The following is a 144,179-nucleotide window of genomic DNA, read 5'->3' on the forward strand; positions in this document are numbered from 1 at the left end:
TACCAAAATCATTGCATATTGACAAATATCTTGCTCTAGAATTCATGGCTTCCTTGACTTGATTTTATAATTTCTTTTTTTTAAACCTGAGCACCTCAATTTTGCCTTTGTTGAGACAGTCTCCTCTGTCTGCTCATATATTTGTGATTTCTTGGTTTAGTAGATTTCAGGCTAAGTAACTTTATGAAATGTGATAGAAAACATCAATTTTAAGATGAAAGGAAAAGGTGCTTACTGGCTGAAGACTATAAAGGCCAATTTCCAAGATGTTCCCCCATGAATCCACACCTCCCAATGTTGATAGCCTTTACCTTGGTGTAGGCTGGATCTAGGGACTTTCTTCTCTGAGAAGAGAAAATCTCTACTCACTATGGTACCAAAAATAAACAGATAGATAGATAGATAAAAGACTTCTATCTTGCCAGATTTAAAAACATAGCTGAGAATACCTATAGCAAAAAAAAAAAAAAAAAAAAAAAACTGGGCAAACAGAGGAACTAAGAACATCAGCACAAAAAGGCAGTGAGAAATGAATCCTCCAACATCTGCTGAATAGGCTGATAAGCAGGCCCTGCCCAAAGTTTGCTGGAAATGTACAGCCAATAATTTGGTTGTTGCCTTGTGAAACATTCCAAAACAGCTAAGCTGGGCCAAAACTTTCTGAAGCACCAAAACTGCGAGATATAAATGTGTGCTGTTTGAAAACTTTATTCCTGTACCAAGTCCTTAGTTCAGTTCAGCTATGTGTGGTGCTAATGTACCCAGATGACTATATTTCTCATTACTATAACAAAGTATCTAATTTTTTAAAAAGTCAATTCTAGTTTTAGTGAATATTCATTTGCCTTTCTGAGATATATGTTTAGTATCTTGCCAGACACTAATAATAATTACCAGATTCCTGCCAGATAATATAAGATTTAGTAATAACTGTAAAAAAGTCATTTTAGAACATTTTATAACTTTTTGAATGAAAAAGGAGTATTACTGAATAATGTTTACTGAAAATACTTTAAGATTGGGGGTACTCAGTAGTAGAGAACCGGCTTAGCATGCATGAGACTCTGGATTTGATTCCCAGTACTACAAAAATTAATATTGGAAAAAATCTTAATAATCTTTATTATTTTTGCAATCATAATTGGGTGCTTGATAAGAAATACTTGACAACACTTTTAGCTTTTCTGCAAAAAATTTACATCATTCTCTTTTTTTTTCTTTTGAAGATTAAAATTTACAATGAGATTTCTCATGTAATTTGCTCCTTAGATCATACTTATGCGAGATTAGGGCCTCCTAAAATGGATTAAATTGATACTGTATTATTTAATAGGATCAAAGTTGATTATTTTGTGACATAAAATCTGCAATTTGCATTAAAGTAATATGTGTGGGTACAGGAAAGAAAAGAATGGATTAAGGGAACACAGTTAAAAAGATTGACCATGAGTTGATGGTTGTTCAACTTGATGATGAGTTCATTATACTGCTCCTTCTACTTCCATATACATTATAATTTTTCACATGTTCCTATGGTGATATTCTTGTATATAAATATTTCATCTCTTCTAAGGATCTTACTACAGTATTGTAATTTTTTAAATGAAATCACATACTACTTTCATGTTACTTGCTACACCGGTCAGCAAAACAAATATATTTAATATTTCCTATCCTCAGTAAGACTGCACATTTTGTAGATATACTATAGAGGCAATTATAATGACTTTCAGTAATGACTACATTTTATTGGAGAATTACAGTGGAGCAGACATTATACAGTGTGCTTTGTATGCATTACCTCAATCTAATCCCTACAGGGTTAGTTTTATGACAGGGGTGAAAGATCACCTGTATAATTTACCTCAATGTTACCTGTATAACTTACACATGATACACTATGAGTATGAGTCAGACTCTCTAGGAAAGTGAAGCATAAATTCCATAGCACTATATAATTCACTGTGACATTATTTTCTCATATTGTGATGCTTCTTTAGAAAATTTTCTGACATGTATGCATCTTCTTTATAATTATGTGATATACTATCTATAAGAAAATACTTCCTGGCACAGATGCTTTTGGATACTTTTTATCTTTGTGATACAAATAACATATACAAGTTAATAACTATGTTTAATCGAATGATCTTGCTTAGAATGGTATTAGAAAATTGCAAAACTGAGTAATTTACATTGGTTGAAATCTTAGTCAAACAAGAGGATCTAAATTTCAAAACATCAAAAATTGAATGAGAATTGATAGGAGAATCTGAAGAGTTAGAAACAAATTCTAGGGAGCTAGCTACTGAGAAAAGGTAAAGAATAGAGTTCTATTATACTCATTGTATATTATAACATTAAAAATGGGTTTGTTTTTCAAGACATTTATGGTTTGCTTTTGCACAACTGAAGACATTGTCATTTGTTTTACTTGCTTTTGTGGGAAGTGGTGTTGTTTCATTATTTGTTTGCTATAGTTAATTAAATTTACTCATCATCCTTGTAGAATTTAATCTGTTGTCTTTAACTGCATGGATCTTGATATAATCAACACAATTACCAAAATAAAAACAATATAGTATCTCTTGAAGTCAAAATAAATCTCACTTGTGAGATTTTTCCTTCTTGCAGAGATCATAGCAGACTTTATTTTAAAAACACAAAATGAATTCTCAACCTTTTCATCTTCACTTTAGTACTTGATTTCATCATCCTAGGACATTATCTGGGTTTGGATCCTGGCCACAATCTATTCCAAGGCCGTGGGTAGCCTTGATTTCCAAGTCTATTCTGTGACCAGTACAATGCTAAGCCTTGCTCTGCTTTCAAGATAGTCACAGGACATAGTGGCATAAGATGCACAATTATTCAAAAATAGATTTCTTCCCTGTATATAAAGAGTCAGGTTAGTTTTTCTTTTCTTTCTATATCCCACCTTTTTTCTTACCCAAATAAAAGTATTTTACAAGTAATTACTTATTCTTGTTAAATTAAAGATGCTATTATTGCAGAAACTGAGGCAAGAAGAAAGTTCAGACATATGAATATGAAAACTCATTATCCTCAAACTCAGGAAAAGATTCAAGAAATAAGCTGGGTACCTCTTAATTTTAGAAATGTGTTCAGCTAATTGGAGAGCTATTTTGAAATACACGTTACATCATTTATAAACTGAGTGCTTTATTATAATATTCCCTCTCAAAAATATTTCCCCATGTTTTCTCAGTTTTTCCAAACTTGTCTGATTTTGAGGTTCTTCTAAGGAATTCTTAAAGATGTTCAGGCCCCTTCCTTGCAGAAGCTAATGCATTAGTACTGGGGCAGACATCTGTACTTCAATTGCTGCCCCAGGTGGTTCTTATGATCTGGCAAGTATAGGAAAGAGCACATCAGCTGATCTGCCCATTTTGCTGATTGGGGGAAAGTGCATATATGCAAGTCAACCACTAAAATTACATTTTTCTTAAGTCACAGCATGCCGAAATTCAATAATTGTTCCCTCAGAGTTAGCAGTGGGTTGGAGCCTGCAGGGCTGAAAAGTTAATTACAGTGAAGGTAATTTGGCCACACAGCCATCTGTGGCAGGGTTATATTTCTGGGTTAATCTGTGTGTTTTCCAAGTAATTGCCTCACTATTTCTCACTAGTGCACTGAGTACCTCTTTTCCCTGCCTTCCACCCCTTCCCAACACCCCATCCAGCCAACACCAAAGCAGACACAAAAGAAAGACGTCTCTGGTTTTAAAGTCAGAGAATAAGGTTGAAAGACATGCTTGCCAAGCTCAGACTGACAGAGAGGAAAGAGAGAAGACAAAACTCAAAAGGGGTACAGGAGGAAGAAGCGGCAGGTTGGGGGCCACTGAATAAGAAGGCAGAAGGCAGGGTGGGGCTTCTATCTCAGGACTAGGAAGTGAAGGAAAAGAAACAGCACAGACTATCTCACTGACCAGCTGTCCAATAGTTCTGACACTTAGAAGGAGAGATGACATCAACATCTTGTACAAAGATGAAGCTGTGGAAAAAAGGCCATCACTCCTTGATTTTCATGAGCTGTAAAAAAATGTGAACTGAAGAATACAGGTGAAATATAAGTTTGGGAAAATGAACTCTTACCTTTTGATAGGACCTTTTCCTTTTGTTTGATAGTACCTTCCTAGTCATTGGGATATGTAGCCTTTTCTCTTCTTTCTAAGGTCGGACACTAAACACACACACATAATTCTAAAAGTTTTGAATCTTTTGATTTTCATTTCTAGAGGAAAATGATGGATATTACAGTTGCATTAATGAAAACAGGCAAAATGCCAAGAAACAATCTTAATGCCTCTGTGACTTACCTCAGTACAAGTTTATGTCTTGATTGTAAGGCTCTGGCTACTAGATTTGCAGTTTTTCTTGTTGCATTTATAATATTTTTGGAAAGTGTCCCAATATTTCATTCTTAGGGTCCTTGTGATCAATAGGCCACTGCCAAATATCTCAAGTCAAAATGTCTCATTAGCACTTTATTCCAGTGGCCCATCATGCTCTTTGACAGCTAAGCATGTCCATGTGACTTCTGCCTCTCTTAGCATTATCTCCACTGAAATTAGGAAGTCTGTTGAGCTGTGACTCCTGGGAAATGGATTCAGGATCCCTACAGGTGAAAGAAGACGTGAGGCATATTTGAGATAGCAGACATGCTTTATTTGGAGGTGGCAGCAGCCTCCAGCCCTTCCCCCTGAGTCTTTCCATAGGCCATTTTTTAAGATACAGACCAAACAAAGAAGGCACAGTTCCAACAGGCTACATAAGTGAGCACATGCTCACAGGTAGGTATTTATGACCTTGAGTACATAGGCTGAATCAAGATGTCTATGACCTTGGTTACATATTAAAAACAGTGTACCAGAAGCCTTTGCAAGGGAGCCTAATTATAGCCTTGTTGGGCCTGCCCTACAAAGCCCATCTTGTTGGTGATATATCTTGCTGTTATATCCAGACACAATGAAGAGTTCTAAGGAAAAGACTGGTATTCATCTCACCAATGAAAGTATAATGCCTAAGAGGAGACAGCATCCTCTGGAGAATTGTTAAAAGGGAAAATTTCTCAGGCCAACTATGTCACATAGAGTTTACTTGAGCCAAGAATAAGATAAAGCAAAAAAAAAAAAAAAAAAAAAAAAAAAAGACATGATTCATGAATCAAGCTTGTTGTGAGACTGAAGGCCCACATGCGTATGAGTAGAACAGAAGTATTCCAAGAAAACACCTTAATTGGCCCTTCTGCAACCAACCAAAGTCAGTTACTGTCATTAAACTCTTTATTAGTTTGGGTCCAAATTCATGACCTCCCCAAAATTGTATGCAACAGAATACACATTTCACACACATGAAATCCACCCCAACATTCTCATATTGCTGAACTTTTAGAGTAATTCCTCTTACTAGGGTAGTTAGGGCATCACAGCCTGTTGAAGTCAGTCACAGCTGAGTCGGAGGTTCATGAACACTGTTGAAAGCACTCTGCCTGCACAAGCTCTTGCATTCAATTCAGAATCTTCAGCAAATGTACATATTTTAATAAATTCAATTCAGTATTCTACATCATATTTCTCTATAGTCTCAGATGTATACCAAAATTTATGCTACATTACTAAAATTTTACTTATCTTTAGAATATAAGCTACTCTTTTTTCCCAACATATTCATATAATTGATCCTTGAAATATGGTGAAATATAATCCAAGTTATGGGTTTACAGGGTACCAGTTGTGGTTGGGGTGGGATTTGAGAAAAATAATTATCTATTTATAAGGCAACTGCCCCAGGTTAAACTATTAAATGGCTTAACAAGGAGCCTTTGAGAAACAGAAAAATACGGTGTGTAGAGGGTGAGTCTTAGTATCAGAAAGGAGAGTAGAAAGAGCAGGTTTGTACCTGGAGACTATAATAGTTTATTAACCCTCAATGGTTGGGAGAGTGAATCTCTCTTCCCTAGCTTCTAGATACCTTCTGAAAACAGTAATGCATCTTGCTCTACTATTTTGAAAAGTGAGCGCAAACAGACAATAACAACAATAAAAATGTAATGAATTTACATTGGTAATAGTTCTATGTTTTAAAAATTGAAGTACTTCTTTCGTGAAGGAATCATTTTGGCAGAGACAAGATCATGTCTGGATGAAGAATGTAACGTCAGGCATATTTATGGAATGAATAGGTTAGATTTTTACTTTGGGACAATGGGAAACCCATCTGCATCTGACAGAGGTGTGAATGAGGTAAGGACCCAACTACAATCTCTAGGCACTGTGGATAAGCCTAATCCTTCCTTAAGTCTGTTTCATTTTTTCAGTGAGACTTTCTCATATTCTCCATGTCAAATTCAACTTATCATTCTTCTCCATTCAGTGACATGTTTATGTAATATTTGTTGTCCTGTGTCAGTTACACTGGTATTTAAATGCTATAGGTGTGTCTTAACAAAGTACTAGAAAGTCCTAAAGGGCACTGCATCTGTCATCATTGTATCTATCGTCTCAGCAAAGGATTTGACATGTAAAAGATAATTTTATACTTTGGTAAACTTGAAAGGGCTATACAAAGTGATTCACATAATCTAATGTGAGATAAAGATATTATTGGCTAATTGTGCCTTTCTGACTTCCAGTTTCTGCAATCCCCACTCTCCACTTGACCCCAATATTATTGCTGTAAAAGAAATGCCAAACTTGACCACAGTTTTCTTTCCCTTTTGTTTATAGGGAAAGTGGTCCTTGAAATCACTTTAGTTCTGACCTTTGGCCCTAATTTTAATAGCTTGATTTCTGTCTCATTCTTTGTTCTCTGGAACACTTCTATGTAACCTGACCTCTCTCCAGTACCTCTAGAAACCAGGTTTAGCTTTTTTACAAATGATACTGGTACAATTGCATATTCATAGGCAAAAGCAGAAAGCAAAACATCAAGTTTCACACCTTGTACAAAAGAAACTTGAAATTGATCATGGGCTTAAATATAAATAGAAAACTATAAAATTGTAGAAAAAAGTCATACAAGAAAGCTTCAGGATCTAGAGATAACAAAGAATTCTTAACTTGACTACAATGAACACATTTCATCAGAAGACAAATTGACAAATTGGAGCTCATTAAGATGAAAAGTATTTGCTCTAAATGAAGTCCTGTTAAGAAGATAAAACCATAAGCTATAGAGTAGAAAAACAATACTTGAAAACTACATATATTAAAGTGACTAGTTTTTAGACTATATAAAGGATTCTTTCAACAGTTAGAACATTAAGCCAAACAATCCAATAAGAAAATGGGTAGAAGAGATAAACAGATATTTCACTGGAAATAATATACAAGAAATACTAACATAAAAAATAAAATATGTTCAACTCTGTTAGCCATTAGGGATATGAAAGTTAAAACCACAGGGAGATTTTACTACGTACCTATTAGAATAAATAAAATAAGGGCTGGGGATGTAGGTTAGAAGCAGAGTGCTTTTCTAGTATGTGCCAAGCCCTGGGTTTAATCCCCAGTATCAATCACTCAATCATGTAATAAACCCTGAAAGAATAAGTAAAATAAAATAATGACAACATCAAATGCAGGTGAGGAAGTAGAGAAACCAGATCATTCATACATTACAGGTGGTGATGCAAAATAGTATATAGCCTATCTGGACAATTTGACAGTTTCTTTAAAAAATAATTAATCACATAAATACCCTACAACCTAGCAATTGCACTCCTGAGCATTTATTATTTCAGAGAAATGAATATATTTTTACACAAAAACCTGTATGCCAATCTGCATGTCAACATTACTCATAATAACTTTTAATTGGAAACAACTTAGATGTCCTTCATAGGTCAGTGGTCAAACATAGTGAAGTACATTCACATCATGGAATACTATTTTGCAATATAAAGAATGAGACTATGGACACAGTTGATAACTTGAATGAATCTCCAGAGATTGAGAGAAAACATAATATTTTATGTACTATGTGAGTATTGCTGTGCCTGCTTATATTCATGGGGACAGTACCCTGAGTGATCATGCAACAGAAAAGTCAATGTTGTTAAGGTATTATGTTCCATGTGTACAAATTCACATGTGTAGATTCAAATGAGATTCTAAACATAAGTCTAGTAAGCTTGTTTATTTTTAAATTATTGATAATCTGATTATGTTGCCTATGTAGAAATACCAGGAGCGTAGACTAAACAAAGCAATTTTGAAAATGAGTAGTAAATTTAAAGTATGTTATTTCCAAATACAACTTCTGATTTCAAGCTGTTATATAAGTTATAAACTAAAGAAGTTGAACAGTATTATTTGTATAAAAATAGACAGAGTAAAATGTAGTTTTCAAAAATAGTTCCAAATATGTTACATGCAATTAATTTTCAACAATGGAACAAAAAATTCAGTGTGAAGAGAATAATATTTTCACTGGATGGTGTTGGGTACTTTTATATTTTTATACAGAAATAAAAGAACCCTTCATCTATATAATTTCTTGAGGAAGAATTTGGAGAAAATCATGATCTAGGGTTAGGCAAAGATTTCTTAAATAGGAATAAAAAATGTACAAACTGTAAAAAAAATATAGATAAAGTGGACTTCATGAAATTAAAAAAAGTTGATTTTCAAGTATATCATAAGAAATGAAAAGATAAACCACAAAAGAGGAGAAATTATTTGCAAAAATTATATTTGACAAAGGATTTATATCTAGAATATATGTAGGACACTTAAAACTGGCTAACATTTCCCAAGTTTGTCAGATGAGCAGCTTAATATCATGACAATATCAGCTCTCCCAAAGAGATACACAAATTCATTTAATTCTACACAGAATTCCACCAGTGTTTTGAAAAAATATATTTTGATAAGCTGAATCTAGGATAGTTATGGAAATGCAAATTGACAAGAATAGATGAACTCTAGATAGAGCAGAGGGGCTGGAGGGGAAGGAAGGGGGCATAGGCTTAGAAATGATGGTGAAATGTGATGGTCATTATTATCCAAAATACATGTATGAAGACATGAATTGGTGTGAATATACTTTGTATACAACTAGAGATATGAAAAATTGTACCCTATATGTGTAATAAGAATTGTAATGCATTCTACTGTCATACATAAATAAATAAATAAATAAAGAAACTCTCTGCTTCTTATAATAAAAAAAGGTATAGTTTCTAGGTGACACACAGACTAGAAGAACAGAACACAGAGTTCAAAACAAGCATACATATATGCAGAATCTATACTTATGACAGATATTACTGCAGATCAGTGGGAAAAGAATCGGGTTTTTAGTAAATAGTTCCAGGCTGATTGCTTATCTACATAAAAATGGATCTCTGCCTGTGCCTTAATTCAAAATTTATTTAATTCTAAGTCAATTCAAAATGATGTGTAAAAGGAGTAACCTGACACCTATTAAATTCAGCACAGAAAGATAACTTTATAGGCTGAGATAGGAAAGGATTTTCTGAAACAAGAAACAAAAAGCATAAATCATAAAGGAAAGAATCAATAAATTTGACCACATTAAAATGAGTGATAGTGAAACCATCACAGAAAAAAATGAATAAAAGAAATGCATCAATCTGTAAGAAAATTGGGAAACATGTAACCAGAGTTGTGTCCAACATATATAACAACTGAAAATGAGCAACAATAAACAAGCTGTTGGGCAGGAAAACTTGCCCCAAAATAAAAATTATTCAAAAAATATGAATAAAAAATTCACAAAAGTAATACAGGTGCTCATCAGTTATCAGAGAAATGCAAAATAGGACCACAATGATACTAATTTCCATCCATAAAATTATAAAAAATAAAAGTTGCATAATAGAATGTGAAGCAACTTGAGCCCTTGTCCACAACTGATGTAGGAACGTATTATAACAACTATTTTGAAAATCAGTTTGACCTAGCCTAAAATGTTGCCCTATAATCCAGCATTGTATACTTTACAAAAACTCCTGCCTGTGTGCACTGGGAGATGCCGGGGTCCAGCCCCAGCGGGGTCCAGGGAGTCCTGAAGGAGGAGTGGCGTCCGCGAAATGATGAGACAGGAGTCGTTCCGTTTGAGCAATCTTCAGAGAGAGAGCTAAAGCTGCTTTCTCTGGGTCCCCTTTTTATTACAATTTTTCTCATCATTATAGATTCACAATACGTTATTGATTATATAATTTAAAACTTTGCCAAGACATGACATTTCCTTAACCATGATTGAGAGTACACCAATCTACATTCTTCCAGGATATGACCCCCCAGCCATATAATCATCAAAGTACAAATCATCAATAAAACATGTCACCAATTTACATCCTTCAGATTTTCCCAAGATTTACTATTTTTTCCCAAGATATGTTATTTCCTTATTAACTAATGCCAAACTACGTAACCAGACTTTAAGTCTTCTAGCCAATCATTAACCTAAAGTACACTTGTACTTTATTTCTAATTCAAAATTCCCATCTAAAAAAGTCCCTTTAAATCTTATATTTAAAATATCCTAAAGTTTATGAATCATCCTTAAAACATATCAGAAACCTATACAACTAAAGACTTAAGAATTTCTAAACTTAAGAATCTAAATAAAATAATATTTCTAACATTATTCTAAAACTGTGTTTTATAAACCTATTTTAATTGATTCCTAAATTTATTCTCATAATACTGGTTGAGCTGCTTTCTCGAAGAGTTTCTTTGTTTCTCAGTCAAGGTACACTAGTTCTCAAAGAGTTTGTTTCTCAGTCAAGGTGCACTAGTTCTCAAAAAGTTTGTTTTTCAGAGGATGATTGTTGTCCATTATTAGGTTTGTCCACAATGTACTTAGAAGAATAGCCTTTTACTTTGTCCTTGATATGCTGAGGGGTGGGTAGAACGGCCTCCAAGGCATGAACTACCTGTTCTGTTCTAGCCATCTGAAATTTAATTTGTTTGGCATTTAGCATACTCATGCCTCCTGTGAGAAACATAAGCATGAAAATGCAAAGTCCCAATTACATAAAAAAGGGTCTCATGGTTTTGGTTACCCACCAACCAGCGTGGCTTTGCCAGCATTCATCCTCACTGTGACCCTGTCAAGACAGTGGGAGAGCGGCTTTGCCAACACTTTTTCTCACTGTGACCCTGTCAAGACAGTGAGTGGGGGATCGCCTCCACCAGGGAGACATATACCAGCTTCTATAGCAGTCATGTTCATAATATCAGACCCTAATGAGCAAAATAAAATAAATAAAAAATGTCTAGCAATTAAATAAAGTAAGGGTTTATTCATAAAATGGACACCTATAAAAGATCAATGAAACAGTGTTACATTCCTCAATAAGAATGAATCTTAAACATCATCTTGAGTAAAAAATAGCAAACCATAGAGGAAAAAGCAGTTCATTGACATTGTGCTATATTCAAAAACACATAAAACATACAGGTTTGTTAATAGACCCGAAGTAAGTAGAAATAACACAATAAAGGTAAGAAAGAAAGGGTTGTAAGTTGATTACAAAGAGGGAGAATGACCGATGAGGGCCCATAAGTAAATCCTGGGATTCAATGATCTTCTTGTTCTTGTGTTGGTAGAAGTGCACATCTTATAGTTAGTTGTTCTTTAAACGGAAAGAATATATTCTAATAAACTACATTATAAAAATGCTATATTTCTCCATACTTCAAAAAGGTTAATGATAGCCACTAAAATAACTGAAAGACAATCTATAGATTTGAAAGTAAGAAAGTAGGGAATACACTATACAAATTTTATTAACCCAATGCAAGGGAAGATAAATTACAAAAAGACATAATTTGAAAATGCAGTAATTGTTTTCTGAACCAGAAACTAAAAGAAAATGCAAAGTGGCCTGCAGGGCTAAACCCACAGGCCTGCTGAGCTCTGTGCCTGGAATCCAGGTCAGGGGTTTGCAATTAAGTGAGGTCAAGAGGTCATAAAGATATCCATTGGAGACAAGGAATCAGAGAGCCAGACTCATGACTTCATGCCAAGGAATTAGGTTGAGTTGCTTTGGTCATTAAAGGACAATGGAGGGAGAAAATAACCAAGAAACAGTGACTGACCAAAAAAGCATGTGGCTACAGCTTTTAAGAAGCTACGGGTGAAAGGAAATGGGAAGCCATAGAAACAGCATTATAAACAAGAATGGAAGCCAGCTGCCTGCAGTCTCAGGTCTGAATCTGCAGTGTGTTTCTCTCACAGAAGAACTTGAGCACTAGCCCCCATCATCTTATGCAAATCTAATTTTGAATTGGGAGGTCATGTGGCCCCATTTGAGGAAATCTCAAACCTGAGTCTAAGAGAGGGGACTGACGGAGAGAGAGAGAAGGAGAGCACATGGGGACACTTTCAACCCCAAAGCGTCTGCAAAGTAAGTTCAATACCTAGGAAATATCCAAAAAAATCAACAAGCAGAATTTTTTGACAAAAGTTTTAAAATTAGTGGAACCAAATCTATAAGAAAAACATAATTGCATCTATAGAAACAAATACAAATGATAAAACAAAAGGAGTCACAAGAAACTGAAAAAGGGATTTTTCAATACATCTAAAGATTTTAGAAGAGCAAAGTAATGTCAGTGAGAGTAATGGTGGCCGTATAAATTAGAAAAATGAAAGATGGGACTGAGATGTCCCACAGTGCAATATAGAAATAAATAATATTTTCAAATGAAAAAGTAATAAGACATAGGAGGGAAAGAGAAATTTCAAAACATATATGACAGGTATTACAAAAGAGAAAATAGAAGGGAATGACAGAGACAATTTACATATTTAAAAACATGCAATGTTTAATAGTAGTGAGTGCATAAGAAATAATAAAACAACTCTGCTTGTTTTTTCATTGTTGAGTTGTAAAGTTTCTTTTAAGATATTACCTTTATCAGATAAACAAAGCTGAGGAGATTCATCACCCTTAGAACTACCACAAAAGAAATGCTAAAGGAGTCCCTTCAAGATGAAATGAAAGGCGCTATACAACAACATGGAAGCACATGACAATGTAAAGTTCATTTGTAAGGGGAAATATATAGGAATTCAGAATACCCTCATATTGCAATCACTTTTAATTCTGGCATAGAATTTAAATGACAAAAATATAAAACTAATTGTAAACATATGTTAATGGATTCAAGGTATAAAAAGGTATTTATGACAGAAAGTCAAACAGGTACAGCGATGTAAAGAAATAGTCTTTGGTCCAGCATGGTGGGTCATGGTGAGGCACGCCTGTAATCCCAGCAACTCAGGAGGCTGAGACGATGGGAGGATCGCAATTTCAAGACCAGCTTCAGTAATTTAGTGAGGCCCTATCTCAATATTTAAAAAAAAAAAAAAGGCTGAGGATATGGCACAGTGGTAAAGCACCCCTGGGTTCAATTCCGCAGTACCAAAAAAACAAAAATAAAGAAATTGGGTTTTATATGCTATTGAAGCTAAATAGATAGCAGTTTATAATAAATTGTTATAACTTTAAAATGTTTTAGGTGATCCTATGTCAATAACAGGAAATTTCTATTGATAATACACAAAAAGAGATGAGAGAATAATCAAGTTATATCAATTAAAAAAATCAACAAAACACAAAAGTGGCAGCAAGAGAGGGAAAAAAGCCAAACACAGCTACAGAACTGTTTAGTCAGCTTTTGTTGCCACTGTGACCAAAAGATCTGACAAGAGCAATTTTAGAGGAGGAAAAGAGTATTGGAGCTCTTGGTTTCAGAGGTCCCAGTCCATAGATGGCCAATTCCATTGCTCGGGGACCAAGGTGAGGCAGTACAACATAGTAGAAGTGTGTGGAGGACAAAAGCAGCTCAGGACAAGGCAATCAGGAAGCTGAGAGAGTCCCTCTCACTTGGGACAAAATATAAACTCCAAAGGCACATCCCTCATGACCTATCTCATCCAGCCACACTCTACCTTCCTGAAGTTACCTCCCAATTAATCCTTTTGCAAGCTCAATTCATAAAATTCCAGAAGAAATTATAAGCAAAAACTTCATATAGCTCTCATAATCTAATAATTTCATCTCTGAATGTTCTTGCATTGTCTTATCTGTGAGCTTTTGGGGGGGGACACCTCATATTTAAATCACAACAAATACGTAGAGAAAACTGTTACCAAAAGGCCAGAGTAAGCCTTTCCCCTCAGTAATTTTTTTTTAATTTAAATGAATTACAACACTAATCAAGAGACATTGAGTACCTGAGTGAACAACCACAAAATATCCCCACTATGTGCTGTCTATAAGAGACTCTCTCTAGACTCAAAACACTTAAAAATGAAAGCATAAAAGAGGATATTCCATGCAAATAGTAACCATTAGAGATCAGAAGTGGCTGTACTTATGTTAGACAAAATAGACTTTAAGTAAAGAACCTGCCTGAGTGACAAAAGGACATTTTATAAAACTGTAAAAATCACAAATAAATGTACACTCAAGATTAGAGTTCCAAAATAAACAAGGCAAACATTGACATAATTGAGAAACAGAAATAATGGAAGAGTCTTCAAAACTCTGCTTTCAATAGTGTATAGAACAACCAGACACAAGGTCAATAAGGAAACAGGACTTGAAGAGCACTGCAGCCACTAGACCTAATGGACACATAGATAATGCTCTTCCCAATGACAGCAGTATACATATTCTACTCAAATGCACATGGAACATTCTTTGGGACAAGCCATATGTTAGGCCAGAAGACAAGTCTTAACAAATTTACCAAGATTGAATCATACCACATATCAGTTACAACCACAGTGGAATGAAATTAAAAAAAAACAATAGCAAAAGGAAAGTTGGAAACTTTACAAATATGCAGAAATTAAACAGCACACTCCTAAACAAGTAAGGTCAAAGAAGAAATCAGAAGGGAATTTAGAAAGTATCTTGGGAAAAATGAAAATGAAAAGACAAAGTTAAAAAAGTGTATGAGTTACTGAGATAGTAGTACTCAGAGGAATGTCTCTCATTAAAAAGAAAAAATGAACCTCAAATCAACAACTGAAGTTTACACCTCAAAGAACTAGAAAAGAAGAATAAACTAAATCAAAGAGAGAGGAAAGTAAAAAACATCAGAGAAGAAATAAACGAAATAGGTAATAGAAAACAAATGAATGAAATTGACAAGCCTTTACCAAGACCAAGAATAAAAGAAAGCAAATAAGAGAGAAAATATTACAACTACTTATAAAGAAATAAACAGAACTATTTGAGACTACTTATAAACAACTATACAAAAATTGCATTACCTAGAATTGGATAAATTCCTAGAAACATTCTACTTACAAAGACTGAATCATGAAGGAATAAACACAGATCTATAATCAGTAAAAATATTGAGTCAGTAATAAAAAATATCTTCCTTCCAAATTCTGTAACCAGAGGATTTCAGTACAGAATTCTATAATACACTTAAAGGAGAATTAACACCAATACTTCTTAAATTCTTCCAGAATATTGAAGAAGAGGGAGCATTTGCAGACTCAATTCATGAAGTTAATGCTACGCTGATAAATATGCTGTGTATGAAAACAGACTAAAGCTAGATTAAAGAACAAAATTTAAGACCCAAAACTGTAAAATTCCCCAAGAAATTATAAGCAAGAACTTCATGACACTGAATTTTCCAATGATTTCAACAGAGTGAATAGGTACCTACAGAGAAGAATAAAGTATTTGCAAATCAAATACCTGATAAGGATTTACTATCAAAATATATGATGAACTACAACTTGACAACAACCAAATAAACCTTAACCTGATTACAAATGGGCAAAGCATGAAAGCTGTAGAAAGCTGTAGCAGGAGAATAACAAGTTCTAGGCAAGCCTCTGCAAAACAAAAACAAAAAGGGGTGGGGGACTTGGATGTAGCTTAGTGGTAGGGTGTTACTGGGTTCCATCTCAGTAAAACACACATGCGCACACACATACACACACGAAAAAAGAAAGAAAAGGAAAAAAAGCAAAGAACTTTAATAGACATTTATACAATTAAAATATATAAAGGGATAACAAGCATATGGCAAAGTTACTAATATCATTAATCATTAGAGAAATGCAAATCGAAACCACAAGGAGATTAAAAAAATGTAGATATTGGTAAGAGCTGAAGAATGAGAATCTTTGTGCACTGTTGGTATGAATATAAAATTGTGCAGATGTTATGGAAAAAAGTATAGAGGTTTCTTTTAAAATTTAAAATAAAATACTATATGACCATACACCCCACAAAAAGATTGAAAGCAGGATGTTAAAGAAATATTTGCATACTCACATTCATTGCAGCATAATTCACGAAACTAAAAGGTGGAAACAACCCAAAATATCCATTAAAGGATGAAAGAATATATGTATATGTGTGGGTGTATACATGTGTATATATGTGTGTGTGTATATATGTGTATATACATTATATATGCACACATATATACATATATACACACACAACACACATACAAATTGTATGCATATGTGTGTATATATACATACATTATATGCATATATGTGTATGTGTATGTATATTTATATATATACAAAGAACATTATTCAATCTCAGAAAAGAAAGAAGTCCTGCTACATGATACAATGTAGATGAGCCATGACATCATGACATAAGTGAAATAAGCCAATAAAAAATAGAAAAATAATATATGACTCCATTTATAAATTGTATTTAAAGTCATGGAAGAGAAACTAGAATGGTGACTGCCTGGGGTTGGGGGAAATGGGAAAATTGGAGTTGTTCAGTAGGTAGAGTTTGAATTTACAAGATGAAAAAAAGACTAGAGATCAGCTTACCACAATGTGAATATAGTTAACACTGCTTAGTTATAAAACTTAACAGTGGTAAAGATGATAAATTTTATGTTTTCTTATAAAATTAAAACTAAACCAAACAAACATACTGAACAAGAGACCACAGAGCCTTCGTATAAAATTATATTCAGGTTGACACTTTTCCTACCTGCCTTCCAATCCATTGCTCTTTTTTCTACATTCTCTCCCCTTGAGCTCTATATCCAGGAGTCAAAAATCACTGCCAGAGTTGGGAAGGGGGCTACAAGGGGGCTACGGAGAAAGAAGAAAGAAAGAAATAGCACCATTCATCTGGCAGTAAATTTTCCAAATGCAATGGGCCCTGCACTGAGAAGGAGGGTGGCTTTCTCTTGAGAGAAGATTCAAGTGCTGATCAGTACACACAACTAGTCCTTCTAATTTCTAGTACAGGATTGTAGTACTAGAAATTAGATAAGTTGTATATATAATTTATAATTAAGTAGCAATGAACAGAAGAATCAATAGACATGACCACTTTTAATCCAGTAGCCAAGAAAGAATTTCATAATGATTATCTTTAAGGAGATAATGGGAAACAAAGAGGTTTTCAAATGTGTTTTAATCTGTCAAGTATACTGGTTTCAAATTTTAATGGATATACTTCAAAATGGAAAAAAAATTGGAAAGGCTGTACACTCATCTTTGGGGAGGGATAAAAAAGAGAACATTTGAAAAGATCTTTATACTCTACATTCATTATACATCTATATTATTTGAATTCATATATCATTTATGTAAGTAATGTGATTTTTAAGTTAAAAGTTAAAATTAATATGCCATGCTATTATGTCATATAGGTAATGGGTGTGCCTAAGTGCTGTCTTCTTGGTTATTATCAGATATTAGTGAATCTCTCCAGAAAGACAAGTTTTCTTTGAAATTGTTGGGACCTAGCATTGATGATAGCATCAGATATGAATATTGTGTTTTCTAGATTTTTCTTTTTTTTTAGTAGCAAAATGAGAAGAAAGGAATGAAGGAATAGAGAGAAAGTGGAAGATGGGTTCAATCTTTTTTCCTAAAATTTTAAACAGACTAATTTTGTAAACAAATACAAATATTTCAATAACTTATCATTTCCTCCTTATGATGAATGAGTTCAGCAAAAACAAATGCTGAGCACAAAAGTATTGTTTACTTATTTTTTTAAAACAACATTTATTTTTAAAACAACTTTATGGATAGTATAATTTTATAGAAAAACCTTTACATCAGCACAATGCCATCAGACGTTAAGAATTACTAACAATGGTTTTACTTGAATTCTTTTTTTTAATACAGCAAGAACCTCAGTTTACAGATGCCTACAAAAAAACTAAGAAAACCCCCAATAAGTTAAAAAAGCAATGTGGATAATTTTCTTTGAAAAAATTCATGATAATGGTAAACATTGCTTTCCTGGATATTCTGCCATTATTTTAGCCCGTCCTCAATCATTGCCACTAGAATCTTTAGGAGCTCCCTACTGCCAACATAAACATTGTGTGAAAACTTTACAAACATAGCTGGGAAGAACAGACCAATGACCTCTGTATGACTTGTTGGTAGCTTTGCAAGAAAAAGGCCTAATTTGACATGTGGAATTGGTGGTTTGACCAGCCTTGGTTAACGCTGGGTCCACATGTAAGGGAGATGAAGTGGCTTCTTCCCAGGGTCACCAGCTCAGTCTCATGCGTGATGAGTCACAGTGGCAGAAGGGTGCCTTCTTCCTGGCTGTCTTGACTCACTCAGTGTGAAGCAGGAGAGGATTCTCATCGGAGCTGTGGTCCTGAGTTACATGAGAGACCGCAGTGAGCTAAATGGCTTCACCAAAAGGCAACCAAATCCCTCAAGTAAGGAGAGAACAGGATGGAAATGACCAAATTCACTGATGATTTGGGTTGGCAAAATTTTACAGAGTTCTAACATTAGCTGTGGGCTCATAAATCATATTTTATTTTGTGTTTTCTACTGCTGATAGTTAATTTCCTGAAGCTGAAGCTGCATTTTCAATAAGTTCTATAGGAATTTGCATTCTATTCACTAAAAAGAATGAACTAGCATTGAAATCTACATATCAGACCATGTTTCCACTTGCCTCAGAACCCATGCTACTCAATAGACATCCACTATTGCATTCTCCTCTAGGACTAGTGTGTTTTTCTTTTAAAATTGAAACTAGCTATCCCAGGTTTTAAACTTTATTGTAATGTGGTCTAGTGATTTGTTTAATTACTAAGATATTAAAAGGATTGTTCTAGACAAACTCCTTAAAGTATTTTAGTTGAAAATTAATAAATAACAAAAAGACTGCATGGAAAATGGTGGAATAAAATGTGTTTCCCTGCTCCTTTCCTTATATGACCAACTGCAGATCTTCTCAGAATCCAAGTGATTTATCTGTTTAGAATATTCAGAGACTTGTAGTTTCTGTTCAATCAAGGTTATCCTCAAGGGTAAAATATTTTCTCCCATTCTATTGGTTGTTTTTTCACTTTCGTGGTTATGTTCATTGATGTACCAAAGTTTTTAAGTTTGATGAATCCAAGTTATCTAATTTTGTGGTTGCCCTTGTGAATGAATCTGTTTTAATATTTGAGAGTCCATTGCTAAACCCAAGGAATGAAGATTAACAAATAACAGGGCACAGTGGCACACACCTATAATCCTAGCAGCTCAGGAAAGTGAGTTCAAGGTCAGCTTCAGCAACTTAATGAGACACTAAGCAACTCAGCAAGACCCTGTCTCTAAATAAAATATAAAAAAGGATTGGGGATGTGGCGTGGTTATGCACCTCTGAGTTTAATCCCTAGTACCGAAAAAGGGAAAAAGGTGAACTCCACTGGGCACGGTGGTACACGCTTGTAATTCCAGCATTTCAGGAACTTAAGGCAGGAGGATCACAAGTTCAAAGCCAGCCTCAGTAAAGAGAGGTGCTAAGCAACTCAGTGAGACCCTGCCTAAAAATAGAATACAAAACAGAGCTGGAGATGTGGCTCAGTGGTTGAGTGCCTCTGAATTCAACCCTTGATAACCCTCACTCCCTGCCCCCCCCAAAAAAAAGATTAACTCCTATGTTTTCTTCTAATATTAGTTCTTATATTTTAACCATTTTTATTTTGAGCCCATTTTCATTTATGGAATGAGATAGGAGTTTATTTCATTATTTTGCATGTGTGTGTGTATTGGTCCCAGTACCATTAGTTGAAGAGATTATATTTTTGCCCATTTTGTACCCTTGTCAGAAATCAGTTGGTCCTATTTGGAAGGTTTATTTTTAGGCTCTCAACTCTATTCCATTGATCTGTATATCTCTTTATACCACAATCATACATCTTTGGTTACTGTAGCTTTGTTGCAAGTTTTAAAATTGAAAAGTATGAATTATCCATTTTTGTTTCTTTTTTCAAGATTGTTTTGGCTATGAGGGTCCTCTTAAAAATCTAAGTGAATTTGAAGATCTGCTAGCTATTCCTCTTTTGTAAAGATGCCATTGTACTTTAAAGAGATTGCACTGAATCTATAAATGATATCAAAATAAAACTTCTTAGGAATTGAACAGTTTTATTGAGAAAGAATGATTTAATTCTGGGTAGCATTCAGATCATAGCTCTGCAGTATAGACAATAAATATTTATAGATAGAACAAAGAAATGAAGAACAGAAATATCCTGATTGGTTGGAATTGTTTACCTCAACTGGTTTGCTCTGTTGGCTGCCTGTAATTAGCTGAATCCTAGCCCTCCAAGTCAGATTTCAGTTTGTTACATAGGATCTCAGAGTACAGCAAAAAATTTTAAATTATCAATGGTTTTGAGAATTATTGCTAGCTTAAAAACATGTCTCCAACTAATGGATATGTGAAATAATCTTACTTATGTAGAATTTACATTTATTTCAGTATAATTTGTGGTTTTAAGTATAATATCTTTCTACTTGTTGAATTTATTCCTAGGAATTTTCTTTTTTTGGGGGGGTGTTTTTGTAAATGATACTGTGTTCTTAATTTCCTTTTCAGATTCAGAAGCACATGAGTTCAATGTGTTACTACATGCAACTTTGCTAAATTCAGTTGTTCTTTTTTTTTTTTTTTCAATTCTTTGGGACTTTATACATGATCATGCTATTTGTGAATAGAGAATTTTACTTCTTTCTTTCTAATTTGTATGCAATTTATTTGCTTTGCCTAACTGTTATGACTAGTATTTCTAATATTTTGTTGTTGATGCTCCATAGTTTCCTTAGGTTTTGTTCATTTTTCATTTATTGCTGTGTTTTTTTCCTGCTATGACTGAATAATTTCCATTTTCCTATTTTTAAGTTCGTGGATTCTTTCTTTGATATGCTAAACTCCTCTACTGAACTTTCTAGTGAATTTTTCACTTTAGGTACTGTACTTTTAAGCTCGAGATTTTCTATTTAGTTTCATTTATAATTTGTATCTCTATTGATATTGTCTGTTCACAACATTCTCCTTGTTTATTTCAGTTTTTCTATTCATAACTTCCATGAGGTCTTTGAGAAAACTAAACACAATTGATTTAAGTCTCTGACTAATAAGACCAATGTCTGAGCTTTCCTGGGGATGGTTTCTGTTGATTTCTTTTTTTCCTATGAATAGGCCATACTTTCCTTTTTCTTTATTTGTTTTGTAATCCTTTTTTGTTGAATATTGGACATTTAATTTTATAATGTGATAATTCTGAAAATAAAAAAAATGGATCAGCTGGATTTTCATTCATTGCTACTGGGCCTGTAAATTTGTGCAATCAAAAAAAAAATATGTGGCAGTGTCTTTTACTGCTGAATACATACACATATGCTCTGTCACAGTAATACTACTCCTAGAACATACCAAAATTAAATTAGTATTATGTGCATCAAAAGTCAGGTACAAGAATATTTGTAGCAGTATTATTTGTAGTTACCTCAAAATTTAAATAACCTAATGTCAAGCAATAGTAGAACAGAAAAATAAATTTTGGAATTACATTCAAAAATGAAAATGATTGAAGTACTCCTACATTCTTTAATATAGATCAACCTTACAAATATAATACTAAGAAGAGCTACAAGAGTACATACTATTTGTGTCTATTTATAAATGTTTGAAAAAAAGACAAAACTAATTTTGATGGTAGTATTCAGAAGAGTGGCTATTTGTGTGTACAGTTGAGTAAGACTGAGCATGAAAAATCTTCTACATTGCTAATACACATTTAAAATCTTGAAATGGGAGGTGGTTACACATGTTTGTTCCTTTTGTCATCAAGCTATATACTTAAGATTATTGTTTTTCTTTTTCATATGTTATCCTTAAAACAATTTTCATACCTATTTATAACAACAATATAATTGCATTTTTATCAGTTTTCCTAAGGATGCAGGAAAGGAATGTTAAGTATATAAGTTATAAAAACTACTTAGGGGAGCAAATCTAACAATCATTTAGTGGGGCAAATTGAGGAACTCTATTACTAGGATTCAAAATGTGCATATTCTCTGATGCAGTATATTCACTTGTTGGTTTCTCCATCCTAGAAAATACTTGTACATAAGTACAAGAAATTATAGAAAGATACCTACACACATTTAATGAATTATTATTTTAGTAATAATAATAAAATGAAACATATATGTCTGAGGGTGGGGAAATGTAAATTGAATTGTACATATATTGGTCCTGAGAAGTAACATACAGCAATTCATTCATTCACTCATTCATTCATTCATTCATAAATTTTTGCAGTGGTTGGGCTTGAATCCAGGACCTTTTACATGCTAGGCAAGTGCTTTACTACCAAGCCATAACCCCAGGCCTAGAGCATTTTTTAAAAGTCAGGTAGATTTATATATAAACATGGGAAGATCTCAGTGTTGAGTACAGAAAACAAAAACTTCTACACAAGAACTAGGAGTCATCATCTAAGGAATGGGTTTGTAATAAGTGCCTGAAAAGGTTATTCAGTAATTCGTAACGGTAAGAAAAAAAAAATGAACTGATATTATTTCACTTGTGTAATTTAAAATCAACAATAGCACTCAGAATGACTTTGGAAGAATATCCAAAAAATCAGCAGTACCGGTCGACTCCAGTGGCAACTGAAAACCCGAGGAACTGAGATGTGAAGAATATTCACTGTCTACCCATTGTAACTGTAAAAATTTGAACGATGTAACTGTAGCATCTACTAGGGGAAAAAGCAAAGTTAGTCTAAATAAAACAATAAGTGATGCCCAATCTCAAAGAAACATACACATATAATTAGATACAACTATAAGTAAGAGATGTTAGTTACGCAATAGACTCACAGAGAAAATGTCTCCTAAATAGGTCTGGAGGACTTGAGAATTCAAAGTGGATCTAACACAGTACTGGCATAGAAGTGGGACGCCCTATTTCTGTACAGAAGAGATCAATGGGAGGTGCCCAGAGGATCTGAAATCCTCCCTGTGATTGTTTTCCACGAGCCCAGGGGCTATATTCCTACCAAGTGACTGAAAAAAAGTGGCAAAGGCATAATCGTAAAAAAAAGAAAAAGCCCACACTAATTAAAACGATGTAGTACAAATTGCGGGAAAGCCCAACCAGCTCAAGGTTTTCGAAGTCAGAGTCCCAGATTCCCACCCGTTCCTAAGGGCAGTCCAGCTCCCCGGCTCCCGTCTTCCCCCGTCTCTTATTGGTCAGTAGATGACTGACATATTTTCTGTCCAATCGAGTAGTTTCTCTAGAGCTCGCCAAGCACTCAGTCTTTGGACCCTGGAGCGAGATGCGGCTTCTGTGCGTGAACGTCAGCGTGTTGACGTCATGGCCGGGTACTCGAGGAGCTCCTAGGGCGGCAGGCTGCGGGCGGTGGGCTGCGCTTCGCTTGCTGGGCTGGGTGCCTGGTCCCGCCCCACCGAGCCCCACCCCGCCGCCCCGGAGATCCCTGGAGGGCGCGACCACTGAGCCACTGTCTCCGGGCCAGTCTGGGGCGGCCGGCCCGGAACCACCCGATGAGGTAGGCTGGGTTTCGTGTCACCCTGTTTGACAGGTTCGAAAACTGAGTCCCTGAGGTCAGGCCACCTAACTGGGTTCCTGGAGAGTCCAGCAGACGGAGGCCATAACCCTGTCGTTCCCTTCTGTTTACGGAGCCCTTGCGAGATCCCCCCCCGGGAAGGAGGAGGGACAAGGCATTTATAATGGATGCAAAAGTGAAGTTGCAGATTTCCAAGACCCACTGCTCCCAGGGCAGGGATTTAGGGACGGATTCAGGTAGTGAGGTCTCCATTTCTTCACTTCGCGGGCCCGAGCGAGGTCCTTGTGGGGTCCATCCCTATATTGGGCCATGGACCCTGAAGAATGACCAAGGATGGTGACTAGGGGGTGAAGCGTGGGTTGTCCAGACACAGTCGTTTATGGGCCTCTTGTATTCATCAAGAAAGGCCATGTTCAAAACAAAACAAAATAAAGATTAAAGTCTGAGTCATGATTGTTCTGGAGATGGTTTCAGTTCACTGCTTTGCCCACTCATTTTGCATTTTTTTTTTTTTTTTTTAAATATAGGTAGCATGCTTTCTTTTGGTTTAGAGTTAGGAAGGGATTTTTTTTCCCCTCTGATTTCAAACATGGGTTAACACTGGCATTTTTCTTATCATTCTCTTAATATAGCAGTTGTTCATCATTCATTTATCTTCTATTTCACAGGTGGAATTACTTGAATAAATCTCTTGACTCATAAATAGTTTGGATACATTCAGTGAGGTTGCAAAGTAACAGGTCTAATTTCTAAATACACTGGAGTTAGTTCAGTGTGTTATGTCAGATTTCTTTGTGTGGAAGGTTTCTGAAAGGTAGTTACCATCTATAGTCCATCTGCCCATCTCTCTATCTAGAAGCAAGATTTGATGAAACAAAACAACTTACCATATCTGTGCTTTATTTATGTATTCTGATAATAAAGTAGTGGGTAATTAATGTACATGAAATGAAAATATGTAATGTACAATATATAGAATATAATGTATACAAACTGTATGATATAATATATAATATTTTGTATTATCAGGAAGCATTTATTCTCTTTAAGATCTTACCATCTCTAACATGGACCTTTTAAAGTTGCATTATTGCATTATAGAAAACTGCATTAAAGAAATGAACTTTATGGCTTCTGATGACTACTTATTTTCATAGAAGGAAAGGTGATTGATGTAATTTTGAATTTATTCATTGGACAGTTTCATCTGATGAATATCTGTCTGGGCTACCCATTGTTTCAGGTATTTGGGATTGAGTAATGAACAATTTAGATGAGGTCCCTCACCTCAAGACCTTGTCTTTTGATGGAGATACAATGTACATGCAAACCAAAAAATGACTTTAGGTAGTAATAAATGTTAGAGAATATATTACAGGGGAAGGAACTCTGGTATACTGGGGGTGTGGGCAAATTTACCTGTGGGGAAGATTTTCCTGAGAAGGTGATGGTTGGAGTGGTAACTGAATGTTTAGAATGAGTCAGCCATGATAAGATCTGGAAGTTTCTCAAATAGTGCAAAGACAAAAACAAAAACAAAAAAACAAAACTAAAGAAAGAATGAGTTTGGCATGTTCTGAGGATGAAGGGAAGCTAGTATGGCTAGAGCAGAATAAACTTACGGGAGAGTGATGTGGGGGGACAGTGATAGGAGGGGATACTGGAGAGGTGAGCAGGAGCTGTATCATCTGTATCTGCTGTGAGAGTTGCAGACATGTTAAGGAAAGATGATGTGTGTATCTATCTATCTATATCTATCTATCTATATATCTACATCTATATATCTATCTCAGAGTCCTTGTTCTTGTTTAGAGGCATTCATAAGTTCTGACAAACTTTCTGCCTTTTGGTTATGAAATTGTTATATTATATATGTAATATATATTTTATATTGCATAATATACTATGAATTATTGTATATTATATGTGTGTATATATAGAAATATATATGTGTGTGTCTGTGTGTGTGTGTGTGTTTGTGTATATACACACACACATACATATGTATGTGTATGCATATATTTCTTCCTTCTTCCAGGGGTCTTTTTAATGAAAAGAATGTCCATGTAGTTGTTTTTTCATTGTTATTATGTATAGGACTCAAAGCCTTTGTTTATCTTCAAGGGCTACTTTTATCTCCTAACCATGAATCTTCTTCCTTATTATCTTTACCTTCTTTCTATTAGGAAAGCACTGTCAGTCTGCTGTATCCCAGCCAAGCTCTAGGAAACTGCGTTAATTGGTTAAGTAGATATTACTGCCCAGGGATGCTCTGTCTGCTTTTATTTAATGCATACAGTGTGCCAAGTACATTGCATACATTCTGATCCTTCCACCATCTTGCAAAGGTAAATATTAGACCTTTTCAAGAGTACAGGAAAGTTACTCTTAAGGCCACTCAGCTGATTGCGATGGAGCTCATTAGCCTTACTCTGAAATCTTAACTTCCTTCTGCTTCACCCCTTGCTTCTTTGAATATGTAATAGCAACTGCATATCTCTGTTATTTAAACTTTGTTTCATGCTGTGGCATTTTAGAGATTGTGTGATTTGACCTTTAGTTTAAAGGTGGAGCTGTGGAGGCCCAGAGAAGTTCATTGATTTCCAGAACAAAACACAGTGTAAAAACTGATGGCAGTTATAACCCTGCTGATTTTCAGCCCAATTTTTTTTCTTCTCTACCTTCTTGACTATCCCACAATATTTCTGTGTATATAAATATAAAAACATAATAATTTAACATCTAGAATGTACTGCCCATAAACTCTTAAAAGGTAATTTTTAAAAAAGATGAGACAGTGCTTTTTCTTGGGCTAAAATAACCCTTTGCTTTGTTTTTCTTCCCTTTTCTGAGTAATGAGTAGGTGTAAACTCTCTGGATGAATCCTTGGTTTTTGTTAGAAGAACATGATTTAAAAATGACTTTTTAAAGTTATAATTTCAGAAATTTTTGAAAGAGAATTTAAAATTTGTTACTATTTTCCCAGCTTTAACCTTATGCTTAGAAGTGTGGGAATAATGCTTAGAGTTTGGTAGCTCATAGTTTCTGGTGGCAACTAGAGTTTGTTCTTATAATTAAGGAAGTCCTTGGGTCAGCTCAGTGGTGTAATTTCTCTTTTTTAGAAATATATTTTTAAAAAGTAGAAATTAGCTTGCAAAATAAGAAAATTTAAAAATAACTATTATTTATTTCTAAACTTTGCTTATTTTAATAATTATGATTAGAATATATGAAATAAAACAGATTGATAAATAGATTAATTTGCTTTCTGGGTGATTTTTTGACCAATCTTCTTAATGAAGATTATCTTTTTTTATTAGCCAAACTAGAATACTGTTAAAGAAATTAATCTTATTTATTAAATGTTGGAAGATGTTTAAATTTAGACAAAAGACAGCTTTTGCTCTTTAAGCTACAATAGTAAAACAATGTTTTGATGGAGTGTCTCTGTCTCAAGATTGTTCATGCAGTTGATGGCCAAGTTCAAATAATCCAGGATGTTGTGATTTGATCCCACATTTTAGTAGTAGCATCCATGTGAACCAGCACACTAAACTGTAATCCTGGCTTTTAGTTTTGGTGCCATTACTTGTGTTCTGCCTGTAATGCTCTTTGGATGTACAACTCCAGCTGGTCAAAGTTCTACCTGTACCACTCAGTCCACTCAAATGCCAAACTTACAAGAAAAAAAAAAAAATCTCCTGTGTTTTTCTAGTGGCAGCCTTTTCTTTTCACAGAACTTTTGGGAGTTTTTCTTAACAACCTGGTATACCAATCTTGATATTTGTGGTAATGCCCAGTAGTAGACATGGATCTCCCAATCTTTGTTGACTTTAGGTTAAAGGACAGCAATCTGTGGTATTAATGCAATGGTTTTTACAGATCCTAGAGCCCTCTAGTTTTATTTACCCATTTATCACTCTTGTCTTTGAGAGAGGCCCTGTTAGGCTTTTCTTGGTTTTGGTTCTAGAAGGTCTTTCCTGTTTCAGTTAAGGGTCTGACTTCTACAGTTGACCAGAGGTCCCTTTAGAGGACCTCACATCTTTGGGCTGTAAATGTTGAGAATACACTTTTACAAAATAAATGAATAAAATCAGTGAACTCTGTGTTAATGGGATTGAGAAATAGTAACAGCGATTTCTACTTCTCAGTATTATGGATGAGAAGACAGGCTCACAGAGAAATTAGCTCAGGGCCCCTTAGATTCTTCCAGTGCTGGTCTATGAAGCCTACTCATTACTCATGACTCCTTACAGCAGGAACTTGTTACAGGCCATCATTGAATCTGAAATCCTGCGTCAGAACTCCTGGCAGCCTCTTAAATGATGTATCATCACAGCTAGGGCCTTTATCATTGCTTCCCTTGTTTTGTTTGGAGTCAACATAGATCTGGAGTTGCTGTGAATCAAGATCAAAGCCTGAACACTCACCTCAGTCTAGCTCTGAGCTATTTAAACCTGGAGGGTCTTTCTGGTCAGGCATTGGTAGTATTAGGTTCAGTACTTTTTATTTTAAAACTCTTCTTTTTTATTTCCTCTGTGTTGCAACTTTCCAAGAAATATCTTGGGACTAGTTAGTGTGAATGTCCTCATTGTATTGAATCTGGAGGTTAGAAGGATTTGGCCTACTGTCTTCTAAATTGTGGTAATCACGGGCTTCTATGTTGTGTATTTTCAGGACAATATATATTCTTTAAATATTTTTTTATTTATTTAAATATTAATGGTTATACATAGTTGTTGGGTTCATTCTGACAGTGTCAGTGTTTCTCATCCTCAGCACCAGTGACATTTCAGCTGGAAAGTTCTGTATTTTTGGTGGCTGTCTTGTTAAGGACCCTCGCTGGCCTCCTGATGTCAGTGGCATCTCATCTAGTCCTGACAACTAACAATATCCTCATTATTGCCAAATTCTCTAGGGCTGTAGGGTTGGAGGGCACAGTCCTTTGCCCTCCTCTTACCGTCCCATTGAGAACCACTGTTTTATATAAACTAATTAATTCCCCAAGCAGTCCTCAAAATTAAGAGTTTTATTGTCATGTTATAGAAGAAGAAACTTAAATAGAGAGGTTGGGTAACTTGTTCAAATTATACAGCTAGTCAGTGGTAGTACTAAGCTGTAAAACCAAGCAGTGTAGTCGGTGAACTCTGACTCAGCAAAGCCTACTCTAGATAATTACTATCTATTAGGGATCCAAAAACCCAGTAAGGCAGAAGGAAAAGTAAATGCTTACAAGGACCAGGAAGGCCTAGCAGCAAATAAGGTGTCTGTGTAGCAAACTGGTAAACTGAGAATATTGCCCAAATTTCCTATTTTTCAAGAGAAGCTAGAAATCTAGATTTTATTTATATGAAAAACTCCTTTTCATGTTGACAATTTAGTGTTTACAAAACATTGTGCAAGCCAGCAGACACACCCTGTCACCTATATATGGGCAAGATTTGGCCATAACATCATTTTGAGGTCTTTTGTGTAGATTTTGCAGTACTTTGGCAGTCCAGGATGTGTGTGTTCATTTGATAGGGAAAATAAGGTCTATTCTCTATGGGGAGCAGAAGGTTGGTATAAGGATAGAAGGGTAGGTCTTCTAGACTAGCAGTGGTTGTCTTATGTTCTTTTAAGGATAAAAAAAGAGCATGGCATAAAGCTGGTCATTCAGCACACTTTGAAATGTTAATACTTGCTGCTTAGTTTAAAAGTTATGGACTTCTCACAGCTTTGGAAAGCACTGTTCATAACTTTTTTATTTTATGACCTCCACTTGTCTATGTGACCTCCACTTGTCTAAGAATTAACATAAACATCTCAGAGGACACTGAGGACCCTGAGAAAACATAGGTTCTAGAATTAAATGACTGCATACTTGAGAAATGAAGTACAGTCATACCTCATTTTCATGACAACCCATAAACATGGAGTCCATGTTTAACTCCCTGCCTGACATGGCTCTGTGCTAAGTTTTTAGAAGCCGTAAACTCTTTCTGTCCTTGGTGTTTTCCTTGTCCTCAGGACCGTGGCATCCTCAGTCAAGAACACAGTCTCATGCTTGCTTTTCATATCCCTTCATGATCTGTCCATGCACTTCTGTTCTAGCCTTCCAGTCACATCTTTTCTGTTTCTCTCATGTGGGCCTCTCTTCAGACCCAGGGTAACTGTTATGGTGTAGATATTAGGTATCCCCAAAAAGCTCAAGTGTGAGACAATGCAAGAAAGTTTAGAGGTCAAATGATTGAGTGATGAGAGCCTTAATCTAATCAATGCATTAATCACCTTACGGGGTTAACTGGGTGGTAACTGCTGGCAGATAAGGTGTGGCTGGAGAGACTGGGTCAATGGGAGCATGCCCTTGGGGTTTACATTTTTCCCCCAGTGAGTGGAGCTCATTCTTGCTGCTTCCTGGTGGCTATATCCTGAGCCACTTTCTTCTGCCACACTCTTCTGCCATTTGTTCTCCCTCTCCTCCATCCCAAAGTAATAGTCAACCATGTATGGATTGAGACCTCTCAAACTGTGAGCACCAAAATAAAATTTTCCTCCTCTAAAATTGTTTTTGTCAGGCCTTTTGGTCACAGTTGCAGAAAAGCTAACTAAAATAGTAACTCATTGTTCACTGACATGCTTCTTGAACTTTCCTCTGTTTTTGGTTTGCTCTAGTCTGCCTCTTTCTTGGAATAGAACAGCTTTTCATTTCTTCCAGATTCATATATTTTTTCTAAGGTCAACTTTTTCATGAAGCCTTTTCTGGTCACAAAAGGTGATATTCAATCTTCTTTATATTATAATTATCTTAGACTGTTTTCTAATTATTTATATAATTGTGTTACTTCTTTAGGAAAGGGTACTTTAGGATGGAGACCAAGTCTTTTCCATCTTCATTTTCCTGTGGGGTGATTAACATATGTTTTACATGTGGTAGATAATAAATATATCTATTTATTTCAGGCAGGTATTTTCCCACTTGTGTAGTGACTTATTACATTTTTTTCATATTTATGATATATTTGTTTCCATTTTAGTGTGTTATTAGAATTATTTCACAAACTAGTATTCAAAATATATTGGAAAGAGGGATGACCAATTTAGATAATTTTGGAAGATTAGGCATCTTTTGTTAATTTCATCATCAAGTTCAGTTACTGGAGATTGTTCTTGATTTATTTAATATGTTGAAACCTCAGTCATGTGTAAACTTGTCTAATTTTAGATATTAAATATTCAGACTCTGTACTTTTATAAAATGATATTTGTAACTCATTACTTCAACAAATAAATCAAATGCCTAACATGTGCCAAGTATTTCTCTGTGTGCTAAGGATATGGAAGCATTCTCTAGGAGCTTTTGGTGTAATCCTAAGAAAAAGAGCTGTTAATGATATCTGAATATGAATGATTAGAATGATATGTGGAATATACACTAAATAAATATGTGTATATGGAATACAATAAGGAAGGATATATGGAATATATATTATTCTGCTTCCTGTTGCTATAACAATGTACCTGAGGTTGTGTAAAGAGGTTTATTTAGCTCAATTTTTGAGGCATCCAAGATCAAGTGTCTCATTGGTTTGTTCTTGGGGAGGGTCCTCTTGACTGCTTCACAAAATGGTGGAGGAGCAGAAAAGGAAATGCTGTGTGTAGAAGTGAGTGGTCAGATGGTGAGACAGGAGAGTCAGGAGATAGGCTTGATCTTTTTTTTTTTTTTCAGAGAGAGAGAGAGAGAGAGAGAGAGAGAGAGAGAATTTTTTAATATTTATTTATTTTTTTAGTTTTCAGCGGACACAACATCTTTGTATGTGGTGCTGAGGATCGAACCTGGGCCGCACGCATGCCAGGCCAGCGCACTACCGCTTGAGCCACATCCCCAGCCCAGGCTTGATCTTTTATAACAGCTTTTTTGAGAACTAACTGGGGTCCCATAAAAATGACATTAACTTCTTCCAAGAGTGATAACCCTTAATGACCTAATTACCTCCCACCAGGTCTCATCTCTTAAAGGTTCCACATTTCCTTATACCACCACACCGGGGGAACATGCTTATGGCACACAAAACTTGCAGGGAGGAACTCAAATCAAAAGTTCTAGGGATGTCCAAAACACAGCATTAGGGGATCAGAGGAAGTTTGAGGAAGTGATACTTAAGCTTCCTTAAACAATTAATAGTCTTTTACTGCTGTTAATAGTGTGGTGGAAGAAAAGGCATTCTATGCAAGGGACAAATACAACAAAGGTAGCCATAGTGCAAGAGAGCAGCTGGAGCATTGGCTGAGGGAAATGATGTTTTAAGCAGAGAAATGAGTGTTCTGGAGGTGAGACATAATTGATGGAGTAATATATAAGAGAGATTTGAGAAAACAGTGAAGTTGACTGGTGAGAATTAATAAGGGGATTAAATTAGCTACCAATAAGGAATGTTTTGAGGTTGGAAGTAGCAGAAGAATAAAACTTAAGCACATTTTTTTTAAAAAAAAGCTATAAACAAGATATTACTGGTTATTATTGGTTAATTATTCTGATCATAAACATTTTAAATCATTTGCAGGCTGTGTGTCTATATCAATGCCTATATTTTTAGACATAAGTTTTTTATTTTATAATTGCTTATCTTTTTAAAAACATGTAATATCAAAATTTTCAAGAATGGTGCCAATTTCAGCTTTTATTGAGAACCTGTGACTTTAAGAAGATCCTACTACTTTGTTATATTCTCTGCCTTTGTTACCTGTGCTCTAAACCTGCTCTCCTTATCAGTACAGCACACAATATTTTGGAGGTATATTAGCCCATTGTTTGACTGAGTTTTATAGATACCGGCCTTTGATATTTTTTAAGTGATTCTGTTTTCTGAAACATAAGCTAGGTTGATATAGGTGATCCAGAACTCATATCTGATGCTCATCTTTTGAAGGTTTAGTTTCCTGTTTTATTGCCAGTTGGAAAGAGAAAAGAATACTAAATCTAGGTTATCAAGATTTTTTGATTGTCTTTCCCTATCTGTCACATGCACTAAGCTTTCAACGGCAAACCTTGGGCTACAGTAGAGATTAGGAATTTATTTTTGGACCTGTGTGCCATCCTGTCAATGTATCACCTTATAGGAAATAAAGTATGCAATTTCTCTTGAACATGAATTGGAATGGCTTCTCTTTTATTGTCCTCCTCTAGTTTGCGTAATAGGAAGTTGGTGTCATATCTTCCCCAATGTTGCTACTGGACTACCACTCCAGCTACCACAGGGGCAATGAGTGGAAGATGGCCTTGTCACCTAGAGTGACATTTTCAGTAACCATTATCTCCTGTCTTTCAGAGAAGGAGTCTTGTGATATTGAATCAAAACAACAAAAACATACACAAAAAAACTTGCCTCTGCATAGCTCTGCTGACTGCTTACCAGTCAGCTTATAATTCAGCTTCTGTTTTTTTTCTGTATTGAAAAGATAGGTCTTGGAAGGCCTATGAAGAATATGTGATGAGCACAGTCTTAAATCAGTCTTTGGAATGAAAGATAGTTACTAAAACAGGTGTATACTTTCTGTGATTCCTAGTAGAGAAGTGAGCTGACCACCATTGATGCTATTGATTTTCAGATATAGCTCAATAAAATGTCCAGGTCTGTGTTGAGAGGTAACAAGATTTGTTTGAAAGTTGTTTGCAAAAAGAGAAAAATAGAAAAAAAAAGTTGCTTGTAGTGATAAGTGTTGAAGAAGTGGCTTTGTGTGGTACAGAGATGTTCTCATATTGAATAGAAGATATTGTAAGTTTTTTAATGGAGGGGCTTTGATCTGTCTGAAAAATAATTCAACTAAGACAACATATCTCAAAGAGAAAGCTTAAAGTATTCCTAGTAATATATATGAGCAAGGAGGAGCACCAAGGCTCCTTTGAATACTTATCTGCTGATGGCTGAAGAGTTAATGAGTCCAAATTGGCAGAGAGAGTGATAATTTCATGCTAGCCTTCAGGTATTTTATAATACATTTATTATGAGTTTTAGGAAAGTTAATTGTAGATTTTTCTCTGTGGGAACAAGAAAAAGTTCTGGAAAATGATGGGCAGCAGGCAAAAAGAAAATCAGCAGTCTTTTGTAGAAGTGACCTTATTTGTCTCCTGAAGGGAAATGGGATTATAAATATCTTCTTCGACTTGGAAGATTAAGTCAAAGGAATTTCTAGGTGAGCTGTGGAGAAAATATTTGAGTGTAGATGTTAGAACTGATACAAGTAAGGGAAACAACCGCAAAATCAATCTGAGTACCAGAGAGATTAACAAAGAGGGAAATGAGGTTGGAGCAAGAAAGTAGAAATTGAGGAAGTTACCAGTGGAGACCATGTTGTTCCACTTCCTCTGGGCAACCTGAGAGCTGCATCTGAAAAAGGTGATACACAAGTCAAAGAACATTTTTGTTCCTCAGAGCTTATCTTGAAAAGGACTGTCATCAAACCAGTGATGAGGTGCAGCTGTAACATGCCACCACCCCTTTGACTTGCTGGTGCTAGGGAGATAATTAGCTACCAACTTGTTGACCCCTGTGGGATTGGTGAGCTAACAGGTCTTATGTATCACCCCACGTGACTTTGGCCACTCTGTGACATTTGCTATTTTGCTAACTTGTAGTTCGTAGAAGAATAAATACATATTAGCAGATGTCTTTCTTCTACCTGGCTTCTTCTTCCTCTGGACCATACAACATCCCCAGTGTGGCATATTATTGTTCAGAGTATACACTTCATTTTTTCCTTCTTTATGATCATTCACTTGTATTTTTTATATATCTTCCTTTTGAGTAGATACAAATTCTGCTGAGAACAGGAGAACTCTTGTATTACCTTTTAAATCCATTTAAATATCTGTGTGGTATTATATTTTATTGGTTTCAAAGTCCATGGTTTACCAAAATGGGAACACTTAAGGGCTCATATAGGGCCCATCTCATAATAATTCTCAGTTTTACAAATAAAAGTATGCTTCAATAGTTTTTGCTTTTTTCTCTAATGGCATGAAAGGAGAAACTTGTTATTAGTATACTTTTGGAATTTAAATTCCATGTATATGCGGTTGACTCAGAAATACACATCTCTGGCCAAGACTGTCCCTGAACTTCGGATTCATATCTGTTTATTTCATCAATTTGAATATCACATACTTCACATAAACAGAATGGATATTCTCTCTTAAAATTGCCCCTCCTCTATCCCTGTTTCAGTAAATAGCAATCCCTTTCTCTTATTTTTTAGTCCTCATTTTCTCCTATGAATCACAACCAATCTACAACCAAATGCGTTAGGCTGTCTTTAGAACCAATGAATTGGTTACTCATGAGAAACTAATGTGACTCCATTTTAAAAAATAAATAAATAAGAGCAGCTTCTACCTCAAGGCCTGTCCTAAGGAAGGTCTGCAGCGCCAAGTGTCCCTGACTCAGTTAGGCTAGGTGAGGACCCCTAGCAACCCCCCTAGCAACCTCCAATCAGCATAAGACAGGGAAAATACCTAGAATGCCAGATGACCCCCACGTAGTTTATGGTGGTTGAGAACATGTTAGGAAACCATGTAGTTTAGCACGTACACCCCTTGTGGCCTAAACCAATCAGTTCAAATGAACCCCCCTCTTGTACTAGCCAATCACCCTACCCAACTTGTTCCCACCAGTGAATGTGCTAATCAATGTTAAGAGTTGTTGTTTGATTTTCCCGTGGTATGGAATGATTTGTGGTGTGATGTTGTGAGGCATAGAGTATCCCCTCAAAACCTATAAAATCTCACTGAACAAAGGACCGGGACTCACTCCCTGGGACCACTGCGTCGGGAACAGTTGTGAGTCCAGGCTCAAGCTTGCAATAAAGACTCTTGTGTGATTGCATTGGATTCGGCCCCTGGAGGTCTATTGGGGTCCCACGAATCTGGCATAACACTCCACTGCCATCACCCTGTTCTACTGTTAGTACAGCTTCTCTCTCAGTTATTTCAGTGGTCTGCTGACCATTCTTCCTACTTCTGTGCATCTCTCAACAGAGCAGCCAGAGAACCTCTTAGAGCTTAAGTTGGTCATGTTTCTTTTCTGCTGAAAACCATCTCATTCAGAGTAGAAGCCTTTGTAGTGGTATATACAGTCTGACAGGCCCAGCCCCTGTTAACTTCTCTGTCCTTATCTCCTGTTGCCCTTCCACTCATGATTCAGCCCCTCTGTCCTACTGGCCAGCTTCACCCCTCACAAGACCTTTGTCCTCTGTCTTCCTTCTACCTGCAGTGCTCTTCCTTCTGATGTTTCCCTGGCATTTTCCCCTTATCTCTTAGTTTTTGTTCAGTTAGCACCTTCTCAATGAGATTAAATTGATTACCCAGTTTACAGTTACTGTGTTCCCAGTACTTCTTTGTTCATAAACATCTCTGATTTCTAAAAGGTAAACTCTGGAAGAATAGGATACTATTTTGGTTTGGTTAATAACCGCATGCCCAGAGCTCAGAGAATGACCTGCCACAGCATTGGTGCACAAATATACTTGCAGATAGATACCACTCAGATAGATACTACTGTCTGAGTAGATGTGGTAGGTTCTTGGCAGCCTTTGACATTCCAGGCATTATCCAGTGCAATTCTTAATCTTATATTACATGTTCAGATTCAGCTTCTCAGTATTTGATGTTTGTCTCATAAATTATGAAAATACATGGGATTAACATTTACCTAGCCATCTTTAAATCTTAATATTTTTTCCTGTAATTCATGTCAAATAAATGTTTAGTAATATGTTTAATATTACTATAGGAAATTGATCACTTAGAAATCAAGTCATTATAAGAACAGGCTTGGGTTTTGTCTTCCAGGGGAATGACTTAGAAGCACCATAACTTTAATTTTTTCTCCTCATTTTTCCTAAGTCATTAATTTCTAAATTAATTGTCAAAAGGTTTAGTTCGTTAATGCACACAGGGTTACTTTTATCTGCTAATGTTAAAAGAAGTAATTGAATGAGAAAACTACTGAAAATTACAGAACTTTCATAGGCAGCCTTTACTGTTGTGTATATGTGTTTGCAGCATGGATGAGGGCAGAACCCAAGCAGCAAAGAGTTAGCACATTTGCCAGGATGAAATTAAAGCATTAATTATATCCTAAAGGAATGTAAACTGCACTGGAAAAAAAATGAGGCCTAGGAAATAAACACACAGAAGAAATCCAGGGAAACAATATGGAGAGTTATTACCATAGAGTTGGTCTGTAAATTCTTAAAAGAAAGGAGGAACAGAAGAAAGTGCACTTTAAATGTAGTTGTAAGTGCTCCAAGTCAGCTCTATGCAGCAAGTTACACCTGGTATACCTGAGCTTGGTAGGTGATGCTTTGTAAAACATCTGCCTGGGGAGAGTCTGAGTTTTATTGTAGGGAACAAATGAAGGAGAAACATGGCTTTTAAATGCTCATAGTAAAATAACAATTTGTGCGCATTTCTACTAAAAATCCTAGCAAACTATAGACCTCAAATCATTGTGTGATATGACTTCACTCTTTCTTTTAAAGAAGCCTGATAACAGCAATTAAGATTACTAGGTATTTAAGTGACACTAGCTCAAAATTTAAACAGAATGACTCCTATCTGCAGTTACAAGCACTTTAGAAGTCAACTGTTCCCTGTTTATGTTAGGTAATTTTATAGTTGTAGTAAGGGCTAAATAATTTGAATGCTCAGCAATATTATATTGCTATTCCTTTTTGTTTATCACTGCATCATAAACTTTCATGTGCATAAGAACTTTTTTGCAAAGGTATGTGTACAAAATCCACATACATTCTTTTTATAGAATGACTTAAGAGGTTTTTGAGGATAATTCCAGTTTCTCACTCCACATTTTTAAAGGTAGCACATACTTTAAGCAAAATTAATGATGTTTTTGCAGCAAAAATTTGTATTTACTTCCTTTGCTATATAGACATACTTTACATGTGTATGTGTATATTATAAATATTGTGTTCAATTATATTTATCATATATAGATAGATAGATAAAACAACTCTATCCCAAAACATCCTTATGTTTTTCTGAACTAATCAGAAGTGAGTCACATACTTCAGCATGTGTCTCCTAAGAATAAGGGCATTCTTTTGTATTACCAGTACAAAACTATAATCAATTCCTCCATTGTCTTTTGTAGTCTTTTGTTTTTTAATTTAAGATTCAATCTAGGCTTATTCATTGCATTTGATATTTGTCTCTTTTGGCTCTTTCAGGTTGAAGAGTATTCATACCACTATTCTTTTTTTTTTTTTTTTTCTGTTTTCTTTTATTTTTTACCATGTTGAATTCTCTTGGAGTTTAGTATAGTTACATTGTAGAATGCCCTATGTACTGTGTTTTTCTGATTGTTTCTTAAACTAAATTCAAGTTAAACATTTCTGGCTGGGATATATCATAATTAATGTTATATACTTATTACAACACAATAAAAGACACATCATACCAGCTTCTGCATTGGTGATGCTGTTCAATTACTTGGTTCAGGTGTTGCCTGCCAGACCTCCCTACTATAAAGGTATATTATTCCCAATGAAATTAAATAATTCAAAAAGTGATATTTTGAAAGTATGAATATCATATTCCCCAGCAACTTTTAAATAATTGTTATCATGTGATAATGATGTTTGCCTGAATCAGTTACTATTACTGTAAGTGACAATTATTGGTTTTTCTAATTTTATTTCTTTCTACATTTTTTTTTACCTAAATTTTTTCTGTAAAGGAGAACTCTTCCCACCCCTCTCTATTTTTACATTATGATCATGCTGTCTTGGGGTATTTTTACTTTTTCAAAAATAAATTCTAACATTGCTGTCTTTATTCATTTTTACATTTAATTTTTCTCAAACAAGCCAGTGGGAGCTCCTTTAAGACAGCTACACACACAAAAAAAAATTTTAAATAGTTATGGCTTTTTTTGTCTTTAGGAAATTGTTAAAGTATCCTCCTGTATATTCTTCTAAAAGCTTTTAGTTTTAAAATTTTTATATTTAGAATATGATCCATCTTAAATATTTTTTACATGCTGTAAGTTAGGGCTTATTCATTTTTCCAAATTTGATATGATTGTTTCAGTACCCTCTGAAAAGAAACTTTATATTTGCCATTTTGATCACTTTTAATTTTTTGTCAAAAGTCAAATTGCCATATAGATGTTGTTTGATTTCTGGGCTCCATTAATGTCCAATTGATCATTTATTGATCCTTAAGCTAGTACTACACTGTTTTGATTACTCAAATTTTATAAAAAGTCTTTAAGTTAGGTAGAGCTAACCCAGTTTTGTTATTCTTTTTAAAACTGCTTTGGATATGCACATTTCTTTGCATTTCTACATATATTTTAGAATTAGCTTTTCAATTTATATTAAAAATTTTTGGTAAGGTTATGATTATAATTGAGTTAAATCTCTTGATCAGTTTGGAGAAAGCTGATATTTTAATAATATGAAGTCTTCTAATTCATGAACATATTATATCTCAACACTTATTTTCATCTTCAGTTTTAACAATATCTTGCAATTTTCATTGTTGAAATTTTGCATATTTTTAATTGAATTTCTAACTTAGTGTTTTGATTTTAATGCCATTTCAAATACCCTCTACTGTCCCCTTTCTCTCTCTTATCTAGTTCCTTTCCATTTCCATCCCCCAGAATGAAGGATCTGGGAAACCAGTAAATCACAAAATCTGAAGTGAGCTCTTGTTAAAAATATATATTTTTAATATTAAGCAAAAGATCTATTGATGCACCATGGTGTATGTCATCATGGAGACCTGGGTGCAGTATTCTCTAATGAGGCAAAGAGATATAGAAAAGTGCAAGGAAGGAAAAGCAAAAACTTCACTGAGAAAGTGGCCTTTGAGTTAAGTTTTGTCCCATGAGTCAGAGCCATAGAGATAAGGAGAGTAGCATTCCAGGTGGAGAGACCAGTACAGGCATAAGTCAATGGTTTATGAGCATGTGATGCTTTTAGGGAACTGCTGGTGCTTTTTTGCATGGTGAAGTAGTTCTGGAGACAGAGGCAGAAGTACACCATGTGTTGGGTAAGGAGAGGATAAGTTATTTGAGCTGTACTTAAAACCATTTAATAAATGATGTCATAAGTTTAATTTCTTTCTCTAAAAAAGTTACTAGTGTTGGCTCAGTGCTGTTTTTTCTTTTTGTTTATTTTTGTATTAAATGTTTATCCATTTTCATTAGCACACCTATTTTATTTTATTTATTTTTATTTAGTGCTTAGGACCGAACCCAGCGCCTTGCACATGCTAGGTGAGCATTCTACTGTTGAGCAACAACCCCAGTCTTTGCTTTTTCTTTTTAATTGAACTAATGCCCTATTATTAGGAAATTTCCTAGTATAATTCAGATTTCTTATTTCTACTGATAAATGAAAAAAATTTCCCCATATTTCTAAAATGTCCTCCAAAGATTGGGTACACACCTCTCTCCTGCTTACCTCTTACTCCTGACTCTAGCTGTCAGTTGTCAGTTTCTTTGAGTTTGCCCTGTTGTAATTCTTACATAGTTATGTAATTCTCTTTACAAACCTGGAGACTGAGAAACTTGAAGTGCCATATGTTAAGAAAAGTGTGAATTAGTTACTTATGTGTAAATGAAGAGTTGTCTCACAAGTTCAAAACATACATGATTCCTCAGTTCAAATGAATTATAAGTTGTGTTCAGACATGCCTTTGGAATGCAGTGAAACATTTTAATAGGTAAACAAATATCTGGCTTCCTATTAAGTTGAATTTTATTTATGTGAGTTTTTAGTTTCATTCATATATGAATTATGTGATGTTTTAGTGATACATTCTAATATGTTGGTCATACCTATGGGAGCTTTTGTGAGGTTTAAATGACATACATATCTTAAGTACTCAGCACTGTGGCAGACACAATGAGCCTCAGTGTGAAGAAGCTATTCTCTTGTTATAATGTTAATCTATGGTATACAATGCTATATTAACAATATTATGTTAGTGTGTTGTGTTAGTTTATACTATTTCTTTGTTGTGATATATGATGTTGATGTTTTGTGCTTTGTGTTTTTGTTCATATAATGTCATATTATGTATGCTAACTTTATTTAATGATAAGTTAGCTTTTCCTTTCTCTTAAATGTTTTGTATCTGTATATACAGTCTGACTACGGTCCCTTTGCCAGTAATTCTTTGTTAGCTTTCTCAATTTTTATTTCTTGTATGGTACATTCTTTTCAGACTATTTAGTTCTTCTTAAAATAATTTATTATTTGCAGAGTGTTGACTTTGTTATTTATATATGTTTTACACAAATATAATTAGTGTAAAATATAATTTACACTTTTAAAATAACCTGTTATATAGAGCACTTGTATTTTGATTAACATCTCCCTCCCCAAATTAGGTTAATATTTACCCTTTTAAAAGACTAATTATTGGGTTTATTTGTTTATTTATTTATTTATTTTAATGGAAATGTTCATCAGTATACAGAAGTAGAAATTTTAACATAATGAATCACACCCATTCATTAGTGTCCATCAGTTTTTTATCTTTCTCATTTTGGATTTATTATTTGTACTCTATCTTTGATTTTTTGTTTTTATAGATTTTCTCATAGGATAGTTGTAGTTTTCTAACTTTATTATTTGTGCCCAATTTTTATTTAAAAAGTAAACTATCTTAAGGCAGTGGATTTTATAATAAGCCCAACTTAGATAGCTTTCTACCACTTTCACTACCATTAATTTTTAATAGTTTGTTGTTTGGGTTTTAATGTAGTAAGACCTAAGTTTTCAATTCTGCAAATATTTCAATAAAATTGACCCACATGCATTAAAAGTGGTTGGGAATCATAAATTTGTTAAATGTGGCCAACTAAATAATTCTAGTTGAGGAAAATTATTGATAATTATATGTACAATCATAGTAACATTGATTGATATTATGGTTTAGTTATATTCTTATTGTTATTTTATAATTATGTTGTATAGTAGATATTCTACATTTGAGATGATGGGACAAAATGGGTTAAATATTTTTTTCTCAGTAATTATTTTAGACAATATTGCTGTTATGTATTCCTGTTCTATGCACGGTTTGCCCCTTTTTCACATACTTATTGCAAGATTTATTGAATTTGAATTTTTTGGTAGTCTATGTTATGGTCAGTTTGTAAACATGATTTATTATCTCAATAGCTTATAGTTTATCTCTGTAAGGTTAAAAGTAATTATATTTTAAGAACTTCATAGTAGTAGTCAACTAATATAGGAGTTGTAGTTGGACACAATTTATTTATATATTTATTTTTATATGGTGCTGAGGATTGAACCCAGGGCCTTATACGTGCTAGGCGAGCGCTTTACTGCTGAGCCACAATCTCAGCCCCTTATATTTTTTAAATATAAAAAAAAGATTAAAAGAAGAGTAAACTAGCAGACCTTCCCATTGTATTATATAGCCTCTCATTTACTTAGCATTTGTCTTTCTTAGTTTGCAAAGAAGTGTTTTATATGTCTGTTCTTTCTTGGAAGATAGGTATTGAGACTGAATGATGAATATTAAATCTGAATTCAAATTTATTGTACTTGTCAGTTTTGGGGAATCTAAATGTTAGCTATCCTAGCCTAGTTAAAAAGATATAGTCAGAATTTTTAGAGCTCAATTATGCATCCTGAGTGTTTGCATGCTCTATATTAAAAATCTTTAGCTAAACTAGATACTTCCCCTCCCTTTCTTTTATTGCTATCCATTAATAGTCATACCCAAGTACTTGCAGGTCAGGTTTATAATAGGCAAATGTTTCATTACCATCGCACAGTCAAGTTTAGAGAGTATATCTTTGGTTTGAGTCTGTTAACTGTGGTCCACTAAGTAATTTCAGTTTAGAAATATTACTGATAATTACATGTAAGTTTATAAAGATATTGGGGGTATATTGGAGTGATGATTCATTATTCTGAAATCCTCTTTGGAATGTATTACTGCATATCATATATAGAATGTGCTAATATTTCATGACAGCTAAGGTTAGTGTCTGAATAATACCTCTAGTAGTTTCCAGAGAGCAGTTTTGTGCCTGATAATGCCATTGAGGGGCATCATAATACATCTAGATATCCTTCTCTTAAAAAGCTGCTTAGTGATACTACACTGGGGACCATTAGGAAGGCTCCCCCCGCCTTCTTTTCTTTTTTTTTTTTTTTTGGGTGGTCACATCCCCAGGCCCACTGGTGACTGTTAGGGTTTCAGTCCATCTCCTCCTTGTTGACTGGGAATCCTGATTTGCCAGCAGTCATGTGCATAACTCAGTGGAGAGCAGTTCTATTCATATTGACAGACATGTCTCAGTATCTGCAGGGAATACCTTGACTGCCATATGGACTAGATGTTTATTTAACCTGACCAGCATGTAGAATATATCAGTTTATAGAATTAGAAAAATCTTGTGGGAAGTATGCAGGGAATTATTGAATTAAATTGCAGTACAGATTTTAGAAATTTTTTTTAACATTATATTTAACTTGGGGTATGTATTAGTCAGCTTTTTATTACTGTGAAAAATAATTCAGGAAAACGACTTAGAGGAGGAATGATTTATTTGGGCTTATGGTTTTAGTCCACGGTTGATTAGCTTCATTGCTTTGGGCCTGAAATGAGGCAGAACATCATGGCAGAAGAGCATGGCAGAGGAAAGCTGTTAGTTCAGGGCAATCAGGAAATGGGTGGGAGTGTGGGGGCTGAGGATAAAAAATGTACCTTTCTAGGGCACACCTACAGTGATCCACTTTCTCCCTCTGTTCCCACTCCTACACTTTCTTCAACCTCCCAGTAATCCATTCAAATGATTAATACATCAAATGGCCTAATCCATTGATAAGGTTAGAGCCTTTGTAATCTAGTTAGTTCCTAGAAGCTCCACCTCTGCACAGTGTTGCCTTGGGACAAAGCCTTCAGTACATTAGACTTTGGGGAACATACATGGTGTAAAGGAAAACAAGACTGTTTTAAAATATCAGCATGATGGTTATATACAGTTTGCTAAAGGTTTGTTTGGTCTTGACTTATTTAAGCTTCCTCTAGTGTTTCCTAGTATGATAGTTCTTCAGCTTGGGAAGCTGGATTGTCATACAGATGCATCAACTCTCTAACTTTGCCCATGCCACAGCCTTTCTTTCCCCAGTGGTTACCTTTGAATAACCTTTTGTAAAGCAACTTTCTATCAACTCTTCATATTCCAGGGTAGAATGAGCATGCTTCATGGCATCAATTATGTGAAGAAGTTCAGGACATGAACCACACATTTTTATTTCTTCAGAACATCTTACCTACAGACTACCTTTGTGTGTTTTCAAAGTAGTGACAGCCTCCTATAAACAGACGTTAATGGAAGTAGGAATCACTGGTTGAATTTGACCTGTTGGTTTTCCGGGTCTTCTTAGGCCTGGCATGACATTCCTTATTTCATATTGGTACCCACAGGAGACATTTCTGTCTCAATGGGGTTTTTCCTTGATTGGCGGTCCCCCTCTCCCCACCATGTGCTTACTTTTTAAAGCATCTGATGTTTTTTCAGCTGTTATTCCTCTCATCCTGGCAATGTGTGTTTGTAATCCCTCATTATTCCCATCCCCCACATTTATATGCTTTATCTTAGAAACTGAGGACTTGAAATTGGACTTTTACCATCATAAACCAGATTTCATAACATGTGATGGTCCTTGCAAGAGGTAGCCAGCCCAGGGTGTTTTGTGCCTCCATTGAAACCCAGACCCAGAATAGAGTGGGCACAGCTGAGTCAACCCATGTTTTTAGGAACTCTCAAATCCCATGACTGCATCCCAGGGGCAATTTGAATACCTTTTACTATGTTGTCTATATCCTCGTAGGGTCTAAGGTGAAACGGGATGATAGAGAGGAAAGAGTCAAGTTTTAATCCTAAGATATATCTTAATATATATTAGGTAGATACATTCTTACAGTCCAGATAGGCCTCAATTGCTTTGCCTATAAAACAAGAATCAGAATAGATCAGGATGATAGGACTTAGTCTAAGTCCAAGTTGGAGGCCAAGTGGAGAGTATAAGACCCTTCTAAAGGCATTAGCAACTTGGTTTTATCATCATGGCCAGGGAATGCAGGCCTGGGGATTTTATATGTTTCGACTTTTCAGGAGAACCTGGGAATATGGGAAATATAATTATTTAAAATGTTAGCAATTAATTTAGGGTATAAGACTAAGCAAGACATGTCTCTAAGCCAAATATTCTGTATAGACTATTCTGATTTAAATATTTTCAATGCCTATTGTCTGACATTCTTTCTTGTAGCCCTATACTGTTCTGGCTGCTGCCAGAAGTAATATAGAGAAGACTGGGCAGTTGAGTTGACAGACTTGGCTGCCATTCAGTAGGAGCCTGCATTCCCTCTCTGCTCTTCTAGGAAGGCATGAGAGATTGTGGGACTTCTGTAAAATGGGAGTAAGTGGTACCTGCTGCACTGTAACTGCAGCTCTTTGCCAACTGGATATTTTCACTTCTGTGTAGAAGCAGATGAAACTGAAGTTTGGCTCAGCTTTGCACCCAGCAGAGGGACAAATGCAAGAAAAGATTTCATTTCGTTTGCTTGCATTTTCACACATGGGAAAGATATTATTGAAGAAGCCACCAGTACAGGTGGGATAGTTTTTCTCCAGTTACTAATAGTGTGGAATTAGTGAACGAGAACATAACAAAGAGTGGTGTATCCATTTTCTAAGTCCTGCTCAAGTGGCCTGGATAAGCCAATATTAGATAAGATCACCTATGCCTATGGTGTGGTGTGCCAGAAGAGAAAACTATGAAAAAGTAAAAATGAATTACATTTTTTGCTAATCAGAATATTCATTGTGAAAAAAGTAATATTCATAAATTAAGCATACACCTTTTTAAGGCTGGCTTTAACTAAATAACTGCAAGTCTTGTTTAGAACCCCTTTCGGAAAGCTGATAAAAGCAGTATTCCTTCTTTCTAGGAGAGTCAAGATAGTAAAGTCAATGTTTTAGACTTTGTGGGCCATGTACCCTTTGTTTCAACTATTCAGTCCTGCTGTCTGAGTGTGATAGCATCTGTAGACGGGTATGGCATTTTTGGGGGTGGGAGAGTACTGGGAATTGAACTCAAGGATGCTCAACCACTGAGCCACGTCCCTAGCCCTATTTTGTGTTTTATGAGTTGCTTAGCCCCTCACTTTTGCTGAAGCTGGCTTTGAACTCTTGATCCTCCTGCCGTAGCCTTCCGAGCCATTGGGATTTGTACAGGCCCATACAGATGGATGTGGCAGTGTTCTAATAAAATTTGATGTTTGAAAACAGACAGTTTTTAATATTTGACTTGCAACCTACTATTTGCTGATCCCTGGTTTAGAACATTGATAGCTATGTAGGATTGGAGTAGTAATCAGCAAATACATATTCACTTTCCCTCTTCTTTTATGGAACATACATCCCAGCTCTGCTCCCTTTGGATTTGGCCTTGGGAAAAACTATTGTGAGCAAGCACAGTGTGTTCAGAGACTAAATGTGCTTTCATAGCTTTTGCCATCTTTCATGATAAGAACTTGCTCCGGATCTTCCTAGTCCAAGGAAATTGACAAATCAATTAAGAGTACAGGGACCTGACCCAACACAGTTTGAGACCAAGCTCTGCTTCCTAGAGCTTGAAGCCCAGAGCTGCCTTATATGAGCTCAGTGTAGATCAGGTGAACTTCAGGCCACTTGTAGACTTAAGAGCTGAGAATAAATGTGGATTTTTTAAAATTGTTGAGCTTTGGATAGCAGGTTAATGCAATATAATTACAGAAATAACTGGCTGATAATTGTAACACAGAGGAGGATAGTTGTTATCCTTTGATGTTCAATAATTAAGACATAAGTCCCTTTTTCAAAAACCAAAACAACAAGAGGATTCTATTTCCTCACACAAAGCCCTTGACTTGCTGTGTCCCTTTTAGGCTCATCGAGAAACTAACTAGTCCTTTTTTATTTTATAATTCTCCACCCTATTCTCCACTCTTAGTACTTCCCCATAGTTGGAATAAATCCTGAATTGTAGATATAACATCCTATGTGTACACTAAATGGATGTGTAATACTGTTTTTAGAGAGGCAAAGCTTTCCTAAGCCAACACCAGGAAGATCTCAATACCAAGGACTGAATATTTAGCACTTCTGAAATGACATCTGGGAAAACATCCAAGCTCTTCCTCAGAAAGAAATAGTTGTAGTCTCCTAGCTTCAACATATTTTGAGGTCCTACTCTGTGCCGGGCTCTGAATTACATGCTAGATAGAATTTATTCAGTTTTACCTGTTTTGTTCCTGCTGTCTCTCATGTACTGGGCTGCTCCCTGGTTAGATGTAGGACCTTCAAGGAGTATGCCATTTAGCAGGAAAAGCAGCCCAGTAAATGGATAATTAAGGCCCACTGTGATAAGAAATACCACAAGTGGCACATCCATTGTTTTGATGGAGCAAAGAAAAGATGCACTTTATCTTGGGGATTACAATTTGAGGAGAATTCCAGAAGGAACTAAATTTCAGAAAGATACTCATACTGTATCTTTATGAAGGAAATGGGTAGGATGAAGTCCAGTAATCATGGAATAGAAATGGGCTTCAGCAATGATCCTTCTTTTTACATATTAAAAGAAAGCTCTCACAGCAGTGGGTGTTAGAATCACCTGGTTCAGCTGGCTGGGAGTTCATCAGAATCCACACGTGATACTGATAACAGGTGCACCCCCAAAAGCACATAATTTTGTTGCATTTAAAATAATCTGAACTAAAAGAATTCCAAGACACATTTTATGAACTCTTCTCAGATTTCCTTGATTTTGCCTCAAGAACCTTCAAATATTGGCTTTGTTGGACAGGTAACTATACTCCAGTAGATGGGTTTCCACCATCTGGACTAGCCAGTCTCATATCCAGAGTTTTTGCACCTTTCTGCAAGGCTTGAGTGAAAGGCCATACCCAGGAATGTGTGCACTGGTTTTTGAGAAGAACCAGATGAAGCAATCAGAAATGCAGTGTAGGTAACTTCCTTTAAGGAGAAATATGACTAAGGAAATAGGTCCCTGGAAGGAGCTCCCTTTCTCATAGACTGCTGTAAGGCATCGTTTCTCCATTTGGCTTCTCCGGAGATTCACCGTCTTTTCCCTTATCCTGCCCTTGACTTGCTGTGTCCCTTCCAGGCTTATAGAGAAACTAGTGCTTCTCCTCCTTCCTTGTTTCACTAATTTTTATACTCACTTATTTACCCTACTTTTTTAAAAATAAAATTTTAAAAGAATTTAGGCTAAGACATTCAATGTATGTACATTTAAGAAGAAATTTAAGTTGAGACATACTTGTAGTTACAAGTGTTCTAATTCAAGTCTATCAAAATGAAATAAGTCAGTAAAAAATCAAATCCAGTCTTATAAAGGACAATAACACAAAAACCAAGAGTTTCATATAGAACACAGATGAGTTGATATTTCCTTAGGTATTTTTGACCAATACTCCCTGTAGTTTTGAGTTCACAGTCTAATTTATGAGAATAAAGAAGATTGTTAAGCTTTTTCTTTGCTCCCATTTGCCCACAAGTCCCTACCAATTCCTCCAAGAAACTATCACTAGGAACCATTTTTATGGGGGTGGGAAGGAGAGGGAGCAAGTGGAGGTTGTTGATTTTGCTTACCTGCTATTGTGAACTTCAAGACACTCTGATAGGTGGCTTTTAGTCAGTTCACCAACAGTGCCAGAGACAGAGGTCAAAGATGGCCAAATGTTTCTAACTTTGATTAGTATGTTTGTAGCATGGGTCTATCAAACTAAGGACCCTCTTTTCTTATTTTCTCTTTTTAGTAGAAGTTTCTCTAAAACAAATTTATTTTTGAAATCTGCTCCATATTTTTTCATGACCTAGAACATCTACATTGTCACTATATGAAGACCGATTTGCTGCATTAAGTATAGTTAAATAAAAAAAGCAAAGGAAGCTTTCTTCCCCTTGTTCAATTTCCCTTTTTGTCAGAGAAAGATCAATTTGATGAGCCAGGTTGTGCAGAGCAATTTGTGCTTTGGGAAACTTTATTATTGAAGCTACTGCAAGTATCTGTAGCAGTTATACACACACATCTGAAAAATAATGCAGTAATTTTGCTTACCTGCTATTGTGAACTCCAAGACACTCTGATAAGTGGCTTTTAGTCAGTTCACCAGCAGTGTCGGAGACAGAGGTCAAAGATGGCCAGATGATTTTAACTTTGATTAGTATGTTTGTAGCAATTTATTTAATTACTTCAAACATGATTTATCTAATTACTTCCCTATTACTCATTTCCCAAGTCATGTGTATGCCATTGTGATGTTCTGCTTTGTTGGGTTTTATATTCATGAGTAGTGGGTTTTTGAAACAAGGAAGGACTGATACTAATAAAATAATCTTGAAAATAACTTTAAAAAGAGCCCTTAATTTGGATTGCAAATTTGTTAATGTTTTTACAAAATAGTGAACTTAAGAATTTAAATTTTTAAAATATGTTGCTAATAGATTATTAGATTGACTTAAGAATTATCTGGTTGCTTTATCTTATTAAAGAATATGTTGTTGCAGAAATATGCCTATTTTCATACAGGTTCAGTTCTAGAGGGCATATCAGCTATCCTTTTAAACTTCAAGTATGTGTTTCATCACAAAAAACACTATTTACACTCATTCATTTTGACTTACTATTACAGAGTTAAGTCACTAGAAGTCTGACAGGCAAGGTTTTCTTTTCTTTTTTAAGTTAGCTGCCTTATGGGGAATATGCCATAGGCCATTGATAGTCCTTTTACTGGGATGCTTTTCATAGTATCCAGACAAATCATGTAGATGTACTTAACGTTTTTGGAACTTTATATTTTCTGTATACAAGGTGCAAAAGTAAACTCCCACTGAGCTTTTCAAAATGCTTTGCTGATTTGCTGATTCTGAGGAGGCAAAGTGAATAAACAAGATACTGTTATCTTGTTTATTAATGTTGGCTAAATTAGGGGAAATTAAGGAGAAGGACTCCATAGTATCCTGGAGATTTCTATTCAAGAGCCTAACAAAATGACAATTGAATTTATTCCTGCTGTTATAAATGTAGTATGTTCAAATTAAGAAATTTGAAGAATGTAGAAACAGTAAAAAGAAGAGGAAAATACAGTATCATCAGGCAGAGGTAATCATTACTAACATCTTATATATTTTGTATGTACATTCTTTAAAGAATTTGGTTTAGGTGTATTTTACAGTCATAAACATACTACATGTTTGTATTCCATTTAGTGTTAGATTTTTATTAAGTTATCACCCAAACATTTTTCTAAGTCCTTACAAATGCTTCATAACCATTAAAATCTGTCTACTATGGCTACCATGATTTATCTAATTCCCTATTATTAGATATTTAGATCATTTTCTAATTTATACTACTATAGATATAAAGTATTTTAAGAGATTTTTGTTGAAATATAATACAGTTTATGTACTTATACATAAGTGTAAAGCATTTTGAAATTTTCACCAGTCAACATGTCACTGAAACTGTCTGTATCAGTAAATTATCTCTTAACTGAACACACCCATGTTACCACTACTAAATCAAGAGATAGAACTTTAGCAAGTCCCCTAAATGCACTCCTGCACTGTACCCTGCAATCATCATTCCCTTCCTCTTGCTCCAAGGTAACTAACTACTAACTTGACTCATAATATATCAATTTTTCTTTGAATGTCTTTAGTTTAAATAATTTCCTTTAAAATTTTCAGAAGTAGAGTATGAATATTTAAAAAATATTAGTTAATATAATCAATAATTTTTATAAAAATATCAAATCATTTTTCCACCATATTATATACATAATGCAAAGGATTATTTTTTCCTGCATGTGGGAAGGAAGAAAGATCAGGCTCGATGTTAAAGAGACAACATTCTGGACAGGGAATAAGACCAAATGAGACCATATTGCTTTGGAGAAATCTCAGCAGTCTGCTTCCAACTTCTGTTACCCAGCTAGAAGATGCTTCTCTTTTTCTGGACATAGCTAATCATGGCACATTTAAAAAGATGAGCATGGTAAGCTATACTGGTTCTTAATGCTTCTGGACACAAATAACATATGAACATCTACCCACATTCATGGCCAAAGAAAAGCACATGAGTTCAGTAGGTCATAGAGTCCATATATCCTCATACAAGGAGAGGTATTATAGGAAGAGAAAGAGAAACATTTGGCAAACAATCATACTATCCAAACAATCATACTATCCACTATATCTTTCATTGAGGAAGTTAGATTGTTTAGATTATTCATCTTTTTATAATAAGATTTTTCATCTTATTATCAAAATACTTCCTGGTCTTGGGGAACCTGCATTTCTACATAGGGCTATACCTTCTGTAATCATTAATTGGGTGGTTACATACTGTTGAACTTTTGAGGGTTGAACTTTTGGGGGCACAAACAACTCTTCCAAGAAGAGGACCAGAAACACATGTTCATTAAGAGGTAATGGGGAAATGCTATGTTTATTAAGCACTTCAGGTTAAAAAAAAAATCTTCATTAGGAAACAAGGTTTTCCTTTGTTTGTGTTTTTTTTCTTTTTTAGTAGCTGAAAGCTTATATGTTCTGCTTATGTGTGCAAGCAAATGTTCAGTAAATGGTTTCCTAGTTCATAGGCAGTGACACTTGCAGGACAGTGGAGGTCTTCTCCCTGGCACAGCAAAAGAGCTGGCTTGATGTTTTCAGCTTTCACAAGACATTTGCTTCAGGTTATCAGGATTGACTTTTTGTTATGGTTAACACCCTTTCCTATCATAAATTTGTGTTCTTCTTTATTGCATTCTTCTCGATTTTTTCCATAGCAGATATTTTGTGGTGTTGAGAACATTAAGTATTGCTAATTTCATGTTCACTTTGTCTTTATTAAAACATGAATACCTTCTATCAGGACCCTCTGCTGCTCAATTAGACAGTCTCACAGTCATGAGGGTAGCGTGCTTGTACTAGGTAAAATATAATACAGTTTATGTACTTATACATTGATTTAACATGATGTCTCTCTTTCGTTTCCCAAAGGTCTCTTCTCTCTAGGGATGGTGAAGTTGGGAAAAGGTTCCTTTAACCCTTCTCCTGGATGAACCACCTGCCAGACATGGAGAATACACTCACTGGGAGCCAGAGCTCCCATGCTTCTCTGCGCGAAGTCCACTCCATCAACCCCACACAACTCATGGCCAGGATCGAGTCCTATGAAGGAAGGGAAAAGAAAGGCATATCCGATGTCAGGAGGACTTTCTGTTTGTTTGTCACCTTTGACCTCTTATTTGTAACATTACTGTGGATAATAGAGTTAAATGTAAGTTGATTTTTTTTTCATGACTTGTATAAGAAATGACTCCAGAAACAAAAATGTATTCTTCAAATAAACTTTTTATGTATCATTTAGTGAATTTCATCTTTTTCCAGATGATGCATCATTGCTCCTCTCCATCAGATTGAGATCTTATTCTTTAGTATCATTGTTTGAAACAAATGAGTAAATTTAAAGCTCACTTTGGCTTTTTGAAATTTGAATTCCTAGTGTTTTGCTCAATAATAAGAGTTGACAAACTTTAGGCTGTGGGATAAATTCAGTTGGCATGTCTTAGCAAAGTTTTGTTGGAACACAGCTATGCCCATTTGTTTATATATGCCTATGGTTTGACTTTGTGTGTAAGTAGTTGGGTTAAGTAGTTAAGCCAGAGACCTTCTGGCCTAAGAGCAAAAATAATTATTTCCTAGACCTTTTCAGAATGAATTCACCAACTTCTCCTCAAAAATACACAAAATGCTTCTGAAATGTTTTAGCTATTACATCTATTTTTCTAGTGCCATTGCTGCAGATTTTGTGTATTTTTTTTCAGAGATCACTTTTTCATATTATATCAAGTAACTTTTCTTAGAGGCACTTGGACATATGCAATTATATTACCAAATAATTGCCTCCACCAGTGTTGCCTGTTAAAAATGTAATGCACAATTTAAAGCATATAATTTAAGATTCTATAGTTGTTACAGTAATAAAAGTTAAAGTAAACAAGAGAAATTCATTATAATTACATATTTTATTTAACCTGATGTGCCTGTTTTCTCCCAAAGTCCTGGGTCAGATTGATTACATTTTTCCCCAACTAACAGTGGGTTCTTCCTGAAGGCTTCCCTCTCAGCAACACTCTTGCCTTCATCAACACAACTCATTGATTGCATTCATCAGCCACTCTTGCTTCCTTTTGCTCCCAGAATGTAACAGGCTCCTTTTTGTTTTGGGTCCTCTATACTAGTAGTTTCCTCTGTATGAGGAATAGATAAATTCCTTTATTTAATAAATAAATTCCTTTATTCTTTTGTAGATTCTGATATCCTATCATTCTGAAGTCAGTTTAAATGTCACCATCATTCTGTCAGACTGTCCTGCTTCTGTTTTCTGTATAGTACTTATTTTCTTACTTGTCCTCTCTCCTGCCTTGCTAGAATGCACGCTAATGAAGACAGAGATATTGTTTTGTTTTCAGAAGTTTCTTTAATTAAAACAGTGAGTGTCTGGTACTCCATGGGTGCCCAGCAAATATTTAACAAATGGACAAAGATCATTGTGGTAGTGGTGTGTAGCTTGATTACATTAGTGGCAGGTTAGCACTATAAAACACTAACTCAGGAGCTGTTGAAAGAATGCTATTTGAGGTTGTGTGAGTAGGAGGGAAGAGCTCACCTGAGAAGCAGAAGACTTGCTGACAGTCTGATTTTATCCTCCCTAGTAACCAAAGATGACTCTCAACTTTTTAATGATGGACTTAGAAATTGTCCCTGTGCCAAAATGCTTGGGACCAGAAATTTCAGATTTTGTATTTAAAATTTCTCAGTATTTTCTTATATATAATGAGATATCTTGGGGTTGAGACAAATTCTAAACACAAAATTTATTCATATGTACTTTATATACATCCTGAAGGTAATTTTGTACTGTTTTTTGAGGGCCTGCATTTGGGATGAGAGATCAAATGTGGAATTTTCCACTTGTGGTGAGAATGCCAGTGCTCAAAATGTTTCACATTTTGTAGCATTTCAGATTTTATATCTTTGAATGAAGAATGGTCAGTTTGAACCAGAAAGAATTTGATTTGGTGTGCAACTATAGTCAGTCAATTTGACATACCTAGAGCTAGACAAAGATTGTGAAATTAGGATTTAGGGTGTAAGTTAAGGTTTTAGGTAATTAATCCTAAATATCTTATTGAAAAACACAAAGTCAGGCTCTTTTTTAAAGTGAGAAGATACCAGAGGAAAACTTTTTCTACTGGCAAAACCATGCTGACAACTTTGATTCCTGCTGTCTTGGGAACAGAAGCGGAGTGAGGGGGTGGTCACAGTGGTAGAGAACCCTCTTTGCCATGGACTAATCAGAATAATTATTCTCTTAATATTCTGTATATTGGAATGTTTCCTTAGTTTGGAGAGACAAAGCAATGTAAATAGATGGTCGGTTAGTCTTTAGTGATTTTTCCTTGTGACCAGGCTTTCAGTTCTTTTTATTTATAGAAATTTATAGCCAAGCAGGTACAAAATCAATTTGTACTAATTTTAGAAACCTAAAACTCCTTCAGGTATTTTAAGGTACAGAATAGTATTTATGGTTTGTTTTCACTTGGATAACAAATACAAATCCATGAAAAGGTAGTTAAGCTAAGACCACCCTTTCCTTGTGACATTTTAATTTAACAAATTAGGGAATCTTGCAAAGGTATTCCTTGTTCTTTCCCTCTTATCCAATTGCCTGGTCAATTGCACTTTGTTTTGTCCTTTTTCAGTGCATCTCTATTTGTTTGCCAGGACTTTGTTCAGAATTAGAAGCTTGAAGTTAATGTTTCATATCACATTCCTTCTGACTAGGCTGGTCCATGGGCTCTCACCATTAAGAGAGTCTGTATGGTACTCTGTCCATGGCCTGTCATATGTCCCTTTACTTGATTTATATATATATATATATATATTTTTTTTTCCTTTTACTGTAACTGTCACATGTTTCCAATTTTGTTATCCAAGTTATATATGTAAATTGATGAGTAGAGAATTTTATTTTTTATTGTTTTTTTTTTAGTTACACATGACACTAGAATCCACTTTGATATAATTGTATAAACATGGAATATATCTTATTTTAGTTAGGATCCCATTCTTGTACATGTACATCATGATGGGATTCACTGTGGTGTTCCCATATATGTACATGGAAAAATTATGTCAGATTCTCCACTGTCTTTCCTTTTCCTATCCCCTCCATTTCCCTTTGTCTAATCTATTGAACTTCTGTTATTCCTCCCCCCATCCCCGACTTAATTGTGAGTTACCCTCCACATATCAGCAGAAACATTTGACCTTTAGTTTTTGACTTATTTCACTTAGCATGAAGAGTTTAGAATTTTAAAATGCCAGGAGCAAAATAAAAAGATTAAAAAAATAAGGAGAATTTTTATACTTCTCTTATGTGTCTTGCTAATTGTCCTCATTTATGTTTGCTGTAAGATCATGGGAGCCTGAGCCTTCCAGAACCTAAAACTATTGGTCTTCAAGTGAAGAAGGCTTGAATAAATGTGCCTTCTTTAAAAGCATGTATGTATATATATGCTTGAAGACTTTATTTTAAAAGAGAAAATATGATTTTTAATATTTTAGTATTTAAAATATGAATTGCAAAGTCATTGCTCCTTATTGTACATTTATATCTTTTGCATGAATGAACTCTGAAAAAGTGGGAAGTGCTGATCAGCCTTTTAAAATCATGAGGCTTCTTTTCTTCAAAACATTTCTGGGTTCAAGACTGGTAGGAAAGTATATAGGAAACCTCACTCTTGTTTCATTTTCTCAAGTAAATCACTCTTTGTTTTTGCTTTTTACTCCTTTTCCTAGGTAAATGGAGGCATTGAGAACACATTAGAGAAGGAGGTGGTACAATATGACTACTACTCATCTTATTTTGATATATTTGTGAGTATTTTCTTTTATAACTCCTTACAAATAGAATGACAACAAAAGACAATTTTTCTTAAATAGGCCTAAAATTTGATGCCATGTTTTTCTACCTTGAATGTAAACTGTATTCCTTTTCCCTGAATTACTCACTAAGGAAGTGTCTAATCATTGCAAGGAAAGAAAAAAAAAAAAGAGTGATAGATAGAGAGGGCAGAAGGAATCATTCTCATGTTCTAAATGAGAGCACACAGCTCAAGTAGAACCTTTTGACATGTTCTAGCCACTGAAAGGCAAATTCACCTGCTTTCATGATAGCCTGATAAAAATGCTATTTCTTTTCTAGATTGCTCCTTTATGTTAAGGAGAAATTAATCTGACACCTTACTTCGGTTACTTTACTTGAGGATCTCGGGTAGGCAGTCCCACATGCTGGTCTAGGAGTCAGTGCCCATTTGGGGCAATCTGCAATTGCACTAGAATGGTGTATTTAAAATATGTATTTTAAAATATATTTTATTATATGTATTTTAAATAACTTGCCTTCTTTACCTTTGTTTTTTGGTCCAGCTTTTGGCAGTTTTTCGATTTAAAGTGCTGATACTCGCATATGCTGTATGCAGACTGCGCCATTGGTGGGCAATAGCGGTGAGTGTGCCATGATGAGCTGGTCATCTCCTCTAGGGTTCTGACCAGGGCCTGTGCACAACAAGCCCGAGTTGGGAGAAGAGATGTGGTTTTAACCAGACAGAATTTCACTAGCAAATTTCACTAATTCTTCCTGAGTCCCTTTCCTCCCTGGCTTTAGTAGGTTTAATTCTCCAGGTCTTCTTTCTAATGTTAAAGAGTAATCAGGTTCATTTCTAAGATGCTGAGTCAAATGAGGACTCTGGAGGTCCAAGAATGATGATTGGCCAAACATCCATCTACCCTGTTTCATGTTGCCGAAGAGATAAAAACAGGATCCTCTGTCCCAGAAATATTTAGAAAATTCTTTTGTTAAAACTGCCTAGATTTTTAAAGATTTGATCTCTATTTATTTTGATAATCACTGTCCTCCTCCTTTACCCACTTCCCCCATTCTGGAAGAAGAAGCTTCTAAGCTCATTTCTGTTCCCCCTAGCTTCATGAGAACAGTGATATTTTTACTTATCTCTTTCCTAGCTTTTAGCACAAAGCTTGGACACATGGTATTCATCATCAGTAAACATTAAGGGATTAAAAGAATTAGAAGCAATTCTGCCTGGATGTTTTTTGCCATTTCCACAGATGTTCTGAATACATTGGGGGTGAGGGGCAAGAGAATGTTGAATCTTCCAAGCTGGAGAGAACTGCATAGGAATATCCCAAAACCCTGCTGTTTGAGGGCTCTAGCTTGTCCTCGTGGGAATAGGAGCTATGCTGCCTTCTGCAGACTAAGTACCAGGGCCATATCTGCCTGGGTCATTTCCTCTTAACATTCCCATCGTCACATGATGGAGGTCAGAACCTACATTAATCCAGAAGCTCTCATTTGAGGGATGTAGTGGACAGTCTAGGCACACTTGATTCCCAAATACTCTAGCTCATGTCACACTACCTGTGATGATCGCATATTCCAATTTTAACAGCCCCATAGAAATGTTCTGTTCCAGAGTTTCCATGATGGAGAATACTGTGCCATACCATTTGTCTTAGTATTTATTTTAGAAAAGTGATTGACGTGCAAACATGCAATGATAAAGCATCTTTAACAGATACTTTCAAATGATCTTTTAAGAATAGATTTGATTTAGCAAATCCATTTTACTGTTTCTGATTCATGTTTAAAACATTTACAGAGAGAGTCCTTAAAGGAGGAGAAGTCAGCTGGTACCTAAAGAGCACTTAGTGCCAGCCTGTAAAGTAAACCAGCATTAGGGCGTGAAATGTCTCCTCTCCCAAACAGCTCACTCTGGGGTATGTGTATGTGTGTGTGCACGCACGCGCCTGCAAGCAACTTGTTAACACTTACTAAGCAAGATCCTAGATATTCCCTGGCCTCCATTCTGTCATACTGCTGTTAGCATTGACTGTGGTCAGGTTTCATCATGCTAAAAATATTAATTGGAAGTGAAAGTGACAAGGCTCTGGTATGGTAGAATTGCTCTGGGCTTCATAACCTCTATGGAAAGCCTTGTCTGTACATTTTCACAAATTTGTTGTATGTGACTGAATATTGTAACTTCTGATAGATAAAGTGTAGTTTTCTAACACATCAGTCTGCTAAAACTTGGGAGAAGAAATACTATAAGGAGCCAATTGGCAATTATGTGCCACATATAAGCCCATTTTGCCCTGGTCTGGGTATAGGGGACCGATATAGAGTAATATGGAAAGGAATCAGGCCAAGAATAGGTGTTGCCTGCTCTTGGCTTAAATGGGTCTCTTATATGAGGGAGGTGCCTTCACAGTGAGAAATGTCTAATTTGAGCACTGCTGCATTGTGTCTTTCAGTTAACAACAGCAGTGACCAGTGCCTTTTTACTAGCGAAAGTGATCCTTTCAAAGGTATGGCCTCCCCCTTTTCCTGTACCATTGTCCTCTGCACTGATGAAGCCTCATTTCCCAGTGTGAGCTGATAGTGACTGCCTCCCTTCTCCTGGTCACACCTGTTCTTCCAGCTTTTCTCCCAAGGGGCGTTTGGCTATGTGTTGCCCATCATTTCATTCATCCTCGCCTGGATCGAGACATGGTTCCTGGATTTCAAAGTGTTACCTCAAGAAGCAGAAGAAGAAAACAGTAAGTTTCTGTGAAAGTCAGACTTCAGAGACTACTAGTTCAGTACCAAGTAGCAAGGGAGAGATGTGGCTTCTGAATGTGAGGGGAGCTGCGAGGGGGTAGAGTGAGTGAGTCAGTCACAGCAACTCTGTACTTCATTGGCTATACCAAAATGGAGAGAAGGGTTGGGTGGGTAGGTGAGTGGATGGCAACAGGAAGTGATTCCTCTTTCTGGCTGTCAGGCCAGGCTTCCCCAAGAGAGAATATGGCTAAAAAGTTGTTCAAGAAACAGCTACTTTGCATATGGTTTCATTTTGGAAAATCTCATTAACAAAATCTCAAAAAAATTGGCACCACCTCATTCTTCTTGGGAGGTTGACCTTTTCTCATTGTTAATAATCATCATACAACAGTAAACATTTTGTGCATGTAAATGGAACTATCCTGTTTAGGGGTAGAAATTTTTAAACAATTTTAAGTGAATGAATCAGCAATTTTCCACAAAGTCTGTGGTTCTCTAAAGTGTCATGTTGATATGTATACAGTAGGTGGTGGCCTACTATGAGTTGGGTATAATTAACACAATGAAGGCTTAGAGCTGGGACCATAACGATGCAGGTGAAGTTGAGAGGGGGAAAACTACAGTCCTACAGCCCGAGCAGTGCTCAGCCCTCTCACATGACAGCTAGCATGGTGTACTCCTGAGCCCTGCTGAAACTGTTATCTCATTGCTTGGTTTTCAGTGTGCCAGAATGTTGAGTGGGAAGGGCAGATGAACTGTTGAGCTGTACAGTTAATTATTGGGCTGGGATCTTTTTCGCATGGTGTGTGGAGGCTCATGTGTCCTGCCTACCCCTCTCTGAGTTGAAATAGCCAAGATCAATTCAGACTCCCTTGCAGTTTCCAGATCTCCTACCTGGTTGCCCTTATCCATCATCTGGCTCAACATGCTGTGCCTCATAGGGAAAAAAGTCTTGTATCTTACAGAATCTTAGTCATAATTATAGTTTCAAAAATGACAGGATGAACAATAACTTTGCACAGTTTGATTTTGGAAAATCTCTTCAGTAGGAAAACAAAACCTATAAGAAAAGAGTTATGGTTCAAGAGTAGATTTAAAAAAATGTTAATCAGTGGTCCAAGATGTATTTTCTATCCTGTGTCCCCTTTTCCTTTATGAAAGCATAGTGTGGAGAAAAAATAGGTAAAGCTAAAGAATGTATGGAAGTTTATTTTAATTGTATATAAACACCATATTGAACTTAATTGAATTGTGAACTTTTAATATAACTAAAGTTTGACTGAACCAATTCCACAGTGTCCAATAAAGCTGAACACAGAATTATTAGATTTTGAAAACAGCATTTGCTTCTATTGTCAGTAGCAGAGTGGGCACATGTACCTGGCATCTGCTGTCTGGGTGCTTCCTCCCACTCTCTCCTAACATTTGCTCAGTCTTCAGCCAAAGTAGTCAATTGTTGATGTTCTTCATCATGTGTTAGTGTTCTGGAGTTTCATTGTCTTCCCCTTGCTTTTTAATGCCCTTCTTTTGTTTGCAGATCTTTTTTTGCATAGGTGTTTCTTAATCAACTTTACTTCTTTTTACATACTTATAAAAGGTCAGCTAGGTATTATGCTTAATACCTGGCATTTCTCTAAACACATGCAGATGGTGTATCATTTGTACAGGCTGACTAGGTTTTGATTTCACTTTGTGGTTGTTTTTGATTTTGTGGGATTACAGGGATTAATAAGGGAAAGATGCTCTAAATATTGAGTTGAAGAAGTAACATGAAACAGTTTTTTTGAACTACTTTATTTTCTATTTTTACAGTATTGGTTCATAGTTTGTTAATGAAAGCTTTATTTTTGTTGAAAGATTTTGAGAATAGCTTTTTACCATTTATAATATTTAATTTTTTCCAAGAACCTACCAGGAAGGTGATATATTCACAGATCTGAATTTCTTCTTTTCCAGGACTCCTGATAGTTCAGGATGCATCAGAGAGGGCAGCTCTCATACCTGCTGGTCTTTCTGATGGTCAGTTTTATTCCCCTCCTGAATCTGAAGCAGGTAAAAATTTGATCACCGTTTTTGTTTTTATCTATCAATTAAAAACTCTTCCCTCCAACCCTCTCACCACCCTCTCTGTTTCTCAATATAGTTAGCAAACATTTAGCACATCAGGATATGTAAGACATGACCTTACATGTTACCAGTGGTGAGATAAAGAGATATAAAAATGAATGCCCTGGAGGGACACAAACACTGTGACTTGCTGTCTCCATCTAAGAAAACAAGTAGACTAGGGAAGGTTCTTGAACTCTCTTTCATTGCCTTTCATCCTTAAGTCAACTTTCCTGTGTAATTGCCCGTGGCTGTGAATGGCAGCTCTGTCCACCAGATATCCAAGTCAAAAACAGAGCCTTGAGTACTCCCTACTTTCTTCTGGCTGATATCTTCTTGTTCATAAGGATGTGTGATCCTTCTTTCTTTTTTTCTGCCTCCGTCATCTTATTTCTGTCATAACACTCCCTGGTAGCTCCAACCCCAGTTCAGCATTCCTTGATCAGCTTCCGTCACAGCTTCTCTCTCCATGCCTCCCTTTCCCCCTCACTAACTAACCACCACTGTTCTCAAAACAGTGGCTATAAAAAAAACAAAATACAACCTGACTAAATGTGGAAAGGTCTTAAACAGATATTTCCCTATAAAGATGGCTAATAATAGGCACATGAAAAGATGCTTAATACCACTAATCACTAGAAAAATGAAAATCAAAACCATAATGAGATACTATACCTTGTAGGATGACTGTTAATATATATTAGAAAAGAAGTATTGGTGTGGACATAAAGAAATTGGAACCCTTATGCGCTACATTTGAGAATGTAAAATGGTATATATAGTTTCTACAGGAGGCAAGATGATGTTTCCTCAAAAAATTGAACAGCTCAACTGTTATACCTGTGGATCTATATCCAGAAGAAATGAAAGCAGGAACACAATCATGTATTTGTCCTCTTATTTACAGAGTAACATTATTCATTATTCATAGTAACAAAAGGTAGAAACAACTCGAATGGCCACCAGCAGATAAATGAATAAACAAAATATGATGTATACATCCAATGAAATATTGCTCAGTCATAAAAAGGAAAAAAATTCTGATACATGCTCTAACATATATGAACCTTGAACATATTATCTTAAATAAAGTAAGTGACGCACATAAGTACAACTATCACATAAAGAATTTAATGAAGTACCTGGAGTAGTCAAGTTCACAGAAACAAAGAACAGTGGTTCCCAGGGACTAAGAACTTTGGAATGCATGGTAGTAATGGTTGCACAACAAGGTGGATGAATTTAAAGCAAGGAGTGGTACACTTACAAAGAGTTAAAATGTCAAATTTTATTTTAATTGTATTTTGCCACAATTAAAAATATTTTCAAAGTCACTAATACTCCATAGGTGCCTAGTGCTGTTCTCAGGTTTTTAGAACTGAAATTCACTCATTTTCTCCTCTTAACCATACTAAGATATAAGACTTGATTATTTCCAACATGGAGATAAGAAAATTGAGGCACAGAGAATGGAAGCAGTTGCTCAGCATCACACAAATAAGGCTCCACTGCTAGGATCCATGGTCATAACTGCTAAAGTCTGCAACCTTTTGGTATTTGTGAAAATGCAGAATTGATCCTGTCAGTCACCTGTCCAAAAGCCTTCAGTGGCATAAAGGATTCATAATTGAATAGTCTCGGAGTCTGGCAGAAAGCACCTCTGTTCCCACTCTTACTCAGTTGTCCAACTTCTTACCTCCTTTAATGCCTTCTTGTGTTTGTAGCTTTTCTGAAAATGCTGTGTTGCATCTTCTCTTGATATTCTCCATATCATGTCTCCACCACATATTCCAAAGACCTCTGCACACCGTTTTCTACCCATCCCATCACTCCTGGAAGTCTTGGTCAGGTGTCCTTTGCCTGGTCTTTGGGACCTCTATTCTAGCCCTGTCATCTTGTGCTGTCTGCACTATCTTCATCTGTGACCTGGTTTGTTTCTACCATGGGACGTAAGCTTGATTTAAAGTCTACTTATTATATGTCCAACACACTATAATAAAACAGACTTCTGGCAGAAAGAGCTGTGTGAATGATGGTAGACTATTGGTATGGGATCTACAAGTAGTATAAAATGCAAAACTATAAATCCACATGAGATACAGATGTGGATTAGCAGAAAATCTGTTTCTGAGACAATAGTAATTAAAATTAAGTATTAATGTTTTTACTACCAAATTATAAGTGCTGTTTCTTTCTAATACTTTATGTCATAGGATTAATACTTTTAAAAAAAAGAGGTGGGGCAGTTCATAATGTATTTCATGCCATTCTACTTTTTCTAAGACTATTCCAACTTGTTAGCTAATTTTTTTTCTAAGACTAATGTGGTTTCCCAGTTCTACTGTTTTTTCTTAAAAACATGAGGAATTTCACCTCAGGCATTCCCTCCCCATCAAACTTTTGCACTGGTAGATCCCAGGGCTTCTTCCTGTGACATTTGCCACCACCTAGTGGTCCTCTGGGGCATTACTGTTTCACTGAATCATAAATCTGCACAAGAACCAAAACATTTTCATAGTATTCCACTAGGTGGCTGCTTTGTTTAAGACAAAAGGCAGATTAGTAGTGGTGGGTGAAGAGAAGTGCCCCTAAGGCCTTGCCATATATATATTTGCATTGCCTGTTCAATTCAGGAAAGAATTAGAAGTGAAAATTATTATTTGAGGTAATGTGCCTAAAGAAAGAACACTCTATTCTTATTATGCCAGTAGCTAAAAAATCAGTCTTTTAGTAGATGATTTTTACTAGACATGGGGGCATCTGAAAGGTTTGGCTTCCTTTCTTGTCTTTTTTTTTTTTTTTTAAATCCAGCATCTAATGCAGAACCTGGCACATAGATTTATAAGTGTTGATGCATTAGATAAAAATAAGAGAGAAATTGAGGCATCACACATAAAAGTGTCAGCATTTTTCCTGTCACTGATCAACTTGAATTTTAGACCTGTAAATTAGGATACTAGCACATTTTAGAAGATGTACACTTAAGGGCTAGAAAAGTAATTTGTGTGCAGGCTTGCTACCCACATCCTAAAACCCGTGAATTAAATGGAAAGAACAAGGAAACAAAAGTCCTCTTTGGATGACTAGAAGCTGTCATCTGTGGTCAGAGAGCTAGAATGAACCAAGCATGATGCTAAGGACAGAATAATTCACCTCTTGACCAATTTTAAAATGTGGAGTAGCTCAATTACATGATGTCATTTGTTCTAAACAGGTTTAGATAAAGGCATTAAAATACCAGTTTAATGCCAACCAAGAATGACTATGCATTCTGAATTGCCTCGCCTTTCCTGTCTCCTTGTGTGATTATTAGAATCCCTTTTATTTCTCAGAAGTGTTCTTGTTCAGATGATCAATCCCATGATTACATTATGTATAGTGAACAGATTTAAAACACAGTTCTTTCCTACCTTTTAATTAAAGTTTTGAAATTTTAAAATATTGAAAACTCATTGTGATGAATATCCAGAAACATTGATTTTTAAGTAACTCTATGGAGGTATAATTTTCATACTATAACATCCATTGTTTGTGAATGTATAATTGAATGATTTTTAGCAAATGTATGGTTTTTTTCATTAGCATCACAAGATAATTTTAGAAAATTTTATCATTAGAAAGACTTCTTTCATGTTCATTAACCCCTGCCTTTGTATCTCATTCTGAGTAACACAGATCTGCTTTCTGTCTTGACATTTATATTTTCGGGGCAGTTCATATAACTGTGGTCATACTACATGTAGTTTTTGCATTCTCCTTCTTTTGCTTAGTGTAAAGTTTTTGAGGACCAGTTATGTTGTAGAACATATCAGTAGTTCTCTTTTATGACTGAATACTGTTCCATGGTGTATCTGTACAACATTTTTGCTTACTTTCCAGCTAATGGATGTCTAGGTTATTTCCAGTTTGGAGCTGTTATTATTTTTTTTTAGAGAGAAAGAGAGAGAATTTTTAATATTTATTTTTTAGTTCTTGGCGGACACAACATCTTTGTTTTTATGTGGTGCTGAGGATCGAACCTGGGCCGCACGCATGCCAGGCGAGCATGCAAGTGCGCTACCGCTTGAGCCACATCCCCAGCCCTGGAGCTGTTATGAGTAACTTAGCTATAAACATTCACATATATGTGCTTGTGGAGACATTTATTGTTATTTTTCTTGAATGGATTTCTAAGGATTTGCTGGCTCATATGATAAATTTAACTTTTTAAGAAATTGCTGAACTATTCTTACGTGGTTTCTTTCCAGCAACATATATTCTTTCCAGCAACATATATGGATTTCAGTTTCTCCATATCATCACTAACACTTTGGTATCATCTGTCTTTTTTATTGTAGCCAGTCTAACAGAGGTAAAGTAGTTCTCATGTGGTTAAGCTTAATGTCCCTAATGACAGAGATCTTTTCCATTATATATTAATCATGTATCTTCTTTGGAGAAATCTGTATTTCAAGATTTTTTGACTTATTTTCTTACTATTAAGCTGTATCTACATTGTAGATAAAAGTCCTTTATCAAATATATATGATTTGCAAATGTTTGTCTACTGTTTGTCTTTTCACATTTTCATGTGGTATTTTGAAGCACAAGTTTTTAATGGTTTTTTTTATTAGTTGTCCAAGATAATACAATGATCTTGACATATCATACATTTGATTCAAATAGGGTATGAATTCTTCATTTTTCCACGTGTACAGATTGCAGGATCATATTGGTTATACATCCATGTGTATACATACAGCAATCCTAGTGTCAGTTGTATTCTGCTGCCCTCCCTATCCCATCCCCCCTCCCCTCCCATCCCTATTGTCTACCCATTCTACTGTGACACTTATCTCTCTTTCTCTCTCTCTTTTTTTTCCCTTTCCTTCCAATGGATACTATATTTGAGACCTCAAATATATTGAATATTTTTCTCTTGTGTTTCTGTCTAGAAGATTTTGTAGTGTTTCTTCTTTTAATTAAAGTTATGATACATTTTGAATTAATTTTCATATATTTAGGCACATTTGTCAAAAATCTGTTGGTTATAAATGTGCCAAGTCAATCTTTTTTTATTTCCTTGAATCTTCTTGGATTAAATTTAGCTTATTCTTCTTTTTATATCTTTTAAAGTAGATTATTTTTTTGATTGACTTGAAAACTTTCTTTTCTTATATAGTCAATTAAAGCCATACATTTTTCCTATATACATTGCTTTATTGGTATCTCATAAACTTTGACATACCATATGTTCATTTTCATGTATTCCTTGGTTTAAAGCAAGTTTAGAGTGATATTTTTGTGGATCTCTGTATATGTCCTAATTCCTGTTCCTTTAGCTTATTAAATGTATAGATTATTATGTCTCAAAAATGTAGGAAATTTTTGCCATTATCTTTAAATATTTTCTAGATTTTTTTTCTTTTTTTTTTCTTCTTCTGGAACTCCCCAGTGCCCATATATTAGTATGCTTAATGTTATTTCATGGGTCTCTAAACTGTATTTAATTTTTCTTTAGTTTTTTGCTCTCTCTGTCTCAGAATGGATAATTTCTGCCAGCCCTGTCTTCATGTATACCAGTTCCTCTGCTGTCTTGAATATTTTCTTGATTCACAAAAATATCATTGCACTTAATGTTTTTTTTCACTTCAGAGTTTTTATAAATAATAATGGGATTCATTACACATGAAAGTGGCATAATTTGATCAATCTTATTCCCCTGTACCTTCTCTTTCCCTTGCCACTGCCCCTGAACCACTTGCTCTACTAATTCTTCTGTTTATTATTATTATTTCAATTAGTATATTATAATTACACATAAAAGCTATATTCATTGTAGTATATTTGTACATAGCATAGTTTTATAGATGTTTTTCCCCGCTACCTCCCCATTCCCTCTCCCCTCTCCCCATCTAAATCCCCCTCCTCTACTTTGTTGGTCTACATCTGTTAGTTATTTAAATTGATTCTCTATTGTTCTTTGAACATATTTGTTAATATTGCTTTGATATATATATATATATATATTTTTTTTTTTTTTGCTAAATACAGTATTTAGAGACACTCAAAGATGGTTTGCTTTGGTGTTTTTGTATTTTTTTAGAGTGTTCATACTTGCCTAATTCTCTACATGTCTTATATTTTCTGTTGAAAAGTAATTTGTTGAAAATATATTGTAGCAACTCAGGATTCTCATTTTTCTCCCAAAAGGTTGTTGTTGCTATTTGTTCATTTGCTTAATAAATTATTCGTGAAATTGTATTCCCTGGGGAATGTGGTTACATCTATCTTTTTTTTTTTATTTACTTCCTTTTTTTTTTTTTAAGTCTTGGTTTGTTTTTTAAAACCAAACTTCCTATGGGTTCCCTGTGTCTACAGAGTACCTGGCTGAATTAAGTACCTGTATCAAGTACCTGAATTAAGGCTTCCATCCTGCCAGAAGAAAATACCCATGGTTTGAGTGTCACATTCAAAGTTCAGGCCATTTTCAGGTCTTGCATAGGTTTTTGTTTTTGCTGAGACTTTGTGTGTTCTCTGAGGATGCTCATAGTTCAAGGTATCTGGCTAGTTTGAGCTCTCTTGGGTTTTCCTTGTGCATGTGAAAAGACCCAACAGGCATATGCTTGCTCCAACCATGACCACAACCTCTGACTAGCAGAGCAGCTACCCTGCCTGCTTCCTGGGATTTTCCATCCATATTGCTGTCCATTAGCATGGCTCTTCCCCCAAACTAAGTGAACTTCTTTCACCTGGATGGCTTTGCTGCCAGTCCCCAGAACCTCCATGCCTTTGAGCTGGGTGTTGGGCACAGGAGGAGGAACAGGAGAAGCTCAGGAAGGAGCAGCACTGTTGTTCCTGAATTCTGCTGTTTTAACACATAAATCAGTCTCCAGTTGTATATGCCTTTGCTCATTTGCAAAGGGTGAAACGCTTTTAGTTTTGTCCATTTTTCCAACTTTTATAGGTACTTCTTATATGGAAAGGTTGTATTGAACCCCCTCACTAGGCCATAGCTAGAGGTTCTTTTAAAATATGTAAAGAATATATGTAGTTAAATTTTAATTAAGGATGGAGCTTTATTTAGGATTCCCAGGTAATACCACGACAGGACCACTCATTGTGGTTTACATACTTTTGGCGTGGCAGTTGGAAAATGAGCCTGGGAACAGGAAGGCTTGATCTGATCCTCTTCCTGAGACTCCTTTCAACATGAAAAGGCAGTTAAACCACCCTGTGTCTCCATGATATACAGCAGTTTAATGGGCTGGAAAACAAAACCTTTTACCACTCCACCTTTATCTATTTCTTTTACCCCAGTTTCCACTTGAACTGTAGGACATTTATGAGGTTAAGATGTAAGACACAGTCACATTTGTTCTTTGGTATAATCCAGGCAGATTTTCTCATAAGAAAAAAATAATGTCCTCTTTACAGTGTGTACCCTCTTACAGATTAAAGCCCAGCCAAGGCAGGGCACCACCTTTCTCATTTTTCTATTTCTTTTTTCTGTTCATAAAAGAAATACATGCTTTTATACAGAGGTTGAAAACAACTACTAGAACTCACTGATCCTTCAAACAGCAGTATCACTACTCACAGTTTAACTTGTTTCTTTTTAGTTGTGTGTGTAGTTTCACATCTTTTTGTCACAATACCTCTGTTATTTATACCCTGCTTTTAAAATTAGAATGTAAAATTTATTAAATCCCTTTACATTTTATCACAGAAATTTTGGAATATTCATTAAAATGTGCAAAGGTCATGTGGTTATCTTCTACTTGTTCTCATTTGTACATTTATATTTGCCTTTTTAATTTTATCAAACGTAATTGTATAGCATACAAAGTTTTATTTATTTATTTTTTCATATTTGCATTTGCCTAATGCACATGCTTTTTACATGTTGTCATAAACTATAAAGAACCATAATTTTACATGGATATAAGGTATTCCATGTAAATATAATTATTTAACCATTCTTACATTCTCAGCCAGTTAGGTTTGTTTTCTAGTTATTAGAGAAAAAAAATCCACATAATGAATAGTAAGTATTATTTCCCCAGGGATCAATCCTAAGGAAAGAGTTGCAGAGTGGAATGACTGGGTCAATTGTATGAGTAGTTGAGGCTCATGAGACATTGATTCTGACCAGGTAACTAGTAGTGATCACTGGCAGCAGCAGCAGCAGTTCCCTCATCCTCAGGAGCCCACACTGTTCTCTCACTCACCTGGTAGAGTGATCAAATTTTTTGTACCAAAGCTCAGCGTAGTGTGCAAACAGGTAGAAGAACAATGGCAATTGATAACAATTCTTGGCATATGAGTATTTCACTAGCACATAAGTGAAATCTGTTTTTGCCAATTTAGTGCAAGTCATAAATTATATTTTCGTTTTCCTCCTGGAAGAAATAAAGTAAAATTTGAAGAAAGCAGTTTGTTAACCTAAATCTCTCTAGAGTTAAACAAATGAGTCTTTCATTTAATAACTTGTCTTTTTTACAATAAAACTGTTCTTTGATGGAATGAGACAGTTTTTTCCTTCTGTACCAAATAGGATCTGAAGAAGAAGCTGAGGAAAAACAGGACAGTGAAAAACCGCTTCTAGAACTCTGAGTTCTACTTTATAAAAAGTAAGTGTTTGAAAATGAAACTTTAAGAGCAGAGTGGTTCACAAAATGCATTTTCTTTGAGTGGATTCAGAATAAACTTCAGGGAATATGAGTACAAGTATATAGCCAGATTCATTATATTTACATGAAATCAGTAATCACATTTCCTTATGTAAAATTTTTGAATGTTTTCTGCATAGGGGTAAATTTGTAAAGTGGAAAATATCTCAGAGTCCTGAATCTCCAAAGAAAAAGGAGAGATTCACATCTCCTTACTTAGCCAGAGTGTCTTTTTGTTTCAAACATTGTTTTAATTTCAAGCATTAACCTTTTTGTGTTCCAAGGAGAGCAACCCTTGATATGTAGGGACTGTTATTACCACTGTGTCACATGTGAGGGAACAGTGGGTGAGGAATTTCCCCAAAATCATATAGCTAGAAGGAGAGTGCCAAGCTCAGACCTGAGCAGTGGGATGTCTCTCAAAAGTTTTGGACTTCTGAGATAAAAACTACTGAAAATTGAAAGCTCTGAGGCAGAACGCATTGTTAAGCCCTTTTAGCTCCTCAAAAAAAAAAAAAAAAAAAAAAAAAAAATTCAGCCTCACAAATAGGAGGCCAATAAATAGCAAGTGAGTTGTATCAGCGTCTCCTCCTAAATATTTCACCACAAAAGGAAAAAGTAGTAGACAGAATACGAGTCCCTGTAAAGCCAGACAGAGGCAGTCTGGGCAACAGAGGCAGCCAGGTTCCTAGTGGAGGAGACCAGTGCTTGTCTTGGTGGCACCTGGCACACAACAGGGTAGAGAGGAGGCAAATACGTGGATACTGGAATAGTTGAACATTTTCTAAAATGCTTTAAAATAACTTCAGGTATGGCCACAGCCATGTCCTTTATGTGCCTTTATCACAGTTTGTCTTCGATATAGACCCTGTTAGGAAGATAAGAGGCAGTGCAGAATTTTGCCTCCTCAACCTGTTTGTCTTCACTCTTTTCCTAAGTGTGAAGAACCCTCACTGAAGTCATCCAAGGGAAGAAGATGGAGATGGGGTCTCCCTATTGATAGTTGAAATGGCGACATCCACTGCTGACTTTGTTGAACAGCTAGTAAACTTTTATTTATGGTGATACCTCACGGACATTTTCCCACATCCACACACATTCAGTCTCCTGCCTCTGGCTGGCCAGGTCATGTCATGATTATTCCTCTGTTCAGTGAGACTGAGTCTGACCTGTCAATGAATAATTGAAGGAAAGTTGTGTGTGTGTGTTGTATTCTAATCAAAAGACTTCTTAATATGTTGAAATAACACTTTTCTAGTAAGTGAAATACCTTTTATTTCAATTCACAGGATGAAATTTTTTGTTTGTTTCATGTCTCAGATTTCTTTTGTATTTCATTTATTAACACCCTACATTTCCCTTGTGTTTTTTTAACTCATGCACATGTGCTCTTTGTACAATTTTTAAAAGTAATAAAATCCAGCATATCAAAATGATTAGTTGTATTTTCTTGGTTTACTAATGTCTTTACCCTAAAGTGTTGGAATAAAGAAAGAAGACAAGGAGGGATTGTGAATATATGTAAAATGGCACCATATGTTTTATTATTTTTATTATAAATTTATATCTTTCTCTGAGGTATAATTCTGGAGTGTCCATAAAAGGACTAAGAAACCATTGTTATCATTTTTCCTTTGTGTTTTATGCTATTTTGAATTAAAATGAACTAAATTATATTGTGAGTTATTTTTCAAACATGAATATTCCCCTAACTGCTTCAAGAGAGTTAGCATACCTGTTAGTTTTCCATCCTTCATGGTGCCATTCAAGAAATTGTATATAATGGTGATGATGTTGATTTAGGTGGAACCCTATGATTTGTGCAGCTCCAAGCCTCCCTGCTGTGGTGCTTGTTCTAAGTGTGGGTCACATCTCAGCAGTGTGAATTGGAGGTTGACTCAAAGGCTGGCATCTGACTACAAGGAGCTTCTTATGGTGAAGAAGAGCCAGGAAAGTCCCCAGGGTCTGTTCTAGAGACTGATACATAAGAAACTCAATAAAGTTATCTCAGTGTCAGTTTCCTTTCTCAGAAATAGAGTTGTATATATACCAAACCCAGAGATAAGGCCCAAGCAGGACATCAGGTATTTAAATTTATCTTCAGGAAGAGTACTTCCCCAAATGAGATCATTTGAGGAAGTAGGGTGCTAGGCTGCCAATCATTTTAGGAAAATAATTCTCACTCATAATGTGGTTTGAGCATAGAACAAGAAGAATGATGGAATAATTGCAATATGGCATGAAGTCAGACTGAGAGCTTAAAGCAATTATCTCAGAAATAGTTATATTTCCCCTTGGGAGTGGACAGATGAAACTAGGATCCTGGGGAGCCATTCTGGTAGGTAGGGTGCGGGTGGAAGCATTTTCTTTTTATGCTCACATTGCTGAACAACACTCTTCTGTCTAACCTCAATCACCTTTTCATCTCAGGTTAATGTCCTCTGTTGAGCCTTGCTTAGGTTGACTCTGAAGTCATCCTGTCCTTGTAAATGGACTTCACATTGTTCAGCATATGACTTTCAGTTACACAGTTGAACTCCGTGGTTCTGTATATCTGAGTTCTTGAAGCATATTGCCACTGCCCTCATCTTTGTGTATCTCTGCCAGCAGCTTCATGTACACTGGTCTTGTGTCACTCTCTACACCAAGAAAGTAAACTGAAAGGTACCAACCCGCATCCATAAATCAAGTACCTGGGAAAAGCATAGACACTAGGTGGAATGTTGGGAGTTACCCTGGGGCTGCACATGACCTCTTCTCCATTCTTCAGGACAGTGACAGAATGGACAGAAGAGGCAGTGTCTGAGAAATCCTGGCATCAGATTTCCAGTGCTCCGGCAGCTGAGGCACTTCCTTTGTCCCTGGATCACAGCAGGGAGAGCAGGTCCCATCTCAGTCTCACCATGTGAACTTAGATACCTCTTCCAACTAGCTGTAGACTTCTGAAACAGAGCAAAGTTGGTTGTGGTTTAACTGCCCCCAACTTCTCTTCCAATACCTCAGCCACCTCTTGATACACAAACAAGTAGGGTCGGTTTGACTTTAAGCCTTTTCCCTGAATCAACCACATTTGACAGAGCATAGAAACAAAAGAAACCTGAGAAACTAAAAACTGCATCAGCCACACCAGCACCAATCCCCCACCCACTCTGTGTCCCCCACCACCAGAGCTCTCCCTTTCTGTACTGCTCAAATTCAGGACTGCATGGGGGAGGAAAGGGGTTCAGGTTGGAAACCACAGAGGAGGCTGTTAGTGCCCAGCCAGTTATGTCAGCCCACAAAGCTCTCAGTGATCTCAAATATTCCTGCCTTTGTGTCTGCTTTCCCAGGGCAGGGAGGGTTCCGCATCTCTGAACAGGGGGAGGAGTATTTGGCTGAAGGAGCCATGGTCAAAGCAGGTGCATCAAGGAATTGATCTAAATCTTTTTGAGTCTGGTTACTCTCATTTTGTTTCATAATGGGAATCTCTGCTTATTTTCCAAAGAATGTGCCTCAAAAAAGTAAAGGTGATTGTAAATGAGCAAAACATTTCCAATATTAAAAAATAAGACATTTTTTAAATTCAAACTTATAAACTTTTCTAACTTTAAAAGGTTTCATTAATATAGAAAAATATACACTATTTTTTAATCACCTACCATATATTTAATATTTGTATCATTTCCTACAGAAATGCAGACACACAGAGCAAACAACTATCATATTTCTTAGTAGTATTACTCAGTAGTAAAAATGATCAGAGGACCAGAACTTTGCAAAGTTACATAAATAGATGTTAAATGAAAAGATGTTTATTCTCACTCTAATGAGAAAGAAAACAGTAATTAAAACCTCAGTGAGATTCTATTTTTCGCCTATCAGGTTAACAAAGTCCTGATGTTTGACAACATACTCACAAATTCATATACATGGGGATAGGCAAGCCATGTGGGGCTCTCTATGGAGGGCAGGTTGGCAGGGCACACAATCAGATGGACATAAAACTGGTGATTCATAGTAGCAATAAATAAACCAAGGGCCTATAAGAGGAAACTGATGTTATGTAATTTATGTTCACCAGGAAAATACTCTGGCTCTCTAAATATATATACATAAAATGAGATCTCAAATTTATAAATGAAAAAGTGCAGAATAATATATACTATATGTAGGAAAGCATAATGGGAATATACACCCATATATATGTTTATATATATTTCTATTCACAGGAATTTAAAGTAAAATATTTGGGGGTTTGAACCATGTGAATGTATTATATAATGATTTCAGTAAGTTTATCCTATTACAATATTACATTGTAATAACTAACATCCTGATTATTTTCCATTGCTTTAAAGGAATTTGCATTTGTGAAGATGCATATTTGTCTGTCATTTGACATCCTTGATTAATTTCTTATTGGACATATGTGTTAATTTGAGGCTAGTGTATGTAGTGCTATACTGAAGGAACATCCTTGCATATAATTTTAGCATATATATTTTGTTTCCTTTGATAACTGATGAATCAAATAGTGTAAACAATTTCCAGATGAATCATGTTCCTTATATGGGTGCTGTGCTCTCTCTAGGATGATGACCATTTGTGGCTTGCATCTTCGACAGCCATGTTGGAGTTCTGGAGTTGTTTAAGTCACTTGCTGGTCTCAACCCAGGCTGTACATTAGGATCACCGAACAATTGTTTATAAGTTCCTATACCCGGCCTGTGATAAGGTCTATGTCTCAGTGACTCTCAAGGGCTCCTACAAAGACAGAGAGACCCATAGGTAGAATGGACAGAGCAACAGATGTCCAGTAAGACTTGGAATCATGTGGACTCTGGGGCTTATTCAGTGTTCAACACGCGCATATTTAATACTGTGGCTTACCGGTTATCTCTGCGCATATTTAATTTTAGGGTTACTGTGTGATTAACCTGGGGTCTCTGAAATCTGGCTTGATGTAGTGAAATGGACATAATGTCTGTATGGTGGTGCAGTTGAGACATTGGAGAGAAGGTGGACCTCCCTGCAGAATTCCTGATGCTCACTACATGTTAGGTATTTCCTATTAATTCAAAGAAATCAAACAGCAAACAAATAACCTAACAGAAGATGATGGAAATCATGCATTCAGTTATGTAAGTGTTCATGGTTCATAAGAATGTTGAGTTTATAGCCTTTCAGATGAATTATGTATCATCTTGCTTTTTATCAGTTTATGTCTTAGTCCTCTAATTTTCTGGTTGGCAATTATATAGGACTTTGAGGAACAGAATGGAGAAATTCAGCTATTGTTAATTTGGCCCATTTTCTAGACAAAAAGACTTCAAACAATGAAGTCTATGAAGAAAATAATTCCAGATCATTAAAGAGAATACATAACAGGGGCCAAGGGCAGTGGTGCATGCCTGTGATCCCAGTGGCTCAGGAAGCTGATGCAGGAGGATTGCAAGTTCAAAGCCAACCTCAGAAACTTAGTGAGGTGCTAAGCAACTCAGTGAGGCCTTGTCTCTAAATAAAAAATACAAAAGGACTGGGAATGTGGTTCAGTGGTTAAGTACCCCTGAGTTTATTTCTTGGTTAAAACACACACACACACACACACACACACACACACACACACACAACAGGGGCAAGTCTTAAAGTTTTGAGAATTGTTGCCTGGAAAATTTCTCTTTTGTAAAATAATTAAGAACATATGAGGCTCTGGGGTTGTGACTCAGTGGTAGAGGGCTCGCCTAGCATGTGCAAGGTTCTGGGTTCAATCCTTGGTACCACATAAAAAATAAATAAAATAAAGGTATTGTGTTCACTACAACTAAAAAATAATTATTAAAAAAAGAACATATGAAGTTTTATTCATCAAATTTTCTTATACTTGGGAAATGTATGGATTACTCTAGCCCTACAGTGACTATTGAGACATGACTGTCTTCATTCGGAATTGTATAAACCTTTGTCTCAAGTTTTCATCAAACACCTGTGGATATAACCTGCTGTTCTAGTCTGTATTTCATCCAGCTATGTGCCATGGACTTGAATCATAGAAGGCCTATTGGTGGATGAGAGATCAGTGTGTAAAAAGCCTTCTCAGCATGAAAAATTATGTGGCAGTTGGCCTCTAGCCCTTTAATAAAAACAATAGCACAGCATTCTGTAGAGGAAATACAGGAAGGTAATGAGGATACAGAATTTTCTAAAGGGTAACTTGAGGGCAGGGCTCCTGAAGCCAGGCTGCTTAGCTTCAAGTGCCAGCCTTTTTGATTATTCCCTCTATAGCTATGGGGAAGTTCCTCAGCCATTGCCACCTCAGTTACCCCTTGTGTAAAACAGTCAGTTGTACATATCTCCTAGGCTGTTTGTGAGAATTAAATGAGGAGACATGTAGTTAATCCAGCACCTGGTACATAGTAAGCATTATAAAGCAGTTGCTATTATTACTTCATTGGGATGTCAATCACTGAATTTGAAACTGTAATCTTCAATCTTAACACATTCTTCTAAGGCTGGATAAACATAGTGTGAGAATAAACTATAATAATAATGTGCTATGTATTTCACAGAGTAAAGAAAAATGATTTTGAATGTTTTTATGACTAAAATGATACATGTACAAGGGGATAGATATGCTTATCCTTATTTGAACTTACACAATGTATACATGCATTAAACCATCATGTATTTCCATAAATATGTTTTGTGTCATTTTAAATAAAAGGAGCAAATGGTATAGCTAGTTAGAGCCATACTGAGCAGCCACGGCTCTAACTGGCTATGAAATGTGATATCTGGTCCAGGATTCCTTCCATCAGGCCATGGGACTTCTCTATAAGGGGCAGTTGTGCTGTGGGGGAAAAGATTGGACCAAGAAGGTTGCATAACCTACCTCCTTCTTGGATTCCTTAGAATGTTCCTCAAGGTGATTGTGAGGACCTTAGGGCCCAGTAATTCTACTGAAGGAGCTAGGATATCACAATACTATCCATGTCCAGAGAGAACCATTAAGGGTCCTCTTGTACATGAAGCGCAGCCTACTTCCCAACAAGAGGACACACACTCTCAAAAAGGAAGGCAGAGCTTCTATCTATGGCTAGGGGACAAATTATGGTGATTACAGAGTAGGTCACAATTTTATCTAAAGAGGAAAGACAAATTGGAAATTAGTATGTATATGAAGAGAAAACAGATGTACTCACAAACCTTTAAGAAAATTCTCTGACTCATTGTAGGATGCCTTTAGTAAAGCAGCAATGCATGCTTTTGATTTTGTTTTGTTTCTCCAAATTGATAGTGGATAAAAGGAAGACATGATATTGGGGCAATTATACACACACACAAACTAGGTTCCACTGGACCTGACTTTAAATCAATACTATTACTTAAAAAACTAGTGACTTTATAGACTGTAGGCCATAATTGTGCCTACATTGAAGGAATCTTACAGGATTCATGGATTGCCTAGTGCACGGTAGTAGCTAAGTCCCTGCTCTATTCCACCCATCCTTGCAGAAAATTGAGAACAGATCATCCTTGGTGCTTTGCTGGTATATAAATGTGTTATAAACTATTTCTGGAGTTCAACACATACAAATGCTATGGATGACTTGCCTGAACCAAGCATTACTAACTCATGTAACCCATACAGTTCTATGACACAGGATTTTCTAACTTCATTTTATAGGAAGAAATTATGGCACAGAGATTGCAAGTCTCTGAGGTCACACAGACACTAAATTCCAGACCCAGGATTGAAACCCAAGCTATCTGAGTCCTTCATCCACATCCTCAACTCCTCTGTCTCACTGCCTCTTGGGGTTTAGTGCAATATTTACATTGGTATTGTGAGGACCAGGAAACAGTGCTTGTGAGACACTGGTACAGAGCTGGGCACACACAGTGCAAGTCATGTTTTCCTATTTTCATGGGAATGTCTTAAACAAAATGAATGTCAATCTGTTACCTTTAAAAGAGCAGTAATAAGACTCTCCATTTGGTTCTGACTCCTGTTGGAGCCAGTGCCCCTAGGAAAGCCCTAAAATTCCCATCTCAGGGGTAGAAGTGAAAATTGGTGTTGGATCCTCGTTAATAACCATGGCTTGAAATCAAGATTCAGTTGTCATGCTGCTTGTCACTTTGAACTTTCAATTTATTTCCATCAAATTAAAGTCCACATGGCCCAAAGTAGACTGTTGTGTTTATTATGAAAAATAAAGAACAGAATTCAAGTAGCAAAGAAGGCAATTTCATCATGTGTGGAATGGAAGGCTTTAAGGTGGTCTCTGGTTAAAGGGCACTAGGGTTGTGTCTAGAAGCTGCCCATTGGCCCCACGAAGGTTGAGATGATTGGACTGACTGGAGGGGCTGATGGGGACTAGAAACACAAGGACTAGGTGCCACTAAGTGCTACTCATTGTTACAGAGTGAAGATGCTCCATTTGCCCACTGGTTAGAGAAACCCTTACTGCAATAGTGACAGAATTATATAGGTGAGAACCCAAGGAGCTGTAACCCAGCAAGCAAACCTAGCCAGGTCCTCGGCAGACACTCTTCAGGACAATAAACCAAGAACACAACACAACTCCGTTGTGCCACCATTTGTTAGGTACTCTTCCCATTTCTACCGACAGCTGTTCTTCTTATCAGACTGAAGGTGACGAAGGCCAAGTAGACCACACTCTTGAGGAGTAAGAGGAGGTAGGTCCAGTAGACAGAGGTGTTTGTGAGCTGCAGCCTCAGTGCATCTAAGAGAAGTCAGGTAATTAGTTTCACGTGTTCTTTTGACATGATAGGACCCTTCATGGGGGAAGTTTCCACAGATGTTTATTTTTGGTGACCTACACTGAAGTGACACCACCCCCACCAAACCCCAAAGGTCAACATCTACCACTCCCACCCAAACCACCAAGATCAAGGTTCAGCTTGTAAGTCAAGTTGATTACCAATATTTACCTTACTTACTTAGAACCTTCCTAATATTTAAAAGTAAGAATCCATGTTTAATGGATGTGTCAATGGGGAACAAAAGTATGTCTGATAACTAGATGTTAGAATTTCTTCGCCCCAACCTGTCTCTAAGTACAAATAATATATAATATTCATTGACCATTAATCAAATAACACAGAGTATGTTAAGAATTAATTTGCATGTAAAATTTTAGTCTTATTTAATCTGTATAGTAGCCTATACAAAATGGGAATAGAGTCTAGTCTGTGGTACTCCAAAGCCCATGCATCTTCCCACCCAAACATATATGTCCATGGTGTCTCAGAGTCTTGACTTTGGAATTTTTTGCTTTGTGACTCATTTATAGTTGTCTCATATGAAAACACATTGTTTGCTATGATAATATAATGCCTAGGAAGTGATGGATTAAATAAATATCCACAGTCTTTTCTGCAAAATCCAGCCCATTATGATTTTTCTACCTTAAGTAAAGGAAGTTCAAAAGTTAGAATGATCAGGAGTGGGAGAAGCTATAGCATGAGATAAAGAAAAACACACACTAAAAATTATGATTTTACCTTTTGAATAAGCTTCAGATTCAGTGGTATTGATAACTAGAAGAAATAAGAGCAAGTAGAAGTCAATTATCATGTCCATTATTTGACTGTATGTGCCTGGGTATGGGTAAACTTCAATATCAACACTGGAGAGACAGTCAACCAAAAGTTAATATCTTTGAGTGACCATTGCTGTGCCAAGCACTGTTAAATGTTCCACACTGTTTGTATCTCCAGTGACACATAAGTGTGTTCAATTATGGATGGTAACCATTTTATGAATGAGGAATTAATTATAAATGGTGTAGCATCATCAGGTATCTTAATTATTCTTAGCATATATCCTTTTCTCTCTCTTTTTTTCCACTCTCTCTTTTTTTAACCATAGATTCAGCATTTCAGTGCAAGTCTTTCTAATGACACAAGATAGGAATTTTTACTTTCCTAATTCTCTGAATAAACCTAAGGTGAGAGCTGTATTTATCTATCATGACTCCTAGGAAATGATGGATTAATTAAAATGTCACTCCTTCTATTCTGACACATCTAATCATTCTGATTTCTCTAACTTACACGAGGGAAGTTCAAAAAGTAAGATGCTCAGGAGGAGGAATATTGTATAGCATGATACGAAGACAAACGTGCTAAAACCTACCACTTTCACATTTCAGATGAACTTTTCTGGCATTAATAGTGGTGAAAGCTAGAAGAAAAGAGAGCAAGATTGAGTCAAGTATTCTTGTCTATTATTTGAAAGTTTATGTATGTGTACACATACACGTATTTATATGCAAGTAAATTAATATACACACATCTCTGGAAGCATAGAAGACATAATCATTAAAACTGAGTCCCACAGTTCCAAAAATAGTCTGATTCCAGATAATTGAGCAGCTATCATATAATATTTTTCCACACACAAAGATATTGAAATTCATGAAAGAATTTTTTTTCCTTTTTATCATAACTAGATTATAATATCCAAGACTGATCTTCCTCCTTACTCAAAGCTCCTCACAAGTAGGCACAAATATGTCAGTGGGAAAATAAAAGAATCAGCTGCTTTTCAGGTTTCTGCTCACACTCCTAATACGATGTTACACCTAAAATGAATCTGTCCAATATTAGAGTCAATGACAGAATCATGCACATTTGAAGGAGTCTTAATTAGAGAAATTTCCTTTGCTTAGTACTTTTCCAAATCATGCGTATCCCCAATATTCCAGGTTCATGCACACGATTTCCTGAAGGTTTGGTGTTTGTAGGCATGACAATATCAATATTAATTAAAGTTCATATACATTGAGTGATCCCTGTTTGCTTGGCACTGTGTTAAATGCTTCACATGAATTATCTTGTTTAAATCCTCAGTCACACTTAAGTGAGTTGTATTGTGGCAGGGGCGGTTACTGCGGATTGAACTCAGGGTTGCTTTATCACTGAGCTCTACCCCTAGTCCTTTTAAAATTTTATTCTAAGTCAGGTTTTCACTAAGTTGTTGAAGTTGGTCTTGATTTTCAATCATCTTGCCTCAGCCTTACGAGTCACTAGGATTGCAAGCACACACTACTACACATGGCTGAGTTGCATTATTGATAGTCTCATGTCATGAATGAGGAAATAAAATTTGAAGGGTTTACATAACTAACTAAGAGCCCTATCAGTGAATTGCTGGGTAAATATCTGATGATATCGAGGGGATTTTTTTTTTTAATGTGGAAATTACTTTGCATATAGATACAGAGAAAATAATTTATACAGAAACAAACAATTCCACCACTCTGGACACTAAGAAAATCCCCTAGAACCTTGAGTATTCTTAGAAAATGCCTTTAAAAAAATAGGTGCTGAGCATTTCAGTGCCATTCTCTCTGGAGATAGAAAGATAGGCCCAATCACATTTTTAGTTCTCAGAATAAAACTCAGAGTAACAGTTGTATTTACCCACAGCTAGGAAACAAAACTAGAGTAATCTGCTATCACTCTTTCCCCAGTCATTGCACATAGTAGACAAATGAATGAATGAAGTCCCTTTGTTGAAATGCTTCAGAGCCTATGGCTGTATCCTCTTATTTACAGTCATCTCATACCAGCGTCTGTAGTTTACTGTGTTAATATGATGCCAAGGAAACAAAGAACAACTTAAAGTGACACTCAGTCCATTTTGGAACAACCAGATATTCTGATTTCTCTGTCATAAGTGATGAAGTTCAGAAGTTAAGATGATCAGAGGAGGGAAAATGATATCGAATGAGGTGAAGGCAAACACACTAAAACTCACCATTTGTAACTTTCAAATCGGCTTCTCTGGGATTCATAGTGGTGACAACTAAAAGCAATGAGAACAAATATCACTCAATTATTCACGCCCATTATTTTAAAGCATGTGAGTGTGTGTGTATATAGACAATGGTTGTTTTGGTTGGTTCTTTTTCTACTGGACATGTTCTTGTCTATATGAATATACTTAACACTCTGCAATATTATTGAACATTGACTTATTTTTTGTGTGTATTTTAAAAATGGAGTTGAGGTATAGGTCTTAGGGGTAAGTCTCTAGAAATAAAATATCAGTATGGTTATATTTGAATTGAAAATACCATTAAAAACTGATTATAATGGATCTAAACTCGGTGGTAGAGTGCTTATCTAGCATGTGTGAGGCACTTGGTTTAATCCTCACCACCATATAAAAATAACTAATAGAATAAAGGTATTGTGTCCATCTACAACAAAAAAATTGTTTTTTGAAAAAAAGTGTATCTCTTTCCTTAGAGTGATATATTCACTAAAAGATAAATGAAAATCATTTTTTACCAGGAATCATTTGAGGTAAATAGAAGAAAGTACAGTTCCTAAGTAATAAAGTCTATGTGCTCTTTAAGTTCTCTCAAAGCTTATTGTAAACATGGAAATACCATTTTATCTCCCTTCAAAATAATCACTTCATTAATTCATTTCCATGTGCTATTTTTCAGCTTTTACCAAACCAAACCAAACCAAACCAAAACAAAAAAGAACCTTCAAAAAGCAGCATTGGAAAAGATGACATTGACAAAAGCTCTCTCCTCAGCTCTGGAGCCAGAGAAGCCCATGAGAAACATTTGTTTTAGAAATCAGTGCCTAGTAAATTATTATTAAACTGGAACCTCTCTCCTACATGAGATTCATCACCATGTAACTTAATATTCTTTTCAATTTTCTCTGATCAATAGAACAATCTGAACCTAATTGGACACTTAGGCACAGTGGTTAAGTTAACCTTGTTGCCTATTTGCCTCCCCTCTGTTTCTCAGCATGGAAAACAGAAAATTGGGGTTGGTTTTGTATTCTTGTTTAGTTGATTTTAGGAAAGGATGTAAGTACAATAAATATAGAAATATCTGAATCCATGTTTTTAAGAAAACATTTTTTTTTTCTAAAAGCATTTCATTTGATCTTTGTCATAGCTCCAGGGAAAACCAGGCAACTGTTCAGACTTCAGTAGTGATTGCAGAAAGTTAGGGTCCCAGCGACTGAAGGCTTACTTGGGAAACTGGGATGGACTATGGCAAAGCTCTTCACCCCGTTTGCCACGTGCCAGTTTCTCGCTGGCACAATAGGGGCTCGGAGCCACAGGGAAAATTACAAAGAGATTGCTTCCCATGCCCACTAGGCCTTTTGGACTGTTGTTTAACACTCAGGACTGTGAATATGCAGTGAGTCACTGGACCACTGCAAGGCCTCTGCACATTCAGGCTTCTGCCTATCTGTGTTGGCTATGTACCTCACTGCAACCAAACGATTCCTTTGGGACATTGTGCCTGAGTCCTATGTGGTCCTAAGTGACAGGGAAAAAGGATTCTCTCTTGACTGCAATACGTCCTACTGGCAGCACTAACTCTAGAATATTCATCCACATTCCAACTCAGGCCTGGCATATGCGAATAGAACAGGAAATATTTATGTAGCTACATTTACCAATGGAAGGAGAAATTCGTCATGGAAAAATGGAGTATCTTCATACACATTAGGCTCATTGAAGCATAAATTATGAAATTCTTTCTAACAGTGATATATAAAATAAAAATAAGAAATACTTAAAGCTAACATAAAACTTCAGTGGCCAAGATTATTCCAAATCTTTTGGTGGTGTTGGTCCATGCTCCTGCTTTTTTGTCTGAGCATAATTTTTTCAATTAAGAACTCATTGTAAGTTAACCTGTGCATAGCAAGATTGAAGTGGGCAACTTTACTTGCTTCATAGAACATTTCCGAAATATACATAATTGTTTTGATTTCTAAATCATGTAAAATCATCAAAAGTAGAAACTTCTTTTTAATATTTTACAAGTATTGAGCTGCTAGATACTTTGTCTTATTTTATATAGTCCACATAAAAATTATAAAACACATCCTGTAGTTTTAATACTATAAATATTGAACTGAGGCTGAGAAAGCTGAAATAAATTTTTCAGAGTTTTCTCCAAATTATGTACCATTTCATTTCTATGGGGAAAATCACAGGATATATATTCTGCCATTAAACGTTATTATATTTAAGAAAGATTTAGACTTGATTTCATTAATGCTTGGAAGGAAAGATGTGGTATTCCCTTTCAAATTTTTTTTTTCTGGAAATTTATGTTTACATTTAAATGCACATACCTTTCCTTATCGCAGGAAAGATAATCTCTTGATCAACTCCTCTTTTATTATTCTCGTGTTTGACGATACACTTGTGCTCTTTATCCATTGACTCTCCAGTCACGGTTAGCCAGCTCATCTTCATGTATGTGTCCTTAGTCTTCATGGTATTTCCCTGATGGGATTCCAGAATCCTATAACCTCCGTTTTCTTTCCAATATACCTTAATAACATCAGGGAAAAAGTTCTCCAGAAGACAAAGATATGTTCCAGCATTATGGAGATTTGTTTCAGCAACTGAAGGAAGAAAAATCGTGGGCTTGGGGGAAATGTCTGCATTAAAGCTTTTATCTGTAGAGGAAATAGAAAATAGATTTTAAAAGGTTATTAGAGAGTTACAAACATTGGTTGGTTTGGAATAACCTAACACATATCAATAGGAAGACAAGCTGCCATTGAATTAGTGCCCACCATGGCCTTTTATTCCCCATAGGTTGCAGGGAGCTTATCATAGTCCTTATTTTACAGATGTGCAAAAAGGTTCAAGAGGTTAAGTAACTAGCCCAAAGACACAGCTATGAAGTGGAAGATCTAGAAGGAAGCTTGATTTTTGTTCTTTTTTCCACATGCTAAGAGAGGTGTGACTTTGAATCGTTCCTGAAGGAGGCTTCCAACATTCTTGAACCCATTAACTTTTTGTTTACATCTCCTTAGTTTTCTCCTAGTAGAGTATGTGTTGTCAAGATGGATGAAGAGGAGCAGAAGACAACCAGACCTTTTTAGTGATCTTTCTAGATGAGGCTCTGTGGTCCCTTCTAAAGTACTTCCCTTGTCCATCCTTTGTCACTTCTGCTCTCTGGACATGTAATTCACTGTCTCATGCTCTGCAACTCTGCAAACTAGTCTTCATTTAGCAAATTCTAGAATACATCCTATTTATCTTATTTCTCATAAAAATAAATGCCAGGAGGAAGCTTTTCATTTTTCTTTGTAACAACACGCTGTTACTTGTTTCAATAGGCCTCTACTTCCTTGTGTACCTGTAATCTGTCAGGTTGGTCTCTTGGCTTTAAATGCAGATGCACACCTACTTGTGAAGCTCCTGAAGTTTCTAACTTTATTTAACATTTTGCTTTAACATCTGTCCTATTATAGGATTTTGGGTTGGGCAGTATTTAAAGCCGCACCTCCAAATTATTCAGTGTTTTGAATTTAGACAGAAAATATCAACATTTCCTCAGAAAACTATTTAAAATTTGTATTGATTATTTTCAGAAATGTTCTTGTATTAATTTTACCAAACAATGTGCTTATCAATAGAAAATGTTCATCAAAAACATTTTATTTGGGAATATCATTTGAAGTTCAAGGGTCACTAAGATACACCAAGGGTGTATTTTTTTGTACTTATTTCATTAGGGTGAGGGAATATACCTATCAGTATATTTGTATTTGACTCTCACAAAATTTGCATTATCGCAGTCTCCTACATCTTTCCTTTGGAATTCAATCTGTCTTTTCATCTTAACCTACTAAATAAAACATATATGTAGTTGATGTAAGGTTAAAAGTTATAGTTCCAAGAGTTTCTTGCAGACATAATGTAAAAATGTACAACAAATCGTGATTTATTTACAACTCCATACCTTGCATATCTTGAATGTTAACTGGTTTTACAATTTATTTTTAACACAATTCCTTGTTATAAATGATGGAATTATTTCAATTTGATTGCAAGTTGAAACTCAGACGCCTTACAGATATTATCTTAGGACTAATTTGAATTTAGTATAATAATTCAACAGGTGATTTATTAAGAAAAAAAAAAGAATCAGATTTCACGCTTGAGAAGAAAAGAACAAAAGTTCTTGATGATTTCTGTCTGGGTAGTAGCAAAGTTCCTAACTTGTATACAAAATCAGTAAGCATATAATGTTAATATTCCTGATGTGTTATAAATATATTAGGGGCATAATGTGTTTATTTTAATTTTGTACATCTTTCTTTTAGTGTAAATAGTAAACATACTGCATATTTATCCAACTGTATACTTTATTTGTAGTTTCAAAGGTATGTTATAAAAGGTGATTAATTTTTCAATTGTAAATTTTGTAATTTTAGTAAAATAATGTATTAATAAATCTAATTTTCATCTTAGAAGCTGTGTTTCTTGATGGAATATTTCTGATTCATTATAATAAAGCAATTAAAAATCAAATGATGAATTGGAAAAATTCCTGTACAATACCCCATCTGTATTACCTGTTGTATCTTTTCCTTAGGTAGTTTAAATTTCATACTTTTGAGTACAGAATGTGTCTTGAACTGCCTCAAGGTAATAATGAACAAAGTATTACAAAGTATACTTGATTATATAGAGTTAGAACTTATATTCTGAATGCTACATGGTTTTGAAAGCATTACTTTAAAAAATTATATATTAAGATTTTTTGGGAGTATGGGTACCAGGAATTGAACTCAGAGGCACTCAAGCAGTGAGCCCATCCCCAGCCCAAATTTTTGTGTTTTATTTAGAGACAGGGTTTTACTAAGTTGCTTAGCACCACACTTTTGCTGAGGCTGGCTTTGAACTCATGAGCCCCCTGTCTCGGCCTTCCAAGCCAGTGGGATTATAGACGTATACCACTGCACCCCCAGCAAGATATTTATCATGATCAAAATTTTTATAATATGGCAAATGGTAGCCACTCTGTTTTATTTGAATAATAAATAAAATGGTTATCAATACATCTTATTTAAATAAATAAATAAAGCTGTTTGATTAATTTATGTATGTTCATTTGCCTCATAAAGGAGTGCATTTTGATTTAAATACCTAAGTTTGTATTTTAAGATGCAGTCATACAAATTTCATATAAATTTGCCAAATATCAACTGCTTGTCTATTAAAAGTATTTTCCAAATCTACATATGAGAACTTATTTAAAGGTTGTCTATTTTTCCTTGATCAAATAACACTACCTACTTCATATTTAAATATTTATTTCAGATTTATGACAATTTTCCAACTATATTTAAAAGATTTATAGTGTTGCCATTTTCTGTATGAATCCAAAGTTCTTTTCTGATAAATATTGGTGGGATAATAATAATAATATTATTGTTTGTCTAAAATTTTGAGACCATTTATATTGATGTTAGAGATGTTACTAATTAAGATAAAGAAATAAGATTCAAAGTATGTAGAATCACTTTTTAAAAATGCACATTTTGGACTGGGACTATGGTTCAGGGTAGTGTCCTTGACTGGCATATGTGAGGCACTGTGTTCGATTCTCAGCACTGCATAAAAAAAATAAAGGTCTATCAATAACTAAAACTTTAAAAATCTTTATAAAACATGCACATTTCAGTTTAATTATTCTTGCCAAGTGATGGAAAATTCAGATTCAATTTTTTATGAGTGAATGTTAAGGTAAACAATATTTGAGCTATTAGAAATATTGTGGAATCTTCTGGAAAATTTCTGCTCTGTGGTAAGTGTTATTATTTGAAAGCAACGCTCTGTAGTGAAGATGATTCTCTCTTTACATTTAAGTTGGAAGAATAGTAATGGGGGTTCTATTTTGTATTGAGTACTGTGCCAAGAATTTTACTCACATCATCTCATTTGATTATCACATAACTTTGCTAGGTTCATATTATTATCCCATCTTATGAATTGGGAAATTAATGCCAAAGAATAATTGTCCAAATTTACTAAACTGTAAGCAAGGGAGCTGGAGGTTCAAGTCTGCTTGCCTTCAAAGCTCAGACTTCCAGAACACATTTCACCAGAGAATAGGGAATGTGTGCCCCCATTGAGTCTATCATCATCTTATCTACAAGAAGGAACTTTGTTCCAGTATCAAACACTTTCATATCATTATACAGTTTTATATAAGCATTTTGTAGAAGTTCACATGTACACAAAGTCAAATGCTGTTATTACATTATCTGGACAATATTGTCTCTTTTCCTTTAGTATAACATTTGGTTAAAATCTCTCCTAAGATTGCTACATCGATTTCCCCCTCACATTCCTCTTTTTTCTAAACATTCTTACTATTTTCCCAAGAGGATCATTTTTTGCCTTCCTTCTATCTCCTTGGAAATGGACTCTTAGGATACTCACCTGTGACAACAAGTTTGGTTCCACTACCGAAGACTTTCTCAAAGTTGTTCCACAGTGACAGAAACCTCTTCAAAAACATTAGATGTATTTGGCTTCTCTGAGTTCTTCAAATTCTAGTGGCAACATGGTGGACTAGAATTTTTAAGAGAATAGGGTTTTGGTTCTGGTTAATTTCACTCAGCAAGTTCTATGGCTGAGCAAATCAATTAACTTTAAGGGTTTTGATGTTACATTTATCTTAAAACGACGACAGTGGTGTCAGTCAATTTAAACCAGAAATGAAGTGAGTCTAAAATCAACAATTTGATTAAAATATTATAGAAATATTATGGAAACACAGCAGATTGTTATCATCATTATCATTGTTATAATTAGAAACTTGCTGCTACGTCTATGGGCTTCAACATGACAATTAATTTCACAGGACTAAGCTTTGGCCTTACCCATCAAAGTTGGGGGTTGCAATTAGATCCATGGTGATTAAGGAGGAAGAGTTGTTCCTCTGTCTTCTGTTCAAATATGTCAGGAATTCTCAAAGCCATCATCATAGGAAATGTTCCTTTTACACTAGCAAGCTTTATCAGGCTCTTATCTGTCTTATCCTCTCCTTTTCAGCAAACAAAGGGAGCCCCAGCTCAAACCAGCAGGTGCAGTTGGTAAGTGGAAACACTTCACTTCTGCTGTCCAAAATAATTATTCTTTTCCCAACCAGCAGCCCCACACGTGTGAATTCTAAGCTTTGTCTAGAATGTTCAGCCTCAACTTTTTTTGATGATTTTTGTGCCAAAGTATATGTTACAACTGCTGGCTTGGGTTGTTGAGGCAGAATGACCAGAGAAATGACAAGAAGCCTGGTCCTCAAAGCCATCTTAGGTCACTGTGTGCTATCTGCCTGACCTATGTGCTGAGAGACCCTGCGTGTGCATCACATGAAATGTCATGAGACCCACATCTCCAATGCAGGGCTGGAATGCAATGAGTTTAATGATCCTTCCCTCAGTTCCCCAAGTGGAGGTTGAAAGTGATGTCCTCACTACATGTGGCTTGCTTCAGAAGGGGCTTGCCCATTGCAATTCTTTTCTAATTTTATAATGGGAAAAAGCATCATATTTAAAAATTAAGTGTGCTACTTTTATCAGTTATTAAAAAGCATATATTCCACTACATTTTTCTTCTACTTTGACCATGAAGTCTCTGTGCTTGTTGCTAGATAATCACAGGACTTTTTTCTTATCCTTAGTGCTTTTGACCTATTTTTATTGAATGATCTGACTCTACTTGTGTATTTTTTTTTAAAGAGAGAGTGAGAGAGAGAGGGAGAGAGAGAGAGAGAGAATTTTTAATATTTATTTGTTTTTAGTTTTTGGCAGACACAACATCTTTGTTTGTATGTGGTTCTGAGGATCAAACCCCGGGCCGCACGCATGTCAGGCGAGCGCAGTACCGCTTGAGCCACATCCCCAGCCCCTCTACTTGTGTATTTTATTTTAGATTTTCTCAAATAGATATTGGTAATAGATTGTTTAAATATATGATCCATGGTTTGTGTATATAGCATGTTTCTCTTTTGTTCCCAGGGTTTTCAAGATTTGTAAAGACTAGCTCAAATAAGGCACAAAGGATGGAGAAAAGGTTTGCAAATCTTGGCTCTGTTACAGAGATGCCGACATGCTGAATTTAAACATACTGAAGGTGCTGGAACAGAATATGAAGTTTTCTTTTCCCAAATTATTCCATTACAGTGGTTGCCTTTTTGTCAGAAATGGGAATAAGTCAGGCTATAATAGGGTACTATCTTTGTACCTTTAGGAAGAGGTACCCTTCAAGGTCAAAATATCAGCCTACAATGAACTCAGTTGATGCTATTTTTGGAGATAGCACTGGTAACAGGAAAAGAAAAAGTAAAAAAAAAAATTAACATGAATTTGGCTATTATTACTTGGGACTAAGATCTTTGCAGTTTATATTGACTTCACACCTTTATAGAATAATAATGAATGGAAAAAATGCTTTCTTTTTGCTTTGTGAGGTGATAATACCCAGTGATATCATTCAGGGGTTCAGGGGTTTCAAATGGACACTCACACATGAGTTGATTTAGAACTCTCCTGAGTGATAGGTGTTTTTTTTGGGGGGGGGGGGATTGAACACAGGAATTCTTAACCATAGAGCTACATTCCCAGTCATTTTTGTTAAAAGTTCTTATTTTGAGACAAGTTCTCACTAAGTTGTTTAGGGCCCCATGGATAAATTGCTGAGGTTTAGGAAGTTATGATCCTCCTGCCTCAGGTCCCCCACATCCTTGGGGTTACAGGCATGTACCACCATGTCTGGCGTGATAGATTTTTTCAATACAGATTAAGCCTGAACAAAATTTTTAACAAAATATAAGAGTACAAAAAACAATATTTCTTGCCGGCATGGTAGAGCTTGTCTGTAAACCCAGTGGCTTGGGAGGCTGAAGCAGAGTATCGCAAGTTCAAAGCCCACCTCAGCAAGAGGCCCTAAGCAACTTAGTGAGACCCTGTCTCTAATTTAAAAAAAATAAAAAAGAGCTAGGGATATGGCTCAGTGGCTAAACACCCCTGGGTTCAATTCCTGCTGCCAAAAATCAAATAGATATATATGCAATATTTCTTAAGCTCTATTTTTATCAATGTGTACTTTGTACACATAAATCAATTAGGAAAGTAAATTTTATAAGTAGAAATCTGTTTATGTTTTCAAGTTGTGGGTGGAAACAAACTTTTTAAAACACCATAGATAGCTACTGAAAAAAGAGGGAGCACCTTGTATTCAGTTAGATAATATATGAGATTTAAGATCATATATATTCCATTCTAATCACTTTTAGAAGTGGTACATTTAATCTTGTATATAAAAAGCATTTGTTCTAAAGTGAGTAATAGATTAAATAGTGGATAATACATTTATTATTATTCCTGAGTTTAGATAGCCCTCCTTTCCTGGGTTTGAATCATAAACAAAGAATCAATATGGCATCGTCTGCCAACTGCCAGTCATTGGAATAGATAATTTCTACATTTAATTTCAGTGAAACTTTATAATATCGACCTAAGGTAGATGTCATTATCTTCTTTATACAGATCAACTAGAATGAAAAATTTCAAAATTTGCTCAGTTACTGAATAATTTTAAGTACATATCAGAAGAATGTTCATGAAGTAACATGGAGTATATAAACAGATACATTATTGTGTATCTAGTATGATTCTAATTTTGTAAAATAAAAATGAAATTTTCACAGATAAAACTCTTAGGTGAAACTATAATGAAAGGATAATGACTATGAGTGACAATATACATTTTAAGTTTTTGCTTATTTTTATGTATTTTATAATTTTTCTATAATTAGTAAGAATTTTAATCAGGTAATGACTCTTTAACCAAATTTTACTTGCTGAAGGATGGGTACATGGAAAGTGGTAGTTCCAGAAATCATATTCTAGAATTGAAGCTGTGTCTTTCCTTGTACTGAAAATCCTTCTCAGAGAACTAATTTATTTAATTCCATTGCTACAATTCACATTGGGTCCATTGGAAAAAAGAGGACCAGAAAATTGTTTTCAAATTATTGATTTCTTCAAATAGTATCAATCACTAAGGAAATCAAGATGTATAATTCATTTCATTTTTTCAATGCTTTATCAACTTTATGAAAAATATCTGAAAACTTCCATCTCAGTGGATCCAATAAGCAAGGATCATCCTTTTGAGATTTTCTCCCTCATTCAGGCAAAACTGAATTTTTAAGTCTAATGAGGGATTGAAAAAAAACTTGTTGAACTGAATTTAAAAAACAAGAACGAAGGCAAAATATACCTTATATCATTTTTTGATATGGCCATACTGTGACAAAACAAATTTGTTTACAGTACAAGAAATGGGACACATGGGCACTCTAACACTGAGCCCAGTCCTTTTTATTACTTTTTTATTTTGAGACAGGATAAACCATTACGTTGTTTAGTCTGGCCTCAAAACTTTTAATCATCCTGCCTCAGCCTCCTGAGTAAAGTGGCTGGGATAACAAAGGAAGGTGCCTAACATTTAGTATTACTGATCCTGTGGCCAAATCATCAAATATTTCATCTTTCCATAACCTAATGACCACTTTAACAGATGTTAACCCCACTGAGTACTTTTAGAATCAAATAAATCAAATTACTAGGCTAAACAGGCTTAGAAACTTTTCAACAAAGAAATAACACAGGCACCTAATACCTCCCTCCACTAGGGATCCATGGATACTCCAAATCTCCCATCAGAGTGCCTGTTAGGACTTGGACCAAGTCACCTGACCTCTTAGGAGATCCCACTACAATGAATAACCAAACCAGGAGCAATTCCAAAATCTCTGAGTCAGCCTAGGCCCTGGAGCCTATAACACTTGCATTATTGCTTCCCCATCCCTATCTAACCCTGCAGAATTGAAGAAAAAAGAAAAAAAGAAATGACCTATAATGATGAGCTTTGTTCCAGGACCAAACACTTGGATTATTCTGCCATTTATTAACTAGCTATTTTAATAAGTCTTTATAAAAAATCTCCTTTTGCATTTACTTTAAAATTTCAGCAATATTTTTCAATATTTATATAAAACATAAAAAGTTAAATTTGCTGACATTAAACAAAGGCAAAGCTCAAACAAAATCACATTAGAATAGAGTGTGTAATCAGGAATTTAAGGCCCGAGCACACTGTGCCGGGGCAAGCTTGGGTTTTGCTATCACATATGTGGGAAACTCTGATTTGATCATTTTTAACGACTTTGCCAGAAGCATTTAAATCTCCTCCCTTATTAAAGGGTCTCCATGTATAAAGTAGTTCTTGGCCTAGAATGTAATTTACATTATTTACTATTTCTTCAATTTCAAAGAGAACCAGTAATAGAAATTATATATTTGAGCATTTAATAAATATATATTCAATGTGATTCATAGGTATTTTGTAATTCATATGTATGGATGGGTAGACATCTGGATTGATAATAAAGTAACTTCTGTTTAGAACCCAATTCCCCTTAATAAGGACTTGATGAATTGTGAGAATGTGAATGCTTAATGATGATCCCTTAAGCACTTCATTGATGATTGACTGCTCTCTTTGACTTGAAAATACCACTTTAGCTCCAGAGCATTGAAACTACTCATCAGAGGCCCCTAGCCAGTGAGTGTTCTTGCAGAAGTCCCATCATGAGTGTTGTAACTAAAAATGTAATTCAGCACAGCTACTGTAGCTTTTTTTTTTTTACCAGTTTCAATATTTCTGACACACTTGATGTCAATACATAAATAAAATTGAGGGCAATCGTATCAAAATGACTTGCCATTTTATAGAAAGAAGTACTCTAAGATTCATCTCTTGAATATTTAGTAAATTTATATTCATTATGACTTCCATGATCTCTGTTGGAGAAAAAGAGAGTAATTTCAGTACCATGATTAAAACAAGCATTGTGTTCTTGCATGAGTAATATTACAAACTGTTACTAAACTGTACATTAAAAAGTCCCTGTAAAAATTCAAGCTACAAGAAGAGGAAATATTCCAATTATTAAAACATTACTTATTGTTTGTGATATTATAAAATGGTTCATTCCAAGTGTTTTGGAATAGACAAATCTCCCCTGAATCCCAGACTTTGAAACAGTTACTAGTCCTGTGACTAGGAAGTAACTGCGTTTCTCTAAGCCTTACTGTTTTCATCTGTAAAAAGGAAATGAGACATTTTCTTATATAGAGCTGTTGAGTGATGAAAGAGAGCACTGTAACTCTAGCATGTTGTCTGCCCTCCCAAAAATTACCTATAATTTTTCTCTTTAATGAGATAATATTGTGCCATTTCATCAAATTATTCCTCCAAACACAACACTTATTGAATATCACTCATCCAATATATCTAGGACCAGAAGTGTCTCAAGAGTTTGGATTTTTACAGTTTCCGAAATATGCATTCTAAATGTGGATGTAATAATCAACAAGTACTACATAAATTGAAATAGGAAAAGAGCTCATGAACCCAGTACCTCCTATGCCTATGGAAGTCACAAATGAATAAACACACCGGGGTCCAATCAAGGCAAAATCTAGAACACAAATTAGTGGGCCTGGAACATTTTAATTGCTGAGAATATGTGTTATCTACCATTTTATCTCCAGCATCTTACATCAAAACCATCTTCAATAAATATGTGTAGAGAGAATGAATGAGCAAATGAGGATGGAAAAACCACAAAGAGTCATTTCATACACCTCAATTGAAATGGTTTGTGCAAAATGCAAATTCCTGTGAATGAGGCCATCTATTTACAGGCAATTTAACAAGTCACAGTAGCATATTTTTTTCTAAGGAATTAAAAAAATATAAAGTGTGGTTTATTAATGTTCTATAATAAAAATTAATTTTTGCACAGTTGTTAGGGACAAGATTAAAACCAAGGATATAATCGGAGCAAGTTGTATTCCATGCTTGTATAATTATGTCAAAATGAACCCTAACAATATTTACAACTAAAATGTACTAATAAAAAAAGGGAAATAGATTTTTCAGATAATCTGGAGAACAGAAGACTATATCAATATGATCTCAAAATATAAACATAGCAAGTAATAAATAAATGAGAAATGTGGCATTTTTGAAAGTGGAGAACTTGGTTTGCACAAAAGAGAACCCTCACACAAAAAAATCTATCAAAAAGTATCTTACACCAATAACTTACACCAAAGATCTACAGAAATGGTCCTCAAAACATTAAAGGCTAGAGCCTTAGGTTTTTGTGTGTATGTGTGTTATGCATGTACAGTTTCAATCTCCTTTCTAATGGGGAAGACCATTCCATGTGCAAAGCAGTTTTGTTTCTATATCCAACAGCCCAGACCTGCAGAATGACTGTTCATGTTCTGAGAACAAGAATGTGGCAGAGTCAGATAAGACTGAAAGGACATTATTTTTTCTAACAAGTGTGTATCCATTTTATATTGGTAAGAAAAACATTTAAAAAGCTACTTACCAAGAGGAATTACTGTGAGTTTATTTCCTTTGGCAAGTATCTGAATGCAGTCTGCACCATCACACTGGTCAAAACATCTTCAAAAATCTCAGCTTCCTACCAAGCTTCATGACCTGACCAGCACTTTAGCAAACTTCCCTTGGCAAGTTGATCTTCCAGCTTCTTTTGGAAGGCCTCAAATATAGGTTTTGTGGCATCATGTTATTTGCAAGTTTTCTCACAAACTGATCTTATATATTCGTTTTCCATTGAGATTACATTACAGGAAATTGACAAAGAAAAATAGATGGGACAAAGAAAAATAGATAGGGTAAGAGAAATAGAAAAAGAAAGCTGAGTCAATATGACAACCAAGTAATTTTCTAAATTACCAAGAAAGTAAGTAAAAAAGTAAAAGTTTCTGAGAATTTTTTTTTTTTTTTTTTTTTTTTTTTTTTAATTTCCAGGTGTTCAGTTGTGTTAAAGCTGCTCAGGACTTTCATCAAAGGAAAGAGCCAAAAAAAAAAAAAAAAAGGAAAAGGCTTTCTATTCTCAAAACACCAAGGCCTCTTTGTCTGTTAGTGATTTGGGAATGAATTTTTCAAGAGAGAAAGCTATTTAGTAACTGAAAATGCAAGTGTGCCAACATACTTGAGAACTGTGAACCCAGGTCTCTATTTTTGAAAAGCTAACTGCTCAGAGGTTCTGTTAAAGAAATTGGTCTTCTGTTCTCACAAATGTCAAGGCCTCTCAGCAATTTTGGAAATATATTTCTGAAAAGAGGAAGCTCTTTAATAACAGAAAATGCAAATGTGCCAACACATTTGAGAGCAGTGAACCAAGTTCTCCATTTTCAAAAATGCCACATTTATCATTTGACATCATGGTTCCCTACTGGGACGATGCCAAGTGAAAAATAAGTTCTGTGATGACTTATTATTTTTTCCTGGAATAAGAGAATAATGTTGGGCTGAAGATGTAACTTTTAGTAGTACAGTTGTTGCCTAGCATACATGAGGCCCTGAGTTCAATGCTCAGCCTCCCCACCCTAAAAAGAGGGGGGGAATCAGAAAGTAAAATTGAAGAATTCTATCTCCCATGAAATTACAGATTGCTCATTTTAACTGGAATGGAAAAAATTTCAGTTCTCTGATAAGCTGAAAAAAGAGAGTTTTTAGTCATTTCTGCACTTTTATGTCACTTGTTTCAGAACAGGAGAAAAAACAATTGCAAGAATGAAACAACTCCTTTCTTAGGTAGAGATGAGCTATACAGCTGCAAGGACTAAGGAGGAAAGTCTGTGATGGCCCCCATATCCACTCCAGGTCCACCTATCCTGACCTAAGTTCCATGAGAAGACATGGCCTCTGCCCACAAGGATGAGGAATTAATAATGTGGTCATGGTAGATAATTGTTCATTCATAGATGCTCACAATCATCAAACCAGTTGCAAAGAACAGGAGGATTGGATAGAAGGTATTTTTGGAAAGAGTTGTAAATATTATCACTTATTTATTGGAAGATATTTTTTAAACTGAGAATTCCCAGTTATTTCTTGCAGATATAGATTACACTTTGCACATTGAATACATAATACCACCCCTTTTGTCTTCAGTTTTTCTTTCTTCTGGGACCAGGAAGAGAATTATCAGGAGTCTTAAGAATTTTATGTATTTGTAGAGCCCTAAAGGATTTAAGAAAGTAAATGCAATAGGATAAGTAATGAATTATAAAATCTCTTATTAAATTTATGAGAAAATATAAAAAACATATGAAGAACACAGTACAAAATTTTACTAAAGGTCTACAATAAAACCTATATAAATGGACAAATATATTTGTGAAAAAAATGTACTATTATAAAAAATGATACCATTTGAATTCATATATAAATTGACTGCAATTTCAGTTGGAATTACTACAATATTTTATTTTTTTGTACTAGTGTGTGAGGGATGGCAGTTTTATAAGAATGCATAGACATAAGGTAATGGGAAAAGAATTATTTTTTAAAATAGTAGAGTATAAAACATTTGTCATAGTAGATCTTAATACTTATTACAAATGTATTGATATGCCAACCAAATAATAAATAAATAAATAAGTAAAGCAGAAGTACTTCAGAATATGTCCAAGTATATGCATATACCTAATATATGATGCAAATTTTTTAAGTTGTAGGAAAATGATAGCTTAATTTGAAACTGCCATTAGATAATATACTATTGAGAAGATAAAAACATCTGTCTACAAATAAAATAGATTTCAGATATATTAAAATTAAAGTTGCAATTGCATATCTACAGGTGTGTTAAAAAATAGGAGAGTACTTGCATATACAGGTGAGAGGAGCATTGTGGGAACTGGGTAGGAGGGTCTTCACTCAGTACATTAATTGTTAAGAAGTAGGAATGTGGAAAGATTTTACTTTCAAATTAACATTTTAAAATAATAAACAAGAGGACTTACTGCAGGCTTTTGCAGGAAAGTGGAAAAATTAGTTCTGTCCTTTTATTCAAGATAAACATGCTAGTGGAAAGGAAGCTGCTCAGGATAGCAAGTCCAGTGATGGAGACATGTCTTAGATGTGATTGCTGTCATAAGTCACCAGGAAGCAAACAAGGACCTATGTTGCTGCTTTATGGAGACATACAAAGTGAATGGTGCAATGAACACTGCCAGATTTATTAGAGTTTTAAGAAGATTCTGATGAAAGATTCAAATTGCCATATTAAGAGATTAAAAGTGAAGGAAAAGACCCTTTAAAATCAGAAAGATCAGGCTCAGATTCCAGTTCTTCTATGCCTGGTGGTGCAACTTTGACACACTTCACAAAGCCTTGGTCTCCTCATCTGTAAGATGGAGATGATGAGGTCCATTTCTTAGGGCTTCATGAGGTTCAAATGATGTACTAGAATAGAGACTGAGCATAGCAGGTGTTCAAAAATAGTTCATTTCTGTTATCATTGGTGCAAAAATTCAGGCACAGAGTGTTCTCTTTTTTTAGAAAGAATGAAAAATTTTAGGCTTGTGTATAAATGTCACTAATTTCAATTCTCATCCTGTTTAGGTAACACACACATACCCAATGACCAATGGGAGCAACTTAAATCCTTCTTCAAACAGGGTGATCAAAATAACACAGGTTGAGGACACTGGGGTTGATGGCATGGGATCAGAATCTGTAATTGTGTTTTGGCTACTTATTAGCATCCAAAAAGAGAACTGTTTACCTATTATCTAATGGCACAGATTTTGTTTCTACTGTTCTTATTTCCATGGTGTGGCTGGTGAGATGGACATAGAGTCCTGGATCACTCTAACAGCAGAAAACAGGCCAGTGACATCTGATTTGAATCTAGTGCAGGGCTACTCAGTTAGGACTGGCCCCAGGATTCACAGTGAAGTGTGGGAAATTTGGGCCTTTGGGAACTCAAAACAATTTACATACATATTCATGAAGTTGTCAGTCACTGCCACCCACATGGTCTTTTGGTTGGAGACAAGGAAACTGTTCCAGTGTTGAATTTCAGAACAGGGAGAAGTTTACAGAAATAAAGGGCAATAAGTAGCCATGAGAGAGCACCATAGAGGTCCATGGGGGTGAGGAGTCCATCCTCTGTTGACTTCATTCCTTTCTAAAGAATGTGGTAGTCACACACTTGGCCTATACCAGACCTAGTTGGGGTTTGGGGCACCACCTGGTTAGATAAGACATGTTGTCTGGGCTCCCTTGAGAAAGAAATGCAGTGTTGCTAAAAGAATCTTAGCATTCACCACAAGAGAATCAGAAAGAGGCACTGGACTGAGACTCTGAAAGGTGGAATGTACCTGCCTCTGAGGTTCACCAGAGAGAAACCAATTGCTCTCTCTGGGACCCAGCTCCTCCTTTGAATTAGAAGCATTGGGCTAAATATGTCCCAGGCACCTTTCTGCTCCAACACCTGTGAAGCTGTGAATGACAGCATTGGAGTCTATGAGGTTGCGTGAGTATGAACACAGCTGAAGTGTCTTAAAAGAAAGGTTCTTATATAGACCCCTTGGAACTTGACATTGTGAGATCCCAGAAGGCACAGTAGTAGTCTCTGGCCTGATATCAAAACATTATTGAATATCAGGTGAAAGATACCATCTTCTCTTTCATTTGTCTCCAAGCAGGGATTGGACTTGTCTTGCTTATAATTCTCGGTTGAGCCATAAAGGAGTCACCTCAGTTGGTACCAGTACACAATAGCATTCTAAAATGGGGCCCCAGAGAGCTGGTAACTGATGTGCGCTACTCTGTCTGGTATTCAGGTAAAGGTGATTTGATACTAAGATATTCTTATTTGGGGGTCTCTATTTTGAAATCACCAAAGAAAAATCAGAAGTATTAAAAACTGTTGATTCTGAATATAAAAACAATGACATGACAAGATATAGTTCAACTCAATATCCCATGTCTTAAGACACAAGAGAAATCCAGGGAGTTCAATTTCTAGTGACAACAGACACCACAAGGAAAATGAAATAAGACCTGGATACAGTAGCAGCCCTTGCTCTGTGGAAGTGGAGCCAGAAGGGAAGGGATTGTTTCTGAACCAATGGAGGTTCTGGTCAGTGATGTTTTATCATGTTCCTGGTATGAAGGAACTATCAAGTCTTAGAATAGTGTGTTAAGCCAATGCAATGTCACCTACCCCAGAGAGATTTTTCTCCCTATCGTCCTTCAAGTGCTGCTTCAAAGTCACCTATCTTGGGCCACTTTTTCACTCCCTGAGTTTGATATTCTTTGCAATATTTTATAAAAGCAGAATTAGCTATGCAATATTATCATGAGCATGGAATACAAATTTCATAATGACATATATTAATGAAGGAGAGAATAATTCTACAGCCCTATGAAATAGTAAGTACAATTATAAATCAGATGTTTGCCCAAATTTCTATTTGATAACTGTTAATAATTAGTGTAGTTATATATACTTTTATGCTATTATACTGTGTTTTGAATGAAGCAAATTGTTGGACAAAATTCTTTTGTTTCATTAACATCTATAATTGTTCCATTCATAATTCTTGTTTTTTCTGAATTAAAGATTACTTTTAGATGCTTTGGAAGTCCACATAGATGTAATATATTCTAAGAGTTGTTCAGTATCCCAACTTTGGCTAACATGACTCAGAAAAGTGACTGAATCATAATGAAAAAACATTGGGATTTATTGAATACAATGCTTAGTAACTAAGAACTTTCAGATAAGACTCCATGCAATTCTCAGCAACCCTGGGAGGTTGGTGACACACTTCACACTTAACCTCGGGGAAATCAGAAAGAAAACCTCTAGTAACTTTCTTAGGTTACTGTGTCCTTGAGTGGCCAGCCGAAATGAGTACCTCATGTAAAAATAACTTTCATTCATTCATTCCTTCATTCATTTCTTCCATCATTCATGCAAAGTCAAGATATCACCTTGAGCCTGGATTATTGCCTTTTTCCCAAGGAGACTTCCCACAGATGGGGAAGCAGAGACCATTCAGGATACTTACAGAGGCAGCCCAGGCCCAGAGGGTGAGGAAGACCATGCAGAGACGAATGAAGGAAGAATCACAACCTGGCCCCTTAGGCTTCTGCTGTGACTTTGCTCAGAACACATGATTGTAGGAAGGTACTCTGTAGACCATAGTCACAGGGAAGGTGAAAAGGTGGAGGTGTGTGTTTGCACTGGTGGAACTATCCTTGGGAGGGTTTTAGTGACAATGGAACATTTTGACAAAGTGTATCCCAGTAGGTACATAGTATATCCCCATGTCCTCCAGGGCTACTTGGTATATTCTGAGGTGGCAATATCTTTGGCATTCATGAAATGCTGCATTCTCTTTTTTTTTTTCTTGGTCATGTGTGGTATAAACTGTGTGATGAGAATGTCTCCACTTCTCTGTTTGAAAAACAGAAAAAAAAAATGGCAATTTTGCAAAATTGTAAAATTTGAAGCTCATTAAAATACTATGTATTTACTCTCTACTTTTACAAAGCTTGGGGTCTGAGGCTTACATTTTCTTCCTGAAGAATATAAGTTCTTGGTGGGATTTTCCACTGACCATGTGGCTGTCAGAATGTGTCAGAATGTGAGCACTTTCCCTTGCTCCTCTTCCAATGAATGGGATGATATATTTTGCCCAGTGTAACTCAGAAACTTACAGGGATGTCACTACCAACAACTTGGAACAGCAACAATCTGTCAGCAGCATTCTGCTAGCATCTGTCCTGAGAAGGAGCCAAGGAATGGACCAATCGCAGAAGAAAACTGTGATGTGATGAAGAAAGAGGAAGTGGCTCTCTGAACATAGCAAAGACCCATCAGCTGAAGGTTAATAACTTAATTCATCACTGAGCTTTGGGATCTCTGAGATGCTCCAGTGCTCACTTTCTAGATGGTTACTAAAACACCATTTTCTGTCTTTCTTCCTTCCCTGCTTCATCCCCTACTCTCCTGCTGATCTTCCTGCACCTGACACAGGAACCACCTGTGCTCTGTACCTGAGGCTCACCTTCTAGGAAACCAAACTAAGACAAGCTGGCAGTTTCCCTTTTCTAAAGGCCACAGGTCCTATTAGGGGACCTCCAACAGATATCCCACCCATGACATTCAGTTTCATAACCCTTCGGAAGTAAAAATGACCTGGACTTTTTACTGCTGCAGTGGCCACATTGAGCAGTTGGGAAAGAGACCATGTGGCCCTCAAAACAGAAGATATTTATCATCTGAAACTTTAGGGAAAAAAAATGTCAACTCCTATTTTAGAACAATTAAAAGTAAGATTTAAAAGATTACATTTTCCTTCTTCACTTAATTCTAAGACTCATTATTTTTTTTCTTTATATTCAAATTTTTGACCCATAATATATTTCTGCCTCAATTTTTAAAAATATTTCTTTTGGAGTAGGTCTGCTGACAATGAATTCTGTTTCTTTTTCTTTCTTTCTTTTTTTTGTTTTGTTTTGTTTTGTTTTAGTCTGAGAAAGTCTCTATACTGGCTTACTTAAAAAAAAAAAAAACACTTTAAAGATTTCATTCCAATGTATTCCTGCTCTCATGGTTTCTAATGGAAAATCTTCTATTTTCCCCCTATGGCTGCATTCACGATTTTCTCTTTATCTTTTGTTTTCTATAGTTTAAATATAATATGCCAAGGTTGATAAATATATATGTATATATATATATATATATATATATATTTACATATATCCTGCTTGATATTTTCTGAGCTTCTTGGCTCTGTAGTTTGATGTTCACTAAATTTAGAATATTCTCACCCATTATTGTGTCAAATATATTTCTCTGCTCCTTTTTCTCTTTCTTCTGCTTCAGGGTTTCTAATTACAAATATGTTTGAAAATATGATACTGTCTATAGCTCTGGTCTTACATGATGATCTGCTTTCTCTGTCTCATCTTCTTGCATTGCCTGTTTTATGGTTTCTAGTGGCCAGTCTTCATGTTAACTAGTTCTTTCCTTCTCTCTATTGTGTGTGTTAATCAGCCCTTGAAAAGGCATTCTTTATTTCTGTTACTTTGCTTTTTTATTTCTTTCATTTTGGTTTACTTTAAAGAATTACCATCTCTCTGCTCAAGTCATCTGTCTGAACTTTCATGTTGTCCACCATTTCCATTAGAGACTTTAACATGTTCATCATAATTATTTTGAATTCCCTGACAGGTAGTTCAAACACATGAGTTGTACCTGAGTGATTCTATGACTTCTTTGTGGCTATGTTTCTCCTTGCCTGTAGTTTTGATGTTATATTTTTGGTTAAGAGCTGAACTTGTTGTTTAATACAGTAGATATTGAGGTAAATGTATTTTATGATTAAGAATGCACACACATTTCCTTCTGCTGGGCCTTTAGAATGAAGTTTGTGTCACTCTCGGCAGGAGTTCGATTTGGTTTGAAGTTTGTTTTAGCCAAGTTGTCAAGATTGGAGTTTGTTCTTAAGGATCAGAGACTCCAGGTTTTTCTGCTCATACCACATTCTTATCTTCCCTGAGAAAGTCTCTCTCAAGGCTTTCTCTTCCCCCATATGTTCCACTGGTATTTTCCTTGAGGTTTGTTAGCATGATGGTGATAGGTAAAGAAAGGAAATTCTCTGATATTTTCATTAAAATTCTGTCTGAAACAGACAACATGACACAGAATTGAGACTGTAGCCTTCATAAGTGTTGTTGTCCTATTCCAAAAGAAGAGTGTTTTCTACCCTTCTTCCCCTACCCAGCCACTGTGGGCTTTCCCTAGTGTCCTGGGGCTTTGGGTTTTATATCTGTCTCTCTGTAGATCACAACTTGTTATTTTGTGGAGATAGGAGAGATGCATCTGGGAAAAGTTGTGATGGCCTCCTTTCCTTCTCTCAACTGAAATTAGATTCCACCTGGTGCCTTCTGCTACACATTGATCACACTATTTTTGTTGTTGTTGTTTAAATGAACAGGGGATGGGGTAGGTCTGAGTTAATTTAAGCAGTGACTGCTGTCCCATCGTATAGCCAGTACCAAAGGGGACACCTTGTCTGGATTCTCTATGATCTCCCTGTATGAGCTTGTTGGGGTCCTAGAGGCAAAGCCTAAGAAGATGATGGGAAATTCCTGGTATTTCATGCTCAGGAGTAGAAACTTTGTCCAAATAGTGTAACTCAACCATTATTATTTCATGAATAATTTCTAGTAAAATTTTTGTACCAGATTCTTGTGGCTCTACAGACCATATAATAGATGACAATTTTATTTTGTGTGTTTCAGAGGCAGGAGAGCAGGTGGTTAAAAGGAAAGCCTTAAAAGACTAGAAACTAGCCCCTCCCTATCCATTTAGTTGCTCTGTGACCACAAATTAAATAACATCTCTATACCTCTATCATTTATCTATGAAAGTATAATCATGATATTGATAATGTCAAAGAAGTGTCACAAAGATGAGGACTTATATGTAAGGGATTTGGAGCAGTGCCTGGAAGGAGGAAGTGGTAGTACACAAATGGCTTCTGTGATCCTGGGATGTGCACCTACATGGGAAGAAGTCCAAGGGAAATAAAATCCTGATAGATATAGCCTTCCTGGTGTGGGTTCACATAATTCTGACACTTCCTAGGAGAATCTGAGACCTGAGCAAAAAGGAGCTAGCTATATGGGCTGCAACACTTAGTCCCTAAGTGTGGAATGACCAGTAGTTCTCCTTGTGAGAGAAGACTAATGAGTCAGGTAGATTCCATGAGAGTCTTTCTGTAGAGAAAAGAGAACAAAATTCCTAAATGGTTGTCCCTAGCCATCCCCCAACACAGCCCCTCAGGATCACCTCGTAGCATCAGTGACAATATGTATGGCAAGGAAGAACTCTTTCTATTAAGTTTTGGATGAGTGTGGGTGGTTGTACTATCAATGATCTTCATTTTATTTTCCTTTCTCCAGTTCCCTGCTAATTCATTTTTTTTTTCAGTAGCAACATTGCCTGAAGGATATGAGGACATTTATTTTGTTCTCAACACTGTGAATCTAAAAGTCAAGGCCATGAAAAAAGACCTGTGTTTGTTGGTATATAACATAATAAAACTGAAAAATTGCAATGATTTTGCACATAACTTTAAAAATGAGAGTAAAAGTACATATACACACATGGATAATGGAATGTGTTGTTTGTGAATTAAATTGCAAGTTGCCTTGCATTTGGTGCCCTCAGATCACCAAATGTTGACTCACATTTTCTACCAAAACATTAGGACCCTAAACAAAAAATCCAGTGAAAATGAGATCAGTTTCTAATTGTCCTGAGCCATGCACCTATTTCTCGAACAGCCTGGCACTTGGATCCGCCCTACTCAATAAGTAATGTACCTTGGAGTAATGTGGGAATCTTGTGAGATTCAGGTTGAGTAGCACTGGGCTAAGGTTTGAATTTCTGCATGTCTAACAAGGTCATGTGAAGAAGATGTTGTTAGTTTACAAACCAAACTTTGACCACCAAGGATTTAGAATATTAGTCTAAATAATTTTATTTTGTAATATGTAATAATAACCAATATGATCCATGTAATGCTTCAGTTATTGAAGATTAGGTGTGGTCCAAGCACTTGTAAGAGATTTATGTGCATTATTTTAATCCTTGCCACAGTTCATGCAGGTTAATATCATTATGTTATTCTTTTTAAATGAGAAAAATTTAAAAAATTAAAGTTATGTGAAGGAATTTATGCAAAGTCACATAGTTAATATGGGGATGATGGTCATGTGGCAAAGGGTTTTTGAGGTAACACTGAGAAATAGGGAAACATAAAATAAAATAAAGTCATTCATCAGTATTTTATCCTAGCACAGTGACTGACAAATATTTTCTATAAAGAGCCAAACAGTAAATATTTCAGGTTTTGTGGGTGTCTATTTCAACTGTGAACTCAATACAAAAGCAGCTGTAGCTTATATGAAACAAATAAGCAAGATCATGTTTCAATAAATCTTTATTTATAAACCAGCTAATTCTGGACAGGAACAGAATTTCTGGATCCCCTAATCCATAGCAACCACTGTTACTATGAAGGTTTATGGTTTTTATAAAATTATTTTTTTTCCTTGAGAGGCATAGAGTAATGACATGATTAGGTGGGAAAATATAAATAGAACGTTTAAGTGTGCCTTATGTATGCAATTATATTTTTATATAAATAATTTTGTTATTAAATATTTAAATCAATAAAATGTTGACTTTACACATATATATCTTTATATGTAGTAAAGACTTTTTGTTAAAATGCATAAAGTGTTTAAAAGTACAAAAAGGAAGTTAAAATCACCCATCCTTTCAAAGACATCCACTCTTTAAACACTGGAGAATTAATTGCCATGTGCTTTTTTGCATACATATGTATTTTGCATAAATATATATTTATGTGTTTGAGAGCATATCATATAAACCTCTTCTGTGTTCAATGTTCTCCTTGCAAATATGTGGTGAATATTTGCCTTTTTACTTATAATTCTTCAAAAACTGTATTAAGTGGCTAAAAGGTATTTGATCACCATAAAGCCACATAGATAAGATGTCCCTTTCCCTCCTGTGCATCAGTTCACTGTGTAACCCCCATAAACATCTCAGAGGTTGTTCAGATGTCCAGGTCCCTTCATCTGCTGAGATGTGACTTGTGGGATTGCTGCAGTGGGACTCTTCATTGCCCTTTTGAGGATTAAAGGAAATAACCTGCATGAAATATTGAGTATAGTTATTACAAGCAATTTATTGTATCTTTTCATTCAATTTTTGCAAAATGTGGTTCATGGTCTCAGACCACTTTTTTTCTTTCCAATGTTTTCTTAGTATATGTGCTGCCGAAGCGAGCACTTTCCAATGGTTTCTTTCCTTTGTGCCTCTTCATTCATTGAGAGGCTGTGAAGACTTAGTCCCTCTGGTCAATGCCACCCTGACTCCAGGGTCAGCAGGAATCAATAGGGACAGGGTTTTGGACAAGAGATCCTAAGTGATCCATAGGAAGGTGCCTTGGAGCCCCCTGGTGTTCCCTCACTGAACTTCAGCAGCATCTCTGCTGATCCTGGAAAGGGAGAAATGGAGTATGAGTATGCTGCAGTTATTTCAAGTCTGTAGGTAAATTGTATGCATAGTTACTATGTGGTAAGAAATCCAATTAATAAAGAAACCAATCTGAGAAACATCTGTGAAGGAAGAATTTTTCATTACTATCCACCTACTTTGAATTAGACTTCAAGAAGGTTGGAGAGCACTTTTCATATTTTAACTTTTAAAATTTTGTCTCAGTATTCCTTAAAAGATTTTAACCATCCAGCTCCTAATCATAGGAAAAACATAATAATTGTCAGCAATCATTTTTTACTTTGCTGATTTGTGAGAGAAATTACCTTTGTATTCTCTGTAGATGCAAGAATGCATGATGCAAGGGAAGAGATATTTTCTTACTTTAACTGTTAGTTCCTCTTATTCAGGATTTTTTATTTTCTTTTGCAGAAGTTTGAAGTACAAGTTCTTCAGGGAACACAGCCATAGCAGGGTTCATTTTCTCTCAGTCACAAGTGCAGAATGTGGACTGAGCATTTGTACTTTGGTCTCTCAGATATGACAGATAGCTGATCGTTTACTTATATAATGGCCATTAGATTTCATCAGAATAGCCCTGGGATAATGATAATAATATTATGTCTGATAGATCATTCTATCTCTGAAAACACCCAATGCTCAGGCATAATATGAGAAAATGACAAGTCACATAAAATATTTATATAATAGGTGAACATCTCTCCAGGCATTTAACCCTCTCCTGCCTTCAGTTTGAACTATTCAATTACTGAAATTCTCTGTACAGTCTAGTAAGATAAAACCAAAATGCAAGCAAACAAACAAACAAACAACAATAACAACAAAAAACAACTTTATTATGTGGTCAGCCATCCATCCTGTATTTTCAGATTTCCCAGATTGTCTGATTTAATCAGGAATCATGCAGCTTTATCTCTAATTTCCAAGACTGCCTGATTTAATCAGAAATAATGAAACTTCAGTCCTAATGACACCATTCAGGGCTCTCTAGGAGAGCAGAATCTAAGAGGTCCCCTGGGAAACTCTGGAAGTGGTGCTGGTGGGGAGGCTCAGATTGGGCGCCCAGCTCAGCAGCCACTGTGGCTACCCATGTGAGGAGGTGGGTGGTTCTTGTGCAAGATATTCTGGCAACCCTAACACTGTGCTCGTCCAGCAGGCACAGTAGTATGTGGCCTCATCTTCTTTTCCTAGGAAATTTACTGTCAATACTGAAGTGGAAGTTGGAGAATCTTTACTTGCCTCAAATTTCTTGTTCTTTCCTCCTAGGGTACGTTGATTGTACTTTGTCCGGACATATATTAGATGCTCTAATCCTTGATTTGGTTTCTCTCGGTACCAGTGTATGTCTATGCTATCGAAGCTCTGAATGATTGCCTTGCAAGACATTTGGGCACTCTTATCTTTTTCTCTGGAAATTGATAGTTCAGGTTGCTCCAATTCCCCAAGTACAACTGCAAGCAAAGAAAAGAGATTCCTATGAACAAATGATATGTGAAGAAGCTACAGAAAAGAATGACTTCATTCTCTCCTAGAGACTGAAGTGAGGAAGAGGCAACTCACAAGCCCAGAGGGAGGAGAGGATGACTGCTTTTAGGAGTGGCATCCCGTCTGCCAGGCTGGCTGCCCAGGGAGAAGGTGAGAAAGTGAGGGGTCCAGAGAGCTGAGGTCTCAGGTCAGTGAAAAAGGGTGTGGTTCTTCTGGTTTCTCACAGAAGTGGAGGGTCAGGTGATTTCCTGAGTTCTTCATGATCTTCTGCAGTTATGAGCAGAGGCAGTTCATGTGGTGCAGGAAAGTGGGGTTTCCTGCACCACACGAACTGGGCAGTTTGGGTAAGTATGTTAACATCTGGAAAGATATCCCTGGTATGCAGGTCTTCGTCTGTGTTTGGGGGAGGGAATGGTTCTCATGTCTGTCTTTCTGTCATTTGCTATTGTTTTAGGGCTAAGGTAAGAAACCTGATATTTGTTTCTCAACAAAAAAATGAAGCAAAAATATCAATTGTTAAAATATTATATTAACAATATTTAACATGCCATTTTCACAAACATTAGAGTATTGTGTGTGTGTGTGTGTGTGTGTGTGTGTGTGTGTTTAATTAAGATGTCCGTAACTAGAATGTGACTCAGGGAACTCACAATCCATTCATAACCTGGGTGCCTCCAAGGAGGAACTAGATTTCCATTGCTGGCAGGTGTGAGACAGAGCAATCTCTGGAAATACACTTGTGCTCTCCCTGGACTGTCAAACAGCCTCATGAACATATGTCATGTGGAAGAGTGATCTGAAATCAGTGTTACATATAATATTTAATGAGACCTTTAAGATTAATATAGCATCTAATAGCCATTAAGGAACTAATACATGTCCAGCATTTATACAAGGTGTTTTCTTACATTAATTATCTTATTTAATCCTCTCTATTGCCCTGTGAGATGGATGCTATGATCATCTCCATTTGACAAATAACTCAATAATGGTAAATATGAGAACACCAGATAAGATAAGCAATCATCATTTGTTCGTGAAAATATGAGTAAAATGAGATAAAAATTTCAAGTCCGGGCTGGGCTCAGCTTAGTTGCAAAGTGGTTGCTTAGCATGTGTGAGACACCAAGTTTGATTCTCAACAATACATAACAATAAATAAATAAAATAAAGGTATTTTAAAATTTAAAAATATAACAATAGTGGCACCTGTCCCATACTTTCCTTTTAAATTTTTCTCTAGGCATTTATGAATACAAATAGGATTGTCCCACTACTGGATATATATCCAAAGGAATAGAAATCAGCATTTTGAAAAACATTTGCACTCATCTGTTTGTTGCACCATATTAATAGTAAGCCAAACATGGACTTTACCTAGGTGGCCATCAATGCACGAATGAGTAAAGAAAAGGCAGCACAGGTACACAATGCAATATTATTCAGCCATAAGAGTAAATGAAATTCTGTGCATTGCAGCAACATGAATGGAACTGAAACATTGTATTAAGTGAAATAAGTCAAGCAAAAGCAGGCAAATATTTAGTACCTTTTTAAATTCTCCTGTTACTAAAAGGATGTTAGTGTTATCAATTATATATGGAAACTTAAAAGCTAACATAAAAGAAGTAGATACTAACAGCTGAGTGCGGTACTACACCCTTGTAATTCCAGTGGTTTGGGAGGCTGAGACAGGAGGATTGCAAGATGAAAGTCAACCTCAGCAACTTAGCGAGGCTCTAAACAACTCAGCAAGACCCTCTCTCTAAATAAAATACACACACACACACACACACACACACACACAAATAGGGCTGAGGATGTCGCAAGGTGGTTAAGAGCCCCTGGGTTCAATCCCTGGTACCAAAAGGGAAAAAAAAAAGAAGTAGAGACTAGAATGGTGATTACCAGTGGTCAGGAAAGGTGTAGAGGAGGGAGGGAGGGAGGACCTGGTTCATGGATAAGAGATGCAGTTAGGTAGGAGGACTTACATTCAATGTTCTTTGCATAGTAGGATAACTATAGTTGTCAATTAATTACATCTTTAAAAATAACAAGTAGAAAGGATTTTGAATGTCCCCAAAATAGTAAATAATGTCTGAGGTATAGATGTGCCAATTGTACTGATCTGATCATTACACATTGTATATATGTATGGATATGTCTCTATGGATACCCTGTTAATGCTCCATGAAGCTCTTTTGAGCACTAGATGAGACAACTTTGGAGTTTTCACTTGCACACTGTTAAAGAGTTGGATTTTTTAAAAGAAAAGTTTATTTTTACTTTTGTAAATCTTTACTATTACTACTATACCTAATATCCATTGAGGAATGGCTAACACTCTTCTAAATGTTTTTGTGCTTTGTGTCACTTACACTTCCCGCCAGGCTTCAAAGGAATAACCTTCCTCTCATTGCCACTGTGGCAATGAGAAGAGTGGGGCCAGCGTCACCTGTCCCAAATCACTTCCACTTACTGTGGAATCTTGATAAGCAACAGATGTTCACTGAAGAAAATCTGAGTCAACGAGCTACAAAAGAATAATGGAAAACTTCAGTTTGTTGTCTACTTTGAAGCATTTCTTTGCATATTTGTAGACAGTAACTTGTTAGGATCATCCAATGAGGCTCTCATATTCTCCATCCCTCTATCTTGTGTTCTGTGTTGGAGTTTCTGTCCTGGGATAAGACCCCCAGAGGCTAGGGAACAAGGAAGGAATTTTACTTAATTTTCTGTCCCCTAACTTTCCCCACCATCTTATAGTAATGCCTAGTGGGAGGTGCTTCCCTTGTCTCTGGGTGAACATCGACTTCACTGACATTACCTGAAGAATCTTCTGTGACCAGCACATTTAGTGAAATTGTTTGCTCTTAGTTTGCCAAATTTAACCTATGAATGGGGATTCAGACTACAGAAAACCATTTTTTGCCTTAAAATTCACCTGATTTTGAAACACATTCTCTCACTGTTAATTCAAACAGTAAATTTATTCTGGTCACATCTATCATCTTCTATAGATCTTAAAATCTTATGGCTTAGCCTTAATAGAGAAAGGGCTAGGAGGGGCATAGCTTGTATAGGAGGAAAAAAAAACAGAGGAACTATATATTTCTGAAGCATGATCATTGTTACACATTTTGATCATTGACCTACATCTAGGCTAAAGGGTTTTGACACCTCTCTGTGTACTCCACTTGTGACATTTACTGTTAGGGCAAGTTCACAAGAATAGAGATGGTATATGGTTTCTTAGCCTTTTTACCACCAGTAAGAAGAAAGCTCCTGGGTCAGAATTTGCAGAAAGAAACAACTTCCTGTTTTGTGCCCAAGGTGGCCATGGCTTCTTGATTATTGTTCATTCTGTCCTGATCAGTCTATGCTGGGCAGGCAGTAGGTTTGGGGCACCCAACATTTGCCATCAAATGCCACAGTATAGTATATTCTTACAAAGTTAATAAACTCTAAAGGTACTCAAAGTGGCCTAAGAGTAGAATTAAAATCTCATAAACTTCATTTCAGTAGGGCACCAACCACCTCTAAACACCAGTTCTTTCTTCTATGTACAAGTTTATTTATAGGATTTTATGATGATCCTCTGAGATTCTGAACAAGGTAGCATATTACGTGGCAGTCAATGGGAGCTGAGTGGATAGGAATTCCATCTTCTTTTCTCCCAGCACATTTACCATTACTATACATCTTGGAAATAAAAGAGTGACCATTACCTTCTCTCTGAGATAATCAAGTAGTATCAAATTGAGTAGACCAGGTCAATAGAAAACAATGTCAAATAAGAAATCTGGCTATCATTGGAAGAGAATTGCTAGTAGAGATGTTATTGGAATGAAAGTTGTTAAAGTAAAACCATAATTCTGTACTATTTAAAAAATTGTTTCTAATTAATTATACTTGACAGCAGAATGCATTTTGGTTCATTGTATACGAATGGAGCACAGCTTTTCATTTCTCTGGTAATATACAATGTAGAGTCATACTTTGATAAGGTGTTTAAAATTTCCAAAATACTTTTACATACACAGGCTTCTTCTATCCAGGAAATGATATTTTGAGTCCAGAAGGAGTACCAGGGACTTTGCCTTGTGCTGATCAGCAGGAGTGATGATAAGTTTTGTTTAACATAAACAATCTCCACTCCAAGGCATGCATAAGATATGTTTGCAACTGTAGTCTGTCTTGGCTGTGGTAAGATTAGGCCATGTGTTTTACAATTCAGCCTCTAGGACAATGAATGGTTTGCTATTTAATATCCATCTTCTAATCAATGGAGATAAGTAGATCAGAGATATTTAACGTAACACAAATTGATCAGCACAAAGTTACAAAAATGTGTATAAAAGGCTGGGGACATAGCTCAGGGGGTAGAGTGTTTGCTTCACATGCACAATGCCCTGTGTTCAATCCCCAGAACCACAAAGAGAGGGAGAGAGAGAGGGAGAGGGAGAGAGAGAGAGAGAGGGAGAGAAAGAGAAGTGAGCTTTGGGGGCTGGATCTGTGCCTCAGTGGTAGAGCGCCTGCCTTGCATGTGTGAGGCAATGGGTTCAATCCTCAGCACCACATAAAAATAAATAAATAAAGATATTGTGTCCATCTAAAACTAAATGAAATGTTTAAAATGTGTATAAATATTAACAATAACAACAACTATAGGGAGTGGGGAGGTTATCTCCAGATGAATAAACATTCATGATCTAGAAGGTCTGTGTGAGAAAACAATTTCCTGAAGAGAAGAGGCTGAGCATTTGCACATTCTTATGTAGAAGCCTCCTCTTTGAGAATATATAGAAGTTGGAATCTTTATGCAAAATCACCACGTGAAAGATTACTTAGGAGACTGTATGAAGGCATGCTAGTGGAAACTGTCATTGTCCAATTAGTAATAATGAATGAAGAACCAAAGATTGCTTTTGACTGAGATAGCTCTGAGGGTCTACTACTGTGCACTCCACGAAGGCACAATAGTATGGAGCTGAGTCTTTTTTCTCTGCATTGTGAATGATGAGGGTAGATACGGAAGTTGCAGGTATCTTGTCCACCTCAAGTTTGCCTAATGTAGTGCTTGGTTTTGGATTGACAATGTTGTCAGGTGACAACATTGATGTCAGAAGCTGCATGGCATGAGCAGGTCTTTTCCTGATGCGAGTGTGTGGACATGGCAGAAATGGTTATTTCAGACACCACACATTCCAGTTGTGCTACTTTGGACAGCATTTTAGTACCAGAAGGCTGAATTTGCCTGGATCACCTGCATTCTATACAAACACTGGAGGAAAAATGGGTGGGGGATAGTTTGCAAAAATAGAATGAAAACATGGAATTAAAAAAAATACAAAGTTAAAGAAAATCAGTGAAAAGTATTTGGAGGAGGCAGACAACATCAAGTGATCTAGAGGATCTGTGGGAGAGAGTAAAGATTTCTGAAAAGATGAGGCTAAGCATTTGGACATTCTTAGGTAAAACTTTCTTTTGAGAAAATATGGAAGATAAAAACTCCAGTGTAAAATCACCACATGAGTGATTTACCTAGGAGACTGGTGATAAAGGGTGGTTCTCAGCACCTAATTAGCACTTGCACCCTGAAGGTTGGAAGACAAGGTTCACCATCTTACATCTGATCATGGAGAGCAGATGGCCACCTCAGAACTACAAGACCACCTATTCAAACAGTCAGTGTCATTCAACACACATCATTTTTCACGGGGGCCTAGTTTATTGGGATAAGATGTAGGGACCTGTCTAACAGAGATAGATGAGTCGCAGCCATGATCTTGGTCTTTTCTGTGTTCAACCAGTACCTTTCACAGAATAAAAACACAATAACCCACTGAGCTGTCAGGCCAGAGTGTTGGGTGGTCAGGCTGTGCTATATCATTGAGCCCACAGAGAGCTTCTCTTCACCCAAGTGGAGACACTGATTGATTAGTGAACTGACCCCTGTTCAGTTACTCTCACATTCTGACACATGTGGAATCTGGCCACCTTTCTGGGTCTGAATACTCCATTCCCGGTGGCTTGCTCCTGTTTTAGTTTTATCTTTCTGTCCTCTTCCAGCTATCAGAGCTATACATCTGTGCTAAACCCCAGTCTCTACTCTAGGAAGCAGTGTTTCCTCTTTCTGAATTACTGCATTTGTTTTTGTCTGTTTTTCTTTCTCTAATTCAAGACATATTATCTGTGCTAGACTATTTTTAAAAACTACTCTTTCCCAATCAGCCCATTAAATTTATTGTCTAGATTTCTGTTTTTACTTTACCTACTCTGCCTCAGTTGTCACTTCCGCACTCTTACTTAAAAGAACGAACAAGGCTCCTCAGAGAAAATGCCCGTTTATTGAGGAACAGCTCTGCATATTTATAGAGCCAGGGGTGGTTTGACAGTTATGACAGTTTAATGTTTGAATGGTTTGACAGTTGGCATGGGGTGCTTTCTGATTGGTGGGTAAGGATCATGTGAGCCAGCAGGGCTAGTCTGATTGGTGGATAAGGATCATGTGAACCAGCAGGGCTCACCATTGGACGGCTCTTCTCGGGGGGATGGGGAAGTTAGTCTTTGGAGCCAGGGTGACTCCCAACATTACTTATCTTTAAATATCTTAGAGGGGAGAAAAAAGGGATAGGGGAATATCACACACCCATCTTCACCCCACCTACCTCCAGAGCTCCATGTGCACTTGTCCAACTGACCACCAGGTAATTTCAAGTTTGGCTCACATAAGACATCAGGAAACTACAAATGTACAGAGCCAGAGCAGATTCATCATTCCTCTTGGCCACTCATCTTTTCCTACTGTATCAGGGAACATCACTGCTCCTCACTAAGCACAAGCCAGACTATGCATGTCAGTCAGCCCCAAGTCCCCAACTCTCTCCTCTAATTTTTCACAGTTCAGTTTTTGTGGATTCTACCCCTTGAACAGGCTTGGCTCACACCTGTCTCCATTCTGTCTTTCACATTTTGCTAACACTGGCTCTGACCTCCCTCTTACTCACCACCTGGGTACTGATCTTATCTAGTTCATTTCCTGCTTAGAATCCTTCATTTTGCTCTACTCTGCTTCTGAGTATCAAGTCCAGAGCTGCTAGAACATGAGTCCTATGAGATGGCATCTCCTCCCTTCCTTTCTGTCTTCAGGTACTCTCTCCACATCTGTGCTTCTCTGAATATATCACACCTGTGCATACTATTTCAATTCACAGATGTGCTGCTGTATATCCCACTTTTCTTGGTGAGCTCCTGTTCATCTCTGAACTCAGCTCAGGCACTGTGTCCTCCAGGAATCTTCTCACCAAGGTAGTCTGGGGTGAATATACCTCCAATTGCTTTCTAGTGGTGCCTTTAGTGTCTCTGTCTCTCAAAAGCTTTCTTCCCAATTTTGGGGCTATATGCTTATTGTTATCTCTTATTAGACTCATTTGGTAACCATAGGAGAGGAATGAAACTATGCTTTATTTAATTTTACTTCCAGTTATTTGTGGAATAAAAAAAAAGGGAAGGAATGAATGGAATAGTGGTCATTAAAGTATTTCTTTTCATGCAGTGAAAGATCATCATTTAAAATATAGCCTGTAAAACAAACAACAAAAATACCAGATACCAAGTGATGACATATCCCAAGCACTCTGTATCCTTTCTCATGTTGAACTATGTAAAATAGTGTAACCTCCATGAGGCCCAGTTGGAAGAAAGTGAGACTCAACTTATCACAACTTGTCACTGACAGATTTGGGATTTTTTTTTTTTTCTGACTAAAAATCCTGTACCATTTGAATACCTCCCTCTGACTTTTCTCATCTATCTGGTAAGAATAAAGTCAGGACCCACCTTATTGGACATTTGTGAAGCATAAATAAGTTAGCTCAGGTAGAGGGTTTGCAGCAGTGCCTAAAGACTGTTAGGCCAAAATTGGGAAGAAAGGTTTTGAGAACAAAACCTGATAGTTGTTTCTGTCAGAATCTGTCATGTTGCTTTCACTGAATATGCCCAGGTGAGCATTAGAAATATACTAGTCCTGCTCTTGTCACACTAATCTCTTATGAATGGACAGGCCAGCAGCAAGGCTCCCACAAAGAAAGTGACAATGAGAATGAAAGAACTTGGTAGCACTACTTAGAAACAAACACTTTCAAGTCTAGTGATAATTACCATAAAGATGGAGTCATTATAAAAAAAATATACTTGGTATCTAAATATTTCCCTGAGATTTTCACACAGATAATAGCTAATTTTTCACTCTGGTCATTGAAGCTGAAATCATGGGGTAAAGTCCAAGGAGAGATCCAATTTTTCACTGTTATCTTCTTTTTGGACTAATATACTAATGTCTATAGGAGCTAGGACCAGCTTAAGGTCACAGAATCCACTAAGGTTAGAGCAGCATCAATGAAGAGTGAAGGTTCATAGCTTGGTGTCTTGGGCAAAAGGAAGGATGTTGTTCTGTAGAGAGTTCATTGAGGAACTTGTGCCTCCTTTGGCCACACTCAGTCACCAGCAATTCAAAGAATTCACTCCTAGCTGGAGCCAAGCTTGAAAGAGGTGCAGGCAGTGCACAAGGCCTCTCTTTTCTGAACCCATCTGGCATTATTAGCACATTGAGGAATAAGAAATGAAGGAGTAATCTGAAAACAAAACAACAAAAAAGTAAGTTTCAGCCCCTCTCCTTCCATCATTCTGATACGTGCTGGGAGGACTTATCTTTGTCTTAGGACTTTGTGTGCAGGAAGGATCATGGGGTCTTTTAGAAATCAGGCATGTGGTAGTTACACATCTCTAGTCACAAAAACAGAAGTTGAGAGAGAGTCAACGAGTTGAGAACCTGAAGGATCACTTTTCTTGGAAATCATTTGCCCCTTCTACTCATAATCTGTTTTCATTTTATTGATATTTTCATAAATACCTGTATAAATGTTGGCTCTTCAATGTAAAAAAAAATGTTTACCTTCAACTAAACCTTAAAAAATCTTTTTGTTTCATTGTTGTTTTTTCACACGCATCAGTAGAGGAGTTTCCTCTTAGGTGCTGGAGGATTGGCAACACAGGTTTATTTATTTTTTTCCATTTATTTTTCTATTAAAGAAGTTGGTTATTTGTATGAAGACAGACACAACAATATCTTATTTGTATGACTTGGCTTTATTACAGAAATTGTAGTCACATGGTTTAGCAGCCATTTGTGGAAAATGGAAACAGCACGAAGAACTTGATTCTGGAGAAGCCTAGGTGCATCCATGTCCTATGCTGGGCGATGCTCAAGGAGCAGTGGAGGGCAAAGGACCCAGAGATTCCCCCAGGGTTTCACACATCACCCTGCCATGAGGATTAGCTCCTAACATCAGCTCCTGCACTATTTCTCCAATGGATGAGGGTGCTGGACTTGGGTAATATTGTTACCTAAGCTTCCTACAGACTAATGTCACGTGAGAAGGGTCTATGGGACAAGAACTTAGAAACTGGACATTAAGAGTTGGCTCCCTGCGTTGAGGATGTGGCTCAAACAGTAGCACGCTCTCCTAGCATGCGCAGGGAGCGGGGTTCAATCCTCTGCACCACATAAAATTAAAATAAAGAGGTTGTGTCCACTAAAAACTAAAAAATAAATATTAAAAATTCTCTCTCTCTCTCTCTCTCTCTCTCTCTCTCTCTCTTAAAAAAAAAAAAAAAAAGAGTTGGCTCCCTGTCTCAGTTTTTTCAACCATTTGGTGGTAAATACTGAGGGTCTTTCATCCAAGGAATCTCATGTCAAATATTTTATTTGTGCATTCTTTGGGTGAGATGATCAGACCCTTAAATTATCCATCTCTAACACTGCTGCCCCATAGATAGAAATGTCACCAACATGAGCCACAAATTAAAAATTTTCTAGTTAGTGCATTAAAAAGTAAAGAGAACTAGCTAAATTAGTTTTACTACTATTATTATTTAATCCAAGGTGTCCAAAATATAATCATATCAGCATTCAATCAATATAAATGTTTTTGAATTATTTCACTTTTGTTACACTTAGTCTTCAAAGTTTGGTTTATATTTTAGCCTTACAGCACATCTCAGCTTGGACCTTTTCACTAGCTCCTTTTCAAGTGCTCAAAAACCACTTGGAGCCAGGGGTATGGATCAGCATTGCATATCCTCCACGTTTCAATACCTTTGAAGAGGAGGCCCTTTGAGAGGGTTCCTTTGTCAGGATTGAGCACAGAGTCTATGGCAGCCTGAGAATTCACCTCTCTTTGGCCTCATCCCCTTATCTGTTGTGGGAGCACTGAGGGGCTCACCAGTAAAGCCAGGGGGCTGAAGGACAGGAGTGGGTTTTTTCTACTTTCATGCCACAAGGAAAGCCAAGGGACCAAAAAATAGTGAACATGTCCAAGGCCTGGCAGGAAGGACAAGTAAGAGGCCTTTTTGTGCAGGGTCTGGGTTGGTCCCCAGGCCTGTGCTATTCCAGGTTGCACAGTAGTACACACCTTCATCACCCTTCTCCACCTTCCACACCAAAAGGGAACAGCTACTGCCATTCCTGGTGTTCACAGTTGTGATTCTACCTGATTTCAGGATTGAATCCCATTGCACAACCCTGCTGAACATACCCATCCAGAGAAGTCTCTGGGGATGCTGGTCCTCCTCCTGCTGGTACCAGTGGAGGTAGCTGACCCTGCTGTGGACCAAGTATTGCAGAAAGATAGTTTTCCTTGTGTGCCAGGACCTGGGTCGCTTGCTCCAGCATGATGAGTGGCTGTCCTGCTTTGAAGGAGAAAGCTGTGAGGAAGGGGCAACCCCAGGCCTGGAAGCCTCTGAAGATGTCACTCTGCAAGAAGGCAGGGGACTTACCTGGAAACAAGAGGACCCAGAGGAGGGTGAGGAGGCCTGACATGACTCTTGCTCCTGACAGAAGCTCAGGGTGACCTCTGGTCTCAAAATGCTGCCAAAGGCCACTGCTTGGTGGGTGGTTGATGTCAGGTGGGGCCTGAGCAGATTCCTGTACTGTGCAAGGATGTAATTGATAAGAGAAGTAGGAGAGGGAGGAAGAGGCTCTAGAGAGAGGCTATACACAAATCTAATTGCAAGGTGAAGGGAAAGGGGATGAATAGTTTGAGTTCTGAGAATCAACTTTAAAAATATTGCTGGGGTCATACTCGCCCGAAGAGGAAATGTGGTGAGACGCTACCTGTACTCTCAAACCCCCTTGATGTGCAGGGCGCTGGAGCAATGGCATGATTGACTTGTTACCTCAGTTATATTAGATCCTAAAAGTAACCCAATGAAATAAACTGTATTATCCTCAGCTTTTAAAGTGTGGAAATCAAGGCTTTTAAATACTAAGAAACTCATCAAAGTCTGAACAGCTCTGGAGAAACAGGGTGGGCACATGGTGCCAGGTATGGCAGTAGACCCATCTCAGGCCTCATTTAGAAACTCTATAGTAATGGAGACATAAGTATGGTGTTTGCTTTGAGGAAAGGACAAGCACTGGAAAGTAATTTCTGCCCAAATTTCCTGTTCCCTATTTTGTGCAGGATCTGGGTCTATCATTGTGATTTGTCACTCACAGGTCTTGTTGGAGATTTTCAGTGCCCTGAAATACAGCAGGAAAGTTGTGTGGTCTTGGGCAAGTTGTTTTGCTTTGTTTCCACTGTATTATAAATGTCACCTGTAACTGATCCACCCCAGGTGATCCTAGTGTTCCTAGTCAGCAGATTGAATGTGCCTCCACCAGGCCCTAGGGGAGCTGAGAGAATGATGCTGTCAGCCAGGATGCTTGGCCAAGGATGAGAGATAGCAGTTTGGGAGTTTGGTCTTAGGAGTCGGTTGGGGGCAATGCATAGCTGTTAAGGGGATAGATAGAGGATGGGAGTTGGGCTTCAGGCTCATGGTTTCCCTTTGTTCAGAGTACAGTGAGTTCTCGGCAGGAAGTGAGATGGGGGTTGGTCTAGGTGGTATACCAGAAACAGAGCACAATTTTGAGTGTACACAAGGACCAATCTAAATCACTGTGCTAGTCCAATAGGCACAGGAATACACAGCAGAGTCACTTTCTTCCAGATTTCTTACTGTAAATTTACATCTCCCATCTGCACCTTTATAAACAACATATTTCCCTGATGGGATTCCAGAGTCCACCACAACCTTGCAACTTTAAGAATTATAGTAGAGAAGGCGTTGTGGAGTCTTTGCCTCCTTGAATTGGTACCAGTGGATGTAGTCTTCTGTGATTTGTAAGTCACAAGTGATTCTCACAAGTGACCCAGGTAAACGTGTGACTGATATCATTCTCCTTTCCAAACTGGAAGATGTTTGACTGCCTGGAATGGTAACAACAATAATAATTAACAGCAAAGATGTAATGGAATTCTTTGTTATGGCCTTTTTTGGAGAAAACAACATCCTATGAGCATCTGTGCCACATACTTACCAGGAGGCAGAATGGCTAGAAGTAGGGCTAGAGCCCACAGCATGCCTTCTTCCCTGGGGCTTACAAAGAAAAGGACCAGATGATCAGAAGAGAAGAAACACCTCTCAAAACTCAAATCCTGCTCAAAATGAAAGGGATCCCTCCAACATTGACTGAAACTGATCCTCCTGACTGCATCAGAGCAGGGAGAAGTAACTGAGGAAGTGCCTGAGAAGACTACCCAGCTGGTTACCCACAGTGGTGCTGGGAGGAGCCTCTGCCTCTCTGATTCTGCCCACTTCTTTAGTGCCCCCATATGGCCACTGAGAGCAGGTCCTCTGCAGAGAAGGAGAAGCCAGGAGCCTAGAGAATTCAGAGCTGAAGCAGGTTGAACATAAATGTGGGAGGCAGAGCCCTGGATGAAATTTGTCTGCCTTTGGAAACCTGAAAATCCCCCAGAAATTCAGTTTTCAGGTTGATGGTACTGCCTTGGTCTTGTCCTGAGATGTAACTTCTTCATCATGTTCCTGAACCACCTTCACTTACATTTGTAAATAGATGTTGGGAACAATCATCAACTGTAAATCTGATAAGCCTTGAGTCCATTGTATTAAAAAAAAAAAAAACTTGGATCAATTATATTGGTTGCAAATTATATTCCCCCATGGTAAATCGGGTTGTGTGTGTGTATGTGGTTGTGTGTGTGGTGGGGGGGTGTACAAATTAATTTCTTAATTAATTTCTCTTTATACTCAGGTCAAATGGTTCCTTCAGTTAGGGCTGTGAGCTTTATTTAAAAGAAAAAAATCTAATAGAGTGCCATGCCATGCGATAGTTGGGACATATTTGCTTCTTGTTTGAAATAATTGTCTGAGCCCTGTATCCATTTCTTGAATAGCCTGGCACTTGGATCTCCTCTACTCAATAATGTACCTTGGAGTAATGTGGGAATCTTGTGAGATTCAGGTTGCGTAGCACTGGGCTAAGGTTTGAATTTCTGCATGTCTAACAAGGTCATGTGAAGAAGATGTTGTTAGTTTACAAACCAAAGTTTGAGCAACAAGGATTTAGAATATTAGTCTAAATAATTTTATTTTCTAATATGTAATAATAACCCATATGATCAATGTAATGCTTCAGTTATTGAAGATTAGGTGTGGTCCAAGCACTTTTAAGAGATTTATGTGCATTATTTTAATCCTTGCCACAGTTCATGCAGGTTAATATCATGATGTTATTCTTTTTAAATGAGAAAAATTAAAAAAAAAAATTAAAGTTATGTGAAGGAATTTATGCAAAGTCACATAGTTAATATGGGGACAATGGTCATGTGGCAAAGGGTTTTTGAGGTAACACTGAGAAATAGGGAAACATAAAATAAAATAAAGTCATTCATCAGTATATTACCCTAGCACAGTGACTGACAAATATTTTCTATAAAGAGCCAAACAGTAAATATTTCAGGTTTTGTGGATGTCTATTTCAACTGTGAACTCAATACAAAAGCAGCTGTAGCTTATATGAAACAAATAAGCATGTTCATGTTTCAATAAATCTTTATTTATAAACCAGCTAATTCTGGACATGAACAGAACTTCTGGACCCCCTGATCCATAGTAACCACTGTTACTATGAAGATTTATGGTTTTTATAAAATTATTTTTTTCCTTGAGAGGCATAGAGTAATGACATGATTAGGTGGGAAAATAGAACATTTAAGTGTGCCTTATGTATGCAATTATATTTTTATATAAATATTTTTTTATTATATATGTGTAAATATCTTTATATGTAGTAAAGGCTTTTTGTTAAAATGCATAAAGTATTTAAAAGTACAAAAAGCAAGTTAAAATCACCTATCCTTTCAAAGACATCCACTCTTTAAACACTGGAGAATTAATTGCCATGTGCTTTTTTGCATACATATGTATTTTGCATAAATATATATTTATGTGTTTGAGAGCATATCATATAAACCTCTTCTGTGTTCAATGTTCTCCTTGCAAATATGTGGTGTATATTTGCCTTTTTACTTATATGTCTTCAAAAACTGTATTAAATGGCTAAAAGGTATTTGATCACCATAAAGCCACGTAGATAAGGTGTCCCTTTCCCTCCTGTGCATCATTTCACTGTGTAACCAAGTTTCCACCCCCATAAACATCTCAGAGGTTGTTCAGATGTCCAGGTCCCTTCATCTGCTGAGATGTGACTTGTGGGGCTGCTGCAGTGGGACTCTTCATTGCTCTTTTGAGGATTAAAGGAAATAACCTGCATGAAATATTGAGCAGATATTGCAGGCAATTTATTGCATCTTTTCATTCGCTTTTTTGCAAAATATGGTTCATGGTCTCAGACCACGTTTTTCTTTCCAATGCTCTTATTTCCTTTGTGCCTCTTCATTCATTAATTGAGAGGCTGTGAAGATTTAGTCCCTCTGGTCAATGCCACCCTGACTCTAGGGTCAGCAGGAATCAGCAGGGATAGGGTTTTGGACAAGAGGTCCTAAGTGTTCCCTAGGAAGGTGCCTTGGAGCCCCCTGGTGTTCCCTCACTGAGCTTCAGCAGCATCTCTGCTGATCTTGGGAAGGGAAAAACGGAGTATGGGTATGCTGCAGTTATTTCAAGTCTGTAGGTAAATTGTATGCATAGTTACTATGTGGTAAGAAATCCAATTAATAAAGAAACCAATGTGAGAAACATCTGTGAAGGAAGAATTTTTCATTACTACCCACCTTGTTTGAATTAGACTTCAAGAAGTTTGGAGAGCACTTTTCATATTTTAACTTTTAAAATTTTGTCTCAGTATTCCTTAAAAGATTGTAACCATCCAACTCCTAATCATAGAATAAACATAATAATTGTCAGCAATCATTTTTTACTTTGCTGATTTGTGAGAGAAATTACCTTTGTATTCTCTGTAGAGGCAGGGAAGAGATATTTTCTCACTTTAACTGTTAGTTCCTCTTATTCAGGATTTTTGGTTATCTTTTGCAGAAGTTTGAAGTACAAGTTCTTCAGGGAACACAGCCATAGCAGGGTTCATTTTCTCTCAGCCACAAGTGCAGAATGTGGACTGAGCATTTGTACTTTGGTCTCTCAGATATGACAGATAGCTGATCGTTTACTTATATAATGGTCATTAGATTTCATCAGAATAGCCCTGGGATAATGATAATAATATTATGTCTGATAGATCATTCTATCTCTGAAAACACCCAATGCTCAGGCATAATATTTGAAAATGACAAGTCACATAAAATATTTATATAATAGGTGAACATCTCTCCAGGCATTTAACCCTCTCCTGCCTTCAGTTTGAACTATTCAATTACTGAAATTCTCTGTACAGTCTAGTAAGATAAAACCAAAATGCAAGCAAACAAACAAATAAACAAACAACAATAACAACAAAAAACAACTTTATTATGTGGTCAGCCATCCATCCTGTATTTTCAGATTTCCCAAATTGTCTGATTTAATCAGGAATCATGCAGCCTTATCTATAATTTCCAAGATTGCCTGATTTAATCAGAAATAATGCAGCTTCAGTCCTAATGACACCATTCAGGGATCACTAGGAGAGCAGAATCCAAGAGGTCCCTTGGGAAACTCTGGATGTGCTGCTGGTGGGGAGGCTCAGATTGGGCACCCAGCTCAGCAGCCACTGTGGCTGCCCATGTGAGGAGGTGGGTGGTTCTTGTGCAAGTTATTCTGGCAACCCTAACACTGTGTTCGTCCAGCAGGCACAGTAGTATGTGGCCTCATCTTCTTTTCCTAGGAAATTTACTGTCAATAATGAAGTGGAAGTTGGAGAATCTTTACTTGCCTCAAATTTCTTGTTCTTTCCTCCTAAGGGAAGTTGATTGTACTTTATCTGGACATATATTAGATGCTCTAATCCTTGATTTGGTTTCTCTCGGTACCAGTGTATGTCTATGCTATCGAAGCTCCGGAAGATTGCCTTGCAAGACATTTGGGCACTCTTATCTTTTTCTCTGGAAATTGATAGTTCAGGTTGCTCCAATTCCCCAAGTACAACTGCAAGCAAGGAAAAGAGATTCCTATGAACAAATGATATGTGAAGAAGCTACAGAAAAGAATGACTTCATTCTCTCCTAGAGACTGAAGTGAGGAAGAGGCAACTCACAAGCCCAGAGGGAGGAGAGGATGACTGCTTTTAGGAGTGGCATCCCGTCTGCCAGGCTGGCTGCCCAGGGAGAAGGTGAGAAAGTGAGGGGTCCAGAGAGCTGAGGTCTCAGGTCAGTGAAAAAGGGTGTGGTTCTTCTGGTTTCTCACAGAAGTGGAGGGTCAGGTGATTTCCTGAGTCCTTCATGATCTACTGCAGTTATGAGCAGAGGCAGTTCATGTGGTGCAGAAAGTGGGGTTTCCTGCACCACACGAACTGGGGGCAGTTTGGGTAAGTATGTTAACATCTGGAAAGATATCCCTGGTATGCAGGTCTTCGTCTGTGTTTGGGGGAGGGAATGGTTCTCATGTCTGTCTTTCTGTCATTTGCTATTGTTTTAGGGCTAAGGTAAGAAACCTGATATTTGTTTCTCAACAAGAAAATAAAGCAAAAATATCAATTTTTAAAATATTAACAATATTTAACATGCCTTTTTCACAAACATTAGAGTTGTGTGTGTGTATGTGTGTGTGTGTGTGTGTGTGTGTGTGTGTGTGTGTTTAATTAAGATGTCCCTAGCTAGAATATGACTCAGGGAAATCACATTTCATTCATAACCTGGGTGCCTCCAAGGAGGAACTAGATTTCCATTGCTGGCAGGTGTGAGACAGAGCAATCTCTGGAAATACACTTGTGCTCTCCCTGGACTGTGAAATAGTCTCATGAACATATGTCATGTGGAAGAGTGATCTGAAATCAGTGTTACATATGATATTTAATGAGACCTTTAGATTAATATAGCATCTAATAGCCATTAAGGAACTAATAGATGTCCAGCATTTGTACTAGGTGTTTTCTTACATTAATTATCTCATTTAATCCTCTCTACTGCCCTGTGAAGTATATGCTATGATCATCTATCTCCAAAAAAAGACAAATAACTCAATAATGGTAAATATGAGAACACCAGATAAGATAAGCAATCATAGTTTGTTCATGAAAATATAAGTAAAATGAGATAAAAACGTCAACTCGGAGCTGGGCTCATCTCTGCTACAAAGTGGTTGCTTAGCACACATATGAGAGTCAGAGTTAGATCCTCAACAATGCATAAAAATAAATAAATAAATAAAGGTATTTATTTTAAAATTTAAAAACATATCAACAGTGGCACCTGTCCCATACTTTTCTTTTAATTTTTTCTCTAGGCATTTATGAATACAAAGGATTGTCCCACTACTGGACATATATCCAAAGGAATAGAAATCAGCATTGTGAAAAACATTTGCACTCATCTATTTGTTGCAGCATTATTAATAATTAGCAAAACATGGACTTAACCTAGGTAACCATCAATGGACGAATGAGTAAAGAAAAGGCAGTACAGGAACACAATGCAATATTATTCAGCCCTAAGAGTAAATGAAATTCTGTGCATTGCAGCAACATGAATGGAACTGAAACATTGCATTAAGTGAAATAAGTCAAGCAAAAAGAGGCAAATATTTAGTACCTTTTTAAATTCTCCTGTTACTAAAAGGATGTTAGTGTTATCAATTATATGTGGAAACTTAAATGGTAATCTAAAAAAAAGTAGAGACTAACAGCCGGGTGCAGTACTACACCCTTGTAATTCCAGTGGTTTGCGAGGCTGAGACAGGAGGATTGCAAGTTCAAAGCCAACCTCAGAAACTTAGTGAGGCTCTAAGCAACTCAGCAAGACCCTGTCTCTAAATAAAATACACACACACACACACACACACACACACACAAATAGGGCTGAGGATGTGGCAGGGTGGTTAAGAGCCTCTGGGTTCAATCCCTGGTACCAAAAGGAAAAAAAAAAAAGAAAGAAGTAGAGACTAGAATGGTGATTACCAGTGGTCAGGAAAGGTGTAGAGGAGGGAGGGAGGGAGGACCTGGTTCATGGATAAGAGATGCAGTTAGGTAGGAGGACTTACTTTTAATGTTCTTAGCATAGTAGGATAACTATAGTTGGCAATTAACTACATCTTTAAAAATAACAAGTAGAAAGGATTTTGAATGTCCCCAAAATAGTAAATAATGTCTGAGGTATAGATGTGCCAATTGTACTGATCTGATCATTACACATTGTATATATGTATGGATACGTCTCTATGGATACCCTGTTAATGCTCCATGAAGCTCTTTTGAGCACTAGATGAGACAACTTTGGAGTTTTCACTTGCACACTGTTAAAGAGTTGGATTTTTTAAAAGAAAAGTTCATTTTTACTTTTGTAAATCTTTACTATTACTACTATACCTAATATCCATTGAGGAATGGCTAACACTCTTCTAAATGTTTTTGTGCTTTGTGTCACTTACACTTCCCGCCAGGCTTCAGAGGAATAGCCTTCCTCTCATTGCCACTGTGGCAATGAGAACAGTGGGGCCAGCGTCACCTGTTCCAAATCACTTCGGATACTTTGGAATCTTGATAAGCAACAGATGTTCACCAAAGAAAATCTGAGTCAATGAGCTACAAAAGAATAATGGAAAACTTCAGTTTGTTGTCTACTTTGAAGCATTTCTTTGCATATTTGTAGACAGTAACTTGTTAGGATCATCCACTGAGGCTCTCATATTCTCCATCCCTCTATCTTGTGTTCTGTGTTGGAGTTTCTGTCCTGGGATCAGACCCCCAGAGGCTAGGGAACAAGGAAGGAACTTTACTTAATTTTCTGTCCTCTAACTGTCCCCACCATGTTACAGTACTGCATAGTGGGAGGTGCTACTCTTTTCTCTGGGTGAACATGGACTTCACTGACATTACCTGAAGAATCTTCTGTGACCAGCACATTTAGTGAAATTGTTTGCTCTTAGTTTGTCTGGTCTGACCTATGAATGGGGATTCAGACTACAGAAAACCAGTTTTTGCCTTAAAATTCACCTGATTTTGAAGCACATTATCTCACTGTTAACTCAAACAGTGAATTTATTCTGGTCACATCTATCATCTTCTATGGATCTTAAAATCTTATGGCTTAGCCTTAATAGAGAAAGTGCTAGGAGGGGCATAGCTTGTATAGGAGGGAGAAAAACAGAAAAAAAAGCATGATCATTGTTACACATTTTGATCATTGACCTACGTCTAGGCTAATGGATTTTGACACCTCTCTATGTACTCCATATGTGTCATTCCGCTTAGGGCAAGTTCATAAGAATATAGTTGGTATGTAGTTTCTTAGCCTTTTTCCCACCAGTAAGAAGAAAGGTCCTGGTTCAGAATTTGCAGAAAGAAACAACTTCCTGTTTTTTGCCCAAGGTGGCCATGGCTTCTTGATTATTGTTCATTCTGTCCTGATCAGTCTATGCTGGGCAGGCAGTAGGTTTGTGGCACCCAACATTTGCCCTCAAATGCCACAGTATATTCTAAAAAGTTAATAAACTGTAAAGGTACTCAAAGTGGCCTAAGAGTACAATTAAAGTCTCATAAACTCCATTTCAGTAGGGCACCAACCACCTCTAAGCACCAGTTCTTTCTTCTATGTTCAAGTTTATTTGTAGGATTTTATGATGATCCTCTGAGATTCTGAACATGGTTGTCCATTATGTGGCAGTCAATGGCAGCTGAGTGCATAGGAATTCCATCCTCTTTTCTCCCAGCACATTTACCATTACCATCTTGGAAATAAAAGAGTGACCATTACCTTCTCTCTGAGATAATCAGGAAGTTTCAAATTGAGTAGACCAGGTCAATAGAAAACAATGTCAAATAAAAAATCTGGCTATCATTGGAAGAGAATTGCTAGTAGAGATGTTATTGGAATGAAAGTTGTTAAAGTAAAACCATAATTCTTTACTTTAAAAAAAATTGTTTCTAATTAATTATACTTGGCAGCAGAATGCAATTTGGTTCATTGTATACGATGGAGCTCAGCTTTTCATTTTTCTGGTAGTATACAATGTAGAGTCGTACTTTGATAAGGTGTTTAAAATTTCCAAAATACTTTCACATACACAGGCTTCTTCTATCCAGGAAATGATACTTTGAGTCCAGGAGGAGTACAGGGACTTTGCCTTGTGCTGATCAGCAGGAGTGATGATAAGTTTTGTTTAACATAAAAAATCTCCACTCCAAGGCATGCATAAGATATGTTTGTCACTGTAGTCTGCCTTGGCTGTGGTAAGATTAGGCCATGTGTTTTACAATTCAGCCTCTAGGACAATGAATGCTATGCTATTTAAAATCCATCTTCTAATCAATGGAGATAAGTAGATCAGAGATACTTAAGGTAATGCAAGTTGATCAGCACAAAGTTACAAAAATGTGTATAAAAGGCTGGGGACATAGCTCAGGGAGTAGAGTGTTTGCCTCACATGCACAATGCCCTGTGTTCAATCCCCAGAACCACAAAGAGAGGGAGAGAGAGAGGGAGAGGGAGAGGGAGAGAGAGGGAGAGAAAGAGAAGTGAGCTTTGGGGGCTGGATCTGTGGCTCAGTGGTAGAGCGCCTGCCTTGCATGTGTGAGGCAATGGGTTCAATCCTCAGCACCACATAAAAATAAATAAATAAAGATATTGTGTCCATCTAAAACTAAATAAAATATTTAAAATGTGTATAAATATTAACAATAATAATAACAACAACTATAGGGAGTGGGGAGGTTATCTCCAGATGAATAAACATTCATGATCTAGAAGGTGTGAGAAAACAATTTCCTGAAGAGAAGAGGCTGAGCATTTGCACATTCTTATGTAGAAGCCTCCTCTTTGAGAATATATAGAAGTTGGAATATTCATGCAAAATCACCACATGAAAGATTACTTAGGAGACTGCATGAAGGCTTGCTAGTGGAAACTGTCATTGTCCAATTCGTAATAATGACTGAAGAACCAAAGATTGCTTTTGACTGAGATAGCTCTGATGGTCTGCTACTGTGCATTCCCCGAAGGCACATAGTATGGAGCTGAGTCTTGTTTCTCTGCATTGTGAATGATGAGGGTAGACACAGAAGTTGCAGGTATCTTGTCCACCTCAAGTTTGCCTAATGTAGTGCTTGGTTTTGGATTGACAGTGTTGTCAAGTGACAACAATGATGTTAGGAGCTGCATGGCATGAGCAGGTCTTTTTCTGATGCGAGTGTGTGGACATGGCAGAAATGGTTATTCCAGACACCACACATTCTAGTTGTGCTACTTTGCACAGCATTTTAGTACCAGAAGGTTGAATTTGCCTGGGTCACCTGCATTCTATACAAACACTGGAGGAAAAAGGAGCCAGGGATAGTTTGCAAAAATAGAATGAAAACATTGAATTAAAAAAAAAAATACAAAATTAAAGAAAATCAATGAAAAGTATATGGAGGAGGCAGACAACATATGTGACCTAGAGGATCTGTGGGAGAGAGTAAAGATTTCCGAAAAGATGAGGCTGAGCATTTGGACATTCTTAGGTAAAACTTCCTTTTGAGAAAATATGGAAGTTAGAAACTCCAGTGTAAAATCACCACATGAGTGATTTACCTGGGAGACTGTATAAAAGCATGCTGGTGGTAAAGGGTGGTTCTCAGCACCTATTAGCACTTGCACCCTGAAGGTGGGAAGACAAGGTTCACCATCTTACATCTGATCATGGAGAGCAGATGACCACCTCAGAACTACAAGACCACCTATTCACATAGTCAGTGTCATTCAACACTCATCATTTGTCATGGGGCCTTTTTTATTGGGATACAGATGTAGGGAGCTGTCTAACAGAGATAGATGAGTCATAGCCATGATCTCGGTCTTTTGTGTTTTCAACCAGTACCTTTCACAGAATAAAAATACAATAACCCCACTGAGCTCTCAGGCCAGAGTGGTGGGTGGTCAGGCTGTGCCAGATATCATTGAGCCCACAGAGAGCTTCTCTTCACCCAGGTGATTGGTTAGTAAACTGACCCCTGTTCAGTTACTCTCACATCCTGTAGCTTGTGGAATCTTGCCACCTTTCTGGGTCTGAATACTCCATTCCTGGTGGCTTACTCCTGTTTTAGTTTTATCTTTCTGTCCTCTCCCAGCTACCAGAGTTATACATCTGTGCTAAACCTCAGTCTCTAGGAAGCATTGTTCCTCTTTCTGAATTACTGCATTTGTTTTTGTCTGTTTTTCTTTCTCTAACCCAAGCCATTTTATCTGTGCTAGACTATTTTTAAAAACTGCTCTTTCCCAATCAGCCCATTAAAATTTATTGTCTAGATTTCTGTTTTTACTTTACCTACTCTGCCTTGGTTGTCACTTCCCCACTCTTAATTAAAAGAACTAACAAAGCTTGTCTTTGAAGCCTGTTTATTGAGGAACAGCTCAGCATATTTTTAGAGCCTGGGGTGGTTTGACAGTTATGACAGTTTAATGGTTGAACGGTTTGACAGTTGGCATAGGGTGCTTTCTGATTGGTGGGTAAAGATCATGTGAGCCAGCAGGGCTAGTCTGATTGGTGGATAAGGATCATATGAGCCAGCAGGGCTAGTCTGATTGGTGGGTAAGGATCATGTGAACCAGCAGGGCTCACCATTGGATGGCTCTTCTCAGGGGATGGAGAAGTTAGTCTTTGGAGCCAGGGTGACTCCCAACATTACTAATCTTTAATTATCTTAGAGGGGAGAAAAGAAGGGATAGGGGAACATCATGCACCCCTCTTCACCCCACCTGCCTCCAGAGCTCCATGTGCACTTGTCCAACTGACCACCAGGTAATTTCAAGTTTGGCTCACATCAGACATCAGGAAATTGCATATGTACAGAGCCAGAGTAGATTCATCATTCCTCTTGGCCACTCATCTTTTCCTACTGTATCAGGGAACATCACTGCTACTCACTTAGCACAAGCCAGACTATGCATGTCAGTCAGCCCCAAGTTTCTAATTTTTCACAGTTCAGTTTTTGTGGATTCTACCCCTTAAACAGGCTTGGCTCACACCTGTCTCCATTCTGTCTTTCACATTTTGCAAACACTGGCTCTGACCACCCTCTTACTCACCACCTGGGTACTGATCTTATCTAGTTCATTTCCTGCTTAGAATTCTTCATTCTGCTCTACTCTGCTTCTGAGTATCAAATCCAGAGCTGCTAGAACATGATGAAAAAGTTAAGAATGTAAGAATTAAGTTCTGTTTTCCTGGAACTGAAACTCATGTAGAAGTTGGAAACAACTCCCGGAAATGCCCACTAAATGTATGTTGAAATCTCCCCTGATCATCTGGTTGCTCTACAAAAACAACCCCTCCCAGAAACTGTGCAATGATTGGCTATGCTGTATGTGAAGTCCCTGTCCTCTCCAAGGAAATTATATAAGCTCTGCTTAAGCTGTTCCCGGGGCTCTCTCTGCTCTATTCAAGTGAGCTCTGAGCCCCAGCATGCTGGACCCCCATTAAACCCTTTGCTGTTGCATGAGACAGTCTCTTGGTGGTCTCTTCCTCAGATGCTCGCTCGACCTTTACAATGAGTCCTATGAGATGGCATCTCCTCCCTTCTTTTCTGTCTTCAGGTATTCTCTCCTTAGATGCCCAAGATCCACATCTGTGCTTCTCTGAATATACCACATCTGTGAACACTACTTCATTCACAGACGTGCTGTGTATATCCCACTTTTCTTGGTGAGCTCCTGTTTATCTCTGGACTCAGCTCAGGCACTGTCTCCTCCAGGAATCTTCTCACCCAGGTAGTCTGGGGTGAATGTGCCTCCAATTCCTTTCTAGTGGTGCCTTTAGTGTCTCTGTCTCTCAAAAGCTTTCTTCTCAATTTTTGGGGTATCTGCTTGTTGTTTTATTAGACTCATCTGGAAACCATTAGGAGGGGAGTGAGACTATGCTTTATTTAATTTTACTTCCAGTTATTTGTAGAATAGAAAAAAAAGTGAAGGAATGAGTGGAATAGTGGTCATTGAAATATTTCTTTCATGCAGTGAAAGATCATCATTTAAAATATAACCTGTAAAGCAAACAAAAATACCAGATACCAAGTGATGACATGTCCCAAGCACTCTGTATCCTTTCTCATGTTGAACTATGTAAAATAGTGTAACCTCCATGAGGCCCAGTTGGAAGAAATTGAGACTCAACTTATCACAACTTGTCACTGACAGATTTGAGATTGGTTCTTTCTGCCTACAAAGCCTGTGCCATTTGAATACCTCCCTCTGCTTTTTCTCTTCTATCTGGTAAGAATAAAATCAGGACTCACCTTATTGGACATTTTTGATGCATAAATAAGTTAGCTCAGGTAGAGGGTTTGCAGCAGTGCCTTAACTACTGTTAGGCCAAAATTGGGAAGAAAGGTTTTGAGAACAAAACCTGATAGTTGTTTCTGTCAGAATCTGTCATGTTGCTTTCACTGAATATGCCCAGGTGAGCATTAGAAATATACTAGTCCTGCTCTTGTCACACTAATCTCTCATGAAGAGACAGGCCAGCAGCAAGGCTCCCACAAAGAAAGTGACAATGAGAATGAAAGAATTTGGTACCACTACTTAGAAACAAACACTTTCAAGTCTAGTGATAATTACCATAAAGATGGAGTCATTATAAAAAAAAATACTTGGTATCTAAATATTTCCCTGAGATTTTCACACAGTTAATAGCTAATATTTCACTCTATTCATTGAAACTGAAATCATGGGGTAGAGTCCAAAGAGAGATCCAATTTTACAGCAGCACATCTGTGGACTGAACTAGTATTCATAGATGTGGTCAATGAGGAGTGAAGGTTCATAGCTTGGTGTCTTGGGCAAAAGGAAGGATGCTGTTCTGTAGAGAGCTCATTGAGGAACTTGTGCCTCCTTTGGCCACACTTAGTCACTGTTGGAAGCCATTCTTGCATGTGATTAAGCTACCTCCCTGACTGGGTGTGGGGCACTCAGACCAGTTGTGTCAAGAGTTTTTTCCCCACCCTTCCAGGTGCAAGGGCTTGTCCATGTGGGTGTGTGACTGACCATTGACCTGGAAACCAATCACTGACCATGATCTTGGAATGCTGTCCCCCTCGACCTTCATTGGATGGAATTTTCCCCTGAATTTTTTGTTCCCCAATAAAAGCCCACTCTCTGGCGTGCTTCTCTCTCTCTCCTGCTGGTCTCCTGTGTAAACCTCGCTACCACATCAGGTAAATTGAGTTTTATGTGTCTTTATTTTGATCTCACTAGTTAACTTCTATGTTTGGAACCTCTAGTATAAAGCTAGCATGCTGGTCACACAGCAGAAGTCACCAGCAATTCACAGAATTCACTCCTATCTGGAGCCAAGCTTGAAAGAGGTGCAGGCAGTGCACAAGGCCTCTCTTTTCTGTACCCATCTGGCATTATTAGCACATTGAGGAATAAGAAATGAAGAAGTAATCTGAAAACAAAACAACAAAAAAAGTAAGTTTCAGCCCCTCTCCTTCCAGCCCTTCTCATACATGCTGGGAGGACTTAGCTTTGCCTTAGGACTTTGTGTGCAGGAAGGATCATGGGGTCTTTTAGAAATCAGGCATGTGGTAGTTACACATCTCTAGTCACAAAAACAGAAGTTGAGAGAGAAAGACAATGAGTTGAGAACCTGAAGGATCACTTTTCTTGGAAATCATTTGCCCCTTCTACTCATAATCTGTTTTTATTTTATTGATATTTTCATAAATACCTGTATAAATGTTGGATCTTCAATGTAAAATATGTTTACCTTCAACTAAACCTTCAAAAATCTTTTTGTTTCATTGTTGTTGTTTTTCACACGCATCAGTAGAGGAGTTTCCTCTTAGGTGCTGGAGGATTGGCAACACAGGTTTATTTATTTATTTTTTCCATTTATTTTTCTATTAAAGAAGTTGGTTGTTTGTATGAAGAAAGACACAACAATATCTTATTTGTATGACTTGGCTTTATTACAGAAATTGTAGTCACATGGTTTAGCAGCCATTTGTGGAAAATGGAAACAGCACGAAGAACTTGACTCTGGAGAAGCCTGGGTGCCTCCATGTCCCATGCTGGGCGATGCTCAAGGAGCAGTGGAGGGCAAAGGACCCAGCGACTCCCCCAGGGTTTCACACATCACCCTGCCATGAGGATTAGCTCCTAACATCAGCTCCTGCACCATTTCTCCAATGGATGAGGGTGCTGGACTTGGGCAATATTGTTACCTAAGCTTCCTACTGACTAATGTCATGTGAGAAGCGTCTATGGGACAAGAACTTAGAAACTGGACATTAAGAATTGGCTCCCTGTCTCAGTTTTTTCAACCATTTGGTGGTAAATACTGAGGGTCTTTCATCCAAGAAATCTCATGTCAAATATTTTATTTGTGCATTCTTTGGGTGAGATGGTCAGACCCTTAAATTATCCATCTCTAACACTTTTGCCCCATAGATAGAAATGTCACCAACATGAGCCACAAACTAAAAATTTTCTAGTTAGTTCATTAAAAAGTAAAGAGAACTAGTTAAATTAGTTTTGCTACTATTATTATTTAATCCAAGGTGTCCAAAATATAATCATATCAGCATTCAATCAATATAAATGTTTTTGAATTATTTCACTTTTGTTACACTTAGTCTTCAAAGTTTGGTTTATATTTTAGCCTTACAGCACATCTCAGCTTGGACCTTTTCACTAGCTCCTTTTCAAGTGCTCAAAAACCACTTGGAGCCAGTGGTATGGATCAGCATTGCATATCCTCCACGCTTCAAAACCTTTGAAGAGGAGGCCCTTTGAGAGGGTCCCTTTGGATTGCGCACAGAATCTATGGCAGCCTGAGAACTCACCTCTCTTTGGCCTCATCCCCTTATCTGTGGTGGGAGCACTGAGGGGCTCACCAGTAGAGCCAGGGGGCTGATGGACAGGAGTGGGTTTTTTCTACTTTCATGCCACAAGGAAACCCAAGGGACCAAAAAATAGTGAACATGTCCAAGGCCTGGCAGGAAGGACAAGTAAGAGGCCTTTTTGTGCAGGGTCTGGGTTGGTCCCCAGGCCTGTGCTGTTCCAGGTTGCACAGTAGTACACACCTTCATCACCCTTCTCCACCTTCCACACCAAAAGGGAACAGCTACTGCCATTCCTGGTGTTCACAGTTGTGATTCTACCTGATTTCAGGATTGAATCCCATTGCACAACCCTGCTGAACATACCCATCCAGAGAAGTCTCTGGGGACGCTGGTCCTCCTCCTGCTGGTACCAGTGGAGGTAGCTGACCCTGCTGTGGACCACCTATTGCAGAAAGACAGAGTTTTCCTTGTGTGCCAGAACCTGGGTCGCTTGCTCCAGCATGATGAGTGGCTGCCCCGCTTTGAAGGAGAAAGCTGTGAGGAAGGGGCAACCCCAGGCCTGGAAGTCTCTGAAGATGTCACTCTGCAAGAAGGCAGGGGACTTACCTGGAAACAAGAGGACCCAGAGGAGGGTGAGGAGGCCTGACATGATCTTGCTCCTGACAGAAGCTCAGAGTGACCTCTGGTCTCAAAGTGCTGCCAAAAGCCACAGCTTGGTGGGTGGTTGAGGCCAGGTGGGGCCTGAGCCAATTCCTGTCTTGTGCAAGGATGTAATTGATAAGAGAAGTAGGAGAGGGAGGAAGAGGCTCTAGAGAGAGGCTATACACAAATCTAATTGCAAGGTGAAGGGAAAGGGGATGAATAGTTTGAGTTCTGAGAATCAACTTTAAAAATATTGCTGGAGTCATACTTGCCTGAAGAGGAAATGTGGTGGGACGCTACCTGTACTCTCAAACCACCTTGATGTGCAGGGCGCTGGAGCAATGGGATGATTGACTTGTTACCTCAGTTATATTAGATCCTAAAAGTAACCTAATTAAATAAACAGTATTATCCTCAGCTTTTGAAATGTGGAAATAAAGGCTTTTAAATACTAAGAAACTCATCAAAGTCTGAACAGCTCTGGAGAACCAAGGTGGGCACATGGTGCCAGGTATGGCAGTAGACCCATCTCAGGCCTCATTTAGAAACTCTGTAGTAATGGAGACATAAGTATGCTGTTTGCTTTGAGGAAAGGACAAGCACTGGAAAGTAATTTCTGCCCAAAGTTCCTGTTCCCTATTTTGTGCAGGGTCTGGGACTATCATTGGAATTTGTCACTCACAGGTCTTGTTGGAGATTTTCAGTGCCCCGAAATACAGCAGGAAAGTTGTGTGGTCTTGGGTAAGTTGTTTTGCTTTGTTTCCACTGTATTATAAATGTCTCCTGTAACTGATCAACCCCAGGTGATCCTAGTGTTCCTAGTCAGCAGATTAAATGTGCCTCCACCAGGCCCTAGGGGAGCTGAGAGAATGATGCTGTCAGCCAGGATGCTTGGCCAAGGATGAGAGATAGCAGTTTGGGAGTTTGGTCTTAGGAGTCGGTTGGGGGCAATGCATAGCTGTTAAGGGGATAGATAGAGGATGGGAGTTGGGCTTCAGGCTCATGATTTCCCTTTGTTCAGAGTAGAGTGAGTTCTCGGCAGGAAGTGAGATGGGGGTTGGTCTAGGTGGTATACCAGAAACAGAGCACAATTTTGAGAGTACACAAGGACCAATCTAAATCACTGTGCTAGTCCAATAGGCACAGGAATACACAGCAGAGTCAGTTTCTTCCAGATTTCTTACTGTAAATTTACATCTCCTATCTGCACCTTTATAAACAACATATTTCCCCGATGGGATTCCAGAGTCCACCACAACCTTGCAACTTAAAAAATTGTAGTAGAGAAGGCGTTGTGGGGCCTTTGCCTCCTTGAATTGGTACCAGTGGATGTAGCCTTCTGTGATTTGTAAGTCACAAGTGATTGCCACAAGTGACCCAGGTAAACGTGTGACTGACATCATTCTCCTTTCCAAACTGGAAGATGTTTGACTGCCTGGAATGGTAACAACAATAATAATTAACAGCAAAGATGTAATGGAATTCTTTGTTATGGCCTTTTATGGAGAAAACAACATCCTATGGGCATCTGTGCCACATACTTACCAGGAGGCAGAATGGCTAGAAGTAGGGCTAGAGCCCACAGCATGCCTTCTTCCCTGGGGCTTACAAAGAAAAGGACCAGATGATCAGAAGAGAAGAAACACCTCTCAAAACTCAAATTCTGCTGAAAATGAAAGGGATTCCTCCAACAGTGACTGAAACTGATCCTCCTGACTGCATCAGAGCAGGGAGAAGTAACTGAGGAAGTGCCTGAGAAGACTACCCAGCTGGTTACCCACAGTGGTGCTGGGAGGAGCCTCTGCCTCTCTGATTCTGCCCACTTCTTTAGTGCCCCCATATGGCCACTGAGAGCAGGTCCTCTGCAGAGAAGGAGAAGCCAGGAGCCTAGAGAACTCAGAGCTGAAGCAGGTTGAACACAAATGTGGGAGGCAGAGCCCTGGATGAAATTTGTCTGCCTTGTAGAAACATGAAAATCCCCCAGAAATTCAGTTTTCAGGTTGATGGTACTGCCTTGGTCTTGTCCTGAGATGTAACTTCTTCATCATGTTCCTGAACCACCTTCACTTACATTTGTAAATAGATGTTGGGAACAATCATCAACTGTAAATCTGATAAGCCTTGAGTCCATTTTATTAAAAAAAAAAAAACTTGGATCAATTATATTGGTTGCAAATTATATTCCCCCATGGTAAATCGGGTTGTGTGTGTGTATGTGGTTGTGTGTGTGGTGGAGGGGTGTACAAATTAATTTCTTAATAAATTGCTCTTTATATTCAAGTTAAATGGTTCCTTCAGTTAGGGCTGTGAGCTTTTTTAAAAAGAAAATAAAATCACATAAGAGTGCCATGCCATGCAATATTTGGGACATATTTGCTGCTTGTTTGAAATTCAAACATGCATCTTAGTCCTTCTGTATTTTATTTGGCAATTCTACCCTCAGAAAGTGTAGTGATGTCTACTTGATTTGAATGTACAAAAGATAGATGATTAAATAAGTTCGGTAAAAGAGTAATAGAAGTTAAGCTGCACATATGTATATTTTCTTCCAGTGCTGTTATAGTACTATTTGGATATATATTTAAAATATTTATAATTAATTGTTGGACAACATGCCTGTCATTCTCATCGTTTGGGCCTCTTTGGATAATTCATTTTGTGTTGCTGGTAAATCAGACATGTAGGAGACTCTGGCCTCTAGGGCCACAAGGGCAGTGACATGATGCTGCCACAGGAGCAACTCTGAGAGGAAAAGTCTGCAGACCACATGCAGGATGACCTTGCAGGTCCCAGCAGGCTGCAGTGCCTCAGAGCATGGAGGGTCCTTGCTGGGATAGCAGGCACAAAGTTAAAAATGAGAAAAGTAAAGATGCTATCACATTAGAGTGGAAAGATTCTTAAAACAAGAAAGTCATAAAGGGAATTTGTTCCTTCAGCATATAAAACCCCACAGTAATGAAAGGAGTTCTGTTCCTGTATTAGAATAAAAAGTTCCTTGGGACACAATGGAAAATCCAAACAGACCCACATGTATGTAAGGTTTTAACAAATGATGAAATTTTACATTGAGATCAGCAAGGAAATAATTGCTTGCTCAATAAATTTTCCTTTGGAGATTGGATCACCATATGGGAACAAATACTGTTTAACTGCTACCCTACCACTTATGAATAGAGATTTAGGTGCAATAAAACTAAAAGCAGAAAGCATTAAATTTAAGATGAATAAACTGAACACAAATTGCGCATGATATAGCTCTTTTCTAAACCTTTCATCAAAAGCAGAGGCTGTGAGAAAGAATTAATACATTTTATTAAGTGTAACATTCAAATTTCTATTCACCAACAAGTGAATGATATAAACAAATCAATGAGGGGAAGTCTTTCAAATGCCTTTGATAAAGAGTTGATATCTCTAAAATACTGTATAAGACCTTTTACAAACAAATAAGAAAAATGAATATTACAAAGAAGAATGAGCAAGAAGTTTAAAATAGCAATTCAGTTAGAAGAAAGGTTAAGTAGTCAATAAACTTGTAAAATGGTGCTAGACCTTTAAAATAAGAAAACATAAATCAAATCAACAAACAACATTTTATCAACCATACAGTTGGGGATAAAATCTCTACAACTTCAAATTCTATAACCTGGGAAAATTAGTTGACCTGTCATCTCACAGTTTCTCATGTAAAGTTCAGTGGTGTCTGAACCCTCAAACAGATTTTGGTAAAGATCAAAGGAGACCATATATAGAATATTCAGGAGAGTAACAACAGGAGAAGAAGTACCCACAGGTATCTCTCATTCGTATTGCTACTTCTGTCACAGTAATTATTATTCCAAAATTCCAGACGAATCAATGATACAAACACCAAATAAAACATTAAGAAAAGCATTGAAAACATTAAAAAATAATAATATAAATTTCTTTATGTATAATCATGAAATGTGTGCATCTTTATAGATAAAATATCAAACCCAGATGCCAGAAAATAAAAAAAAAAACAAAAATCTGATTAAAATGTATAAAAACTGAATATTTTAGAACAACAAAAAATAAATATCAGAAGTAATTCAGATAGAAGTAATATGAATTGCACATATGGTGAACACAAGATTGATTTCTTTTAAGATGACAGACTTCTTTTGAATAATTAAGAGAAAGTGAAAATATCCAAAAAAACTAAAACATACATTGTTAATAGAGGGTGAGGAAAAGAGAAGAAAACACTAAGAGGACAGTTAAAAAGTCTAAATAAATCTTATAATTTTGACTTTAGTTCTATGTCAATGATCAAACAGAAATTTAAAAAAAATCATTTCCAAAAATTTTAAAATATAACATGAAAGAAATTAAGGTACCTTTGTATCAAAGGTGAAATCAACATACAGAATAGAATTATTTAAAAACCAGTATTTTATTCTATTACCCTAAGGTGAAGGAAATCCAGACCAGAAGAAAACAAGATAGAAAAAAAAAATAAAGAGGAAAGAATTTTAAATTATATCCTCTGTGCTGAGTATTTTTAGTGTAATTATAATATCATCAATATTTATTTTTTGTTTGCACTTAGATTGATACAGTTAAGAATAAATATTTCAATGTAAGCAAAATGCAAAAGCACAATTTGAAAACTTTAGTACAAATTTTATTATTTATAATTTAAATCAGTTTTCTCTAGGAAATGCTTGTTTATAAATAGGTATCCCTTGGGGGAAAAAACGTACAAAGCAATAAATATCCAGATATTTTAATGAGTGCTTCTATATCACTATTGAGGTTTCTAAAAGTTATTTCTCATTTAAAGCACTATAGCTGATTTGAGAACTGGCTGAGTCCAGGACTAATGCACAATTATACAAGATAAACCTGTGTCATGTTCCTTTGGCCCTGATAGCTGCTTTAAATAAGTCTGATATTCCAAAAGCTGTATCCCTTCAAATTGGTGCCTATGAGTAGCTTTTCCATAGCAAGACATTGAGATTTTTCTGGTTCTCCTTCTGCTGAGTAATTTTGGATTGTGTCTTGAATATTTTAAATCCCTATGTTATAGAGCTGTAGGCATGGTCTGAATGCTATGCTGAATATTGATTTTTTATTGTTATTGTTGTTGTTTTAGCAGAATGCTGACCCAACAAGGGGTTGAAGGTTCTTACCTGCTTCTGTTGGGCAGTTCCAATCAGTTCCCTTTTCAAGCCCTTGCAGTGTTATTCAGGTCTTTCCTGTATATGTGACACCCGGTGGCCACTTCAGAACCTGAGCAGTGGTCCACTCCTGCTTCTGTTCCACGTTGCATGAGATTTCTTTCTTATTTTCCTCCTCTACACAATTTCTACCAAACTTTCTACTCCACAGTGGTCCTCCATCCCACCCTGTGACCTGATAGGTATGGCTCATACACTGCTGATCTGTGCCTTTCCCTCAATAGTGTTGGTCCCCAGGGCCAAGCAGGTAGAGGACAGAGAGAAAAAAAAGCCACCTGTCCTCTGTTCTATCATTTGAAAGCAGCAACAATTATTTATCTTTTACCTTTTCGTCATTGTTGACTCCTTCACCCAGTTTTCTAGGAATCGTAGTGAGAACCTGATACAACTCTCTCCCTATTCTCTCTGGGAACCACAAATTCTGTGGTCAGAAGGGAAATCACCATCCTTCAGAGTTTAGGCTCCAGTCCAGCCACTTCTGCTGTCACTGCTACTAGAATATCCAGAGGACTGGGAGAGCATGGCAAAAGACAAAGGAAAAAGAAAGCCAGGCACTCTGCCCCACAGATAGCCTTTTGTCCTTGTGCCTCCAATTATTTGAATACTTGCAGAGGCTGAAGAATCAGATAAGAATAATAAAGATAAAGTATAGATACACATATATATACCTGGCACATAATAATCCTCTATGATGTTTTCAACTTATATTTTCATTATTATTTTAAAAAGAAGAGAAAATTGCCTTGTTAATAATCCAATTATAAAAGTTGTTGTATTATTTTTGGGAAATCCATACAATTGATAAAAGTATAAAGAAAAAAAAAACCTATCCACAACTTTGGAAAAAAGCCTGTCATCAAGCTCCTGTTTCCTTTAATTTTGTGTCTTCCATCAATAGACATATTAGAGAAGTAAAATATACTGATTCATAATTCATGTGTTTTTTGTTTGATTGTAAAAACTTTTACTTTTATAAATAATTCCTCAAAAAGTCATTTAAAAATGTCCTCTGTTCTATCATTTGAAAGCAACGACAATTATTTTTCTTTTACCTTTTAGTCATTGTTGACTCCTTCACCCATTTTTCTAGGAATCTTACTGAGAACCTGATACAACTATCTCCCTAAGTCAGTTCTTCTGGAGATACTACTTTGCTAAGGTGCACTGATCTGTATGTTACCAGAAAAATCTGCTCAAAGGATTTCACAAAGAACTTTCAAGATGATTATTCCACAGAATCCATGCATTTTTTAAGGAAAAGAGTTTGATTAAAATTATAATAAAAATCTATAAGTTAAAAACCTATTTGAAAATTTGGAATTCAATTTCCCCAAGCTATGTCCTTTCGGTATTAAAAAATTAAACTACTCAGGTAATCCTTTTTCCTGTTTCAACAAGGTTGTGGACCAAAGCAGCCTTTCTTCATTTTTCACTTGGAAACTACTTTTACTTAAATAGGGTCTTGCTAAGTTGCTTAGGGACTTGCTAAATTGCTGAGGCTGGGCTCGAATTTGTGATCCTCCTGGGACTACAGATGTGTATCACAATCCCCAGCAAAAAGGCTAAGTTTTAATGAAGAGCTTAAGGGTTTTTTGTTTTGTTTTGTTTTGTTTTTTGAGAGAGAGAGAGAGAGAGAGAGAGAGAATTTATTTTTTAGTTTTCGGCAGACACAACATCTTTATTTGTATGTGGTGCTGAGGATGGAACCCTGCACGCATGCCAGGCGAGCGCACTATCACTTGAGCCACATCCCCAGCCCAAAAAAGAGCCTAAGTTTTAAGGACAGTTGTACTCCACTTTAAATCCCTTCTCTGCTACTAGCAATGCCTGCATGATCTTGGATGCTCCAATCTCCAATTCTATTAAAGGGTTGATAATAGCTAAATAAGATGAAACATGAAAACATGGGATCTGACACCTTCGTGGTCCTCAGCCCCTGTCAGGTGCTCTCTAGGCAACCATGGAGGAAGCAGAGCAGGACATGGCTGTCTCAGACAAGACTGATTTTTTTCTAGTCCAACAGTGTATTTCCCATCCACCTTGGGTATTTCTGTGCTCTTCTGCTGGTGAGTAGTTGGGAATGCAGTGCCAAAGTTAATAATCAGAGAGCATCTTTGTGCACCACTTTGATGACCTTCTGCTGCTAATAAACAAAGTTTTTGCTATGCCCCTATTTTCTTTTCTGAATCCAGTTGTAAAAACACAATTGATTGCATAATAAAATTCTCTGAAGGTTGTATCTACATAAACAACCAACTTAGACAACAAAATTTAAATAACTCCACATGGCCCTGGGTTATAGAGCCTATTATAATAATAAAGAAAAAAAATCATATAATCATAAATTGGATGACAGAATTCTCTATTTCTCCCTGAAAATATCTCTATTTAAAAGGAGATATAAAAGTTTTATTTTGTTGAGCTCATCTCTCTGTGATCTAAGCAGTGTTCCTAATCAAACAGAATTGTGATTAAACCATACCTATGAGGTCATTAAGCTTATCAAAGTTTCAAATTTGTACCTGTAAAATATCTATAAAACTAAGATAATAATAACAACTATGTATGTCTCAGTATAAGGATGACATAAATTAAAGTATGTAATATGCTTACTATAATACCTGGTAAGTAAGTACTCAGTAAACTGCAGCTATTACTACTATGCTGATATGAGAACATTTACTACATTGCTTATGTTCATATAGAATTGAGCTCCTTGAAAGATTATTGTGTACATTCAATTGTGCATATAAGCTAATAAAATTTTCTGGGTTTCATTTTGTTTTATTCTGGCAAAACAAAGAAAATAAGGAGAATCAAAGAAAATTATTGACTCAAGCACTGCAGATTTTGATTCTGTGACTTTCATAATATAACTGGATTTTTGTTAGTTGTGTTCTGACTTGATAAGTTTAAAAAAATCAAGCCAACAGGCCTACAGATGGAGATGAGGTCTCCCCATTGATAGTTGGAATGATGACATCCACTGCATTTTGTTGAGCAGCCGGTAAAAAACTATTTACAGTGATATCTCAAGGACATTGTCCCACATCCACACACATTCAGTCTCCTGGCTGTGGTCGTCCAGGTCATCATGTCATGATTCTTCCTTTATTCAGTGAGACTGAGTCTGACCTGCCAATGAATAATTGAAGAAAAACCATGTGCTTGATATGTTGAAATAACAATTTTTTAGTAAATGAAATACCTTTTTAATTTAATTCACAGAATGGATTTTTGTTTCATGTTTCAGATTTCTTTTGTATTTCTTTTCTGATACCCTATATTTCCTTT

At 36.6% G+C, this 144,179-nt stretch overlaps 2 protein-coding genes and 1 gene segment (V, D, J or C); 1 reads left to right on the forward strand and 2 right to left on the reverse strand.

The window, feature by feature from the left end:
- Positions 1–23,669: 23,669 nt before the first annotated feature.
- Positions 23,670–93,055, forward strand: Stard3nl (STARD3 N-terminal like). 4 transcript variants are annotated; one of them, XR_013088945.1, is made up of 10 exons: positions 23,670–23,854; positions 52,006–52,285; positions 55,873–55,950; positions 56,503–56,580; positions 58,408–58,461; positions 58,575–58,692; positions 60,650–60,745; positions 69,336–69,411; positions 88,310–88,350; positions 89,250–93,055. XR_013088945.1 is itself a non-coding variant. In XM_076836286.1 (9 exons), exons 2-8 carry the CDS (start codon positions 52,064–52,066, stop codon positions 69,392–69,394), a joined length of 705 nt encoding a protein of 234 aa, XP_076692401.1. In that variant the 5' UTR covers positions 23,670–23,854; positions 52,006–52,063; the 3' UTR covers positions 69,395–69,411; positions 74,021–74,103. The 4 variants fall into 4 exon arrangements, 2 of the variants coding, with proteins under 2 accessions (XP_076692401.1, XP_076692389.1); XR_013088944.1 differs by having other exon boundaries at positions 89,272–93,055; XM_076836286.1 differs by lacking the exons at positions 88,310–88,350; positions 89,250–93,055 and adding an exon at positions 74,021–74,103.
- On the reverse strand, positions 78,031–83,725 carry LOC143382260 (T cell receptor gamma constant 2-like). The segment is given in 3 exon segments: positions 78,031–78,173; positions 81,215–81,262; positions 83,581–83,725. Coding segments are annotated over 3 exon segments (336 nt in total).
- Positions 83,761–83,898, reverse strand: LOC143397657 (T-cell receptor gamma alternate reading frame protein-like; the record flags this gene model as incomplete). The annotated part of the gene is made up of 1 exon (XM_076853982.1): positions 83,761–83,898. A coding segment is annotated over exon 1 (138 nt), but the record flags the coding sequence as incomplete, so codon positions are not given.
- Positions 93,056–144,179: the final 51,124 nt, after the last annotated feature.

Source organism: Callospermophilus lateralis, chromosome 1 (assembly GCF_048772815.1).
Source record: "Callospermophilus lateralis isolate mCalLat2 chromosome 1, mCalLat2.hap1, whole genome shotgun sequence".
Taxonomy (NCBI): Eukaryota; Metazoa; Chordata; class Mammalia; order Rodentia; family Sciuridae; genus Callospermophilus; species Callospermophilus lateralis.

Excerpts from the sequence above, each read along its gene's own strand:
- Stard3nl (XM_076836286.1), top strand. The coding sequence starts at position 52,064 with ATGAACCACCTGCCAGACATGGAGAATACACTCACTGGGAGCCAGAGC. Across the intron at positions 52,286-55,872 it reads TGTGGATAATAGAGTTAAAT|GTAAATGGAGGCATTGAGAA; the intron begins GTAAGTTGATTT and ends TCCTTTTCCTAG. Across the intron at positions 58,693-60,649 it reads AGAAGCAGAAGAAGAAAACA|GACTCCTGATAGTTCAGGAT; the intron begins GTAAGTTTCTGT and ends CTTCTTTTCCAG.